The sequence below is a fragment of the Aquarana catesbeiana genome, linkage group LG03, assembly GCF_042186555.1.
Source record: "Aquarana catesbeiana isolate 2022-GZ linkage group LG03, ASM4218655v1, whole genome shotgun sequence".
Classification (NCBI taxonomy): Eukaryota; Metazoa; Chordata; class Amphibia; order Anura; family Ranidae; genus Aquarana; species Aquarana catesbeiana.
In genome coordinates this window covers 331,856,859-332,001,037 of record NC_133326.1, presented here as the reverse complement: position 1 = coordinate 332,001,037, position 144,179 = coordinate 331,856,859, and the positions used below count along the sequence as shown (strand labels likewise).

The 144,179-nt window shown below is 44.4% G+C and overlaps 1 protein-coding gene across 1 annotated transcript; it reads left to right on the top strand.

Moving 5' to 3' along the window:
- Positions 1-58,677: 58,677 nt before the first annotated feature.
- Positions 58,678-139,480, top strand: LOC141134549 (epithelial sodium channel subunit alpha-like). Its single transcript, XM_073624044.1, has 10 exons — positions 58,678-59,314; positions 65,833-65,957; positions 67,730-67,893; positions 71,829-71,933; positions 76,997-77,117; positions 87,712-87,784; positions 112,303-112,360; positions 115,936-115,994; positions 136,635-136,710; positions 138,980-139,480. Exons 1-10 carry the CDS (start codon positions 58,818-58,820, stop codon positions 139,304-139,306), a joined length of 1,605 nt encoding a protein of 534 aa, XP_073480145.1. The 5' UTR covers positions 58,678-58,817; the 3' UTR covers positions 139,307-139,480.
- The last annotated feature ends 4,699 nt before the right edge of the window (positions 139,481-144,179 follow it).

Genomic DNA, 144,179 nt, shown 5'->3' with positions numbered 1-144,179 from the left:
ACATTTGTCGAATGTCACACATTTTGATGAGTTTATCGCTAGGAGACGTTCAAAAGTATAATTCCTGTTAACAGCTTTGACAATGTCTGTTATATTTATGGCTGTTGTGGATTTCCAGTTGCGTAGGATCAGTGATCTTGTCTCTAGCAGTATATGCATCACTACAGGTCTAAAGTCAGTAAGTAAGATTGCCATAGTCGGGTCTGGGGGTGTGAGCATTCCAGTTATAGAGGAGAGTAATCTAAATACTTGGTTCCACATACTTTTAACTGTGGGGCAGTGCCATAACATGTGTAGAAGGGAACCAGTGTGTCCACATGCTCTCCAACAAAGTGGTGAAGTTCCGGGGAAGTAGCTTGCTATTCTATATGGAGTATAATGCCACCTGTTAGCCATTTTAATTGCTAGTTCCCAGTACTTAACACAATGAGAGGCTCTGTGTATTTCCTTGAATGATTGTCGCCATTGTTCTGTTGAAAAGGTAGTGCCCAATTCAGCCTCCCATTTTCCCATTGCTGTATTTTTAATGAATGTGATTTTATCCCTTATGTTGTTGTAGAAAAAGGATATACCTTTTGTATTACTATCAGCAGTTGAGTAGAATTGCCATATTTTGTTTGGGAGGGAGATGGTCGGTCTAGTGCAAGATTTAAGGAAGTGTGTGATCCCCAGGCATATGAGTCTCCTGTCATTCGGGAGGTTATATTGGGTCATAATCTTATCGATAGGTTTGAGTTGTGTTCCGTTATAGAGATCTAAGATGTTTGTGATACCTTTGTTTGTCAAATTCTTGACTTTCAGTAAAGGAAACTTTGTCTCTAGTAGCGTCAGGGGTAGGTTGTATTGTATTTCTTGTATGTCATTGTGTTTCTTTTCAAGTATGAATCTCCATGCTCTTAGTGATATCTGCATAGGGGGAGTAAAGGCTGACAAGTTCCATGGGGACCACCCATCACTTAGCAATAGTAGAGTTATGTTTTTTCTTGGTGCTAATGCTGTTTCAATATCCTCGGTTTTGAGCCAGAGTTTGGTCTGGTCCAATCTAACTGCCCAGTATTAGTCATATAAGTCCGCTAGGCCCGCCCCTCCTATTTTTTTGTGGGACGTGAGGTTGTTTCTGGAGCATCTAGCTTTTTTACCATTCCAGATATATCTCCAACCTAATTTTGTTATGTTGTGGATATAGTGAAGAGGTATGGGGATTGGTAAAGTACGAAATATATACAGTATTTGTGGTAATATCATCATCTTATAGGCTGTGATTCTGCCAAGCCGTGAGATTTCCTTGTTGGACATATCCCTGAGTTGGGCCTCCAGTTTGGCTATCAGTGGGATCATGTTGGATTTGACAAGCGTGGAGGTTTTATTAGTAAGCGTGATACCAAGGTATGTGATACCTCCTGAGCTCCACGTATAAGGCATTTGTGAGTGTAGCAATTTTCACTTCTGGGGTGGTACTCCAAGATCCAGTATTAATGATTTGGTGAAGTTAACTTTGTAGTATGAAACTTCCCCAAATGTGCTAAGAATTTTATGGGCTTGCGGTAATGATGTGGCCAGATTAGTCAGGATGAGGATTACATCGTCTGCGAAGAGGTTAATGATGTGTGAGCTGGAGCCAAACTGGAAGCCCGTAATCAAGGAGTGAGACCATATAGTCTCAGCTAGGGGTTCAATCATCAAGTTAAAAACTATTGGGGATAGAGGGCACCCCTGCCTAGTTCCATTTGTGATGTCGAAGGATTTAGATAAGAACCCTGTGGAATAGACCTGTGCTGAGGGGCATGAGTATAGAGCCATGATGGCTTGCAGTATGGGACCCTGAAATCCGAACTTGGTGAGAGTTATTTTCATATAAGTCCAATGGACCCTATCGAACGCCTTCTCTGCGTCGATCGACAGTAGCAGAGAAGGCGTTCGAGTTCTTTCAGCAAAGTTTATCACATTCACAATTCTCCTGGTTGCGTCAGAGGTTTGTCTCCCCTTCACGAAGCCCATCTGGTCGTGCTTTATAATGTTTGGAATTATGTCTGTTAATCTTTTGGCTAATAGCTTTGCATATATTTTTATATCGGAGTTAAGGAGAGAAATAGGGCGAAAATTTGCTGGTGTGGTGGGTTCTTTGCCTGGTTTTGGTAATGTCACTATGTATGCTTTCAGCATATCTTGAGGGAGAGTGGCGGTCTCAGCAGCTTTGTTGAATATTGTTGATATATGTGGTGATAGGATATTGGCAAATGTTTTGAAATATTCATTAGAAAAACCATCAGGTCCTGGAGATTTTCCATTGGGAAGTGTATGTATTGTTTGTTCTATTTCCCGTATTGTAATTGGTGCGTTCAGGGTTTCTAGATGGTGTGCAGAAAGAGTTGGGAAATTGAGATTCTTCAGGAATTATTCAATCTTTTCTACTGTTGGTTGGTGTGTGTTGGGGTCTGTGTGCAGGTTGTATAGTGAACTATAGTATTCTGCAAACTGGTTAGCTATATCTTGTGGATTTATGATTTTGTGTGGCAGTGTAGGATGCTGTAGGAAAGCTATTCTTGTTTTGGTGCGGGCCGCCTTTAATCTGTTCGCTAGATATTTGCCTGCTCTATTAGCATTTGCATAATAGTTTAGTTGAAGGTGTCGGAGATGCATGTCATATTGTTGGGAGAGAATGTTTCTAAGTTTTTCTCTAAGGGAGTTTAATTTTTCAGTTAATGGTATTGTAGGGGCTTTTTTGTTTTGAGTTGTAGCATTGTGTATTTCTAAGAGAACAGTGTTAAGCTGCTGAACCCGTCTCTTCTTTTCTCTGGCTCCTGTTTGAATTAAAATGCCTCTCATGAAGGCCTTGTGTGAATTCCACAGGATGTATGGATCAGTTACTGATCCATTATTGTCAAAGAAAAAATGTTTTAAGTGCTGAGATAGGAGTGTTTGGTATTGTGGTTCTTGGAGAATACGTGTGTTGCAGCGCCAGATGGGGGGTGAGGAGGAGATTCCCCTCTCTGCAATAGACATAGAGATAGCAGAGTGATCTGACCACGTAATATCATGAATTGTCGTTGTTTCAATATTTTGTAGGAGCCATTTATCTGCTAAAAATAAGTCTATGCGGGAGTATGAGCAATGTCTGCTTGAGAAAAAGGTGTAGTCCCTTTCATTGTCGTGTAGACATCTCCATGTATCAAATACCTCCTCTTTGTGTAGTAATAATTGCAGAGATAAAGTTCCTTTACCTGATGAGGTATCCAGAAGTGGATCCGGAGTTGCATTAAAGTCTCCACAAATCAGAAGATTACCATATTTCAAGGCCTTTGCTTTGTAGAGCACTTTTTTGATGAATCTGATTTGGTGCGAATTTGGTGCATATAACGTGACGATGGTGTATGGGTTGGAGTTGATATCCCCTGTGGCAATGATATATCTGCCCTCTTCATCAATAACAATTTCTTTGGGTACAAAGGATAGGACATTTTTGAAGGCCATTAGGACACCCCCTGTTTTGCGGTGCGGTGTACAGGCCATGTAGATGTGTGGATAGTCCTTGTGTGAGCAGTAAGGAGTGTTGTCGAGTTGAAAGTGCGTTTCTTGGACGCACAGAATGTCCGCCTTTTGTTTGTGAGCTTCTTTCCATAAAGAAAACCGTTTAGCCGGGTGGTTTATACCTCTGGCATTGAAAGGCAGGTGATCGTCATTTTAATAGACGTGTGGTAGTTTGTGAGGCTGTGTAATGGGGGTACTCACTGCACCATAGGCTTCATCCTGTAGTGCATGCTGGTCATTGGATACAACTATCTGTAGCGAATCCTCTGCTGAGTCGGAGGTGAAGTTGTTCCGTATGAAGCTGCGTATATCACTTAAAGAAGGAGATAAAAAGAAACTGAAAACAAAACGAAAAGTCAACATAGGTAACATAAGAAATGGATCTTAGAATTGATCCTCGTGCAGATGTAGCTGCTATTGGTGTTATAAAAAAAGGTAAGTATTCCAGCTTTCTTAAGGGAATAAATCATGTCTTCAACTTGGAACTCTGCCCAAACAGACAATTGTACCCTACTTCCAAGCAATGTTTCTCATTAATATTTCTGGCCACAAATATCTGTGTGCTAAGTATACCTTTCGTTTCATTCTCATAGGGGAGAAAAGATTTCGGACATCTGAGGACACCAGGAAACCCCCACCTCCTGAAGAAGAGGAACAGAGGACACCACAACCAGAGGATGTTGAGGAAGGAAAGGTGGTTGAGATTGTCCCCACAACAGGTGAGTGTCTGAGACCACAGATTCAGGTAATAGATGTATGCCTGCATGTTTATAATACACGGTGTGTATTTTTTCTTTTAGGTGATGTGCATGTTGTGAAAGAGCAATCTCCTCATTTCACCACTGACAGTGCACAAAGGCTAATCCAGGAGATAATGTTTTGTAGTCAGGATTTAGACACCATAAAGGAAAAAAAACAAGGAGATTGAACAAAGAATGAAGAACATGATTGATGTATTAGGGAGAATCTAAATCTGAAAAATATTACACTTTTTATTTTTTGAAAAGAAAATTTAAATAACGTTTTAATAGAGTTTAAAAGCCAGATTTGGAAGATGCACACAGTGTGTCAACATGTGCTACCTGCCATCAGGGGATATCAATGTACGCGTTTTGTGGGTGCAACCCCTTCCTCCTAACTCAAGTAGGTGAGAGGAAGGGGTTGCACCCCCAAAACACGTCCATTGATCCCCATGATGGAAGATAGCACATGTTCACATTAGGCATGGGATCAGGAGGGAAATCCCCATTTTGAGTCCCAATTTTTGTGCATCTTCTAAATTTGGCTTTTACAGGGGTGACATCACCCCATCTGATGAAGGCAATATCAACACATTTTTGACACTATAATGTCTGATATTGCCTTCAGTTTTTAAATGTTGAACTTTGTAAGTTCCTGAGTTGTGTATGTTATGTTTTGAAACATGCCTGTTTATGTACTTTAAAACATTTTTAAAGGTAAAACTTTATAAAACAAAGATATTATTTTTTTTACCAAAAAATGGTTTATAACGCACATGTGAATGTGCACAGAGTAAAAGGTTTTATACTTAACAATGTGTGGCTTCTTCTTTCAATGCTCAATACCAGTTTTTGTATTAAGTTGGTGTTTACAGTGACAATGGGTGTTATTTAAATAATGGAAAAACCACTTGGCACTACAAGTGCACTAGGAGAACCTAGGAGACAGATAAAAGAAACAGAAGCAGTAAATTAAATTCACGATTTTATCATATTATTTTTTTTTAATTTGGAAAATATTAAAAAATTTGCTGGCATAGCAATGGTTCCCCTACCCGTAAAACAATCCACATATTTTTGACGCACTTCACGGGCGCTTTGGACGGCCAGCTTCCAGGGCCGTCATTGTTGTTTCATGAAGTCCGGCCTCAGGCCCAACGGAGGCTACATAACTAGTAGTATTTTGCTTTAAAAAGTTTTGCAGTATGCCGTTAGAAATAGGCAGAACTGGCTGGCCATTATCCCAAAGGTATTCTCCATGACTCTTCCCCTGGGGTGAGGGTCCTCTGGGGGAATGGCCTCATCATGTGATCACCCAGACCAAATGCTTCATCAGCGATAAAAACAGATGGGAGTCCTCCGACGTTCTCTTCTGCAGGTGGCAATCCCAAGCCACCACTCTGGAGACAACGTTAGAACTGGGTCTGGGCAAATACTCCACCATCTGACATCCAGTCATTCTTCCCCACATCCACATAGAGAAACTCATATGTCGCCAACACCACCGCCATTGACACGATACTATGAAAGACCCTTATAGTTAAAATAGTATGACCCCGAATGGGGTGGTGGGACGATGTGGACGTGATTCCCATCGATTGCCCCTCCACAGTTGGGAAAGTCCCAATGGTCGGCAAACTGGGAGGCCACAGTCTGCCATCCCTGTGGCGTTGAAGGAAACTGTGTAGTCAAAACATTAAAAAAAAATTAGTACTTATGCACATAACATTGCAAGCAGATTAGACACAAACATTCTTGGCCAACATCAGTATAACATATATTTTAAGGAGTATTTAAAGACAAAAATATAAGGTCCACTTATCAGATTCCTCACCCCCTCTGATGGCCCATTGGAAAAATTTTAGCGGGGGGGGGTTCTAAATGAGTTTGGAAGCCCAAAAAAGATTATAGCACTCTGCCTGAATTTAAGGACAACAATAACATTAGTACACATTTTGGGGGGTGTTTAGGGTAAAGCACTACAATGGAGCTTACAAAATACATTGTTAAGTGACTAGGCTAGGTGTATATGGGCCCAGGATAGCATGCTGGGGAGGTTAATGAAGGCAAACATGCATGAAGGACAAAAAAGGAGCATTAAAAGATTACAGCATGCATGAGGATAAAGAGGACATTCACAGCATATTACAATCATGGTAATTAGGGAATGATGAAAGAAATACAATACATTAGCAAACATTAAATACACAGAATGTGATGTTAAAGGAGAAAACTTATCCTAATATAGTCCTTCTGCAGGACCTGAATGATAACAGAACAGGTCTCTGGAATAATGATCCCCAGAGCCTGGGGGGAGATGCCTGTAGAGAACTTGAGGTCCTGTAGACTTCTCCCTGTCGCCAAGTACCGCAACATGGCGACTAGCCTCTGCTCCGGAGTGATGGCTTGCCCCATGCAGGTGTCCTGCTTCATAATATAAGGGGACAGCAAAGCCAACAGACGGTGAAAAAGGGGGTCCCTCATCCGGAGAAAATTCCTGAAATCATCAGGGTTATTCTCCTGGATCTCACGCAGCAAAGGCAAGAGAATTGGTCACGCTGGAGTAACCAATTCTTGGTCCATGAATTCCTCCCCACTCTGTTCATGGACTGGACTTGGGTCAAAGCAAGAACCCCAAGCCCCCGCATAGCATGAACTCTACGACGAGCACGTACCCGCAACATGGCTTCAAAACGGTCGGCTGGTCAGAACGAACTAACAGAACGCACTGAAGAACAGCAAGGCCTGTGAAGAGCGAGCTGAAAATCAGAACCGACCGGACAAGAATGCACTGAAAAACAGATACGAACTGACTGCACACACTGAAAACTAGATACAAACCCACAAGCACAAACTGAAGAGCAGTAATGGACTGAAAAGCACGAGGCTGAAAAGCGCAAATCGTCTCTCACCAAACTTCTACTAACACGAGATTAGCAGAAGGAGCCCAAAGGGTTTTTTTCGACCAAAATTCCGATCGTGTGTACGCGGCATTAGTCCTAGAGGGGGTTATCTGTTCTTTAAGCTCATCTGATTTCTCTTGTAACTCCTTAAGTATTGCATGAGCTTCCTCCGATGTCTTCCAATAAAGTTTCTTTTTCTGCTTTTTAGTTAGTGTGGTTCTATGTCCCCCTGAAGCTCCCTGCTCTCTAGTTTCTGTGTCAGAATCCTCCAAAACATCAGAACCCATTTGACTGACAGTCGCTATGGTACTTTCTGACCTATCTTCCTGTTGTTGCTGAACTTGCAGAACTTGTTGTTGCTGCTGGGCTGGGGCTGGAGCCCGTCTCTGGCTGACAGCACGATGACCAGCTAACAGAGCTATATCTTCTTTTGTGAGACTGGGATAGATTTTGTTTGTGTACGGTCAAATAATTTTCATTGGTTTTAATACACTGTGCAAACATTGACCTACGTGGTCTAAGTAAACAATATATAAAACATTGTAAACTTTCCATAATAGCATCTGTCACATCACAGCTGTTTAAAGAATGGGGCAGCAGCACAGGAGCTTAGACCATATTCAATTATCCATATCTTGGCAAATATTCTATGACATTATCTCAAAGTGAAGAATAAACAAACAAGGATAGAAAGAATCCAGAAAAAAACATAAAAATAAAGATACTCCATTTTCAAGGAATACGCCTGAATCTTTTCCACATATCCCATCTATGGTGGAATTTCTCAGAAGAACCATCTTTGTATGCCATTAATTGTTCATATTTATAAATCAATTCTAGGTGGGACTTAACCTTGGAAATGTTAGGAAGCACAGCAGATTTCCACTTTTTAACTAAAATGAGGCGAGATACATTATAAAGAGCAGCTGCATGAAAGACCTTCTATAAATGTGGAGTAAGTAGAGCTGTATAATGTTTGTAATATTCAGATAAATAGCCATCTGGACCAAGGGATTTATTGAACGGCAGAGGATGTATAGTGTTGCTAATTTCCTTAAATTGGTCGTTAAGCCACTCTAACCTGTATACACCATCAGCACTCCCTCCTATTGTAGTATCTCCCTCTGTGTGCGATTTATAAAAATAAATGCAGCAAACACCTAATTTCACCGCAGAGATTGCAAGTACATGACTGGCCAACTTTCTCCTTTACTCCTCTGAGAGATGCAGCGGGCGGGGCTGAGATTCCTCTGCTGATGTCAGTCTGGAGGGGAGGAGGAGAGGAGGAGAAAGCTGGCTGGTCATGTGATCGCAATCTTGGCTCTTAAATAAGGTATTTAAAGCATTTATATTTATAAATCATTCACAGAGGGGGACACTGCAATAGGAGGCAGTGCTGATGGTGTATACAGGTTAGTGTTATGAGAGCAGCAGGAGGGGGGAGGGGCGGCTCACACACAGACAGAGAGGGGAGGGGGGAGGAGGACACAGGAGCAGAGAGGAGTGCAGATAGCAGGCTGCTGATGACTGAGGCATGTAAACTGACCACGGTGTCTGGTCTCAGCAGCCATGATAGACGGTGGTCAGTTAACAGAGGGGTGGGGAGAAACTGGCAGGATCAGGCAGGTTTTTTAGGTGTTACAAGGGGCCAAATGACACAGGACAAGCACTGTTTCATATAACATGCTTTAAAGGAGCAGGATCCATTTTTTTTTTTGGGTCAACCAACGCTTTAAGTTAGAGTTGACTATTTAATATTTGAAGGTCCTCTTCAGAAAATTTAGGTAAAGAGACAGAATCTAAATTAGTTATCAGCTCTGGAGACGGTTGAAATGTAGAATTGTCATCTCTTAAATTATGCAAAATTTAATTGCTAAATGCATCAGCAATTTCATTCGTGTTGTAGAGTTTACTGCCTGTGGTGGGATGTTTTAAATATGGTTAAGTTTTTAAAATGTTTTCTCTCTGAGTTGGGTAGTGAAGAGTTTACCTGCTTTGTTACCATGGTAGTAATGATTCAATTTTAAGAATTTTAGATTTTGCATTCATGCTGTGCCAAGAGTAATTCTCAAAGTTTTTGATGTGCCTAGGTCAATTTAGAGCTGATGGACACGGAGAAGGATTTTCTTGCAATTGAATTGAGGAGGTTGTTCAGCCACTATGTTTTGCGTTTTTTAGCAACTGAGATCATTTTAAGGAGAACTCTCTTATATAAGCTTTGTGTGAATTCCACAATACAAAGGGGTTGGTTACTGAGGATTTATTTAATTAAAAAAATGATTTTAAGTGCTTAGAGATGAGGTTCTTTTTCTCAGATAAAGACATGAGAAAGACATTGTTTTCCACTTATTTGCCCCAGTTTCAAATTGGCTCCCTTCTATTGTGATAGACACTGGAGCATGGTCATAATGTTATGACCAATATTCTGTAACAGAAACTTGTCAATTAGACATAAATCAATACCCAAATAAGTAAAATGTGAATGAGAAAAAAAACGTATAGTCTTTTTCAGTAATTAGCTGGCACCTCCACACATCGTAAAGGTTGGAAGAAGAAATATATTTATAAATTTATAAATGTCTCTACCTCATACTCAATCAGCAACTTAGCCGGGTATTTCCATTTATAGGTAATATAATGATTACAGAGCGGCTTAGTTATTGGAGCAAGATTTTCTTTGTCTCAGTATGTATGCTGTGATAGGTCAGCGAAGAGGTTGAATCCTTGTCGGCAATCAGGCACGTTGTCTGGGCATCTTGTTTGGGCCAACTTTAGTATGACAAAATGTATACGGGCTATTGTGTCCCTAGGAGGATGTTCAGGGATGTGCTTCAGTTTGGGTAAGCAGTGAATATGATTAATCACTAACTTCGATTGATCACTAATCTTCAATAGGTGAGTCAGGATGTGCTGCTGCCATGATCTTAGTGAAGTAAGCATTAAGCTTTTGGTTCTGCACCAATTTAGGAAGGCCACAGATTTTTACATGATTTCTCCTAGAGTGGTCCTCTAGGTATGCCAGTTCTGATTTGATTCATTCTATGTCATCTTCCCGGTTGTTTTGGGCATCCACTAATTCATTAAATGTTGCAGCAAAATACCCAATTTTGTTTTTAATGTGTAGCACTCTGCCACTGACTTTGTGAAAATCAGCATTAAATAGTTGTACCAGTGAGAGAATATCAGCATGAATAGAACTCTTGAGAGACACTAGCATATCTTTCAGGGTAGTGTCCAGCACAACCTGATTATTTGTGGGGAAAGCAAGGATAGAATCTTGGAGTTTCCTAGTGTCATAGAGCGAAAATTCAGAGGCACTCAGCTGGTATAGTAGAAGTATGTGACAGCTTTGGTTTTGTCTTAGCTGGACTGGTCTTGCTGGAAGATACCCTGGAGTGAGGGCTTCTGCTGTACACTGACTGTAGCTGGGTCTCTCTTTGCTGCAGGTGTGCCATCTCTTTCTCCTGTGTCGGTCTTCCCGAGCGGATCGCTGGGTGAAGAAGTCCATCATCCGGCCTGGCCTCACCTGCTCTTTTCTCTTGTTGAATATACTCCCAGTGTGCCCAATGATGAGGAGGCAAAAATCGTCGATTTCCATTGCCAAGCACGCCGGCCACACCCCGAGAATGGATCTTTTGATGTGGATGGTGAGCTGCTATAATAGGAAAAAGGCCAAGTCTTTGCATACTGGATTATCTGTAAAGTTTTGGATGATAGAATGTGCCTAAAAAAATTTCTCAATTTAGGGTAAGACCAAAAGGTAAGAAGGAGATAACCCAGAGAAGTCCTGTATCTCCAGTAGCAAACCTTAGAACATAAGGTGGATTGCCTGTAGCAATGGGTTAAAAGCTTGTATCCCGACTCTTGATGTTTTTTGGTAATAGAAGATTTAAGGGACAAGGAAAGGATTTGGGTCCTCTCTTTTTGGGCAAAGTGAAGAATAAAGGGGGGAGGGGGGTCCAGTGTGATCCTCTTGTAGAGGAACCTTGTAAGGTGAAGGATGTGTTGATCTGCTCAAATGTTAGAGCATTCCTGTTCAAAGAGTGTCAAGGAATGTTTAAAGGTAGAGGAATAGAAGAGTGAAATAAGAAAATGCAACAGTTGTCTCTGTCTATAGTGCTCCACGGGGACCAGAACAGAGTTGATAGACATAGAATAGGGTAGCCACTGAAGATCTCCCTGCCTTTTTTTTAATAAAGTAAAGGGATGACCTTGTATGCCAGGGGGAAGGTGGCGTTCTAGAGAATAGGGAACCATGGGAAAGATCACAGAGATAGGTTTTTCTGGTTGAGAAAGGTTTGTGATTATGCACAAGCAAGCATCAGAGTTGGGTGTAAGATTCACACCTATGCATTTTAGTGCTTTTTTGCATTTTGCAGAATTGCACTACAATTAATTTTACATGGTTTCCTAACGAACACGTTCTGTAGTGCAAATCTGCAAAAAGCACTAAAAATGCATAGGTGTGAACCTTAAGGTGTCACATTGGCAACTGTGTGTGATACCATGGGTGACCATGGGAACACATCTAATGGTATAAATATGCTTTGTCTGCACCAATCTATGAATCTTTTAAGGGGGGTTGAAATATAATAGAGTTTTATGTTTGGTACAGATATGCCACCTTCAGTTTTAGGTTGACATGGAATGGTTTGTTTTAACCTGGCAGGTTTATTGGCCATAGGAATACAGAAAGGGTCGACAGGAGTGTTCAGAAACTGATATGGGTAGAGGCTGCAATAGGTATAGGATTTGTGGTAGATTGTTTTGTTTACCAATATTACACCTACAAAGCCATATAAATATTTCTTGAGTCCAGGTGTTAAAATGTTGTTTGATTTTTTTGATTGAATGTTAGGAATTTGAGTGAGTTGGAGACCTGGGCAGATTGGGTCCCATATATTTCATAAATGTTCAGTGCTTCTTATTTCCTAAAATGTATCTGAAAGTTAAAAAGATCTTCATATTTCTTAAATTCTTCCATAAGATTATGGATAGCAATCTGCAGAGAAAAAAAAGAAAAGCAAAAGAATATCATCTGCATACAGTATGTGGATTCATGTTGGTTTCATTACACCTCAATTCCATCAACGTCTGGGTTAGTTCTGACCGTCATCAAAAAGGGTTTTAATTTTAATACAAAAATTTAAAGAGAAGAAGGGCAATCTTGTCTGCTTCCACTTGTTACGTGGAGAAGATTAAGTGTAGTTCCAATGTCACAGTTTTGAAGATGCTTGTATGTTAGTTTTAGATCCTCAATATGTATCAGGAGAGCAGAAATATGGGAAAATCTTCCTTTCCTAAGTCCGACTTGTCTGAGATTTGTCTGAGGTACTGTTAGGTTCAAAATATGATGTCAGCTTTTTTGTTACTCGATTTCAATCACTCATGTGTTTTGTAGGAGAGATTCATTATGTCTTCAATGTCAGGGTCTGTGGGAGGAGTTCCCCAATGTAAAATAAATAGAAGTAGGAGCATGGTCATAGAATGTGATGTTACCAATATTCCTGCACATGACTAAGAGGAGCTGACTGTGGTGAACCAAAAAAAAGAAAATATGAGTGTATGTTTGGTGGACCAAAAACTCGTAAAAAGACTTGTAATCCTTGGTGGTAGGGTAGTGAGCTTGCCATACGTCTATGGGCTTGTGTAAATATAGGAGTTTTTTGTCAAGTCATTTTAGGGGAGCATAAGTCAGATAAGTTGAGGGGTGTAACAATTTAAGGGAAGTTGTCCAAATTTAGGATAGTTTGTGGGGCAGTTTTGATTATGGATGATTAGCTCATGCGATAACAGATTATAATAAAAACAAGGTCAGGTGTGCATATCCTGGGCAACTAGAAGTTCCCCCACCATGTCAGAAGCTAGAGTTAACTATTATATGATCCTCTTAGTCAGTGCCAGAAAAAATAAATAGAATATCAAAAGAAAAATCAAAAAAGGGGGGATACCTCACCCCAAAAATGGATGTATGCAAAAGCTATAAGTGAATTAGAGTGGACTTACTTAGTACTCAATGATACGAATTAAGAAACAAATTTTATTACATCATTAAAAACACATCTAAATGGATTAAAACATACATGATAACCCCTCAAAGCATACTGGAGCTTGTTGTTCTGCACTGTAAGAGAGAGTTTTCCCCAGCAACTAGATCTCTTCCCCAGCTGAAAGGGTGTGTGGTTCACACTAATTAAGGCCCCAAAACTGTGAGAGATCGGAGTTTATGTGGTTCAGAGGTGGCAGGTCTAATGCTATCCGCATTCCTACCTCAACACTAGGGTGGAATCAGGGTGCCGACTATAAATGGGTAGGACCACAGTCAAATGAGGGGTCAGTGGCTAGGTTTACTATTGATACAGCACATAGGTGAGAGCAGTCATGCTGATATGCCAGGGTACATTGGTGTATAAATCCATTGTATACATTGGTGTATGGATAAAATCAATAATAAATCAAAATATCTTTTTCTTTGATGGGGTTTTTTACCTCCAATGGTGTGGAGCCACCATCAGGGCCAAATATTCGCCTTCATTTACTAAACACTTTATGGGATGGTGGGAGTGGTCCCACATCTATGGCAGTAGTAACCCTTTAGAAAGGTGTTTGGAATATTTTATATCATATCGTAATCATAATAGTGTCAATTTGGTATTTACTGGACAGTGGAGTGAGATCAGTGTTACGTTTTGTCAAGTGCATAAAATTATGCAGTGAGTACAGAACTATTTAAGATACCTCTATCTGGGAACAGTTTGTTACAAACTAGCTCTGCACATCCCAGGCACACCATAAGGGGCTTACCTGTGGGGCAGTTTCTTATGCCGTGTACACACGAGCGGAATGTCCGACAGAAAAAGTCCGATGGGAGCTTTTCATCGTATATTCTGATCGTGTGTATGCCCCATCGGACTTTTTACGTTAAAAATTCTGACGGACCAAGAAAGAGAACATGTTTTTAATTTTTCCAACGGGAACAATTCCTATCGGGAAAACCGCTCGTCTGTATGCTGTTCCGACGTACCAAAAACGACGCATGCTCTGAAGCAAGTACGAGACGGATGCTATTGGCTACTGGCTATTGAACTTCCATTTTCTAGTCCCGTCGTACGTGTTGTACGTCACCACGTTCTGGAAGGTCGGAATTTGGTGTGACCGTGTGTATGCAAGACAGCTTGAGCAGAATTCCGTCAGAATTCCGTCGGAGAAACCTTCAGAGTTTATTCCGACGGAAAAACTGTCGTGTGTACAGGGCATTAGGCTGCACATTATTTGCAGCAAAGATGCTAGCTTTGAACGGGAAGCCTCTTTGTTATATAAAAGGTTTCTACATAAGGGTTGTTCCCATTCAGTATTAAACCAAGCCAAATCATATAACTAAGAATATGGTTAGGTCTGATCTTCTTGTTAACCTAAATAGAGGATCAAAAATAAATAAATAATAAATAAATCAGATAGACCTGTGTTTACAACTTTCAGTTTGGAGTTTGATAAATGAATAGGTATTTACCCATACTATACTGTATAAGGAACTGTATAAAGATCAGAAGTCAATCTTAAAGATGGTGTTGATATAGTTTGTAGATGTGCCCCTACTTTGGGTAATAGATTATCTTCCAGCTTGTATGTGTCTGCCACTGGTAGCCTGGTTACTTGGTTAAAGGTAATTTTTAGTGTAGAAATGGAAAATGCTCATGATGTCACCATATATTGCGTGGGGACACAGTTCAATCAACGTCAAATATTAAGACTTTTAAAATATATATATTCCTTAATTGTAACACCAAATATGTAATATACAGTATCTCACAAAAGTGAATACACTCCTCTCATTTTTGTAAATGTTTTATTATATCTTTTCATGTGACAACACTGAAGAAATGACACTTTGCTGCAATGTAAATTAGAGAGTGTACAGCTTGTATAACAGTGTAAATTTGCTGTCCCCTAGAAATAACTCAGCACACAGCCATTAATGTCTAAACCACTGGCAACAAAAGTGAGTACACCTCTAAGTGAAAATGTCCAAATTGGGCCCAATTAGCCAGTGCCATGTGACTTGTTTGTGTTACAAGGTCTCAGGTGTGAATGAGGAGCAGGTGTGTTAAATTTGGTGTTATCACTCTCACTCTCTCATACTGGTCACTGGAAGTTCAACGTGGCACCTCATGGCAAAGAACTCTCCGTGGATCTAATAAAAAGAATTGTTGCTCTACATAAAGATGGCCTAGGCTACAAGAAGATTGCCAAGACCCTGAAACTGAGCTGCAGCATAGTGGCCAAGACCATACAGCAGTTTAACAGGACAGGTTCCACTTAGAACAGGCCTTACCATGGTCGACCAAAGAAGTTGAGTGCATGTGCTCAGTGTCATATCCAGAGGTTGTCTTTGGGAAATAGACGAATGAGTTCTGCCAGCATTGCTGTAGAGGTTGAAGGGGTGGGGGGTCAGCCTGTCAGTGCTCAGAACATATGTTGCACACTGCATCAAATTGGTCTACATGGCTGTCGTCCCAGAAGGAATCCTCTTCTAAAGATGATGCACAAGAAAACCTGCAAACAGTTTGCTGAAGGCAAGCAGACTAAGGACATGGATTACTGGAACTGTGTCCTGTGGTCTGATGTGGTCTTATTTGGTTCGGATGGTGTCAAGAATGTGTGGCGGCAACCAAGAGGAGTACAAAGACAAGTGTGTCTTGCCTACAGTCAAGCATGGTGGTGGGAGTGTCATGGTCTGGGGCTGCATGAGTGCTGCCGCCACTGGGGAGCTACAGATCATTGAGGGAACCATGAATGCCAACATGTACTGTGACATACTGAAGCAGAGCATGATCCCCTCCCTTTGGAGACTGGGCCGCAGGGCAGTATTCCAGCATGATAACGACCCCAAACACACGTACAAGACGACCTCTGCCTTGCTAAAGAAGCTGAGGGTAAAGGTGATGCATTGGCCAAGCATGTCTCCAGACCTAAACCCTATTAAGCATCTGTGGGGCATCCTCAAACGGAAGGTAGAGGAGTGCAAGGTCTCTAACATCCACCAGTTCCGTGATGTCATCATGGAGGAGTGGAAGAGGACTCCAGTGGCAGCCTTTAAAGCTCTGGTGAACTTCATGCTCAAGAGTGTTAAGGCAGTGCTGGAAAATAATGGTGGCCACACAAAATATTGACACTTTGGGACCAATTTGGACATTTTCACTTAGGGGTGTACTCATTTTTGTTGCCAGAGGTTTAGACATTAATGGCTGTGTGTTGAATTATTTTGAGGGGGCAGCAAATTTACACTGTTATAGAAGCTGTACACTCACTGCTTTACATTGTAGCAAAGTGTCATTTCTTCAGTGTTGTCACATGAAAAGATATAATAAAATATTTACAAAAATGTGAGGGGTGTACTCACTTTTGTGAGATACTGTATGTGATTACATGTCAAGCATGTTTCGTCCAATATGTAGGCTGTATGACCAGAAGTCTGCGGGACTGCATACAGGACCACCTGCATGAAATTGCAAAGAACCATTCCACAAACGTTACACACCACTTTAATGGGTCCCATGGTGGTGACGTATCAGCCCTTAGGGTTCAAGCTGTTGAGAGGTTTAGGTGTTCAGTGTGTGGAGGTGACAATTTTAGGCTTCTATGCAGGCTTGAGGATTTTTTATTTTTTTTGACTACTGGGATACCACTGGGTTTAAAATATGAATGGGATGTAACTCATTTTTTTTTAGAAATCGTGAATGATGCCTGCATGAGTTTGCCTAGAACTACCACTTACTTTGCCTGACGCTGTTTCTTCTGTAATATTAATGTTGTGATTTGTTTCTTCTTTTTTGCTTCCTTTTTTTCCTTTATTATAATGCCAGCCTTGTTGGTCAGTTTGTTTACAAATGTGGAGTTCTCTATGTTGTTTCCTTGATGGAGGGTTTAATGTTTATTATTTATTACTTTTATTTGTACACTTGTATGCTATCATTTATCTGTGGATGTCTGGGTGCTTTGTTAAAAGAGTTATGGTTGGACTGTTGATTACTGACCTTATATATAGACTACTCGCACACAGACACAGCAGGCTATGATTAAGCATCAGTGAGATGTGAAACACGTCAACCTTGCTGTCTGTATATGACAATGCCCTGCAGATGTCCTGTTTTTAGCTGATGGGAATTAAGAGGAAGGATTTTTTTTTAGCCATGATTTGAGGTGTGCGGTCATCCATTATGAGTTGCAGTATCTCCGGGAAGAACTGGACCTGTAACCTGTGTTGTGGCTGGGCAGTAAGTGATGGACTGGCCCGGGGCAGTATATTCTTTCTTTTCAGGGTTCCTCCAGAGATTGCTAGGGGTTCCTTGAGCTGTGGCTGATTGACCTCCCATTTGATGATGCCTGCATAATTCTGGGACCAATGCTCTTTGGTAGAGCCAGCTACAGGTCATCAATTATCTTTTTAGCTGTCTTTAGTAGGAATGGGCGAACGGTTCGGCCCGAGCATAAGTTCGGGCCGAACTTTCATTGTTCGGTCGGTCGGGTCGTTCGACCGTTTGTTCAGCCCCCCGAACTGACCACATTGCATTGCGGTGCTGAACAGTGCATTGCAAGCCCTGATTGGCTGAAGCAGTGAAAGCTTCAGCCAATCAGGGCACAGAGCACTGTCAGAATCATGATTGGACACTGTCATCATGACTTTATCCAATCATGGCTCATTCCTGCCCCACAGTATTAAAGTGTTCTTTCAATGGTTGCCATTTTCAGTGTGATTTCGGCATGGAGAGAGATAGAACAGGGCTCTGTTCAGTGCTATTAGTTAGTTAGTGTACTATACTGTGCTATTTTGCTTCAATTGTCAGTGCAGAATATTAGTTTAGTGTCAGTCTAGGGATAGTGTGAGTGTAGTGAGGAGGACCATCATTCAGCTTTGCATAGTGTGCAGCTAGATTAGGGACAGCTCAGATAGTTTCACTGTAGTGTAGTGAGGCCGTGTCATTCATACATACATTAGTGTAGAGTAGGGGCAGCTCATATAGTTTCAGTGTAGTGTAATGAGACCGTGTCAGTAATCTTTACATTAGTGTATAGCTAGAGTGGGGACAGTTCAGAAAGCATCAGTGTAGTAATGGTTGAACACTGTCTATTAGATTGCGTTACTGCCAGTTTAACACCATTTACTTATGTGTGCATTACTGCCAGTTTAACGCCATTTACTTCTGTGTGAGTTACCGCCAGTTTAACGCCATTTACTTCTGTGTGCGTTACTGCCAGTTTAACGCCATATAGTTTTGCGGGCGTTACTGTCAGTTTAACACCATATAGGTCTGTGTGTGTTACTGTACATTTGGAGCATTATATTGCAGTATATTATAGTGTATCCCTGAAGTGTGTCTGTGTAGTGTGAGTACTCAAATTAAAGTGCATCAAACACCTCTTTACGTTGATTAAAGTGCATCTAAGTACAGAGTTCCACTTCTTCTTTACATTTGCTTATAAGCACCGCCCCCTCCCTCCCAATAATGTCTGGGAGGACAACAAGGAGAGGCAGACGTTCCCTTGGCACAAATGTGTCCACAGGCAAAGGTGGACGTGGTGGTCAGTCCTCAGGCAAGCATAATTTCCACTGTTTAGTGAGTTTGCCACAGCATGCAGAGGAGGTGGTGGACTGGCTTACTAAACCTTCCTCATCCTTCTCATCCTCTGTCACGCAAGCAGATACAAGTGTGTAGTCCCCTGCGGTTGCCAGAGTGGACAAACCTGCCTCCTTATCTACATTTATTCCTGCCATAGCCCCAACATCAGCCATTGAGGAGTCAGCTGAGTTATTTGACCACAGCGTCAGCCACTTGCTCCTTTATGATGCCCAACCATTACTGGATTCAGATGTTGGTTCTGAGGATGAGGATGACAGGAACATGAGCCTAGAGAGAGGGAGGAACACTGGTAGACAAATTGTCATTCATGTTCCCCAAGCTGCAGCGTATTGCCAAGTTGTCTCCAGTGGTAATGATGAAGATGAAGGAGATGGAGATGGAGATGATGATGATGATGATGATGATGATGATGTCACTGATGCAACTTGGGTGCCAGATAGAGCAAAGGAGGAAACTGAAGGTGAGGCGGCACAACCCCAAGGAGGTCAACATCAAGAAAGAGTAGAGAGCAGCCACCCTATTCCATCACATTCTGCAGCTGTTATCTCCCGGCCCACTCCCCAAAGCTCAGCTGGCCGGGCCTTTTTCAGCACATCTGCAGCAGATCGCACTGTTGCTATCTGCAAACTGTGTCTCGGGCACATCAAACGTGGCAAAAACACCAACCATTTGGGTACCACATGCTTAACAAGGCATTTAACGTGCAACCACTCATCCTGTTTGTAAGAGCACCTAGAAGCCACACAAAAGGGGCACAAATCTGTCCCTCCTCCTCCTCCTCCTTACCCACTTCAGTCTGCCTCTGTGATACCGAGTCATTACCTCTCAGCAGCCTCCACTGACAGGGATGATGGTATAGCACAGGTTGTCCCAGGTCCTAGCAGCACATCTGCTAGCAGCACACCACCAGCTGTAGACTGTAGCCGGCAAATTTCTCTGCCCCATCTGCTGTAGCAGAAAAAAAATACAGTCCTTGCCACCCACTTACCCAGCATCTGAATGCAAGCTTGTGAAAGCTGTTGGCTCTCCAAGTTCTGCCTTTCAGCCTGGTGGATTCTGCCCCCTTCCGTGAATTTGTACAATGTGCTGTACCCTAATGGCAGGTTCCCAGTCGCTACTACTTTTCACATAAGGCCATTCCATCTCTCTACCATCACGTGGTAGGGAATGTTCTAGCATCATTGGGCAAGGCAGTCAGCCATAAAATCCACCTTACTGCTGACACATAGTCCAGCAAGCATGGGCAGGGACGATATATTTAGTTCACAGCACACTGAGTAATGCTGCTTGCAACTCGAAAGGATGCAGGACAGGGCTCGGTGCTGCAGCTTGTTAGGCCCCCACGTCTCAGCTGGTGGTGATGATGCCAGACCTGTGAGCTCTACCCCCTCCTCCTACTCCTCCGGCCTCCTCCATGCCCTTGTCCTCGTCTGCAGAATTGTCCTATGAACATCAGGTTCCCACTAAGCATTCAAAGAGCTATTCCCAGAGTCAGGCTAAAAGGTGCCATGCAGTACTTCAGCTGGTGTGTTTAGGTGACAGGAACCACACCGGAGAAGAGACTCTTGCAGCTCTGCAGGGACAGGCCCAGACCACCATGCCACCAGGCCCAGACACACCACGCCAGCTGGAGCCAGGAATGGTGGTGTCCGATAATGGCTCAAACCTCCTGTCCGCCCTTAGACAGGGAATGTTGACACATGAGCCATGCCTGGCACATGTCCTCAATTTGGTGGTGCAGCGTTTCCTACGTATGTACCCAGGGTTGCAAGATGTACTAAAGCAGGCCAGAAGAGTTTGTAGCCATTTCAGGCGGTCATACACAGCCAGTGCTCGGTTGGCTGAAATTCAGCGGGAATTCCAGCTGCCCGTAAACTGCCTGGTTTGTGACATGCCCACCAGGTGGAACTCAACTTTGGGAATGCTGCAGCAGCTATACATGCAGCAGAGGGCCGTCAACGAGTACCTGTGCCAGTACGTCACGACAACAGGCTCAGGCCGCCTCAGATTTTTTTCCCCACGCCATTGGCTGATCATTAAGCATGCATGCACTGGCCTCAAGGATGGTAAGCAGTGACAGTGCATGCATCAGTGACACAATCACTGTTGTTTTCCTGCTGGAGCAGACTCTGCGTGGCATCATGGTCAGGGCACTGGAGGCAGAGCAGCAGGAGGAAGAGGAGGACTTCCTTTCCTCTCAAGGCCCACTTTATCCAGACACCATCATTCCTATGTCACAGAACACACAGGAGGAGAGAGGGGAGAAGGATGAGGAGGAGGATTCTGGCACTTTCATAGGCTTTGAAGAAGAGGAAGACATGTGTCAATCTGTAAGCGATGGCTTTCCAACCCCAGGACCCTTGGGAGTAGTAAATGGCTGGGTGGAGGAAGTTCCAGATGCTGTCATGATGAGTGACCCAGAGGAGTCTGCTTCTCAAGCCTCGGAAAATTTGAGGCGCATGGACAACCTCGTGCTTCAAAGCCTGCGAAAGGACCCAACAATACGTGGCATAAAGGAGAAGCATGATTACTGGTTGGCAACCCTCCTTGACCACCGTTATAAGGGGAAGGTCTCAGAACTCATCCCGTCCCCACAGAGAATGCAGAAGATAAAATCTCTTGAGGACACGTTAAAGAGGATTTTATTGAACGTTTTACCTTACTCTAGTAGGTTACAGTGTCGTGGAAAACATGGTTTTGAGTCTTCTGTTGGTCAAGAGAGGAGCGTTGGAGGCATTTCGGAATTTTTTTAGTCCTCACCGCCCAGGGCTGTCAGCTTCCACATCCCATCTGCAGCGTCTGCATTACATGGTGGACAATTACCTCGAGGCCAAAACAGAGATGGAGAGCTTTCCAGCTGTCTATCCACTGACTTACTGGGTCATGGGAATAGACCACTGGTCAGAACTTGCCCAGTATGCTATTGAGTTGTTGGGCTGCCCTGCATCCAGCATGCTTTCAGAACAGGCATTCAGTGCTGCAGGAGGTTTCATTACTGATCATAGAACGCGTCTGTCCCGTTTGTGGACCGTTGGAATTTTATAAAAATGAATCAGTCCTGGTTTACCAGCTATGAAGCCCCTGATGCAGATGTCACTGATTAAGTCTTTTTGGGATGTGGAATCTCTGCAGGACTTCTTAGCTTTGAGGGTGTTCAATCATTTCATCTGGAAGAATGTTTTTGGTATAGGTTTCATGGGCACAATTAACATCCAAAGACCAATTTTTCAGCACCTGTTTGACAGGTGCATATAATTGCAATTTTTTACAGCAAGGCTAATTCTTGCTTTCATCAAGAGTACCTCTAAAGGGTTACGGTGGGAAGGTGCCCCCGACACCCAAAGAGTAATTTTTCTGCACCTGTTTGACAGGTGCATATCATTGCAATTTTTTACAGCAAAGCCAATTCTTGCTTTCATCAAGAGTACCTCTATAGGGTTACGGTGGGAAGGTGCCCCCGACACCCGAAGAGTAATTTTTCTGCACCTGTTTGACAGGTGCATATCATTGCTTTTTTTTTACAGCAAGGCCAGTTCTTGCTTTCATCAAGAGTACCTCTATAGGGTTACGGTGGGAAGCTGCCACTGACAACCAAAGACCAATTTTTCTGCACCTTTTTGACAGGGGTATATCATTGCAATTTTTTACAGCAAGGCCTATTCTTGCTTTCATCAAGAGTACTTGATAAGGCTATTTTTATACCTACCTCTCTTACACGCTTATTGATACATCAAATGAGTGAATATAACCTTGTCTATATAAGAACCGACCCATGCGGTTAAAGCTATAACCAATGAAATTAAGAACGAATAATAACTGTGCAAAAAGGATAACAATCTAATGTATTCAAACTTACTATTGTACAGAAAAGAAACTTGTAATATTGTTATAAAGGACATTCAATTGCTATCAGTACATCAGGACCAATTGTAGGATAGGAAAAATTACAGAAAATATGAAGTCACACACTAAGAAAAGTGAAAGAGGTACATTTGCAGAGAAAACTTACGTGTCCAGTCCATGAGGCTTAAGAGAAAGGACATTGATCTGTGTCCCTTTATATACACACTGGTAACCCCCCCTCTTTCCATATGCTAAAACTGCTACATTGAGTCAATGGGGGTGGGGTGCTCTCTTACCAGCAACCATCTTATGACCAGGTTATTCCTGTTCCCTTCCCACCTCCCATCTCCTTTGAAGTGACATTATTGTGCTACTAAATGGTCAGAGAAGAGGCTTTTGTCAGATAGCTACTCCAGATAACATTCCACAGCAGGGTAAGATGTCTCTGTTGATTCTAAACATGTTCTGAAACTATAGAGTCAATGAAAAATCACTGTAAGTCACATTAAAAATAAAGTCCATTACCTTCAGGGCCCAAATCTTCACCACAGTCCCCCCTGAAGTTCATTCTTGAACTTATGCCCTCCCTCAATGATCCTGTATCCACCCACAACAGTCCAGAAGCCCCAACACTTCTCCACCACCACTGAGGCCTCCTCTTCTTGTCTTGAGCACGACGAAACCCATCAAGGTAGACTTGAGACAGCAACAAAATCCTGGTGCCTTTGAGACTTCACATTCGACCCATGAGTGCCTGTACTGAATGTTTCTTTGCCCCTCTGCCTTGGAAGAGCGGAACTCCAACATTGTCTGTCCTTGCAAAGTGATGCTGGACAAAGCAAGTTGGCTTTCCTAACCCCTTCCTTGATATGTAGCACAAGACCTCCCAATGTGGTCTCGAGTATCTCCAGCTCCATAGTGTTTTAAGGTACCCAGTGCACCACCTCCAGCTCCAAAGACAGTCTCCATTAAGCCTCCCTTTCCTAAGGATGGGAAATAGTCTGAAAACCACCTGCCACCAGGTACACTTGTTTCTTTATAGAGGCTGCACAATTTCTCCCTCCTTTATCAATTCAGTAATCAGATCATTTTACCCTTCACCCCTACAAACTAAACTGCCTACACTATTCAGACTGGACTCACATGCTCCAGACTCACCCAAAACTATAATGACAGGGGCATAGTGCAACACTGGGGCACTGGTCTTCCTGGCATGCAGGACACAGACCACTAGTTAAGGTACGCAAGGAGTCTAGGACAGGAAGGACACCTATGGGTATTAACTGAGGAGAATACGGTATGCCCACACATATATTAGAAATGAGGGCCCTTGGAACAGCCAAGAGCTGGGAACACCCCATACAATCTTCCTGCACAACTTTTCTCCAGACTCAACCAAAACTATACAATACGAGGACAGACCTATACACTTTCAACTTGTATGCAATCTGGTAGGCCCTCGTACTACACATCTGCAGGTAAATCTAAAGGAAATTGGAAAACAAAAATTGTATAATGTATATCCAGCTTGAGGAACTGCTGCTACCACACACAACTGTCCAAAGGGCAAAGAAAATCCCTTGCAGCACTGAGGCGCCGGGATCACTGAACAGTAGCGGGTACACGAGCCGACCGATGTGCACTTTAAAGCCATGAAACCCAAGTATCGAATCTGAGGAATAAAACACCAATAAACTTTAGTAATAAACATTCCATTTTTTTCGCCTAGAAACGAAAAGCCCAATGGTTATATACCTGTAACGAGACATTAGCATATGAAACAAATATACATTACATTACATAAACAGTGCACATTTTTTTCTAAAAATACCAAAAATTGTTGAGCTCAACTTATTATTAATATGTACAGTATTACTTAATACATATTAATACCACGTGGATTTTTGTTTTATGGTATACCAATAATTCCCCCCAAAAAATTTATTTACCATGGTGAAAAAAATTAGCAACTCCTAATAAACCTTTTAGCGGTACCATTTTTCAACAGATCATAATACCTCACCACAAAGAACCTCTCCAGTACTGTTTCTCTGGAAAACAAACACATTTTAGTAAATGCACCTTTCAGTAATTCAGATAATTATCTTGGCTCAGGTCATTTGCATGTTAATACAGTTCGCTTTACATTTTCACAGACCTGGTGAGAAAGAAGGGGGGTCATTTGGGTGGGCTGTCAGCAGCTGAGAACAAATGTCCCACAACACGACATATATTGCATATTCCACACACACACACTCACACAATTAGCTACAGTCAGGTCCATAAATATTGGGACATCAACACAATTCTAATCTTTTTGGCTCTATACACCACCACAATGGATTTGAAATGAAATGAACAAGATGTGCTTTAACTGCAGACTTTCAGCTTTAATTTGAGGGTATCTACATCCAAATCAGGTGAACAGTGTAGGAATTACAACAGTTTGTATATGTGCTTCCCACTTTTTAAGGGACCAAAAGTAATGGGACAGATTAACAATCATCCATCAAACTTTCACTTTTTAATACTTGGTTGCAAATCCTTTGCAGTCAATTACAGCCTGAAGTCTGGAACGCATAGACATCACCAGACGCTGGGTTTCATCCCTGGCGATGCTCTGCCAGGCCTCTACTGCAAATGTCTTCAGTTCCTGCTTGTTCTTGGGGCATTTTCCCTTCAGTTTTGTCTTCAGCAAGTGAAATGCATGCTCAATCGGATTCAGGTCAGGTGATTGACTTGGCCATTGTATAACATTCCACTTCTTTCCCTTAAAAAACTCTTTGGTTGCTTTCGCAGTATGCTTCGGGTCATTGTCCTTCTGCACTGTGAAGCGCCGTCCAATGAGTTCTAAAGCATTTGGCTGAATATGAGCAGATAATATTGCCCGAAACACTTCAGAATTCATCCTGCTGCTTTTGTCAGCAGTCACATCATCAATAAATACAAGAGAACCAGTTCCATTGGCAGCCATACATGCCCACGCCATGACACTACCCACCACCATGCTTTACTGATGAGGTGGTATGCTATGGATCATGAGCAGTTCCTTTCCTTCTCCATACTCTTCTCTTCCAATCACTCTGGTACAAGTTGATCTTGGTCTCATCTGTCCATAGGATGTTGTTCCAGAACTGTGAAGGCTTTTTTTAGATGTTGTTTGGCAAACTCTAATCTGGCTTTCCTGTTTTTGAGGCTCACCAATGGTTTACATCTTGTGGTGAACCCTCTGTATTCACTCTGGTGAAGTCTTCTCTTGATTGTTGACTTTGACACACATACACCTACCTCCTGGAGAGTGTTTTTGATCTGGCCAACTGTTGTGAAGGGCGTTGTCTTCACCAGGGAAAGAATTCTTTGGTCATCCACCACAGTTGTTTTCCGTGGTCTTCCGGGTCTTTTGGTGTTGCTGAGCTCACCAGTGCGTTCTTTCTTTTTAATGATGTTTCAAACAGTTGATTTGGCCACACCTAATATTTTTGCTATCTCTCTGATGGGTTTGTTTTGTTTTTTCAGGCTAATGATGGCTTGCTTCACTGATAGTGACAGCTCTTTGGATCTCATATTGAGAGTTGACAGCAACAGATTCCAAATGCAAATAGCACACTTGAAATGAACTCTGGACCTTTTATCTGCTCCTTGTAAATGGGATAATGAGGGAATAATACACACCTGGCCATGGAACAGCTGAGCAGCCAATTGTCCCATTACTTTTGGTCCCTTAAAAAGTGGGAGGCACATATACAAACTGTTGTAATTCCTACACCGTTCACCTGATTTGGATGTAAATATCCTCAAATTAAAGCTGAAAGTCTGCAGTTAAAGCACATCTTGTTTGTTTCATTTCAAATCCATTGTGGTGGTGTATAGAGCCAAAAAGATTAGAATTGTGTCGATGTCCCAATATTTATGGACCTGACTGTAGGTCAAAGATGACCTCTAGACATCACACATATCAGCATGTTTTCTATAATAACCTATACTTCTTCTTAAACCCATAACAACTGTTTGGTAAGGTTGAAATTCTCTCCGAGATCCATCCCATTTCATTAGCCCCTTCTCCACCTGTATGGATGCCTTCTCAGGATTTTGGAATGGGACCCATGACCTAGGTGGTTTATACTTCTTACACCTAGGCCCCTTTGCAAAGCACACTGAGTACACTTCATAATCACGTCTTGTGGTCCTATATGGATTATGTTTACCGACTTTTTGACTGGAACTGGATGGACAGAATCTCGCGATGTGGCCAAATAAACCACATAAGTGACATTTTATCTTATCTAAAGTGGTACAACATCTCTTAACAAAAGGCTTTCTTTTAGATGACTGAGAATGTGGAATGGCCTTTTCTGGATTAGTAGTTTTTACCTGCGGCTTACAAAATATAGGGGCAATTTTTAAAGAGCTCTTACCTTCCTGAGATTTATTCTTGTTGGTACATACCTTAGGTGTGGAGGACGTCCCTCTGAATTCAGACCTACCCAAATCATTTACCCTGTTATCTTCTCTATCTGAAAACTGAGCCAACGGCTCCTGGCAGCTGACAGATAATGGTTTCACTTCTCTTTCTGCATCCTCCAGTCTTTCTCCCAACAGATGAACGTTTTCTGTAATCTTTGGTTTTCTAGTACTATTTGCTGGTGGATAGCCTCAGAATTTAACCTAGAAGCTTCTAATGTACGGATGTTACCTTTGGTTATTTCTAGAGCTTCTTTAAGGGATGTGTTTTGCACTTTCAAATGTTCATACTGTTTCGCTAACCACCTGGCCGCAAAGATTAGCAGCGTTTTTCCCGTGCGCTTACTACAGCTTCTTTCAGTGAAATTTAATTTCAAATCCTCTCCCGTCAGCGGGACAGAAAGTGTCCCTTCTGCCTGGAGACCTTCCTCCCTTTAATGCCAGCATGGCCATTTCGTCTCCATGTCCTGCTACTCTGCCTTCCTCTTCCTGTACCTCACAATCCCCCTGTAATCCACATTTCACTGGGGTATCAGACTTGTGTTGTGGCTCTCCCTTTTTGTCCACCACTGAAAGGTGACAATTCATGTCAGCCCATGAGCACTCTGCAACCAAGGGCTGGGCAACTGCATAAGGCCCAAGTCCTGACAACTGCTCCTTGTCTCCCTGAACATCACTGTCACCACTTGTTGGGGGTTGTGATGGTTTCCGCTTGTCCCTACCTTCAAGCATTGTTTGGGATGATTTCTCCTTAAATCCCATGGTAATAACATTCATTTCCTCTGTTTTTTATTATTATGACTCCAGCATCCATATAAATAAAGTATCTTTTTCATATGGCCGTATCATCTTTTTGTGGTGAGCACGGTACAGATCTTCCCATACTTTAAGTTTAAATGTACCTTTCTTAGAAAAACTTGTTTTCTTCCACCTATCCCACTAAATTTTACCACCCAGGGCCCATATTTATCTATCAGCTTTTCCCTTGGGGTCTTTTCATAGGGTTTACCCCATTCAGACTCCCTCTTTGAAGTGATTCTATTACCCATCCTTACGGACGCTTGGACCCTGACCTGATTTCCCAAACTTTTATAGGTTTCCTCCTCCAGAGGAAGCTACTCTCTGGACCGTGATTGGGTTGACAGGTACCGCCCCTGTCACCGTTGCTGCTTTTTCACTACTTGTCAGAACAATATTTTCCCTGTTCGTGACGATAGTCCTTCAAGTTAGCCTGGAGATTTTCCCGAACTCTTTAGTTCGATCTCCCCCCGTGGACTTTTCCTAAATATTCTAAAAATGGTGTAAAGTAGGGTTATTACTTTTGTTATCTCAAGAATGATTACAGCAAATTTGGATAATCATGAAAGTATATGCTTTCTTGGAGTATAGAAGGCAGTCAACTGAGGCACACTTATTTGCAATATGATTTGTATCTGTTACAGTATAGCCGATGTTCCCAGGTTTATTTACAAAGCTTACAATCCGAGGTTAGTAATTGCAAAGAAGAAAGATTCATACCCAAGATCATTCAGTGTGATTTATTCTCCGTTCCCACTGATGCAATTTGTCATGCGACTTTGGACACAAAGTCGCATTACAAGTCGCAGCCCAGAGTTTGGCAAACTCTAATCTGGCTTTCCTGTTTTTGAGGCTCACCAAAGGTTTACATCTTGTGGTGAACCCTCTGTATTCACTCTGGTGAAGTCTTCTCTTGATTGTTGACTTTGACACACATACACCTACCTCCTGGAGAGTGTTCTTGATCTGGCCAACTGCTGTGAAGGGCGTTTTCTTCACCAGGGAAAGAATTCTTCGGTCATCCACCACAGTTGTTTTCCGTGGTCTTCCGGGTCTTTCGGTGTTGCTGAGCTCACCAGTGCGTTCTTTCTTTTTAAGGATGTTTCAAACAGTTGATTTGGCTACACCTAATGTTTTTGCTATGTCTCTGATGGGTTTGTTTTGTTTTTTCAGCCTAATGATGGCTTGCTTCACTGATAGTGACAGCTCTTTGGATCTCATATTGAGAGTTGACAGCAACAGATTCCAAATGCAAATTGCACACTTGAAATGAACTCTGGACCTTTTATCTGCTCCTTGTAAATGGGATAATGAGGGAATAATACACACCTGGCCATGGAACAGCTGAGCAGCCAATTGTCCCATTACTTTTGGTCCCTTAAAAAGTGCTAGGCACATATACAAACTGTTGTAATTCCTACACCGTTCACCTGATTTGGATGTAAATATCCTCAAATTAAAGTTGAAAGTCTGCAGTTAAAGCACATCTTGTTTGTTTCATTTCAAATCCATTGTGGTGGTGTATAGATCCAAAAAGATTAGAATTGTGTCGATGTCCCAATATTTATGGACCTGACTGTAGATCAAAGATGACCTCTAGACATCACACATATCAGCATGTTTTCTATAATAACCTATACTGCTTCTTAAACCCATAACAACTGTTTGGTAAGGTTGAAATTCTTTCAGAGATCCATCCATTCTTTCAGTAAAATTTAATTTCAAATCCTCCCCCGTCAGCGGGACAGAATGTGTTCCTTCTGCCTGGAGACCTTCCTCCCTTTAATGCCAGCATGGCCATTTCCTCTCCATGTCCTGCTACTCTGCCTTCCTCTTCCTGTACTTCACAATCCCCCTGTAATCCACATTTTACTGGGGTATCAGACTTGTGTTGTGGCTCTCCCTTTTTGTCCACCACTGAAAGGTGACAATTCATGTCAGCCCATGAGCACTCTGCTGACAAGGGCTGGGCAGCTGCATAAGGCCCAAGTCCTGACAACTGCTCCTTGTCTCCCTGAACATCACTGTCACCACTTGTTGGGGGTTGTGATGGTTTCCGCCTGTCCCTACCTTCAAGCATTGTTTGGGATGATTTCTCCTTAAATCCCATGGTAATAACATTCATTTCCTCTGTTTTTTATTAATATGACTCCAGCATCCATATAAATAAAGTATCTTTTTCATATGGCCATGTCATCTTTTTGTGGTGAGCACGGTACAGATCTTCCCATACTTTAAGTTTAAATGTACCTTTCTTAGAAAAACTTGTTTTCTTCCACCTATCCCACTATATTTTACCACCCAGGGCCCATATTTATCTATCAGCTTTTCCCTTGGGGTCTTTTCATAGGGTTTACCCCATTCAGACTCCCTCTTTGAAGTGATTCTATTACCCATCCTTACGGACGCTTGGACCCTGACCTGATTTCCCAACCTTTTATAGGTTTCCTCCTCCAGAGGCAGCTACTCTCTGGACCGTGATTGGGTTGACAGGTACCGCCCCTGTCACCGTTGCTGCTTTTTCACTACTTGTCAGAACAATATTTTCCCTGTTCGTGACGATAGTCCTTCAAGTCAGCCTGGAGATTTTCCCGAACTCTTTAGTTCAATCTCTCCTGTGGACTTTTCCTAAATATTCTAAAAATGGCTTAAAGTAGGGTTATTACTTTTGTTATCTCAAGAATGATTAGAGCAAATTTGGATAATCACGAAAGTATATGCATTCTTGGAGTATAGAAGGCAGTCAACTGAGGCACACTTATTTGCAATATGATTTGTATCTGTTACAGTATAGCCAATGTTCCCAGGTTTATTTACAAAGCTTACAATCCCCAGTTAGTAATTGCAAAGAAGAAAGATTCATACCCAAGATCATTCAGTGTGATTTAGTCTCCGTTCCCACTGATGCAATTTGTCATGCGACTTTGGACACAAAGTCACATTACAAGTCGCAGCCCATTGATTTCAATAGCACCCGTTCCAATCTATGTGACTTAAAGCTGCGACTCTGAAAAGGTACCTGCACCACTCTGATGCGACTCTGTATCAAAGTCCCATTCAAAGCCACACCACAGTCGCATTAAAGTCGCACCTCAGTCACACTCAATCGTGCAACCTTATGCCCCGTACACACGGTCGGACTTTGTTCGGACATTCCGACAACAAAATCCTAGGATTTTTTCCGACGGATGTTGGCTCAAACTTGTCTTGCATACACACGGTCACACAAAGTTGTCGGAAAATCCGTTCATTCTGAACGCGGTGACGTAAAACACGTACGTCGGGACTATAAACGGGGCAGTGGCCAATAGCTTTCATCTCTTTATTTATTCTGAGCATGCGTGGCACTTTGTCCGTCGGATTTGTGTACACACGATCGGAATTTCCAACAATGGATTTTGTTGTCAGAAAATTTTATATCCTGCTCTCAAACTTTGTGTGTCGGAAAATCCGATGGAAAATGTGTGATGGAGCCTACACACAGTCGGAATTTCCGACAACAAGGTCCTATCACACATTTTCCGTCGGAAAATCCGACCGTGTGTATGGGGCATTAGAGTTGAATCAGTGGAAACGTAGCTCTATGCCCACCGGTGCATTTAAATCACAATGATTGGCCTAATCTCATTCAAAGGGTCAACTGAAATTGCTTTTTGACAGAGAGGCACATATCCTTTTCCACTGCCTCCAAGATTATAAAAACGGAGCCCTTATCATTTGTACTTACAATTTCATTATGTATATACACAATATTCAAAATCAGTCTCATCAAAATATTAGTATAGACAAAGGTAAAAAAAGTAAAAAAGGAAAGTTCTGAGAAGTTTTTTTAGTCTGGGTATTCAGTATAAACCATCTCTGTCTTCAATACAAGAAATCGCATTCACTCCGACATTAAACTTCCTCACACAAGGAGGCACCGTCTGATAAGGCTATTTTTATACCTACCTCACTTACACACTTAATGATACATCAAAAAAGTGAATATAACCTTGTCTATAGGGATGAGCTTCGTGTTCGAGTCGAACCCATGTTCGACTTGAACGTCGTGTGTTCGGCCGTTCGACGAATTACGAACGATATGGGCCATTCGCGCCAAATTCGAGTGGCGCGCCACGGCCCATAGTTCACTGCGGCATTGCAGTGCATTACTGGCTGATGATTGGCCAAGCATGCACTATGACCCGCATGCTTGACCAATCACAGTGACGTCTTTACAGAGAGCCGTAATTGGCCAAAGCCAGGGTGGCTTTGGCCAATTATGGCTCAGGGGGTTTAGTACACGCCCCACACTATATAAGGCCGCCTGCACGGCAGCCCTGTGTAGTGTGTTCCGGCGTTGAGAGAGAGATAGATAGACAGAGAGACAGTGTCATTTGATTTAAGTTAGATAGAGTAGGCAGGCGAGTCAGTTAGCTGCACTTACAGTGTATTGTGTATATATATACATCCTAGGTGTTGTATGTATGTATATATATCTATATATATATATATATATATCTATATATATATATCTATATATATAGATATATATATAGATATATATATACACACTGTTCTATTAGTCCTATTAGCTACAGTATTTACAGTTAGTGTAGTGCATCCTCTGCACAGTATGCACCTAAAGCTACCTGAAGAAAATTAGTGTTCTTCTGATCCTATTAGCACAGTACCGCAGGCAGCTGCAGTATTTACAAGTTAGTTTAGTGCGTCCTCTGCACAGTGTGCACCTAAAGCTACCTAAACAAAATTAGTGGTGTTCTTCTGATCCTATTAGTACAGTACCGCAGGCAGCTGCAGTATTTACAAGTTAGTGTAGGGCGTCCTCTGCACAGTGTGCACCTAAAGCTACCTGAAGAAAATTAGTGGTGTTCTTCTGATCCTATTAGTACAGTACCACAGGCAGCTGTAGTATTTACAAGTTAGTTTAGTGCGTCCTCTGCACAGTGTACACCTAAAGCTGCCTTAAGAAAATTTGCAGTGTTCTTGTGATCCTATTAGTACCACAGGCAGGCAGCTACAGTATTTACAGTTAGTGTAGTGCATCCTCTGCACAGTGTGCACCTAAAGCTACCTGGAGACAATTGTTGTTGTTCTGCTCCTATTAATACCACAGGCAGGCAGCTACAGTATTTACAGTTAGTGTAGTGCGTCCTCTGCACAGTGTGCACCTAAAGCTACCTGGAGACAATTGCTGTTGTTCTGCTCCTATTAATACCACAGGCAGGCAGCTACAGTATTTACAGTTAGTGCACTGTGTCCTCTGCACAGTGTGCACCTAAAGCTACCTGAAGAAAATTAGTGGTGTTCTTCTGCTCCTATTAATACCACAGGCAGGCAGTTACAGTATTTACAGTTAGTGTAGTGCGTCCTCTGCACAGTGTACACCTAAAGCTACCTGGAGACAATTGCTGTTGTTCTGCTCCTATTAATACCACAGGCAGGCAGCTACAGTATTTACAGTTAGTGCACTGTGTCCTCTGCACAGTGTGCACCTAAAGCTACCTGAAGAAAATTAGTGGTGTTCTTCTGATCCTATTAATACCACAGGCAGGCAGCTACAGTATTTACAGTTAGTGTAGTGCGTTCTCTGCACAGTGTGCACCTAAAGCTACCTGGAGACAATTGCTGTTGTTCTGCTCCTATTAATACCACAGGCAGTCAGCTACAGTATTTACAGTTAGTTCACTGTGTCCTCTGCACAGTGTGCACCTAAAGCTACCTGAAGAAAATTAGTGGTGTTCTTCTGCTCCTATTAATACCACAGGCAGGCAGTTACAGTATTTACAGTTAGTGTACTGCGTCCTCTGCACAGTGTGCGCCTAAAGCTACCTGAAGACAATTGCTGGTGTTCTCATACTAATAATACTACAGGCAGGCAGTTGATTCTGCTAGCTGTAGTATCAGTATATATATATATATATCCCAGCTTTGTGCAGCTACATCTCACTGCAGTCCATTAGTATGTCTGGAAGGCCAACAAGGAGAGGCAGACAGTCACAAGCCAATAAAAGAGGGCAAGCAGGCTCTGTGTCTAGAGGCAACAGTGCTGGTCGTGGAGACGGTGCATCCTCATCAGCACGTGGCCCTGGGACACGCTTGTCCTTTTTTTCGGCAGCTGGCCATGTTGAGCCACAACATGCGGAAGACTTGGTAGAGTGGATGACCAAGCCGTCCTCATCCTCCTCATCCTCTCTCACCCAGGCTCAGAGTACTTTGTCTGGCAAAGCAGCTGCCAATGCGGCCTCTTCCCTCGGCTCAATGGCATCAGTCACTCCTTCCCTAGCCCCACCATGTCCTCCTGAGGAGTCCCCCGAACTGTTTGACCACAGTGTTGGGTACATGCTCCAGGAGGATGCCCAGCGTTTCCAAGGCTCCGATGATGGTACCCAGCTAGATTAAGGCAGTAACGTGAGCCCAGAGAGAGGGGGTGCCCAAGAAGGACAGCAATCTGGCAGTCATATTCCCCCAGCTGCAGCATACTGCCAGCTTTGCTCCAGTGATGAGGAGGGAGGGAATGATGAGGTCACTGACTCCACGTGGGTGCCTGATAGGAGAGAGGAGGAGGAGGAGGAACATCACCAACGAGGCAAGATGCCCTCCAGGGGCCAGCTTAAGGGTAGCACACTGACTGCATCACACCGCAGAGCTCCGCATGTGCAGGGCGCTGCTGTTATTCCAAAAGATCTTTGGTGTGGGTCTTTTTTGAGATCCCACCGCTGCTATTTGCAACATATGTCTCAAGCGTATCTCTCATGTCCAAAACATCTCCCGCTTGGGCACCACATGCTTGACCAGACATATGTTGACCTGCCATGCAGTTCGTTGGCAAGCATACCTAAAAGCCCCACACCAAAGAACAAAGAGGACCTCTCCTTGCTCCTCATCAGCTGGGATCTCCAACCCCACTATACCTTCAGTCCTCTCTGAGACCTGCACTGAGAGGAATGAAGGTGTAGAATTAGGTGTGTCACAGCCAAGTACTTGGGGGCAATCTGCTATTGGTACACCGACGTCAGATTGTACGAGGCAAATTTCCCTGCCCCAGCTGCTGCACCGCCAAAAGAAGTTCGCTCCCAGCCATCCACATGCCCATCAGTTGAATGCTAGCTTGGCTAAATTGCTAGCACTTCAACTGCTGCCTTCTCAGTTGGTAGACTCTGCCCCCTTCCGTGAGTTTAAGGAATGTGCGTCTCCTCAGTGGCAGGTTCCCAAATGCCACTTTTTCTCACGGAAGGCAATTCCAGCTCTCTACCGTCATGTGGAAGGCAATGTCTTGGCCTCGCTGGACAGGGCAGTCAGCGGTAAGGTGCATATTACCGCTGACTCATGGTCCAGCAGGCATGGACAGGGACGTTACCTATCTTTCACTGCGCACTGGGTGACTCTTCTGGCAGCTGGGAAGGATGCAGGACATGGTGCAGTAGTGCTGGAGGTTGTTCTGCCACCACGCCTCCAAAATACTACTAGTGGTGATTCTGCCACACGTCTCTCCTCCACCCCCTCCTCTTCTTCTTCCTCCATGGACTCTTCCTGTGCTGATTTGACTTCGGAACCAGCGGTGCTCCGTAAGCATTCAAGGGGCTACGCAAGCACGCAGACCAAAAGATGAAATGCAGTGCTTGAGCTGGTGAGCTTGGGGGACAGGAGCCACACTGGGGCAGAGATTCTGTCAGCTCTGCAGGGGCAGGTTCAGAGGTGGTTGACGCCACGCCAGCTTAAGACAGGTATGGTGGTTTGCGACAATGGGACACTTGGACACCTTTCCCACTGAAAATCCTCTGGGTTACTGGGTCTTGAGGATGGATCATTGGCCAGAGCTTGCACAGTATGCAATTGAGCTACTGGCCTGTCCTGCATCCAGCGTTCTTTCGGAACGCACATTCAGTGCTGCTGGAGGTTTTGTAACCGATCACAGGGTGTGCCTGTCCACCAACTCGGTCGATCGACTGATCTTCATAAAAATGAATCAGTCTTGGATCACCACCAGCTACCAAGCACCTGATGCTGATGTAACCGAATACATTTTTTTGAAATGTCAGATCCCTTCAAGACTGCCTATGCTGATGCTGAGTGACTATCCTGTTATGCCGAGTGACTATCCTCTTCCTCCTCAATGATCATGCTGATAGCTTGTAAGAATATTTTTGGTTCTGGGCGCCGCCACCAGTGGCTAAGCCCAATTTTTCAGCCCCTGTTTAACAGGGGCGTGTAATTACAATTTTTGATGCAATATTTTGCAAGGAGGGTTCGTTGCTGCACTCAACTAGAGTATTTGTGAGGGGTTGCAGTGTTGTGGCACCAGCACCAGTGCCTAAGGCACACTTTTTCAGCCCCTGTTTAACAGGGGCGTGTAATTACAATTTTTGATGCAATATTTTGCAAGGAGGGTTCGTTGCTGCACTCAACTAGAGTATCTAGGGGTTGCAGTGTTGTGGCACCAGTACCAGTGCCTAAGGCCCAATTTTTCAGCCCCTCTTTAACCACTTCCCTACCCGGCTATTGTCAAATGACGTCCACAGATGGGATCTCCCATCCTGGGTGGACGTCATATGACGGCCTGGGCTTCCCGGCCACCTAGGTGGCGCGCGCGCGCCCGCCGCGTTGCTCGGGACCCGGTGCGTGTGCCCGGTGGCCGCGATGACCGCCGGGTACCCGCGATTGCCCGTTAACCGGGCCGGACCGTGGATCTGTGTGTGTAAACACACAGATCCACGTCCTGTCAGTTGAGAGGAGACCGATCTGTGTTCCCAGTACAGCGGAACACTGATCGGTCTCCTCCCCTTGTACGTCCCCGCCCCCAACAGTTAGAATCATTCCCTAGGAAACATATTTAACCCCTTGTGTCCCCCTAGTGGTTAACCCCTTCACTGCCTGTCACATTTACACAGTAATCAATGCAACTTTATAACATTGATCGCTGTATAAATGTGAATGGTCCCAAAAATGTGTCAGAAATGTCCGATGTCCGATAATGTCACAGTCACGAAAAAAAATCGCGATCGCCGCTATTACTAGTAAAAAAAATAAATAAATATTTTTTTTTTAAAAATGCCATAAATCTATCCCGTATTTTGTAGACGCTATAACTTTTGCGCAAACCAGTCAATATACGCTTATTGCGATTTTTTTTTTACCAAAAATATGTAGAAGAATATGTATTGGCCGAAACTGAGGAAAAAATTAGTTTTTTTTTTTTTAAATTGGGATATTTATTATAGCAAAAAGTAAAAAATATTGTTTTTTTCAAAATTGTCGCTCTTCTTTTGTTTATAGCAAAACCGCAGAGGTGATCAAATACCACCAAAAGAAAGCTCTATTTGTGGGGAAAAAAGGACATAAATTTTTTTTGGGTACAACGTCGCACGACCGCGCAATTGTCGTTTAAAGTGCGACAGCGCTGAAAACTAAAAATTGGCCTGGGAAGGAAGGGGGTGAAAATGCCCTGTATTGAACCGGTTAACAGGGGCATGTAATTACAATTTTTGATGCAATACTTTGCAGCAGGGCTCGTTCCTGCGCGCCAACTAGAGTATCTGTGAGGGATCGCAGTGTTGTGGCACCAGCACCAGTGCCTAAGGCCCAATTTTTCAGCCCCTGTTTAACAGGGGCGTGTAATTACAATTTTTGATGCAATATTTTACAGGAGGGCTCATTCCTGCGCTCCAACTAGAGTATCTGTGAGGGGTTGCAGTGTTGTGGCACCAGTGCCTAAGGCCCAATTTTTCTGCCCCTGTTCAACAGGGAGATGTAATTACAATTCTTGATCTAATATCTCACAGCAGGGCCCGTTTCTGCGCCCACCAAGAGTAACTGTGAGGACTTACAGTGTTGTGGCACCAGTACCACCACCACCAAAGGCCCAATTTTTCTGCCCCTGTTCAAAAGGTGCATGTAATTACAATTCTTGATCTAATATTTCACAACAGGGCCCATTCCAGCTCCCACCAAGAGTAACTGTGAGGACTTACAGTGTTGTGGCACCAGCACCACCACCACCAAATGCCCAATTTTTCTGCCCCTGTTCAACAGGTGCATGTAATTACAATTCTTGAGCTAATATTTCACAGCAGGGCCCGTTCCAGCACCCACCAAGAGTAACTGTGAGGACTTACAGTGGTGTGGCACCAGCACCACCACCATCACCAAAGACCCAATTTTTCTGCCCCTGTTCAACAGAGGCATGTAATTACAATTCTTGATCTAATAATTCACAGCAGGGCCCTGTGAGGGCTTACAGTGTTGTGGCAACACCAACACCTAAGGCCACAATTTATGCAGAGTATATAGGGCAGGCCCCTAATTTAAAACATCCAACTTACAAACGACTCCTACTTGCAAACGGAAGGAGACAACAGGAAGTGAAATGAAATCTACCCCTAGGAAGGGAAATTCTCTCCTGTAAGAGTTAATATGGGAAAAACATGTCTCCTTTCCACTGATGCTTTATCACCAATCCTTTTTTCACTAAAAACCCCAAATTCTCAAAAAACATTTGTCATTGGGACAGAAAGTGAGGTAAAACTTCTGAAGAGGTGCACAGACAGCAAAACAAATGTCACAGGGGTGATAACCCTTCCCTATGTTTTCCAAAAAGCTTAAAAATAGATTTTTTGGCTGGAGCTACACTTTAAAAATGTACCAGTTCAAAATTACAAACAGATTCTACTTAACAACAAACCTACAGTCCCTGTCTTGTTTGCACCGCCTGTATACTGCTGTTCAGAGGGCCTGGGGCCCCACGCCTTTCCTTTTTTTAATTTGGGTGCGGGGTTCCCCTTAATATCCATACAAGACCCAAAGGGCCTGGTAATGGACTGGGGGGGAGGGGGTACCCATGCCGTTTGTCTCACTGATTTTCATCCATACTACCGGGACCGGACATTACATTAAAGCCGTAAGCAGTTTTAAATTACTTTTATTCCTTTAAAAATGTCATTTTGTGCAGGGACTGTTCTAAGCACGGGAAACACTTTACAGGCATACTATAGACACCCCCCAGGTACAATATTTAAAGGAATATTTCACTTTTTTTTTCACTTTAAGCATCATTAAAATCACTGCTCCCGAAAAAACGGCAATTTTTAAAACTTTTTTTTGCATTGATACATGTCCCCTGGGGCAGGACCGGGGTCCCCAAACCCTTTTTAGGACAATACCATGCAAATTAGCCTTTAAAATGAGCACTTTTGATTTCGAACGTTCGAGTCCCATAGACTTCAATGGGGTTCTAATGTTCGTTCGAATTTTCAGTCCGTTCGCAGGTTCTGGGGCGAACCGAACTGGGGGGTGTTCGGCTCATCCCTACTTGTCTATATAAGAACCGACCCATGCGGTTACAGCTATAACCAATGAAATTAAGAACGAATAATAACTGTGTGAAAAGGATAACAATCTAATTTATTCAAACTTACTATTGTACAGAAAAGAAACTTGTAATATTTTTATAAAGGACATTCAAGTGCTATCAGTACATCAGGACCAATTGTAGGATAGGAAAAGTTACAGAAAAGATGAAGTCGCACACTAAGAAGAAAAGTGAAAGAGGTACATTTGCAGAGAAAACTTATGTGTCCAGTCCATGAGGCTTAAGAGAAAGGACATTGATCTGTGTCCCTTTATATACACACTGGTACTCCCCCCTCTTTCCATATGCTAAAACTGCTACCATCTTATGACCAGGTTATTCCTATTCCCTTCCCACCTCCTACCTCCTTTGAAGTGACATTATTGTGCTACTAAATGGTCAGAGAAGAGGCTTTTGTTAGATAGCTACCCCAGATAACATTCCACAGTAGGGTAAGATGTCTCTGTTGATTCTAAACATGTTCTGAAACTATAGAGTCAATGAAAGATCACTGTAAGTCACATTAAAAATAAAGCCCATCACCTTCAGGGCCCAAATCTCCACCACATACCTCTATAGGGTTACGGTGGGAAGGTGTCCCCGACACCCAAAGAGTAATTTTCCTGCACCTGTATGACAGGTGCATATCATTGCATTTTTTTACAGCGAGGCCAGTTCTTGCTTTCATCAAGAGTACCTCTATAGGGTTACTGTGGGAAGGCGCCCCTGACACCCAAAGAGTAATTTTTCTGCACCTGTTTGACAGGTCCATATCATTGCAATTTTTTACAGCAAGGCCAATTCTTGCTTTCATCAAGAGTACCTCTATAGGGTTACGGTGGGAAGGCGACACGACATCCAAAGACCAATTTTTACGCACCCGTTACTTCTATCCAAAGTCAAAGTGACACCAGAATATATCCAAAAAAATCTCCAAGGTTACAAGAATCCAAATCTTGTTCCCAGTGCACTACATTGTGGCCTCATCATACACACTGGCTCCCCAGCTTTTGCTGAGCAAAATAAAGGCAGCTTGCAGGGGAAATGTCATTTTTTTGGGCTTTATAAATGCAATTATTGCTGCAGCAGATTCTAGACATGGTACAGATCTGCCACTTTACAGGTAGACTAAGGGGACCCCCCAGGCACTTTATTGGAATGAATTTTTCATGTTTATGCTTTCACTTTAAAAATAAAAAAAATCACTGTTCATTTAAAAATTTAGAGGAACGCATTCTATCTTCAAGGTTGCAGAAAGAACAGGGGCGTGGCCGGATGTTGGTGTGAGTGGTTGTGTGTGAGCCCTCTCTGTGCTCCAGCTCCGTGCTCCAGCTCTCATGCTGCCAGCTTTAGTAGCCTAGCCTAACCAGTAGCTTAACCCTGAGCAAAAGCACCTCTGTTCAGCCGAACTTGCCTTATCAACTCCTATACCGTGGGATGGGATGGAAGAAGCGGCGCTGAGTGGAAACGGTTGTAGCTGAAAAGCTGTTGCGGGGTAAAGGAGCCGGTTTCCTGTCGGATCTCCCAAGCGCTTAATCCTGTACTGACCGCGTCTGCGCTCTCTGCCTCTGCCTCGCTCTGTAGCCTAGCAACGTCCGGGGATCTCGTGGGAGTCTCGCGGGAGCCGGAGGAAAACTACGCGACTCGGCGGTGAGCCGGCTCGGGAATCAAAGAGGACAGCAGACGCCGATAGAGAAGAGGGGGACACACCGGCCTCGTGCGCCTCGAGACAGGTACGTGAACGCCTGGTCTCAGTTTTGGGAAGCAGGACTATTGCAGATAGAGGTATGCGGTACACTCTATTGATTGTAGCAGTCACTCAGGGCTAAGGAAGAAAGGCAAGAAATAGCAGATACAGTACCTGACAGCGTGGTGCAAAAGCAGTGTGGAGCAAAAGGGGGTAAAAGCAGTAACAAGTGGAACTACTTTATTTTTGCGGAAGAATTATTTATCTAGGCACCGTACTGCAATATTGCCATGACTAGGAAGAAAGGTGAGGAGCCCCAGCAGCAGCCCCAGCAGCAGCCCCAAAAAAATCCAACAACACACTCCACCCGCTTGGCTAAGGAAAAGGGGAGTCAAGTAACATCAGCAACCGCAGTGGCAGCAAAATTAGAAAAATATGCGCATACCCCCCTGCACTCCCCATCTAAAGGCAATCAGCTGTCCCATGAGAAGACACAGGCAGGAACCACTGGGGACAGAAGGAGCGTAGGTAAATCGTCAGCATCATCAATCACCTTGCCAGCTAGTACTAAAATAACGAACAAGCATAGCCCTGAGAGAGATCCCCTGGCAAAGGGCGCTGTAGCTATGAGTGAAATCCCCCCTAACTTGAGTATAACCAGCGAACCAGAGCCCACATTAAAAGAGGTACTAGCCGCGGTGAATTCCTGTAAAGGATCCTTGAATGACCTGTGTAATCAACTAAGGGGCCTTAAGGAAGAACTACACACTATGCGTCAAGAAATTCAGAGGGTGGTAGAGAGGACCTCTGTCATAGAGGAGAGACTGAGCCAAGTAGAAGACATACTACACCCAATACAAAAGGAGTTTAAGAGTATGCAAGCGCAATTTGACGCACATAGGCACAAGGTGGATGAAATGGAGAATAGGTTACGCAGATGTAACGTGAGGGTGATGGGCCTTCCAGAGAGAAGTGAGGGCCCTTGCCCTGAGACGTTCATGGAAAACTGGCTTAAGGAGATCTTTGGGACTGAAACATTCTCACATCTCTTTGCTATCGAGAGAGCACACCGCATTCCCACTAGGCCTACCGCGTCGGGGGGTCGCCCCAGACCTATGATTATTAAGTGGTTTTGTTATAAAGACAAGGTAGCACTGATGCAAAAATCTAGAGAGAAGGGGGATGTTTTTTATAACGGCACCAGGATCTCACTATATCCAGATTACTCCCCAGATCTACAAAAAAAGAAGGGCAGGATTTGTGGACATTAAACGCGCTTTACGGACATACAACATTCCATACGCACTACTATATACAGCACGTCTGCGTATAGAGGTCTCAGGGACAGTTCTTTTTTTTGATTCAGTTGACAGGGCCACAACCTGGCTTGAGGAAAACAAAAGGATCTTATAAAGTTTGTATAAGGGAATGTTAAGAGGGGCTGTTTTTTTTTTTTTTTTTTTCAGCAGGGGCTGGAGGGAGAGGGGCTGGAAGGTGAATGCTTTCAATGGAAGACGGTACACGGTTGAGTTGTGGGTTGATTCCTTGTTTGTTGTTGTTGTTTTGGTGGCATTTCTCCTCAGGAGACTGGGATTAAGGGGGGTGGGGGGAGGGAGAAAAGGGTGAATAGAGGAAACTAGGGGGGTATGGTTATTGACAGAGTGGGTGTGGAGGTATGGGTTAGAATGGGATAATGGGTACACAAAGGCCACAGAAAATGTCCCTAGGGCTAGCCGAAGTAGGCACGGGGAGAGGGAGGGGGGTATACTGGGGGTAGGGTCAGTTGTTTTGCACGTGAGATTTAATTGCTATGCTATGCTGAAGCAGGGGTGGGAAAGGGGAAGAAAGATACATAAGATTTTGAGTTACTTTCACATGTACAAGAAAAGAAAAGGAATTTACGAGGGTGGGGAGGTCTGGGGAGGGGAAACAGATGTTCCCCTCCCCCACCCCCTTTCATCTCTCTTTATAGCAATGACACAGCTGGGTGAGTTTGAAGTCACGGTAGAGATGAATCAATTGATAAATTACATAATAAGAAACTTGACACGTTTGATTGGGCGGTTTGGGCAAAGGGGTGGTTTGTATATTGTATCACTTAAGGTAGATTTTGCGAGACCACCCCCTCTTCCAGATTTGATTTTTTCCTTCTTTGGATTTTTAATTAGCTTAACGTTTCTTTGGTTTTTTTTTATTTATATATATTACCTTCTTTCCTGATGTCTAGAACAGCTGTAATAAGCTCCTGGAACATCAGGGGTATGGGTAATCCCGCCAAAAAAGCCGCGGTTTTTCTAGAGCTGGAGTCCCATGATGCCGGGCTGATATGCTTGCAGGAGACACATCTGACTAACGAGTCTAAAGTATTAATGAAGGATAAAAGATTTCAAACACAATTTCACTCAGTCTACTCCTCTTATTCAAGGGGAGTGAGTATATTGGTAAAAAAAGGGATGGCGTTGTTACATTTTTTTACATTGCCTGATAGAAGGTAGAGCATTTGTAATAGCTAACCTATATATACCCCCCCCCCCATTTAAGTTGGAGATTCTGCATTGTTTTCTAGAATATATGGAGAATAGGGCGGGTACCCCGATGATAGTGGTGGGGGACTTCAATTCGGTCCTCGATAGCCGCCAGGACAGGCATCCTTCTGTAATGCGGACGGAAAGGTTGAGGGAGGGAAGGTTAGCTCAGTTCTTGGAGGAGGTCGGATGGTGCGATCTCTGGAGAATCTGTAACCCAAGTAACAGGCAATTTTCTTGCTATTCAAGTACGCACTGTACATTATCACGTATAGACTTAGCAATAGGTAATAAAGAAGCACACGCGCTAGTGAATAGGGTAGAATACCGCCCAAGGGGGATATCAGATCATTCACCTCTGAAGTTAGTAGTGAACATTCACGATAGACAAATACAGAGACCATGGACAGTAAACCCAGTATGGTTAGAGGTAATAGGGGGAGCGGAAGAAATATCTCTCAGCCTAAAAGAGTTCATGGCCTACAATTCAGGAACTGCATCAACAGGGGTGGTTTGGGATTCTTTAAAGGCCTTTCTAAGGGGACTTCTAATCCAACATATAACAAGAGTAAAGAAGAGATCAAAAGCACAGGGAGAGCAAATTAGAAATGAGGTCATGGAGCTAGAAAGACAATATGTGCTGGATCCTAGCCCAGGAAAGCGGGAGTTATGGACTAGGAAGCAACAGGAGTATAAAGAGGTAATAACTAAAAATGCTGAGAACAGAAGACTTTTCCAGAGACAGAGATGTTTTGAGGAAGGGGAAAGAGTGGGCCGAATGCTGGCGTTATTGGCTAGTACTAATTCTCCTTCTTCAATAATCTCTACGATTAGGTCCCCAAATGGGGAAATCACACCTGACCCTGTGAAGATTAAGGAGATATTCTTTGATTTCTATAGCACTCTTTATAAATCAAAAAGGGATGTGGAGAGGGGTGAGGTGGATAAATTCCTTGAGGGTGTCGAACTGCCGACCCTATCCACAACTGATAGGATCAATTTAGAATCCCCAATAACGCTAGAGGAGTTGAAAAATGCAGTAGCAGATATGCCTAACCACAAATCCCCAGGCCCTGATGGGTTGCCCCTTGAGATCTATAAGTACTACGGGGAGGCTTTGCTCCCCGTCCTCTTGAGGACATTGGAGGGGGCGGTTGCAGAGGGTAGTTTACCTGATTCGATGACAGAATCTAACATTGTACTCATACAAAAAGAAGGGAAGGACCAACTGGAAGCATCGTCATATAGACCGATCTCACTGCTCTGCTCGGATATTAAAATCCTGGCAAAGGTATTAGCAAATAGATTAAGCAAATGTATTGCAAAATTGATACATGCAGACCAGACAGGGTTTATCCCGCACAGAGCTACTAGTGTAAACATTAGACGGGCATACTTGAATCTCCAGACCCCAGTGGAAAGCGGGGATTCCAGAGCTGTCATGTCCTTGGATATAGCCAAGGCATTCAACAGCCTGGAATGGGGGTACCTTTGGGAAATAATGGAGAGATTCGGTTTTGGCCCCCTATTTATCAATTTGGTAAAAATTCTATACAACCGCCCAACCGCCAGACTTAAGATTAATAATGTATATTCAGAAAGTCTACCGCTCGAGAGGGGCACAAGGCAGGGGTGCCCGTTGTCACCCCTGCTATTTGCCCTGGCAATGGAGCCACTGGCAGAGGCCGTGAGAAGCTCAACCGGAATACAGGGCTTCAAGAGGAAAAATGGGGAGGAAAAGATCGCGCTCTACGCCGACGACGTTCTGGTTTTCTTGGGCGATACAGGACCATCCTTAGTAAGAACGATGCAGTTGGTAGAAGGGTTTGGGAGGATCTCGGGCCTTGTAGTCAACTGGGAGAAATCAATGCTCCGACAGATTGATCCAATTATTAGTCCCCTCCCGGACGGTACGCCCGGGTTAAAAATAGTAGATAAAATAAAGTACCTGGGAGTAGTAATGTCTAACGATCCTAATCAATATATCCGAGACAACCTGGTTCCTTTACTTGAAAAACTTAAAAAAAAATGCGACATCTGGTGCCGACAACCCCCGGTCGATGGCGGGACGAACGAACCTGATCAGAATGATATGGTTGCCGCAATTATTGTACACCCTCCATAACTCCCCGGTATGGATCGGGAGAAAGTGGTTCTTAAAAATAAATTCTCTGCTCCGGGAATTGATTTGGAAAAAAGGACAGGCTAGGATCAGCCTGCAAACACTGCAGGGCCCTACTAGTAAGGGGGGAATGGCAGTCCCCCACCCTTATAGCTATTACCTGGCCGCCCAATTACAGCATATTGGGGGGTGCGATACTCCGGGAGAAATGCATGCTAGCAACAAAATCATGCTAGAGGGTAATCCGCACAAATCCCTTGTGGAAGCACTGGAGGCAGGCACACTTCAGCGAACATTGCCAACGCACAAGCTAGTAACTAAAATCTGGCAGGCAGTGAAGAAGATCATGGGGTATAAGGGCATCACCAAGTTTTCACCCATATGGCATAATAAATCCCTGCGGGAGCTTTTAACTGTTGAAAAGAATGTTATATGGGAACGTCATGGTATAACTAGATTAGCCCATTTGGTTAGGGATAACAATGTGAAATCCTTTTTAGATCTGAGAACAGAATACGAAGTCCCGTATAGCACATTTTACAGTTACCTACAGATCAGGCATGCAATGGGTGTTCAATTCAGGACCTGCCCCATGGAGCTGTGTAGGGCACTACTCCTCAATAAAATAGTTAAAGTCAAAACCACTAAAGGTCTGATCGCAGCCGTGTATGCACAACTAGTGGATAAAATGATATCAACACAAACAGCTTCGGGGATCAGGGAGAGGTGGGAGGCGGATGCGGGGGAGTTGACGGACTGCCAGTGGAAAAGAATCTTGGAACATGGCCCGAAGGTCTCCGTCTCTCCATCGCAGAGGGCCTCGCACCTCTTCTTGCTTCATAGGGTGTACTACACCCCTAAGAGGTTGTATAGGTTTGGCCGTAGACCAGATGATAAGTGTCCTAGATGTTTAGGGATAGGAGATCTTATCCACATGGTGTGGAGATGTCCAAAATTAGCGAGATACTGGCCCGAGATTTTAAAAACTATAAACTTTAGGTTCAAAGTTAAAGTGGAATTAGAAGCCAGGGTGTGTGTCTTGGGGCTGGTAAGGGGAGATACGGGGAACCCCAACATAATTACCGCTACAGTAAAGTGCTTATATCAAGCAAGAAAGCTTATAGCGCAATCCTGGCTATCTGCAACACCCCCAACCCCAGAGGACTGGCTTAGGACCATGAACTCTTTGGTATGGACAGAAAAGACCATATACACTAGAAAAGGCAGCTACAATAAGTTCACTAAAATATGGAGACCCTGGATACAAGAGATGAGCACCCAGCATCTCTTTTAGTATTTACCATAAACCTGAAGAAGGGGTCATAGGAGAGCAGGGAACGAGGCCTTAAGGCGCCCAGACCCGGACAATTAGATAAAGAATAAATAAAACCTGCTATGATATAGGTTAAACTTAAATAGAGTAACCCTTAGAGTCAACAACATGTGGGCGAACGCTAAATGCTGGGGGGGAGGGTGGAAGGGGGGATTGATTGGAGAGGGGGGGAAGGAGGGGGGGGGAATGGGAGGGTGGGGTTGGGGTCTGGAAAAGAGTGAAAATGGGTCTTGCGCGATATTACGAGTATAAGAATTTAGATAATGTGAAACGCAGTGAAAACTGGCAGAGCCCCGCTTACCTATTATGTGTATTGTACTTCGGAGTAGTTCTTTTTTACTGTTTGTTCTCTGTTCTTTTAAAATTTTCAATAAAAAGTATTAAAGTAAAAAAAAAAAAGGAAAGAAAAAAAAAAAAATTTAGGACGATTAGGTAGAGGGGGTACCCCCACCTGTACGTAGGGCCTGTGTTGCATAAGAGCACAGCATTTGAGCATGTTCCTTTAAACATCCAGCACGATTGTTGTTGTGTACCATAAAAGATGATTTGCTACTGCTGCCAGCCCTTTCAAATGGTCTCTTTTTTTACTGTGAAATAACTGGACTTAATGCAGTACATCACAGGGTCTGTTGTCATAAGTTTATTGTTCGATGGACACTACCTTGCTTGATATCAGAAGGGTTGGTGTTATCTAATAAATGGTTAAGGATGCCCTAGACAGTGGCATACTAAGCTGCAAGGGTGGAGTACCTTCTGGAAAACCCTTTATTCTCAGATTTTTTTTTACGACTTCTGTCCTAAAGATGCCTAAACTGCGTCTGAATCTGTGTGAGGTGGGCTGCAATAGGAGTATTACCTGCCATTATCTGCCATTGTTGTTTGGATCTGTGCAATCTTCTGAATTTGTGTGGTAGGTCACTGACAGTTTGTCAGAGCAAGCATATGTAATTTTCCAGTGCATTCATAATTATGGTGATTAGTGACTCATTTTACACTTGAAAATTAATTCTAGAGAAATCAGATTAGAGAATGTCAATTTCGTAAAAATTCCACGTAAACTCTTTTAAACAATAAACATAATCTAACCCCTTACAGAGCCTGCAGAGTTGAGCAACTTTATGTACAATAATACTCACAAAGTATGGTGTTCAGTAGGGTAAATGTCAAAGCAGGATCCTATTGACAGACTCATTGGGGAACATACAAAGCTCAGCCGGATTAACTTTGCTTAAAAATATACCAATTATAGATAGGATGTCATGTAAGCTTGGGGTAGGTGTGGGAGGTCACTGTCTTCTTTATCTTGTTAAGCACAGATATTATATGCTGTAAGAAACAGGATAATGATCTCTAGAGAACTTGCTTATTTGGCTTTGCATGCACTTCCTTTCAGTTAAAGGGTTTAGGTAATATTTCCTTAACAACCATAGCAAGAAAACATTTATTTGACAGTGGTTGATTTACTAAAGGCAAATCTACTTTGCACTACAAGTACACTTGGAAGTACAGTCGCTTTAGATCTGAGGGGTAACATGTTTTTATTTGGTTAAAATGTTGTTTAATGATCACACCTGTCACGATATCCAGGTATTGGATGATTGGTGGTGAATAGATTGGTTGTCTCGCCTTGTGACTATAAAATCCTTGTTCATTGCTGGATCTTGAGCACGTCATCTGAGGTCGGGGTTAAACCCCGAAACATGTAATCTAATACCGCTCAAGCTTCGGCACTTGCTTTGACTTTCTTCACATCTCCTGCTCTGATCCGTATGATTCATCAGCTTTTGCCGACATCTGTCTGTGGTTGGAATGCATGATGTGGCCAGGGAGGAGTCCTGTGGTGTCCGGACACCCTGAAGCTCAGCCTCGTTCCCGCTGCTCCCCCAGCATCCATCTCTGGTTCCACCGGTAACTGCAGCGGCTCTGCCTTTCTCCATTCTGGTCACACAGTGATCCTGCATCCTGGATCGGTGCAGAGCCTTTCTCCCCCTTGATGCTGCCCGGCGTTCTGGCTTTGTTTACCGCTCCCAGCTCCTGGAGGTTTTTTGATATCAGCCGCTTCCTTCCATAGCCCTTAAACCTGCGGTACATCCATTTCTTCACCACCTTTTGGCCCCAGTACCGGCACCATCATAGTGAGTTTGGCCCTTTTGATTGTTATCTCCAATTTTACTGTGTATTGGTCATATGTTTGGTCAGCAATAAACTGTTTAATTTTGCATGGATTTTCATCTTCATTTGATCTGTCACTTCCTGCATCTACGCTCCCCAATTTTGTTATTACACTTGTGAATGAGGCCTGATGCTCCATAGATCTATTGTGTCCTACAGTGATGTAGATTTGGGCAAGAGGCTAATACACCACCAGACTTTTCGACAGCAAAGGTCCGACGGAATGAATCCGCTGGACAATTCAATCGTGTGTGGGCTTCATCAGACCATTGCTGTCGAAAAATCAGACGGACCTTAGAAATAGAACATGTTTCAAATCTTTCCGATGGACTCGAGTCCGTTTGAAAAATCAGTTAGTCTGTATGCTAGTCCGACGGACGAACAACAACGCAAGGGCAGCTATTGGCTATGAACTGGCTTATTCTAGTTGGACTTTGGTGTGATCGTGTGTAGGCAAGTCCGTTGCGTCGGAACTCTGTTGAATGTCCGTCAAAAAGTCCGTCAAAAAGTCCTTCGGAGTTCAGTCCGTCGAAAGTCTGTTCGTGTGTACACGGCATAATACTATTTCACTCCCATGTCTACCTACCTGCCACATGATGTTTAAGTGATTTTGCACTGAAGCTCTCGGTTTAAAACCAAATAACAAAAAAAATAATAATGTACTGCAGATGTGGTGGCTGCATTTGTTTTCTTTTTTTAGACTAGGAACCTCTTTTAGCAAGAGCAGAAAATGCCTGTTGCTCTTGTAAGAAATGCAGTGTTCTTCTAACTTCCTTTGAGGCAATTCAGACAATCATTCTTATCTGCTTTCCAAGCAGCACATAATGGAGATAAATAGAGAAAAACTTTTTTATACACAAAATCAGGTGAGCAGCATAGTGTTACATCCATAGATGGAGTGAGTGTAGCCACACAAGGACAGGAAATGTGTTATTCCTAACAATAACAGCTGAATATAAAGGGGGGGAAAAAAGGCCTGAAAAAAAGAAAACAAATGTATGCGCCACATCTAAGGCTCGGTTCACGCGTTTTTTTTATTGCATTTTGCAGAAACGCACTACAGTCCATTTAACAAGGTTTCCTATGGGACAAGTTCACATCTATACTTTTTTCAGCCGCTGCATTTTTGGAAAGGGTCAATGACTTTTTAACAGCAAAACTGTGCTTTTTTTGGTTTAATAGACTTCAACAGAGAAGCTGCAGAATCGCATGTAGTGTATTTTTTGCTGTGATTGTGCCGCCATTTGTTTTTTTTTAAATCTGCCCAACGACAAATTTGCTGAAATAAAAAAAAATAAGCATTAAAAAAATGCAAAACGCATAAAAAAATGTGTGAAATGCATGTGCAAAAACGCACTGCAGAAATGAATCAAAAGCAAACTGCATAGCTGTGAACAAAGTCTGACAGATGATTTGGCTTTTATTTAGAATAGGCATTAATGTGTGACTGGTTGTAAACCACATTCAGGAAATTTGACCTAAGCACATATATCTGTAGTGTTTACTTATCTCTCTCCAAATTTCTGAGTGCCGTTTCTCTCTGGTGCGCTGTTCCGCTGTTATCAGCATGTGTCACTTCTGACAAGTTCTCCAACATGAGATAACAGTAGCTGAAATTTTGTTACCTTCACTCTCGACACCCCTGTTTCACTGGCACCAGGTCTAGGGTTCCGTTGAGTTTTACCTCTGGACGATTTAAGCACCAACACTTGAGTACGTTTTCAATGCTTTATTGAACCAAGTAACGAAGGAAGTAGCAGGAAAGAGGCAGGAGGGAAGCTGCAGGGAAGCTCAAATACCTTTCTTTAGGATTCTTGAGAACGTCCTTTAAAGTTGAAGACTTGCTTGAAATAAACCCGTACAATCCTCTGCCACAGGATGTATTAATTTTTGCAGTGAATGTCAGACAGTACTTGGACCTCTAAGCCAACCCGGCAGTACTATGCTGTAGAACTACTTTAGCATACGTTCTCCAACCGAGTCACCAGGCCCCTCTCCAAACCAGCACTCTGCATGATCCTTCCATGACGGGTCTTCCCCTGGGATCTTCTCGGTTGTCCAGCTTCTTCACTCTGAATAGACAGCTCAGGACCATTCCTTGGCTGCTGTGGTAGGCCCCAGACATGCTTCTGGGCCCACCCACGCGCCGCAGCGGCGCGGGCCTCCGGAACGGTGGACCACGAGGTAGCACACTAATGCATACCTGTCCGCCAGGAGGGCCAGCAGGTGGCTGAAAACGAACCCCAAAACATGGTGTCTGTCCCATAAATACCCTCTCCCAGAATGCAACTCGGAGGACCACCTCCACCGAGTTGTTTCCGGGACAGAGGAGCATCCATACGCTTCGACGCGTTGCCCTTCCAACACCAGCCAATGGTAACAGCGACACCCACCGGCTCAGTGTGGAACCACACGCAACGTCAGCCAAGCTGGAACAGAGGCACATCTAACTCCCCTAACAAGCAATTCACTAAATTTACCTATCAGATGGTAGATCATAACTCTACCAGTGCTACATACTCCCCCCACTACAATAGACATTGTCCCCAACGTCAGTCCAAAAATAATGATAATAACTCCCAAGCCTGAGAGTAGGTATTTGAGCTTAAAACTTGGATTAGATAGAGAAGAAGGAAAGACAGTGGAAAGACATTATGAGATTAACATCTATAAAACAATATGTTCACATCCGTAAACAAAACCATCCTATAACTGTACACAACCTCACTATCTATCTAGCTGAAAAGCCTCACAGCTTGATAGGAGATCAAATGGTTCCTGAAAAGGAAAACATGTTAAACACACACATATCCTGTACAATTTCAGGAGCAAAGCCTCATTTAAAAATGAGACTCTCTTCCCATAATCTATTATCAAAAATAATCTTTAGGAGTCCATCCCTGTATAATATTTTTTTTTTTTTTCACATGAAAGAAATCCGGCTAGCAAAAAGAAGTCCTTGGATTCAAAACACTGAGATGAATATCCAGACCTTGACCACGAAGATCTCTTTATACTTACACTAACTAACTTCAAAGTTCTTTTGTCCATAGTTACCAATAAAACCGGGGATCTGGCAAGGTCAGTGTCTTTCCCAGTTTATCCACTGTGGTAATGAAATATACAGCGGCATCTTTTCCAGGCCTGCAGATGACCACTTTGTCAGCATAGATGTGCCGACCGAAGTTCCAGTGCATAAAACATCCACTAAAATGTTCATCCATTTTTACAGAACATCCACTCTTTCGGAAAGGCTTAGGCACAGACAAGTAGTCCCAAACTACAGTAGTAGTCCCTTCATCACAGAGAGAGAGACGAGCAGAGAGACGAGCAGACGTGCTTTGTGAAGCTCCGGCTTCGGCTCCGGCTTCCAGTAGCTCCGGCCATCCGGCCACCTTTTTTAGCCTCCCCTCACCCAGGACTATCCCGGACGCCAGCCACTTAGTCACCGGGACCCCCCGCACCCACCTACGTGACCGGAGCGGAACGGGATCCCGGCCCTCTCGCCGCTCCGCCGCACAGTCACGATAGAACACCATCCCATGGATCACAGCTGTCAGCTGTCAGCCTCCGGAGCAGTCCCATAGGACACACCGCGGCTCCGGCCAGCCCCGCTAACGCGGCCCGCCGCTCACCCCCAGCCTCCATCGGAAGCCGAGCACTCCACCCAGCAGGGCCCAATCAGCAGACGGGACCACAACCATCCAGGAGCCGAGCATCAGGAAAGCCCGCGGCTCGGGCCTACCTCGGCAACCATCTTGGTCCACCCAGGAGGCCGCAATCTCCACCCTTGTCCAGAGCACAGCCAGATCGCCACCCAGCAGGTCTGTATTAGGACCCTTTCCCTCCCGACCCTCCCAGGTCTGCACCGACCTACCTCCAGGTAAGACCCATCATCCCTCTGACCCCCTCTGTCGATCCACATTCCCCCCCCCAGGGCACCACCGCAGGTGCAGCCGCCGTCCATTTACCCCCACTGCTCTAAGTCACTAGACTCGGGGGACAGACCACGGCTGCGGCATAACCTCCGGCAAGCCAGCACCTCACAACCCCCCACACCCGTCCAGGGGGCTCCGTGCCCTATTCACCGGAACACCCCTGCAGGGACACAGTTTAACACCAGGGACCAGGATTCCACGGCTCTGACCCAACCAGCGTCCTCCAGAGATCCGCCAAGACGCAGGCACCACCAGGCTAACCAGTAAGCCAACACCCCCCCCCCCTACAATTTGCCCCCCCCTCTCCTCCGGATCTCCTGCTCAGGAAAGCCCACCGGGTACCCCAGTAGTTGATCCAGGCTCTTCTAGCCGATCGCCCTCCGGGGGGTCAGGAAGGAATTTTTTCCTCTGCTGTAGCGATTGGCCAGCTCAGCTAGGGGTTTTTTGCCTTCCTCTGGATCAACAGGAGGGAGGTAGGCAGCCCCCCCATCACCCCCAGTACCACACACCATCATTCAGCCGGCAACTATATCTCCAGCAGCAGGAACATCCTCCAGCCCCTCCATCCCCCAGCGGCCCCGCATCCGCCTTCAGCAACAGTCTTTACCACCATGTGCAATTTCAAGTACACTGCGGATGCCCTCCACAGGCTAAGAAACACCGCCTTAACCATACCAACCGACACTAAAAAAAAGACTAAAAAAAGAAAAATTACTACGGACCAAACCACAGTCAACCATCAAATACAAGGAGACACTAATCCAACCACAGCAACTAGCATGCGCCCTGATCAACACCAGATCTGCAGTCAAACACAGACTGGAAATCCACGACTTCATCACCGAAAACAACATAGATTGCCTCTTCATTACAGAAAGCTGGCTAACACCCGACTGCAACACCATCCTAACGGAACTGGTGCCTGAGAACTACAGCATCCTAACTGAGCATAGAATTGGAAAAAAAGGAGGAGGTCTAGCAGTGATCTTCAAATCGCACCTGGTGTTCACCAAACCAACTTCACAGAACTCAGTGCCTTTTATGGAAACACTCTCCCTGCAGCTTCAAACAACACCCCAAGACACCATTCACAAACTACTATGCTACAGACTGCCAGGACCAAAGACCAATCTCCTTACACCACTCGCTGAACTCATCTCAATGCACACTCTGAAAAACAATAATTTTCTGATACTTGGGGACTTCAACCTCTGGGCAAACTCTCCCCAAGACCCTATCGCGACCGCCTGCATTAACCAACTGGAAGAACTAGGTCTTCGACAACTGATAAAGGCTCCCACGCATGGTTCAGGACACACTCTAGACCTCATCTTCGAACAGAATATGGACATCAACATATTCGACAACACACCGCTTCCATGGACGGACCACCACACCATCAAGTTTAAAATCACCACCGACACCACCCTTCAAAAACAGAAACATATAACAACAACACATTGGAACAGATCTCAAAAGAAACTACACTCCGAACTCTTCAAAACCACTTTATCAAACAAAATACCATTATTAAACTCAAACTTCTCAACGGAACAAACACTCAACTTCCTAAACAAGGCACTACTACAAACAGCAGACTTAGTGGCGCCAAAACGCAGAACACTCATCCGCAAAAAAAACTCCAGATGGTTTAATGACACCCTCTCACTACTGAAACAAGAACGTAGAAGAGCTGAAAGGGCATGGAGAAGAAATCCTACCAAGGAAAACCATACAAAATACAAAGTACTCACTGTGAAATACCACAAAGCAATCTTCCAAGCCAAAAAAGAACATTTTTCAAACACCATCTCAACTGCTTTAAACCGACCGCGGGAACTCTTCAAAATAGTCGCCCAATCAATGAACCCTACCTGCTTAGAGCCCCCAGCAAACGATACGCAAGAATTCTGTAATGAGCTATCAAAGTTCTTCATCGACAAAATCGACAATATTCGGAAATCAATTCACCACAAAAAAACAACTCACCCAAAGCAAGAAGAGGATATCGACACGAACATCACAAAACCACCAGATCTCTCTTTAACACCAATCTCCACTTACACGACTAGAAACATCATGAGAAGTCTTCGAGACAGCACATCTCCTAATGACATAATCCCCACAAAACTCCTGAAAGAGTGTTCCGACATTCTGGCCCCTACTATAACACACCTCATAAATCAATCATTCAAAGAGGGGATTGTGCCAACCACTCTCAAGGAAGGTATCAAACCCCTACTAAAGAAACCCAATCTCGACCCTAAGGACCCCAACTACCGCAGACCAATAACAAGCCTCAACACCATCTCCAAGATTATGGAGAAAGCGGTAGTACAACAGCTACAGCGCCACCTGGACACACACCAACTCCTGGATCCTCTGCAATCAGGCTTTCGCCCAGGGCATGGCACAGAAACAGCACTTCTCAAAATATGGGATGATGCCCTCGAAGCAGCTGATGACGGAGAATCATGTCTCTTGGTACTATTAGACCTCAGTGCAGCATTTGACACAGTGGACCACAACACTCTACTCGCCCGCCTCAAAAAAGTAGCAGGAGTCACAGACTCTGGGCTAAAATGGTTTGCATCCTTCTTAGAGAATCGCTCTCAGATAGTGAAACTTGGAGCATTCACCTCTGAAACCCGGGCAATCTCCTGTCGAGTCCCGCAGGGTTCACCCTTATCACCAGTCCTTTTCAACATCTACATCCGCCCACTCCTCAAAATCATCAGAAAATCAGACCTCTCCTTCCACTCATATGCTGATGACACCCTTCGTGTCAACTGTACCTTCGCATCACCGGACAAAAAGACCACCATCAACAACTAGAAAAATGCCTCACTATGATAGATGACTGGATGACCGTTAGCTCCCTCAAACTCAACGGGTCAAAAACAGAACTTCTTCTCCTACACGCTAACCAAAATGCCAAAAACAAGGCTCTGTGGATACCTCCCACCATCTTAGGACAGACCATCTCTCCGAGCACCAAAGTCAAGAGTCTCGGAGTTATCTTTGACTCAGAAATGTCAATGGATGCACAAATAGGATCAGTAGTCAGTGGATCCCACCATCTCCTCCGCCTGTTACGTAGACTCATCCCCTTCATCCCAGAGGAGGACAAAGCAGCAGTACTTGGAACAATCATCAATTCCCGACTCGATTACGCTAAATCGCTCTATATAGGATTACCCCAATATCAGCTTGCGCGCTTACAACTCATCCAAAATACGGCGGCAAGACTGTTAACAGGAAAAAAACCCTGGGAGTCAATCTCCCCATCCCTGAGGAGCCTACACTGGCTAACCGTAAAGAATTGGATCACATTCAAGACCCTCTGCCTCACCCACAAATGCATACAAGGAAACGCGCCTCAATACCTTCGAGAGAAAATAAAACACTACACACCAAATCGCAATCTTCGATCGTCTAACCAAAAACCTCCTTCTCATTCCCAAATACCGCTACAAAGCAAAGGGAGAACGAAGGTTTGCAGCCCAAGGACCTCGACTATGGAACGCACTTCCGCCCCACATACGCATGGAAGAAAACCATCTGGCTTTCAGGAAAAAATGTCTCCTGAGGTATACAGAACAAACCTTCCCTGCGGCTTCAGATGAACACCAGTATCCGTAAGCAGGGCTCCGGTCAGCACAGTATTCAACGCAGTGCTTGCAGGGAACATTCTTGGTCCCATATTTGGCTGCATCGCTGAAAAAGACATGGCCATACTCTGATCTTCTCAGCACGATCACGAGGCCTCTCTTCTTCTCTGGCGCCAAACACATACACGCGTCCCACACGGTATCAAGTAGGGTAGGCTCCTCCCACTTGTTCTTCTGATCACGTAGCTCCCGGGCTTTCACTGGCGCCCACCGCCTACGCATTCAGAAATACAGTCCTGCAACTTTTAACCTCTTCTCTTCCTGAAAAATTTGGCAAAGTCCAGCTCTCACCCTAAACTCCCGGTGAAACACCTCTCTGGGCTGCGAGAACCGATGGTCAACAAATCCCGGACGACGCCCCCACATGTAGCACTAACTCTCGGTGAGCTGCTGGTTTAAGCGGGCTTGTTACCTTCACTCTTGACACCCCTGTTTCACCGGCACCAGGTCTAGGGTTCCTTTGAGTTTACCTCTGGACGATTTAAGCACCAACACTTGATTACGTTTTCAATGCTTTATTGAACCAAGTAACGAAGGAAGTAGCAGGAAAGAGGCAGGAGGGAAGCTGCAGGGAAGCGCAAATACCTTTCTTTAGGATTCTTGAGAACGTCCTTTAAAGTTGAATATTGTAATCGGATGCAATCCCCTTGTGGGACACAATCTTTGCTCGCCTGGATAGGCCTCTCTCACTAGCCTAGCAGCCAGTACGTAGCACGAACAAAAGACTCTGCCACAGACTTGCTTGAAATAAACCCGTACAATCCTCTGCCACAGTATGTATTAATTTTTGCAGTGAATGTCAGACACAGTACTTGGACCTCTAAGCCAACTCGGCAGTACTATGCTGTAGAACTACTTTAGGATATGTCCTCCAACCGAGTCACCAGGCCCCTCTCCAGACCAGCACTCTTCTTGATCCTTCCATGATGGGTCCTCCCCTGGGATCTTCTCGGTTGTCCAGCTTCTTCACTCTGGATAGACAGCTCAGGACCATTCCTCGGCTGCTGTGGTAGGCCCCAGACATGCTTCTGGGCCCACCCATGCGCCGCAGTGGTGCGGGCCTCCGGAACGGAGGACCACGAGGTAGCACTCTAATGCATACCTGTCAGCCAGGAGGGCCAGCAGGTGGCTGAAAACAAACCCCAAAACATGGCGTCTGTCCCATAAATACCCTCTCCCAGAATGCAACTCAGAGGACCTCCTCCACCGAGTTGTCTCCGGGACAGAGGAGCATCCATACGCTTCGGCACGTTGCCCTTCCAATACCAGCCAATGGTAACAGCGACACCCACCGGCTCAGTGTGGAAGCACACGCAACGTCAGCCAAGCTGGAACAGAGGCAAATCTAACTCCCCTAGCAAGCAATTCACTAAATTTACCTATCAGATGGTAGATCATAAATCTATTAGCGCTACATTGGGTATATGTGAGGGTTTACATCCACTTTAAGGACATAATGTTGTCCCTTCTCTCAGAGCAGGAACGGATGTGAACGGTTTCATATTCATATTAAGGCAGAAACTACAATCTGCTGAAACTATAATAGCCACTTTTGCATATATAATCCCCCTTTTTTTTTTTTTTTTTTTTTACTATATACTGACCACTCTCTGAAATGAGGCACATCTGCTTTTGTTTACCAACCCATATTCGTTGTTCCATTTTCTTTCATTCTTCAGTTTTTTATTTATTTACAAAGTCACTAAGAGCACTCATTAATCATAATTGTTTGTTAGGGTTATTTCATGCTCCTGAAATTATGACATTAAAACATCACTGTTATCTCTTTCTGAAACAAGTAAATAGATTGGTACTCCCGGTACTGGGACTGCTGCAAGATTATTTAAAGCCGCTTTCCCTTTTTTTTTAATTACCTGGCCTCTAATTAACAGCAAGGTAGGATCTCCAGGGATGGTTCGCTTTGTTAATTGGGTTATTTAAACCATAGACTTCCTGACTTCACTGACCAGTAAGCTCTTGGTACTGACAACTGAGTTTCTAAATCTGAATCAAGCGGTGACGATAATTTAGGGCAATCGCCAACTCTACTCATGCTATTTCATCTATAGGCTGATGATTTTATGTACTGGGCATCTATAACTGCTCACACATGACCTGGCAGAAGGGCACCTCTTTACGGTCCATTTGCAGCCGTACCCTACGTCATACCAGCGCTCATGGAGTGCCCAATATCATACATTCCCAGGATCGGTGGAGAAGTTGCTGTTGGACGATATTTGTGTTGCTGGTGCTAGGCTGTATGCTGTGGCAGTGCAGTCAGTTAACAGCTACCTATCTGCAATACCCAACACAAGAAAAGGTCACGCTTGTGAACAGCGCCAGGCTTCCTTTTCCAGCTGTAACATTTTGCAATCTTAATCGCGCCAGAATGTCACAACTTAACTTGTCAAAGTATCATTTTCTACAGGACTATTTGACAGATCCATCACCAGCTAACTATGAGGAGGGGGTGCACGGTCACGAACATGAAAGAAACTTTGCTTTTGCTTTGTCTCAGCTAAGTACTCAGAATCAGATGGAATTGGGACACCAACTAAAGGACATGCTGATTTCCTGCGTTTTTCACAATGAAGTTTGTAATGAAAGGTCAGTGAAGCATCTACTGAATACTTATAGATACCATTGTATATTTATTATTATTATTGGATCCCTAAATACTGTATAAATTACTCAGTGGTGAATTTCAAAAAGTTATTAACCCATTCATGACCAAGGTCAAAACAAACTTTAACTCCCAAGTCCAATTTTGCAACTTTGGCATGTGTTAGAAAAACTTTACATATCATCACAACTACTTACTGTATCCAGGTGGACTGCATCTTGTTTTTTTTCCCAGGAGAGATTTGGGTTTTATTTGGTGGGAAAAAGTAATGTATACCTCCCTTATTTTATGTTTATCAAAGGAGAACTGGCCCAAAATATATATATATTTTTAAGTAAGCTGTATATTTGTTTGCCATTAAAAAAAAAAATGTGCTGGGCTTATGTTCATCTTTAAAGAGATCGTAAACGATCACCTTGTAAAACAACCCATTCAGTTTAAATTAAAAGGCAAAACATTTTTTTATAGATATTAAAAAATAAATTACAAATACCCTTTTTGCCTTTTTTATAAGTGATCACATTCCCATTGTTCTCAGCTGCATACGAGCTGGGGGAGGAGAAGCAGCAGCACACTGAGTGTGCCAGTGAATGGTTGTGCAGGGCAGGTGTGTCAGCACAAGTCTGATCATTAGAGGAGAGCAGGCCACGTTTTCAGCATAGCTAAAGAACTGACCACGCCTGTTCTCCTGCTTAGTGTTGTCAGTTTTTAACAGGAAAGTAGAGGGACTGGCAGGAACACCAGGGATTTCACACAAAGGAAGCAATTCAAAAGAACAGGATACTTTCTCATACAAGTACATGGTACAGCAGGCACAGATCAGGAATATGAATCGTTGAGGTAACAAATGCTTTAACTGGTCATTGCGTGATCATGCAACACTGTGCGCAATTTAAATTTATATAATTTTTGTTTCACACAAATAGAGCTTTCTTTTGGCGGTCTTTGATTACCACTGGGTTTTTTATTTTTTGCTTTAAACAAAGACCAAAAGTTTTTAAAAAAAACTACATTTTCCACTTTTTGATATAAAACGTATCCAATAAAATCAAATTTCTTGATAAATTTAGGCCAAAGGGTATTCTGCTACATGTCCTTGGTAAAAAAAAAAAAAAATTCCAATGAGCGTATATTAATTGTATTGTCTGAAAGGTATAGCGTCTAGAAACTATGATATATATATTTAAAAAATGTATCAATTCTGATGTAACGACTGCCTATTTCATTTCTTGAGGTCCTTAAAGTGCCAGGACACTACAAATACCCCCCCCCCCAAAAAAAAAAGACTTTTTTTGGAAAGTAGACAGTCTGAGGTATTTAAGAGGTGTGGTAAGCTTTTTTGAGGTTGCAATTTCTGTCAACATTTTTTGAAAAATTAAGAAATTAAGTAAAATCAGTTTTTTTTTCAAAATTTTTTTTTACATATTGTCCCTAGTGCAGTACTACATCATCATATGACTGGTGTGGTGGTGATACTGACTGGTGACAGTATGTTACATTTTTTTTTTTTTTTTATATACTGTCATCGGTGTAGTTCAGTGTCACCATAGTGACACTCTACTACTCTGGTGATTGATCATCACTGTAACGGCAATGTTTTGATCAGTCATAAATGGGTTACATTCATAACAGCTGTGATTTACTTTTGTATGCTGTGATTGGCCTACAGCTATAACATGATACAGGGTGTTGTGATTAGCCAATAACTATCACATGCTAACTGGGCCAATCACAGCATCACTATAGAAAACACAGCTATGATTGAAATTCATTTATAACAGCTTTGTAGACATTCTGATCATGGCGATCATGTAGACATGGCGATCACATGATCCCCCGGCTTCTCAAAGCAGCCGAGTACCGCAAGCCGCAGTCGACTTTGTCCAGTCCACCAGCCCCTAACCCAGAAGAGGCAGGATGACATACATGTACGTGATCCTGCCTGGTTGTGCTGCGCTCCCGCAGTAAATGTACTGTCCAGACAGAGAGTCAGGGGTCTTCCAGGCAAGTAGGGCAGTCAGAAAACTCCCCCTACAAGCTTTACCAGTGCTTGGCTGGACACTGCTAAAAGTGACAAGACTGCTCTAACTGCTGATGAGAAAAGGTATTTAGCAGTTTATATTTACTAAAATAATAGCATTTCCATGTTCTGTGTACTGTAGGAGACCAGATATAGTGAATGGAGAGTCCTGGGTTTAGTAACACTTTTTTCGTTTATAGGGCAAAACATAAAAAAGCAGTGATCAAATACCACTAAAAGAAAGCTCTATTTGTTTGAATTTTTTATTTTTTCTATAAAAATTTAATTTGCGTACAGGGTGGCATGACACTGCAATTTCCAGTTAAAGTAGCACAGTGCGGAGTAGCAACACCTGCTCTGGTCATGAAAGATGTGAAACCTTCCAGAGCTCAAGTGGTTAATACAATGCTGCTTCCCATGTTTCCAAAGGCTTCCGTTATCCCCTTTTGCGTTATGCCGCTCTGAGGTGACTACCGCATTAAGTCATTACATCATTAGGGGAGGTGCTCTTGCATTCCATTGAAAGCCCTGGCATGTCAATCAAAATAGTAGTCACGTCTAAGCTTTTCCCACTCCCCCATGTGATCAGGAGATAATGCTTCGTCTATTCCAGCCCCCTGCTGGACCCATGTCTAGACAGTCTGTTTCCCATCTGCTAGCCTTCTCAGTTTCACAGAAGTAAACAGGCTGACGGCAGCACACAATGAAATTGAAAAATCAGTGTCCAAAGACATCCACAGGTAATAAAAGCAATATTAGATCTTTTATTCGAATAAAAAAATACTTTCTGTAATAATTTTTTTTTTTTTAATACAACAAAATTAACCACTTCAGCCCCGAAAAGATTTACCCCCTTCCTGACCAGGCCCTTTTTTGCGATACAGTACTGCGTCGCTTTAACTGACAATTGCGCGGTCGTGCAATGTTGTACCCAAACAAAACTGACATCCTTCCCTCCCCCCCCCCCCAAATAGAGCTTTCTTTTGGTGGTATTTGATCACCTCTGTGGTTTTTATTTTTTGCGCTATAAACAAAAAAAGACCGACAATTTAAAAAAAAAAAAGCAATATTTTGTACTTTTTGCTAAGATAAATATCGCCAAAAAATATACAAAAAATAAAAAATAAATAAACAAAAACGTATATCGGCGTGAGCAAGTGGTTAAAGACATATTTACCAATAAATGACCATGTATACTTTTTAATAGTTTGATTGACAGATGGGTGTGTGTTATATAAAATAGACTCAGCATGATAGGAGGCATAAGGAATCATGGGAACTGTAGTTCCATGTGGGAGATGAAGATGCTAGCACATGGGAAAGAAATGACACGCTAGCTCTGCATAACTCCTCCCACCATCACTAGCATTATCCAGCAGAGGAGGAACAGTTGGGAAGGGGGGGAATCAGAGACCCCAATTGCAGCTATATGGTAGGGTAAACATTTTTTAATTAATTATATTTATTATCTTGTGCATATTTCAGGTATTTCTATACGGGTTCACTAAAACAGTGAACGCTTATATAATATATTTTTTTTTCCTTTTGGGATGAAGGTTTTACATAAATAAAAGCTGACCATTTGTAAGCACCCCTCTGAGTGGCAAATTGTTTGTCTTAACCTTCTAAATGCTACATCTGCTGAACAACTTGTTCTGTTGAAAAACAACGGACTTACTGGTAGGATCACCAGGTGAAAATAAAGAAAAGGAAATATAAAAAAAGAAACCTAATGCAGCCACCATTTGGTAAGCTGCAACATATAAAATGCTTGCTTTTGGGTTTCATACCACTTTAAAGCTGAAGTTTAGCAGAAATGTACTGTATGTCCCACGGCTGTGCAGGCAGCTGGATCCCGGAGGAATCTTCACTGCAGGGCTGCCCTGACCTCTTCCTGTCTCTGAACAATGGACACTGCAATGGTAACAGCTTCAGGTCTTCAGGCAGAACAGCAGTACCGATGGTCTTATGCTCTGTACACACGACTGATTTTCCCGTCAGAATAAACTCTGAAGGTATTTCCGACGGAATTCTGCTCAAGCTGTCTTGCATACACACGATCACACCAAATTCCGACCTTCCGGAACGTGGTGACGTACAACACGTACGTCAGGACTAGAAAAAGGAAGTTCAAGAGCCAGTAGCTAAATGCTTCCGTCTCGTACTTGCTTCAGAGCATGCGTCGTTTTTGGTACTTCAGAACAGCATACAGATGAGCGGTTTTCCCGATAGGAATTGGTTCTGTCGGAAAAATTTAGAACATGTTCTCTTTCTAGGTCCGTCAGAATTTTCGACATAAAAAGTCCGATGGGGCACACACACGATCGGAATATACCATGGAAAGCTCCCGTCGGACTTTTTCTGTCAGACATTCCGCTCGTGTGTACATGGCATTATGGGGACATGTCCCCTCCTCATTCCTCCTCCCTTGAATAAGGTTCTTTCATTGAATATGCTGCTTGTAACACAACCTGTGAATGGGGGAGGGTCTAATCAATCGCAGGATTCTCTCTTGCATTCACAGATCACGTCAGATGTCAAGAATAAATTAATGCAGATTTGCAACATTACTAAAGGTCAGCTTTAAACAGTAGGACAAGGCAATTCAAGAGTCATGACAATTCTTGTGTAGTTCCACAAGGGCTGATATGACTTTAAAGCAGAACTAAACCTCATTCTCCTTTAGACCCCTTTCACACCGAGGGAGTTTTGCAGGCGCTATAGCGTTAAAAATAGCGCAGGCAATCCGCCCTCAAACAGCTGCAGCATTGTCTCCAGTGTGAAAGCCTGAGGGCTTTCACACCTGAGCGCTGCGCTGGCAGGACGTCAGGAAAAGTCCTGTTAGCAGCTTCTTTGGAGCGGTGAAGGAGCCGTGTGTTTACCGCTCCTCCACCACTGCTCCCCATTGAAATCAATGGGGCAGCGCTGGGATACCGCCGGCAAAACGCAGCTATTGTGGTGCATTGCGGGCGGTTTTAACCCTTTCTTGGCCGCTAGCGGGGGGTAAAAGCGCCCCGCTAGCGCCCGAAATGCTCCGCAAATCCAACGGTAAAACGCTGCGTTTTACCCCTGACGCTATAGGCGGCTCGGTGTGAAAGGGGTCTTAGAGTGAAGTGATCTTTGCCTCTGTTTGATTTGCAATTGCCATGGTGCTTCACATGTGATCAGTTATGGCACCAATCAGTTGATGGCTTGTCAGTTTGGTTGAGAGCACAAGCAAATGTGGCAGTTATCATTCCTGGCAAACCTTAAATGTAACTGCTTTGGGAAACAGGTAAGTTGAGAGGTTTAGGCAGGCCATACATGGGTCGATTTTCAAAAGAATTTTCTTTCGAAAAACTTATCTAAGAATTTTCATTCGTATCTCACACCATTAGTGGGCTGCAGCAACAGCCAATTTTCGTGCAGTAATCAAATTTGAGTAATCGGATATGTTGGAAATTTTTTGAAAAACAAACGATTTTCTAATCAATGATGAGAGAATCGTGCGAGAAATGTAATCGAAAAAGAAGTGCGCATGTGCAAGAAAAGAAAATTCCCGGAAAGAAAAGAAGATTCTCAGCCACGAAAAAATTTTTCTGTAGCAACACGAGGTGAAATTGAAGGCTTGGATGGCCAAATTTCGAAATCAATGGTGGCACCATCGGATCACAAAATGCACAAATTATGTTATTTTCAAAAGAAAATTCTTTTGAAATTCGACCATGTATGGCCAGCCTTAGTCTTGCTTTAAATAAGCACAGATGTTTTAGGCATGAAATACATGGAAAGTATTACAGGGGTTTGAACTTTTTGTATGTATATGCTTTATCTCCATGGGTGCATGGTTCACTTTGTAAGTCCTTAGGATTTACCATAACTAATGACTGCAATTTAGGATTTCAGCTTTATTCCCACCTGATAGTGGAATCTGGTATTATAAAACTTGTATAAATACAACAGTTCTCCACATAAACTAGTGTATATAAATTAGTTTATATACATGATCAGCCTTTGAAGCACCAAACTTAGGCTAGCCATACATGATTCGAATCTCAACCGGTTCAGATTCGAACCGTTAATGGGCAGGCTGAATGTACAACCAGCCTGCCGGATTCACTTCTGATTATTGCAAGCAGCTGCTATAGCCGCTAGCAATAATCACTGTCTTCCCCCGGCAGAGACGACTTCCCCCGCCAGCCCCCGACCCTCGCCAGGAGAAGACAATGGCTGGTTCCCCTGTCAGCACTGTCTGTGTTTATGGGGGAATCATGCAAATTTCTTTCCTGCAACCACGTGTTGCAGGAAAGAAATTTGCACCGTGTATGACCGGCCTTAGTAGGAAATGTGGGAGGGCAATCTTTCTTTTACTACCAGAAGAGATCCAAAACAGATAAGAAATGTCCATCTAACCTGAAAAACCTCTTTAGTACAGATCTGAAATGTATACATTCTTCCATATGAACATTGTAAATTTGATATATATTTCCTTTTGTGCTTTAGCTATTTCACCACTTTCTTGAACCCGAAGCTTGGAAACTGTTACACCTTCAATGGACCGAAATACCCATCATCAAGAATTCAGCAAACAGATGTGTTAAATGCCACCAAAGCCGGCTTCAGTTATGGTGATTACAAGATCAGTGTTCAGTTCCTAACCCATAAGTGACCTGTGTTATAACAGGTGCACATTTGCTGAAAAGATTACTGTGCAGATTATATACAGACTGGATATATTGTGTTGTGTGACAGTTTTGCAGGTTTTTCTCATTAGTGGGAAGGGCCCTGCCTGTGCAGTGTTAAAATGTGGAGTGGTCATGGTGCACTGGGAGTTTCAGCTACTTCATTCTCCTGCAGTGTCACTCCTGTCAGAAGGAGCAAATGCCTCTGTAGTCCCTGGAGGGAGGGTTGTGCTCTATCCTCCCTCCAACAGCAGCTTATTGTGGGAGGAAGATGGTAGGTGCCCACTGAGAACACTCCTCCATCTCAGGGAGGCGCCACTGGGGAGTGAGGGTGGACTGGACTCCTTCCTGTCTCCCCTTGTCATGTGACATATCACATGACCCTAGATAGGAAGAAAGAAAGCTTTTTGCATTCCTGGCTGCATTTTTTCCTTTCAGTGACACCCCTGACTCAGGGACATTTTTTCCTTTCAGTGACACCCCTGACTCAGGGACATTTTTTCCTTTCAGTGACACCCCTAATACAGGGACTTTTTTTTTCTTCCCTTGAAACCACCAACGCAGTGGCAATTTTTCCTTTCAGTGTTATCACTGACTCAGGGATGTTTTTTCCTTCCAGCGGCACCACCAATGCAGGGACATTTTTTCTTCCAGTGACACTACTAATGCAGGGACGTTATTTCTTCCAGTGACACTACTGATGCAGGGACATTTTTTTTTCCAGTGACACTACTAATGCAGGGACATTTTTTCTTCCAGTGACACTACTAATGCAGGGACATTTTTTCTTCCAGTGACACTACTAATGCAGGGACATTTTTTCTTCCAGTGACACTACTGATGCAGGGACATTTTTTTTCCAGTGACACTACTAATGCAGGGACATTTTTTCTTCCAGTGACACTACTAATGCAGGGACATTTTTTCTTCCAGTGACACCACCAATGCAGTAGCATTTTTCCTTTTGGTGACATCACCAATGCAAGGGCATTTTTTTTCAGTAATGCAGGAACATGTTTCTTTCCAGTGTCACTACCACCAGACTTTTTTTCCTTTCAGTGACACCCCTGATGAAGGGACATTCTTTTTTAATTTGCAACTGTGTAGTGCAGTTTGCCATCTTTGCCTTGGGCACTGGATGACCCTGTCCCATGACTGAGTATATGTTAACCCAATCAATAAAATATTAAACAAAAGCTTTAACATTTTAATGTTATTGATTATTATTAAGTCCTTCTCATTCTCCATATGTTTTTTTTCTCTCTCAACATACACTTTAAATCTGCACTTTTAGTTAAAATAATACCTGCCAGTTCTGCTAAGAAGATCTTTGTACAATCACCTCCTTCAACAGTGCACAACACTATGACCCTGTCTACAAATTTTTTTTTCCTGCTTTGTCACATGTCACATACTCTTCTAATTGAGTGCGTGTATGTAGGCAGGAAGTGGGTGCAATGGAACTGCAGGAGATCTGCATAGCTGATATGCAACAAAGAATAAAAAAGGTGGGGTTTGCATCTATTTAATGCCCTCCTTTACCCTCCAGAGTACAAGTTTATAGATGGAAGAACTGTGATTCCAGTCACTGGGGACAATGCTGTATTGCAGTTATTTTAGGTCAGAAGCTCCATTTGACCATTTTTGTGAATATACTTTTTAAATAAATACCTATGCTGCCAATACAATAATATGTACATTGCTTATGTCACTGACAGGTCTGACTATGGAGCTTTATATTGAGCAGAATGAATATATGAGTAATGTGAGCACAGCAGCAGGACTGCGAGTAGTTCTGCATGGACAAGGGAAGATGCCATTCCCTGAAGATGAGGGAGTCAACATTCCTCCTGGGCAGGAGTCAGATATTGGAGTAGTGAAGGTATGAAGTTACTAGCTCCAAGACGAAACAATGTTCCAAAGCTGATTGTACTGAGTTTAAAGCTGAACTCCAGGCAGGTATAAAATGCACAAGTTAATGCAAATCTGTAAACCTTGAGGATACATGCACACGGACAGTGAGAGGTAAAAGTAAGTTTTTTCCCAGTCTTTTCAAATGCCTGGACAACAGCAGGTGGCACATACAGTTCGGTTAAAGAATTGAATACTATACGCACTTGTACTTGTGTAAACATTGATACTCTTTTGATTTGGCATTTACCCATACATGCACAACTTCCACATTCGGGAAATATGTCATTCATACATCTGCAGGCGGATGACAATACAAAAAGACTATTTGCGTTTACATGAGTACAAGTGCATACAGCTATGCATAGAAGTGCAGAGTGGTATGCATAGAAGTGCATACAGCTATGCACTTCAATGGCTGGCTGAATGCATCTTAAGACACAGCAGAACTCAGAGAGATGGAGGGAGATGCAAAAAAAGGAGTAATTAAATGTGCTGTAGTGCAACAGGCACACTGATAGGAGGAAGAGCAATGTGATAAATGCAATTGAATTAATTAAATGTAATATGGCAAATGCTATCAAACAAGGCATAAATCAATGAGCAGGCAATTACACAGTATTAGGGGCACTAACATGAATGAATGATCAATGACTCACTAGCTGGCACTCAAAAGACTATAGCAAGTTAATCTGAACTGTAATGGGTGCAACCAGAGTCTCTAGAATAGCATAAACTAACTCAGAAGAATAATAGGGCCCTTGCGTGTATGCTATGAATACATTCCCAATAGCTGGTGGGCGTATTCGTTTCTAGTGTAAGGGTACCCCTGAAGATGGCAGAAAGTACCTAGCACCTAATGGTTAATGTTGGCTGGCTTTCGGTGGGGCCCTTCTTTAAGTGGTGCAGTGTGTCTCTTTAAGAGTGTTAATAGTGAATGTAGCTGAGTGGCTGTGCAAAAGCATTCTCTAAGGTATTCACTTTGTGTGGCAAACATGTGGATAGGTGCAGCGGGCAGTGAACACAGAGTGTGGAAAACTTCAGCAAATACAACAGGCCCAATGGAGAGCACACCTGACCAGAGCCACTTACAGCAGAGAAAGCAGAGGATCAGTGATATGCAGACTGGAAGATGAGCCTGCCACAAGAAGCAGAATGCGGCCTTGCCAATCCTCACCCAATAGGGAAGGCTTCCTGAGGGATAGACATAGGCCCTGCACTGTCCCTACTCCTCTGGAACCTTTCCCTATCTCTAAATATTGTCCCTGACAGATGATGATCCTTTCCCTATGCTAGCCACTCACAAAAAGAGCTCCAAGCCTGGGAGTCTTAAATAGACACTGCCTGACCCAAGATGGCCACCAGAAACACATGGGGTGCAAACATCCAATTTAATAGCTGCCTCCATGTGACCGAGGAAATCATAGAGGAACCAAGTTCCTATCGCCCAGCATAGAAAGGCTGATGAAGAAACAGCCCGGCTTTGAAACGTGTCCCATGTCTACAGAACGTGTCTACAGTGACGTTGGGGATTCCAGTTCTGGGTTGAACACTATTTGCAGTTGCAGTGACAACAGCTTCCTCCATCTTCAGCACGTTTCATCCCCAACCAGGTGGTTCTCTGGCAGCCTCTCAGGCATTTCTGGCTCCCAAGTCACCTTATGCCATGCATTACACATGCATACTTTTGTGAGCGCATTTCTATTTTTCAATAAATTGCCATTTAATTTTTAATGCTACACTATGAGGTTGCGCTGTTGTTGGAATGAAGTGAAATTCAATGTGGAAATGAATATAATGATTTTAAATGTTGACCTTAGATACTCTACAAGCTAAGGTACTGCAGACACCAAGTTTAGGCTTTAGTATAGCAAGCTCCTTTATTTTAAATAACATAAATTTAGGCAGTTGGATTAGCCACGCTATCTGTAAACATGCTGATTTTAAGAGCAGCCAGTTCTTGATTCTGCCTTGGTCAGTGGTCAGTGATCTTAAGCTGTAGCCCCATTTTGTGCAATTGCAACTCTTTGTACAGGTAATGTAAGCTCCTTACATACATATGTCTTCTATTTCATATCTTAAAACGTAGCTTACCCAACACCAGGACTATGCCCATTTACTGAAATTATGGCATGTTAACCCCTGCTTTCCATTATAATGGCCATTGCAGTTCTTCCCATTCTCAACTGCTTTTGAACCCAGAGTTTAGTAAATGAAATAAATGTAGTCCAATTAATATAAATAATGCACCAAAAAGATTGCTGCCTTTTTTACTTGAGATGGAATTCAGCACGCTAGCACATTTTGCCTTTCAGCATCCCAGCATCCCAACTTCCCCTGTACATTACCAATTTTAGAGCCTTACATAGTTACATAGTAGCATAGTAGGTGAGGTTGAAAAAAGACACAAGTCCATCAAGTCCAACCTATGTGTGTGATTATATGTCAGTATTACATTGTATATCCCTGTATGTTGTGGTCGTTCAGGTGCTTATCCAATAGTTTTTTTGAAACTATCGATGCCCCGCGCTGAGACCACCGCCTGTGGAAGGGAATTCTACATCCTAACCGCTCTTACAGTAAAGAACCCTCTACGTAGTTTAAGGTTAAATCTCTTTTCTTCTAATTTTAATGAGTGGCCATGTGTCTTGTTAAACTCCCTTCCCTCCCTTACCATTTGTGCTTTCACAACAAATGTTTAAAGTGAAGTTCTGCTTAAAAAAAAAAAATTTCAAGTCAGCAGCTACAAATACTGCAGCTGCTGACTTTTAATAATCAGACACTTACGTGTCCCCACACGTCTCCCCCTCTTCTCTGCGGCACCGGCATTGTAACTGTGGGCACCCAGCTGTGGCTTCACAGCTGGGCACCCACTGCACATGCGCAAGCCGTGACTGGCAGGGCAATCATCTGGGACCTGTGACGTGTCCCAGATGATTGCCGAGAGGGAGGGGGGAGAGGTGATCTCCCTTCCAGTGCCGCTGTGCGCCGGAAGGAAGTGGAAGCTGGGACTCTCTAAAAAGAGGGTATCTGCTCCCCCCCCCGAAATAAAATGGCATGCCAAATGTGGCATGTCAGGGGGTCACCTCCCTTAAAGTGGAAGTTCCATTTTTGGGTGGAACTCCGCTTTAATGTCTCAAAACAGTTCAATGAATTAAAAAAAAGATGCAAATGGAACTCTGTCCCCACCAAGCCACACCAAAAATGGTGCACTGTTTCACCTTTAGTACAAAGAAGGACAAAAAGAGGAGGTGTAATATCCTCATTGGTTCGTCATGGCACTGTGAACAGGATGATGCTATTTATTACACTGACAGGCAATATGCTGCATGTAAATGCACTGCCTTTGAGAAATTAGCAGCATGCAACAGCTAAACCTGTTGCTTCCACTCCATGTCAACTGGTGGTCTTGTGTGAAAATAGAAGCGGATCCCTACAGGTCCCCAGGAATAAAGTTCCAGTCCCAGTTGGGGCCCAGTCCCTATGCCATTGCAGGGGCAGCGAATCGCTGCCAGAACAACTTTTAGGAAAATGTTTGGTGATGTCTAGTAATAAAGGACATTTAACATAATATAGTTTAAATATATGTTTTTCACTTATGTATGTGTCTTTTTCTTTATACCTGGAAATTTGCACAGGTTCACATATGCCATATATAATCAAGGTGTTCTGGTCCAGTATATTCACACCTCTTCATATTAGATGTATATGTGTGAAAATTAGCAATGAGTATGTTAGAGCAACAATGTCTATAAATCAATATAATCCAGCATAATTATACTCGATTAACGTTATTCTAAGTCTTTTATTACCTTTTTATTATTCTTTACTTGCCTATCCCAGTAAAAGACTGGAAATGTGCAAGCATTTTTTGTAGCAAAAAGTAAAAGAATCTCTTTGTCACAGGTCCATGTGAAACGTTTGCAAGAACCATTTGACAGTCGATGTAGTAGTGGTCATGGCATAAGGAATTATTATGCGGATGTTTATGGAACTGACTACAGCCGAGAGGTAAGAATTTGGACTGTGAGAATCATCTGAATACATGGAAATGCTTTGTCCAGCTTCTCCAACATACAATCTGCTTTCTGAGCCTCTCACTACTTATCTGATTACAGTCACCTGATAGTTAAGCAGATCCTCTGGAAAAATGACTATAACCCATTATGATTATATTCAGAAAATAGAAAAAAAAATGTTATATATATATATATATATATATATATATATTATATATTATGTGTACATACAGTAATAGAATAGATCAAATTGGAGGGTCTAGCCTGGCCAGGATGCATACAAATGTACTTTTCTGTGATTCATTCTTCTATAACATGGTACAATGGGCTAATGTTACCCAAGATTGCAACAATTTAACAGATTTTATATTACTGTTCACTAATTCATAATTGATTGCTATAGGTAATTATTGTTTACACATTATCATTGCCACATTGAAAAGACCCTGATTAGGTAATACATTTATTAAATAAAGAAGAAATAGTTCAAATCACAGATCTATTAACTGTGTAGTTTACTAGAGCTGTAGCCCAGGAATCTAGAGGATCAGGATCTTACCACCCACCCAGAATGTACTGTACTCTAAGGTCTCTTTTAGACTTGTGGTTGGGGGGTCAATAAAAGGCAGCAGATGGGGGTTTTTACATGCCATGGTTGCCATGCTTTGCACCCATGGCAAATTATATCCCCCCAAAACATTCAGCTAATGCAACCCATTCAAGTGAATGGGGACACACCGCAAATTCCCCGCAACCGCATGCAATGCACATGATTGCTGCCTGTTGGTGTGGCATTAAAGGTGTCAAAACAAGTGAAGTGGAGGCGTCATAACACCTCTTCACTGTCTGTCAAATGCATCTGAAAATCAATCCGAACATGGAATGCTTTTAAGAGGTCCAGGAATCTTGCTGCATATCTAAACTCAGCCTAAGGGGCTTATGCCCACATGCATTAATCTGAAGCAAGTCCAATGCTGCCTGCTATAACCGCTTGTCTTCCAAGCCAATTCTGACACTTCTCTCCTACATGTAAAAATTATAATTGTTTTGCTAGAAAATTACTCAGGACCCCCAAACATTATTTATGTATTTTTTAGACCCTAGGGAATAAAATGGCAGTAGTTGCATCTTTTTATGTCACACGGTATTTGCGCAGCAATTTTTCAAACGTGATTTTTTTTTGGAAAAAAAAAACATTTTCATGAATTAAAAAACCCCAAAACACTAAAGTTAGCCTGATTTTGTATAATGTGAAAGATGATGCTGTGCCGAGTAAAACGATAGCTAACATGTCACGCTTTAAAATTGTGCACACTCGTGGAATGGTGCCAAACTTCGGTACTTAAAAATCTCCATAGCTTACGCTTCAACAGTTTTTACAGGTTACTAGTTTAGAGTTACAGAGGAGTGCTAGAAATATTGCTCTCATTCTAACGTTCGTGGTGATACCTTACATGTGTGGTTTGAATGTCGTTTACATATACGGGCACGATCTACATGTGCGTTGCTTCTGTGTGTGCGAGCACGCGGAGATGGGGGGTGCTTTTAAACTTTTTTTTTTTTTATTGTATATTTTGTTTTAATTTTTTACATCTTACACTTTCCCCTTAATTTTTTACTTTTTGATCAATTTATTCCTATTACAAGGAATATTAACATCCCTTGTAATAGGAATAGGGCATGACAGGTCCACTTTATGGAGAGTTGTGGGGTCTATAAGATCCCACATCTCTCCTCTAGGCTGGAAAGTCTGAGATCAAAGAATAAATTAATCGATCTCAGGCTTTCCAGCTGAATATGCGGCAGTGTTTACAACAGCCGGGGCTGGACGTGACGTCATAACGTCGTGCCCGGCCTCCGAGAGTTGGCTGGGTGGTTCATTCTCCGGCTCGCCGATCACACGGGCAAGACCAGAGATGCACCGGAGGGCGGCAAGGGGGGGGGTGTCCCATCCCGCCGCCTGTAAAAACCAAGCGGCGAAACAGCCGCTATGATTGTTTTCACAGTGCAGGGAATTGCAGGCATCTTTCAGATATCATCACTTGAAGTCCCCGACGTCATATGTTGTGAACCCGGGTGAAGTGGTTAACCCCTTGCCGACCAGCCGGCGTCATTTTACTGCGGCAGGTCGCCACGATCCCGCGAGCCGTTGTAGCTATACCTCGGTTCGTGTGATCGGGATAGCAGACGCGCGCCTGCTATCCCGATCACATGAGCCGATGACCGCTGGCCACGAGCGATCGCGGGCACGAGAGACAGAACAGGGAAGTGTGTGTGTAAACACACACACATCCCTGTTCTGTTCTGTGAGGCGTGACAGATCGTGAGTTCCTATTAGCTAGGAACCGCGATCCGTCACTTCCTCTGGGTCAGTCTCCTCCCCCTCCAGTTAGAAACACACCTAGGGAACACAGTTAACCCCTTGATCGCCCTCTAGTATTAACCCCTTCCCTGCCAGTGACATTTTTGATGAGTGCGGGGTGTACCAAGGTGGCGGCGATGGAATGTCACTTCTGTTACAAATTCTGATGGGTTGCCTAATCTGAAGAAACACCTGCCTAACATTCTGTGGGGTATACAACTGTCTGAATGTTATCTGCTTGTTCCTGTTTATGAATTGTGTGCTTACTTTACAGTTTACTACTTCATATTCCTTTCACTTATCACTAGTGTATAAAGCTAAAAACCTAGACAGGATATACACAGGGACCCTTGGTAAAACCTGGACAATTCTGAGACCCAGTATGTTAAGGGAACATCTTTTGGTGACACAGGGATTCCACAAAAACCCCAAAACATTCCCAAGTCCTACTAACCATGTTCTGACTGCAATCAGATGCCTAATTGCCTTAAAATGGTGATAAACAAAATCACCTTCTAAAATGGGCCTACAGTATACAAATTAAACCATTAAATCTGTAACAATACCTTACAGTAAGATTAAATAACTCTCTAAGCACATTTAACAAATCTTTTAAGTCTTTTTCCCGTGGGGTTTTATGATTCTCTCCTGAGGCTTCTATCTTATTACCAAGGTCCCATTTCCATTTTAAATTACCATCAAATGTAATGCCTGAACTGTCCGACGGGAGGGGATGCTGATACCCCTTCCCTTCCCACCACCTCCCACATTTTAACACTCCTCTCCTTTCTATTCTTTAATCCCCTTCTATCTAAATACAGGCATTCCCCGGGTTATGAACAAGATGGGTTCTGTAGGTTTGTTCTTAAGCTGAATCTATATGTAAGTTGAAACAGGTACATTTTTAAGTGTAACTCCGGCCCAAAAAAAAAAAAAAAAATGTTATGCTTTTTGGATAGCATAGGGAAAGGTTAACACCCCTATAACATTTGTTTTGCTGTTCATGTCCCTGGTCAGAAGATTTTACCTCACTTTCTGTCCCTGTGATAATTGGATTTTGAAAATTTTGGGTTGTTGTGGAAACAAGGATTGGTGATAAAGCTTCAGTGGAGGTACCTTTTTCCCATGATAACTCATACAGGAGAGAATTTCCCTTCCTAGAGGTAGATTTCCTCTCACTTCCTGTTGTCTCCCTCCGTTTTTAAGTATGAGTCGTATGTAAGTCGGATGTATGTAACTCTGGGACTGCCTGTAACAGTTTTTATGTGCATTATTGTGAGATACTGCTGCATATATGACTTAGTCTGATCTTATTGCAGCATAATTAAAACAAAACAGCACTTGCTTTGTGGAGAAAACTTTTTTTTAAATACCAGTGGTCTCCAAACTGTGGCCCTGGGGCTGGAGGCGGCCCTTTGCTTGCCTTTATCCGACCCTTGTGGCATTATTCCTGCCACTGACACCAACAATGGGGCACTATTCCTTCCACCGATGCCAACGATGGGGCAATATTCCTCACCCTAATACCAAAGATCTGGCATTATTTGCTCCCACTGGGTACAGTACGGCACCCCCTAAAGCAGGGGTCTCAAACTGGCGGCCCTCCAGCTGTTGCAGAAGTACAATTCCCATGAGGCATTGCAAGGCTGACAGTTACAATCACGATTCCCATGGGCAGAGGCATGATGGGACTTGTAGTTCCGCAACAGCTGGAGGGCCGCCAGTTTGAGACCCCTGCCCTAAAGCATGAAGGATAGTAAACTGGCCCTTTCTTTAGAAAGTTTGGAGACCCCTGTTATATACTATGCAATAGCTCTGTACTATTTTCCATTCACAATGCAGTTTCTGTATTGTATCATACGCAAATGTTCTTTCGTGTTGCAATTTGTAGTTTCCATATTTCCTACATACAAAACTCTAATAAAAAGAAGGTTATAAAAAAATTCCCAAGTCTTTCTTCTACAATTCTGAATACTCAGTTGCTGGGGGTGCAGAAAGTCAATAGATTTAGGAAATTACTGCCTGCTGGATGTATAAAACATGTATTTTGTTATCAAGTGTAGAAAAATGCGGCCATAGATACAGCAAGCAATAAAGGAACTAGCTGGAAGTTGTTGTAATGCCGCATACACACGACTGGACTTTCCGGCAGAAAAGGTCAGACGGAATCATTTCATCGGATATTCCGATCGTGTGTGGGCTTCATCTGACTTTTTTTTTCAAAAATTCTGATGTACCTAGAAATAGAACATGTTTTAAATCTTTCTTTTTAAATCAATTCCTATCTGGAAAACCGTTCATCTGTATGCTATTCCGACAGACCACAAACAACGCAAAGGCAGCTATTGGCTACTGGTTATTGAACTTCCTTTTTCTAGTCCCGTCGTATGTCATCACATTCTAAATGAACGGACTTTGGTGTGATCGTGTGTAGGCAAGTCCGTTTCAGCAGAACTCCGTCGGAAAGACTGTCAGAGTTTATTTTTGACGGAAAAACCAATTAGGATTTATTTAGAAAGAATTTTAGTATTTAACATTTCATTAGGCTGATGCTGATTGAACATTTCATTAGGTCATGCTCTGTGTGGAGCAGAAGGAAGTCACAAATTCAAGTAGCACATTATCTTTGTATCTACAAACAATATACATATGTAAAAAATATACTGTATGTGTAAATGCATTTTTCTCTATAGGCATGCAAGAAAAGCTGCGCTCAGATCAAAATGATAAAAAACTGTGGGTGCAGAATGTGGGAGTTCCCAGCACCCCCTGGGACTGATATACCTATATGTAATATCAGCGAACCACCTGTCAGTAAGTACACATTCCCGAAATCTATGGGCAGCACATGATACTTACTATATGATCTTGTTTTAATGTGAAATGTCGGTGTATAAAGTGTTATACGAGTAGACAGAACGAGTAGACAGAACCTACACCTGGTTGCATCCAATTAAGTTAATTGTGATTGCTGATATTTAGGTGAACTTGCTACGGAGGTGTATTGTGTTATGACTAAGCGCAGTCTGCATGAAACGCTTTAACATTTGTATTGTCATCTCATGTCTTGGGCTTGTGGTATAGATCTTATCTGGGTTTTACCCAATAAAGCTTGCATTTATCCGAGGACTAGAGCAATGCTGTATTCTGGCCTAGGCCGACAAGGCCTAGGCCTAGGGCGACACTTTGTGGGGGGGCAGCCCCCTGCACAAAAAAGCCCCTCCTCCTCCTCCAGAGTCAGTCCATTCACTGTCAGGGGTTGCTGGCTGCAGCGTCTCTCACATAGCGCACAGTGTGTGCTCACAATTCCTCCCTCGCCCTCTCCTCTGCACAGACAGGAGAGCAGAGAGAGAGAACTGGTCAGCCTCCTGTGTTGTGACTCCATGTGCACCTGGAGACTCTAGATCGGTTGGATTGTGGCTTCAGCTGGCAGACCCAGCTACATGACAAGGGTAGCTAAGAGCTTTACCTTGCTAAATACTACTTACCCATTTACCATAACACCCCATCATTCCACTTAAATAATCACACAACACCTGAGGTGGGTTAAAATGGCCAACATGGCCTTTTATTAATAACCAACTTTTGATTAACACTGCATAATATAACACCCACCTAAACTCCACTATTCTCACTGAAAATGTATAACTTTATTTGAAGATCCAAGGCGGTACCAATATATAAACAACCCTCTTTGCTTGTGTCCGAGGCCCATCTAACTGAGTTTCCACCCCAGCCGCTATTTCTAAAGACTCAGGGCCTAAACCCAGCTGACCTCAGCCACCCCCCAGGGTCCTTAATCTACACGGTCACTAGCCAGTGAACCGTTCCACTCGAGGATACCATACCTGATGGTTCCCCACCGTTTTACCAGAATGCATCACATTCTACCACCGCCAAGGATCCCAAAATGCCCTTCCAAACCATTCTAAGTATACTCCAATACCCCATACCTGTATGCAGGGCGGGAGGGAGGGAAGCTTTTGTCCAGTTCAGCAGACTGTTGCAGCCCCACCCACTCCTCCTTATTTTATTAACTACTGGCACCAAATATTAACCAATAAATAACCATTTAATTACAACTATATGCCACACCCTGACCTGACCTTGCTGGCTTGCCTTATCACCCTGTCATGTCCCCCTCCGCTGACTCGTTCCTTCTCAGCTATGGGCTTCTCTTGACAAGGGTAGCTAAGAGCTTTACCTTGCTAAATACTACTTACCCATTTACCATAACACCCCATCATTCCACTTAAATAATCACACAACACCTGAGGTGGGTTAAAATGGCCAACATGGCCTTTTATTAATAACCAACTTTTGATTAACACTGCATAATATAACACCCACCTAAACTCCACTATTCTCACTGAAAATGTATAACTTTATTTGAAGATCCAAGGCGGTACCAATATATAAACAACCCTCTTTGCTTGTGTCCGAGGCCCATCTAACTGAGTTCCCACCCCAGCCGCTATTTCTAAAGACTCAGGGCCTAAACCCAGCTGACCTCAGCCACCCCCCAGGGTCCTTAATCTACACGGTCACTAGCCAGTGAACCGTTCCACTCGAGGATACCATACCTGATGGTTCCCCACCGTTTTACCAGAATGCATCACATTCTACCACCGCCAAGGATCCCAAAATGCCATAGCGCAGCAGGTATGACACCTTATACCTGCGCGCTCCGCCACACCTGAAAAGCCCTCTGTACTCCGTCTTCCAGGCCCAAAAACCATAAGTCAGTGCCCACAGCATTGAGGTGCACTCCATCCCCCCTGAGGTACCTCCAGGTCTCGGATTCTAGATCCAAATGCCTGATGACCAGGCCCCCATTCCTGATGGAAAATCTCCCTACCTCCTTATTGACCTTCACTCGGGCTTTATTTATTCGGTCCACTGATCTGGCCTCTCTCCAAAAAGTGCGTGCCACAATCTCCGACCAAATAAATACGGTGCCCGGAAAATCACACCTCAGTCTGAGAAAGTCAAACCGAATGTCCCGAATGAGCTCTCTTGAACGTCTGACTCCCAGATCATTTCCCCCTGCGTGGATAACTACAATATCAGGCGCCCTGTCCCATCGTGCAAATTTATGCATCTCCGGAACCACCCTGTTCCACATCATGCCCCTAACTCCAATCCACCGGACATTACCCACGTCCCAGGGCAAACCTAGCTGTCTAGCCGCTGGCCTCACTTCCGCCCTCTTTGCCCCCCAATACACAAATGAATGCCCGAGGATCCAAACCAGGCATCTGTGACCTGTAACAAATAAATGAGAAACATTGCCCCACCACCAGCACCTGAGTACCACCAAACAATACACAAATATAACACAGATAAGAAGATAAAGTGGCTGACTGCCGGAAGAACAATAGAAACACACCACATACTTAAAGAAGATGAGGTCTGACATATAGCCTGAACCTATCAGATTCCCATCTGCCTATCCTTTTAATGACAGCATCCCCTAGTCCCCATCTGGCCGCCTCCGTAGCAGCTCCAATCCGAAACGAATGCGAACCAAACTGACTGGGAATAAATCCTGCCGCCATAAGGCATTTTCTGAAGACCGCAATGAACTGGAAACGTGAAAGGAACGAGCCATCCACGTGTCGCAAGAAAGGTCCTCCCCCAGCCATCCTGACTGCCGCCAGCTGTGATACAGCCGTGACCGGGCATAGTCCGGCCACGACCCCCCTAAACAGCTCTAAAACTGCCCCTCTCCCTCTTTGATCCGTTTTGGACTTTCGAATAATAATACTCACCGAGTCCTTTTGCAGAGACACATCCTCCTCACCGAGACCACCCGCATTGTACTTAGTTGGACTCACCAGCTCCCCTATGCGCAGAGCCCCAAAGAATGCCAATAAAAATGCCGCATGAAATAAACGCTGCTCGTATTGCGTAACGCACACCCGTGGTATAACCTCCACTATCTTCTGCAGTGTTCCAAAAGATACTGGGCGCCTCTGATCCCTAACCTTGTAACCCTTGCGGTACCCTTTCAGTGCTTGACGCACGATGAAAGACTTCGTGACGTCCACCTCACCCTGCAGTTTGAACCAAAATGCCAAGCCCGCCAGCTTACGTTCTACCGATGACACAGAGGCTCCCCGAATAAAATTATTGACGATAAAGTACAATACTAATGTCGACCCATCATCTCGGGGCTCGCGCCCCCCTACCTCCGCCACCAACGAAGTCCATTCCTGCCATGCTCCAGCGTAGGCTCCCCACGTCGCCTCACTCAACGACCTGCGAATCAATCCTGCGGCGACTCCGATGCGATCCCCCACAATCGCTGAGGACAAGGGGTACCATGTTGCTCCGCCTCCGGTGCCAATGCTCGGAATACCGTCCACTGCGAACGAGACAAAGCATCCGCAATCCTGTTAGAAACCCCCGGAATGTGAACCGCATAGATGAACACATTAAGGCGAAGGCATAACAACACCAAATGGCGCAGCAATCGCACCACCGGAAGCGAAGAAGCCGACAAATTGTTTATGGCGGTGACCACCCCCAAATTATCACAATGGAAACGCACTTTTTTATTTTGCAGATAGGCACCCCAGATCTCCACGGCCAGCACTATCGGAAATAATTCCAAAAGTGCCAGGTTGCGTAACCAACCCGCCTCCCTCCATGTATCTGGCCAACCTCCCGTACTCCACTTACCCTGGAAGAATGCTCCATAACTTCCTGACCCTGCCGCATCCGTAAACAACTCCATGTCCACATTGCTGACCGGGCCCGACATCCACAACGACCTCCCATTGTAATCAGCCAGGAAAGTATCCCAGACTCCGAGGTCCGCTCGATGATCCCGTGTCAGCCGGATGAAATACCTAGGGTCACTACCTCCAGCCATTGCCAATGAAAGTTGACGGCAAAATATCCTCCCCATCGGAATAATTCTGCAGGCAAAGTTCAATTTGCCCAACAGAGACTGTAGTTCCTTGACCCTTACCTTCCTCCTACTCCCCAATTCCTTAACTGCCTGCCTCAAGGCAGCGAGCTTGTCTTCCGGCAGACGACACTCCATGGCCAGGGAATCAATCGTTATTCCCAAAAAGACCAACTCTGTAGTAGGGCCCACAGTTTTTTCCGGTGTCAAAGGAATTCCAAAGCGCTCCGCAATGTGTTGCAATGTGCCAAGCAGCACCGCACAAGCACTGGAATCCCCCGGGCCGATACACAGGAAATCATCCAGGTAATGGATGACGGAGTTTAGACCTGACACATCACGTACCACCCATTCTACGAAAGAACTGAAGGTTTCGAACAACGCACAGGATATGGAGCATCCCATGGGCAGACAACGGTCGACAAAATACGACCCCTGCCATCTACAGCCCAATAAATGCATGCTGTCAGGATGAACTGGAAGCAAACGAAATGCTGCTTCCACATCCACTTTTGCCAACAACGTGCCCTGTCCATACCTCCGAACCCAAGCGATTGCGGCATCAAACGAGGTGTAGGTAACCGCGCAGGCCTGCGGGTCAATCCCATCATTCACCGACGCCCCTTTTGGGAAAGAAAGGTGATGAATCAGCCGAAATTTGCCCGGCTCCCTTTTGGGAACCACTCCCAAAGGGGACACAATCAATCCTTGCAATGGTGGGGAAGAAAAGGGGCCGCCCATCCTGCCCAAAGAAACTTCTTTTCGGAGTTTCTCCGTAACCACCTCAGGGAATAGGCGAGCTGACTGCAGGTTAGCTGGAATAGGGGGAACTTTATTCAATGAACAGGGGATTCTAAAACCCACAGAGAATCCCTCCTCTAGGAGTCGAGCTGACTCCCGATCCGGGTATCTACTTAGGAAAGGAAGCATCCTTCCCACCCTCACCGGAGTCCTCCCTTTTACCAGACCCTTCTCCTGTCTTGTGTTTCCCAGCTTTGAAACACCTGGTAAAGGCATGGCTGCCCCCGCATCCAGAGCACTCATGTTTGAATCGACATGACCCTCCGAAACGACAAGAGCTGTCGTTGAACTGCCAACAGACCCCCTTTTTTCTATTGTCTGACGCACTTGGGGTGGAAGCACCGCCAGCCCCCCCTGGAAAAAACTGATTCCCGCTCCTGGCCGGGGTCATCAGTTTCATCCAGAGCCCTATGTCCTTGTGGTCCCAGCGTATAGCAGGACGGACCGCCTTACGTTGCCGGAACTGCTCGTCGTAGCGCAGCCAAGCCACACCGCCATATACCCTATACGCCTCCCCGATGGCATCAAGATAACAGAACAAGGCGGAGCAGCTCGCCGGTTCCTTCTCCCCCACCACACTGGCTAAAATGGCAAATGCCTGCAACCAGTTACTAAACGTGCGAGGGATCAGGCGGTACCTCCGTTTCTCCTCGTCCTCTTTTTTACTGTCATCTGGCTTGACCCTGTCCAGATTACATTTTTCCAGGGGAAGTAGAGAAAATATCTCCACATACTCCCCTTTCCAAATCCTATCTCGAACTTCCTGCTTAAGGTGTGCACCCAGGGGCCCTTCGAAGCACACATACACTTCGCACTTCGCTGCGTCCGCCAGCCTTACCTTGTCGGCCTCCTTGTCCTGGGGCTCCTTCTGTTTCTCCGGCGTAACCACCTGACCAGCCACATGCGTCACCTCCCCCGTCGTCCTAACTGTCAACGGGGTGGATGAAGTTGGTACAGTCTCCGCCGGTCCCACGGACGCCTCTCCTCTCGCAGCCGCACCTCCGAGCCCCCCCCCAGTACCAAGCCTCTGTAACAAATCTTTGATCCCCAGTAGTACCTCCCGTGTGAGACCATCCGTCCCTGGGCTACCATCCGCCCCTCCCCCTTGTTCCTGGGAACCTAAACCTGACAGCAGTGAAGGAGACAAAAAAGGCAATACAGGTTGTGACTCACCAGGCTGCATGGGGCGGAAGACCCCTCCAGCCGCCGTCCCGACTTCCCTCTCGGCGTCCCTGTGTTCCTCCACCAGCTCTCCTTCCTCCGCGCTGCTGGCATCCGATCCAGGCTGATCCTGTGTTCCGTCCTGCACAGGCAGCCGCCGCTGCGCCGACCGCCCTCTCTCTCTTCTTTCTGCTGTCTCCGAGCGCTGTGTTGACCTGCTCACGGGCCTGCGCCGCTCCGACCTCCGACCTCCGGCGCCGCCGACGTCATCAGCCTGCGCCCCGGCCTGACCCGGGCGCGCAGGTGCCACCTGTCGTCCGGAGGTGCGCACTGCAGGCGTTCCACGATCTCGGGCAGACGTGCCCCTCCTCTCCCGCCGGCCATCCGAATCCACATGTAAGCCACCGGCCGCATCCCGCTCCAGGCCGATGCTTGTAGATAGGCCTCTCCCACGCCGGGCCAGTGTACCAACAGGCACATCGCTGGTCACACTGGCCGCATTGTCCGGAATCCTGACGATGGAGGATGGGGGGGGCGCGGATCGCCGGGAAGACCCCATCCCCCGCAGACTCCGCCTGAGGTGGGGATTCCTTCCAGGCTCACCCCCGTCCGAGGCGGGCGTGCGCTTGGCAGGGGGGCCTGAAGGTTCCGCTTGCGGGCTCCCGTTGCGGCGCTGAGTCTGAGGGGTCCTTTCAGGTGTGAAGCGCTCAGGGGGTTTAGACCTCCTAGCACGCAGGGGCGCAGATCCCAAACTGGGGGGACTCTGCTGGACCCCTTGCAGCGAATCTGCGACTTGGCTCTGTATCCAGGCCGCTCCATGTATGTCCGCAGCTGCTCTAAGCTGAGCCAAAAGTTGCTGTAGCTCACTCATCGTTAAGGAGAACTCTACTCCCAAAGTACAAAGTCCTGACCTCTTGACCAGAAGCTTTTGTCCAGTTCAGCAGACTGTTGCAGCCCCACCCACTCCTCCTTATTTTATTAACTACTGGCTCCCCCCCTTTGCACCAAATATTAACCAATAAATAACCATTTAATTACAACTATATGCCACACCCTGACCTGACCTTGCTGGCTTGCCTTATCACCCTGTCATGTCCCCCTCCGCTGATTCGTTCCTTCTCAGCTATGGGCTTCTCTTTCTGCATGTCCTGGAGGGAGTAAAACTAAGATACCTATCCTCCTCACTGTCTCTCCTTACAAACCTCACACCTCTGCTTTCACTTTGTTTCACCTATCTCCTGTTATCTGAAATAGGGACCACTGTCTGATAATTAACCCTCTGTGTCCTTGGTGCTAGGGGAGGGCTGTGCTTTTCTTTTCTGCATCAATGGACACATGTACACGGATGCTTACATATATGGTTAACTCTTTACAGCTCAATATCTCCAGGCTGGTGCTTCTGGAATCAATGGCATTTAACACCTTAGGCTACTTTCACACTGAGGCACTTTACAGGCGCTATATCGCTAAAAATAGTGCCTGTATAGCGCCTCTCCTGTCACTCCAATGTGAAAGCCGGAGTATTTTCACACTGGAGTGGTGCACTGGCAGGACGCTAAAAAAGTCATGCAAGCAGCTTCTTTGAGGCGCTTTGTCAATCAATGGGCAGCGCTGGCAAATCGCTGCTGCAGCAGCACTTTGCGGGCGCTTTTAACCCTTTTTCGCATGCTAGCGGGGGTTAAAAGCGCAGCAAAAATGACGGTAAAGCGTCGCTAAAAATAGCAGTGCTTTACCGCCGACGCACCCCACACCCCAGTGTGAAAGTGCCCTTAGTGTTTGCTTGTATATATGTGGTAACCTTTCATAGCTACCTGTATGGCTAATGCTGCCTTCTGACATATGAAGAAAAGTGTCATTTCTGATCATAGATCGGTCTGGATATTATTACCCATCCTGCTGACTATATTAAGCCCAGGTTCACACTGATGCGGTAACAAAAAACTGGCCACTGCCCCCACCTATAACTGGCCTTTACAGCAAGGAGCACATGGAGGGGCATATACATGTAAGACAAAAACAATTCCATAGCTCAACTCACCAACCAGTCTGCTGACCAACCAAATTACCTGTCTAACCGTCTGTTAAAAGCAGGGGTTTAGTTAGCACACATTTGCAAACGCATGTGAAAGCTGCAAGGCCTCATCACGGCACCCTGTGTTGCTTGCAGTCCTAACACTACAAATTTATAAGTGTCTCCACAGTGGAAGCACATGCATGGAATGGATAGAACTGGCCACTGCCCCCACCTATAACTGGCAAGTTATAGGTAGGGGCAGTGGCCAGTTTTTTGTTACTGTTCGTATATATGGCCGGTGGACACACTGGGCACCTTCGCTGCCATTCTGCTCTTGCTGGGTGTCTAGTGTGCTTTTGTTCCTTTAAGGGGGTTTGGGCTGCCTCCAGGCTCACCTGCCCCACATCTATGCATTCCATGCATGTGCTTCCACTGTGGAGACACTTAGAAATTTGTAGTGTTAGGACTGCAAGCAACACAGGGTGCCGTGGCGAGGCCTTGCAGTTTCGCATGCGTTTGCAAATGTGTGCTAACTAAACCCCTGCTTTTAACAGACGGTTAGACAGGCAATTTGGTTGATCAGCAGACTGGTTGGTGAGTTGAGCTATGGAATTGTTTTGTCTTACAGTCACACTGATGCGGGTTAGAAATTGTGTGGGTTCAGCTGAACTCGCACGATTTCAAACTGGCAATGCAGTCCGACTTCGGGGGGCGATTTGACAGACATCTGTGCGGGTTCATGCACAGATGTCTATACAAATTGCACCCAAAGTCACCAAAAGTAGTACAGGAAGTACTTTTGGGAAACATTGCAGTGCCGCAAAGTCGGCGTCGCACCAATTTGGACGATGCCATTGCTGCCAAATCAGCCCGATGCGAACAGGTGCTTAAAGAGGAACTGCAGTCTGCTCACATAATTTGGTATGATTATAATGCAATTGGAGACCCCTATTGGGTACTGATGAGACACTGATGGGCACTGGTGAGGCTGCATTGATGGGCACTGGTGAGGCTGCACTGATGGGCACTGGTGAGGCTGCACTGATGGGCACTGATAAGGCTGCATTGATGGGCACTGATGAGGCTGCATTGATGGGCACTGATGAGGCTGCATTGATGGGCACTAATGAGGCTGCGCTGATGAGGCTGCATTGATGGGCACTAATGAGGCTGGGCTGATGGGCACTGGTGAGACTACATTGATGAGCACTGGTGAGACTGCATTGATGGGCACTGGTGAGACTGCTTTGATGGGCACTGATGAGGCTGCATTGATGGACACTGATCAGGCTGCATTGATGGGCACTGATGATGCATTGATGGGCACAGATCAGGCTGCGCTGATGGGCACTGGTGATGCATTGATGGGCATTGATGAGGCTGCACTGATGGGCACAAATGAGGCTGCTTTGATGGGCACTGATGAGTCTGCCTTGATGGGCACTGATGAGGTTGCACTTGGTACCCACTTTTAATATACAGAGAGGAAGTGATGGGGCTCTAAGAGGAAAAGGTAGAGCCTAAATAGGAAGGGGTGTGGTTTATAGATGACAGGGCGGGTCTTAAACAGGAAGGGGTGTGACATTGACCGGAAGGGGTGAGTCATATTTAAATTAGGGGGTGCACAAGTTTAGTCAGGCATAGGGCAGCACAAAACCTAAATACACCACTGGACTAGAATGCAGTCAACCCCTTCTTTACATGTATTAGCACATGATACTTAAAGTGGTTGTAAAGTCATGAAGAGATTATTGCCAGCCACTCTGTTCTACAAATCTTTACAACACTGTGTACTTGTTTGTTTAAAATTATGCCTCTAAATACCTTCTTTCAGATTGGTTCTCTTTGGTCATGTGCCCTCTGGCCGCTCTCCTCCTCCATTCCAAGGGCTACAGCAGGAGGGGCTGAGATCCCCCTCTGACGTCAGCTGGGAGGTCATGTGACTGGTGTGCTGTCCGCTCAGCTCTCCTGCTGTAGCCCTTGGAACGGAGAAGGAGAGCAGCTGGAAGAGCGACCGAAGAGAACAGATCTAAAAGAAGTCATTTAGAGGCATAATTTTAAACAAACAAGTACACAGTGTTGTATAGCTTTGTAGAATATAGGGGCTGGCAATAATCCTTCTTTGATTTTATTGCCAGCTACTAATAGCGGCAGGAGGGGAGGGGAGGATATGTTTATTGGCTCAGACACAGGAGCTGACAGGCAGGGAGGGAGGGAGAGTGGGGGGAGAGAGGAGAGCAGCGGGATGATGGAGACATGTAAACTGACCACAGTATCATGGATCAGCAGCCATGATTACCATGGTCAGTTTACATAGGGGGACACAGGAGCAGGCAGAATCAACCAGGTTTTTTAGAACATAGAGAGGGACAAATGACACAGCACAAACACTATGCTGTGTATCCTGCTTTAAAGGAACAGGATCTCTTTTTTTTTTTTTTTTTTGTTTTTGTTTTTTTTTTAGGGTTACAACCGCTTTAACTCACTCTCCAATAATCTGTTCTGCTTTCTCTTATTAGATGACTGTGTGGAAATGTATGAATATAAACTATCCCACGATCAGCTGAAATGCCACTGTCCTCTTCAATGTCAGTGAGTATCAACAAAGCACCCATAATTATATAATTTACAGGCATTGAGGATTATTTAAAAATACATTATGTTAGAGTATTTTTAGCAAGTGCCCATTTTTACATATCATAGTAATGCTTAGATGAAAGTCATTTTGATTCGACAGATTTTTTTAAATGCTACTTATAATGGTTAGTCAGAGCCCCTGCTGAGATGAAAGGTGAACATCAAACAAACAGCTAAATACACAGAAGAAATGCATATAAGCAGGGGTTGCAATGGCGACCTTGCCTCTGCTCTGGGGGGCCTCTGCGGCTGGTAGAGAGAGGCTGTCAGACCAAACTCCCCATCGTGTATCGGCACTGGGAGCTCCGTCAGACAGTGAAGATACTCAGCAAAGTGAAAGCGAAGGGGGAAAGGTGTCTTCCCGAGTGCCTCCTCCCCCTACAGTGAAGTACCCAGCTATGTGATTGAAGGTACTGCACTGCTGATTTTTGGAAAGGCTGTAAATATATATATGTGTGTGTGTGTGTGTGTGTGTGTTTTTAATTGTGTGTGCGAGTGTGTGATTTTTTTTATTTAGTTCCACTTTAAGGGGAATACAGTTCTGTCCTCTCTAACAGCAATGCTCAATGCATTTGGAGGTAGAATATATTATTATTACTATACAGGATTTATATAGCGCCAACAGTTTGCGTAGCGCTTTACAACATGAGGGCAGACAGTACAGTTGCAATACAATTCAATACAGGAGGGATCAGAGGGCCTTGCTCGTTAGAGCTTACAATTGGCTCCCAGTCCTGCCCATTCCTCTCCAAGAATCAGTGATGTTGTACAGGGTATTACAAGAAGTGATACCAGTTCAAAATCAAGTACTTTCACAAGTTTCATAAAAAATTATTTGTAATGATTTATTAATACAAAGCTGTGTTCATTTGTATTTTTTATCTCTGTCTGTAGTTTAGCTTAATGGATAAAGTGATAAAACAAATAGATAATCTGGGGAAGTTATAGAGAGTGTCTACTCTTTTTAGAATTCCTTTGTGCCTCTGTACAACAAATGTCAGTTTTGGGGCAAGTACCAACATTTGTCGCATGTTTTTTTGCATTAAAACAGGAGGTTATAACAGGTGTCAAAGTACCTGTGTAGTGTGAGTGTGTACCTGTGTATTGTAAGTACAGTGGAACCTCGGATTACGAGCATAATCCATACCAGGAGTATGCTAGTAATCTAAAGTACTCGCATATCAAAGCAAGTTTTTCCATTGAAGTCAATGGAAACGAAAATAATTTGTTCCGCATTGACTTCAATGGGATGCAATACCGCATGCGGACAGAGGCGGGGGGGGCGCTGGAGAGCCTCAGAAACGGCCGAAAAGGCCCGAGGAAAAGACTTCCTTCCCGAGATTTTCCGAGTGCTGTACTCGGGCCTTTCCGTGCATTTCCGAACGTGATGTTCAGCTCTGCTCGGCTCCGTCGCCCCCCCCCACCTTTAGGCCAAAAGCGGTACTGCACACTGCTTTGGCCTGAATCGTGCTCGTTTTGCAAGACAACACTCGCAAACCGAGTTACGATTTTTAAAAATACAGTGCTCGTATTGCGAAATGCTCGTTAACCGCGTTACTCGCAATCCGAGGTTCCACTGTACATGAGTGCTGCGAGTGCACGTGGGCTGTATTAGTATTAGTGTCAGGTAGTACCTGTGTATTATGAGTACCTGAGTGTTGTCTGAGTAATGTATGTGGATCGTTAGTACTTGCGTATTGTGTGTACCTGTGTATTGTGTGTGCAGGTTGATCTGCGAGTGCAGGTTGGTCTATGAGTGCACGTGGGTCTGCGAGTGCACATTGGTCTGCGAATGCACATTGGTCTGTGAGTGCACGTGGGTCTGTGAGTGCACGTTGGTCCGCGAGTGCATGTGGGTCTGCGAGTGCACATAGTTTTGGGAGTACCTGTGTATTGCCTTGTTGAGTACCTGTGTATTTTCTTGAGTATTAGTGTCAGGAAGCTAGTTGTTAGGTAATTTTGGACAGGGTATAATCAACAATCCTCATTAAATTAGTAGGTACGATGCCCGGCGCGTGTGGAGATGCGACTCGGTGTACATCTTGCAGCATGTATGTGTTCCTTGATCATCCATCGAGGGCGAATACTGCTGTGCAAAATGTAAGCACATTGTTTCCCTGGAAGCCTAGGTTCTGAATCTAGGGAAGCCACTGTCAGCACTGAGAAGACCCTCCATACTAAAGGAGAGCCTTACAGGGGCCAGCACAGAGGCGGGTGGAGACAAAGAGGTGCAGGCACTAGAAACGAGTAGATGGGTGACAGTCAGGAAGGGTAGAGGGAAAAAGTGCCAGGGAGGCCGATCCCCTGGTTGGAGCATCCCAATAAGTACGCTCCATTGAATGACATTGGTGAAACCAGTCAGGGACCAGCACTGCTGGAACTGAGGGACTCTCCCAGCTGCCGGGGGAAGAACTCCTCCAGTGAGAGTGGGGGGGGGAGCGAAGGGAAAGGAAAGACAGATTCTGGTGGTAGGGGACTCAATCCTTAGCAGGACAGAGGGGGCAATTTCTATCAAAGACCTGAAGCACCAAACTGTATGTTGTCTACCGGGTGCTTGGGTTCGGCACATCACAGATCTGGTGGACAGATTACTGGGAGGGGCTGGGGAAGACCCGGCTGTCATGGTGCACGTTGTCGCCAATGACAAAGTCAGAGGCAGATGGAGTGTACTAAAGGACGATTTTAGGGACTTGGGAGCTAAATTGAGGAAAAGGACCTCCAAGGTAGTATTCTCAGGAATGCTACTGGTACCTCAAGCCACACCAGAAAGGCAGAGGGAGATTAGGGAAGTAAACAAGTGGATCTGGAGCTGGTGTAGTAAGGAGGGGTTTGGGTTCCTGATGGACTGGGCCGACTTCTCAGTCAGTCACAAGTACTATAGAAGGGACGGACTGCACCTAAATTAGGAGGGTGCAGATCTGCTGGGAATGAAGATGGCCAAAAAGTTAAAGGGGTTTTTAAACTAGGCAACGGGGGGAGGGTCCAGAGGTAGGGATAGTCAGTGCGGAATATATTTCAGAGGGTAGTATCGGGGGCATTATTGGTAGCTTGACTAAAGTCATAAACCCAAGGTAAGTATAGTAACAAGTCCTAGTTGCAATCTCGGAACACCCAATAAGAGGATAGTATGTGACCGGTCTAAACTACGTGGCATGTTCACCAATGCCAGGAGCATGGAGGGCAAGATGGGTGAACTGGAGATACTGTAGTACGAGGAGGATTTGGATTTTGTGGGAAATTCAGAGACCTGGTTCAACAGCTCTCATGATTGGCTGGCAACCATTCAAGGGTATACCCTTTATCGCAGGGATAGAGAGGGTAAAAAAGGGGGAGGGGTATGCCTATATATCAAAAATAATGTACAAGTGAATGTGAGAGATGACATCACTAAGGGAGCTAGGGAGGAGGTAGAATCCTTATGGGATGAAGCTAAGGGGAAAACATTACTGGGAGTATTATCCGTCTCCCCCCTCCCCTAACGTGAGGGAGGAGGGGGAGACAGATCTCCTATCACAATTTGGATTAGCAGCAAGGATGAGAAGTGTTATGTGTTTTACGTCACCGCGTATAGAACGATCGGATTTTCCGACAACTTTGTGTGACCGTGTGTATGCAAGACAAGTTTGAGCCAACACAAATCACACAAATAGAAAACATAAGGGGAATACAAAGACACTGATTTTCAAAAGAGCCAACTTCCCTAAATTATGAACCTTGCTAGAAGGCATAAATTGGGATAAAATCTTAGGAGAAAAGAACACGGAGGAGAGATGGGTTTGCTTTAAAAGAATATTAAATAAGGGCATTAGTCAATGCATCCCATTGGGTAATAAATTTAGAAGAGCGAACAAAAGTCCCGGATGGCTTGCCTCCAATGTATAAATGCATATAAAAGCAAAGGAGAAGGCCTTTAAAAAATACAAGGTTGAGGGATCATCAGCAGCATTCAGACTTTATAAAGAATGCAACAGGAAATGTAAAGGTGCAATTAGGGCAGCTAAGATGGAACATGAAAGACACATAGCGGAGAAGAGCAAAAAAAATCACAAGTAATTCTTTAAGTATGTAAACAGTAAAAAAGGGAGAACAGACCATATTGGCCCCATAAAGAATGAGGAAGGACATCTGGTTACAAAGGATGGGGAGATGGCAAAGGTATTTGAATTTATTCTTCTCCTCCTCCGTCTTCACGAGGGAATCGGGGGGCTTCAGTAACCAAAACTGCAGTGTTTATCCTCATGACACATTACAGGAAGCACCTCCATGGTTAACAGAGGACAGAATTAAAATTAGACTTGGGAAACATTAATAAATCACCTGGACCAGATGGCTTGCACCCAAGGGTACTGGGGAAACTCAGTCAAGTAATTGCCAGACTATTGTTCCTAATTTTTACTGACAGTCTACTGACTGGAATAGTACCAGCTGATGGGAGAAAAGCCAATGTAGCACCAATATTTAAAAAGGGCCCAAAATACATTCCTGGGAATTACAGACCAGTTAGCCTAACATCAATAGTATACAAACTCTTGGAGTTGATGATAAGGGGCTATATACAAGATTTTAGTAATGGGAACGGTATCATTAGCAGTAATCAGCATGGATTCATGAAGAATCGTTCTTGCCAAACCAATCTATTAACCTTCTATGAGGAGGTGAGTTGCCATCTAGATAAAGGAAGGCCTGTAGACATGGTGTATCTGGATTTTGCAAAAGCATTTGACACTGTTGCCCATAAACATTTACTGTACAAAATAAGGTCTGTTGGCATGGACCATAGGGTGAGTACATGGATTGAAAACTGGCTACAAGGGCGAGTTCAGAGGGTGGTGATAAATGGAAAGAACTCGGAATGGTCAGGGGTGGGTAGTGGGGTCCCCCAGGGTTCTGTGCTGGGGCCAATCCTATTTAATTTGTTCATAAACGACCTGGGGGTTGGGGTAAACAGTTCAATCTCTGTATTTGCGGACGACATTAGGCTAAGCAGGGCAATAACTTCTCCGCAGGATGTGGAAACCTTGCAAAAAGATCTGAACAAATTAAGGGGGTGGGCAACTACATGGCAAATGAGGTTTAATGTAGAAAAATGTAAAATAATGCATTTGGGTGGCAAAAATATGAATGCAATGTATACACAGGGGGGAGAACCTCTGGGGGAATATAGGATGGAAAAGGACCTGGGGGTCCTAGTAGATGATAGGCTCAGCATTGGTATGCAATGCCAAGCTGCTGCTAACAAAGCAAACAGAATATTGGCATGCATTAAAAAGGGGATTAACTCCAGAGATAAAGCGATAATTCTCCTGCTCTACAAGACTCTGGTCTGGCAGCACCTAGAGTATGCTGTCCAGTTCTGGACACCAGTCCTCAGGAAGGATGTACTGGAAATGGAGCGAGTACAAAGAAGGGCAACAAATCTAATAAAGGGTCTGGAGGATATTGGTTATGGGGAAAGGTTGCGAGCACTGAACTTATTCTCTCTGGAGAAGACGCTCGAGAGGGGATATGATTTAAATTTACTAATACCGTACTGGTGACCCCACAATAGGGATAAAACTTTTTCACGGAAGGGCGTTTAATAAGATGTGTGGCCACTCATTAAAATTAGAAGAAAAGAGGTTTAACCTTAAACTACGTAGAGGGTTCTTTACTGTAAGAGCAGCAAGGATGTGGAATTCCCTTCCACAGGCGGTGGTCTCAGTGGGGAGCATCAATAGTTTCAAAAAACCATTAGATAAGCACCTTAACGACCACAAAATACAGGGATATACAATGTAATACTGACATATAATCGCACACATAGGTTGGACTTGATGGACTTGTGTCTTTTTTTCTACCTCACCTACTATGTAACTATTTAATTAGTGCACCTCCCAGCCAGCGTCAGTTAGTGTCAGATTTCCAGCCACACTATCACAATCCCACTAAAAGTCCCTGATCACCGTCATTAGTAGTATAAAAAAAACTAAATAAATAAAAATTCCAGTATATATCATAGTTTGTAGACGCTATGACTTTTACACAAACCAATCAATATACATTTATTGGGATTTTTTTTTTACCAGAGACATGTAGCAGAATACATGTTGGCTTAAATTTATGAAGAAATTTTATTTTTTATTTTTTTTATTGGATATGTTTTATAGCAGAAAGTAAAAAATATTGTTTTTTTTTTCAAAATATTTTTTCATTTATATAATAGAAGATAAAAAACCCAGTGATCAAATACCACCAAAAGAAAGCTCTATTTGGTGTCCGTTTTATGAAGCAGTGAACAGCGATGATCCCCAGGATCGCTGCTGATCACAGTCCATAAACAGTTTATGAAACAGAGATAATCGGGGGAGAAGTGTTTGAACATGTTCTCCCGCTGATGATCTTCGCACATAGAGAATCCTCATTGAATGACACAGTAACGGCAGTTTATGAAGCTGCGATCTCAGCACTTCACTGGCAATCTGTGTCAGAATTCACACTCCCAGATTCACCAGCTCAGAGGTGGAGAATTGGGGAGTGAAGAGAGAACCTGGGGGGATCTTAGGGGGAAGGAGGAAGATTTTTAACTTCCTTCTACCTCGTTCAGACCCCCCAACACTGTAACCATGTCCCCCTGTCATATTTATGTGTATATATATATATATATATATATATATATGTGCATATACATGTGTATATATAATATGTGTGTATACATATATATATATAATGTAGGGGGACTCCTTAACATTAACCACACCGTCTGTCAGTGTATTGAGCGGTGATAATTTATCACTGCTTAACCACTTCAGCCCCGGAAGAATTTACCCCCTTCCTGACCAGAGCACTTTTTGCGATTAGGCACTGCGTCGCTTTAACTGACAATTGCGCGGTCGTGCGATGTGGCTCCCAAACAAAATTGACGTCCTTTTTTTCCCACAAATAGAGCTTTCTTTTGGTGGTATTTGATCGCCTCTGCGGTTTTTATTTTTTGCGCTATAAACAAAAATAGAGCGACAATTTTGAAAAAAACGCATTATTTTTTACTTTTTGCTATAATAAATATCCCCCAAAAATATATAAAAAAAACTATTTTTTTCCTCAGTTTAGGCCGATACGTATTCTTCTACATGTTTTTGGTAAAAAAAATCGCAATAAGCGATTACTGATTGGTTTGCGCAAAAGTTATAGCGTTTACAAAATAGGGGATAGTTTTATGGCATTTTTATTAATAATTTTTTTTTTCTTAAATGGCGGCGATAAGCAATTTTTATTGTGACTTATTATGGCGGACACATCGGACATTTTTGACACATTTTTGTGACCATTTTCATTTATACAGCAATCAGTGCTATAAAAATGCACTGATTACTGTGTAAATGACGCTGGCAGTGAAGGGGTTAACCACTAGTGTCCTAGGGGCGTGTTTCTAACTGTGGGGGGGTGGCTACATGTTACACGTCACTGATCTCTGCTCCGATGACAGGGAGCAGAGATCGAGTGACACTGTCACTAGGCAGAACGGGGAGATGCTGCTTACATCAGCATCTCCCCGTGAGTCGATCGCGGGTATCCCCGCGGCGATCGAGTCCGCGGGACCCGCGACCCGACTCACGGAACTTGCCGCCGGCAGCGCGCGCGTGCCTGCTGGCCGCCTCTTAAAGGGCAACGTACAGGTACGTGGTTTTGCCTGTACGAGCCCTTCTGCCGCAGTATATCTGCGTGAGGCGGTCGGCAAGTGGTTAAAGCGGGATTCCGTCCTAAAAAAAAAAAATGTAAAAGTCAGCAGCTACTAACACTGTAGCTGCTGACTTTAAATAAGTACTTACCTGTCCTGGGTGCCCGCGATGTCGCCCGCCCGAGGTCGACCCGTCCCTCGGCTCTCGGGTCCCGGCACCGCCATCCTAAGTAAGGGAAACGGGCAGTGGAGCCTTGCGGCTTCACTGCCAGTTTCCTACTGCGCACGCGTGAACGGCGCGGCGCTCCGTTCTGTGAATGGCCCCGTGGTGTTTTGGGAACACACACAGTTCCCAGAAGACAACGGGGCTGCTCACCGAGGAGCAGAACACACCGCGGAAGAGGAAGAAGCAGATTAGGAAGTCTGCCTAGCAACAAGGGTTTAGGTAAGTTTAAAATTTTTTTTTTTTTCAAATTTTTTTTTTTCATTTTTTTTTTAGGATTTTTGGTGATTTTTTTTTCAGGGTGGCCCTCCACTTTAATAAACTGACATCTCTGTATTTCTGTGAATTTCTGGTGATGTAATCTCGTTATGTCTCACGAGATTCCAGTATCGGGGGCCGTTCTCCACTGTTTGAAGCGTTTGTAGATCACTTCACTCCTCCAAAGGTGAAGCGATCTACTCCACTTCATAAACTGGCACATAGAAGAGAAAGAACTCCACTGTGAATGCCGGAGAACAAAGCAGTCACTGCTTCATAAAAGGACACCTTAGTGTGAAAAAAATATATTTTTGGCCATGGGGCAAAAAGAGGGGGAAAAGGGTCAGGGAGGATTTTCTTTATTACCATCGAAAGCATTACAATCACGTAAAATCAAAAAATATGAAAAAGAAAAAAATATAAAGATATAAAAATACAGCATAATAAGATCAAGAATAAAATAACCCATTATAAAGGCTTAACTGTAACTAGTGTTTTACCCATGCAATTAAGCACAACATATAAATTATTTGATGTGTACAGTTAGCCAATACTCAACATGTTTCACGGTTTGAACCGCTTCCTCGGGAGTTCAAAAATGGGAGGACAGTAATCCTACAAAATAGAATATAGATATACAAATATATAACTAACAGAAAATACATAAACACTTGTTAATGCAGTTTTGATTGCTGTAGTAATCACCAGAATGCTTACCCCCTGGATATCAGATGCACTGCAGATGGAAAACCCCATAAACTGGAGGTCACAAGGTTCCCCCAGGGTGAGTGTGGGAGCAGGCAAAGAAGCCACCACTTTTATACTTGTACATCTTCTGTGTGAAAAAAATTATATAAGTTTTTTGTTTGGGTATAGCGTTGCATGACCGTGCAATTACCAGTTAAAGTAGCAGTGTTAAATAGTAAAAAGTGGCCTGGTTATGAAGGGGGTAAAACCTTCCGGAAATGAAGTGGTTAAAAGTCGAACCCGAGGAAATTATATTCTAGACCTAGTACTGACAAATGGGGATCAATTGTCTGATGTTGAGGTTGGAGAGAATGTGGGTTCTAGTGATCACCAAGGTGTTTGGTTTGATATTAAAACAAGAACTGAAAAATCATATACAAAGGACACGTTTTGCTGAAACAACAGGAGTCAATAATCGGTGGGCACCATAGATGTCTACCATCCTGGAATCAATTAGTAAGAGTAAATGGAGATAAAGAACAATTTGGTTCATTAAAGAGGTAGGTAGAATAGTAAAGGAGAAAAAATCAGCATATAGGAGATTCAAGGGAACAGGAAGTGTAGCTAATAGGGATGAGCTTTGAGTTTGAGTCGAACCCATGTTCGACTTGAACATCGCATGTTCGACCGTTCGTCGAATTGCGAACGATATGGGCCGTTCAAGCCAAATTCGATTGGCGCGTCACGGCCCATAATTCACTGCGGCATCGCAGTGCATTGCTGGCTGATGATTGGCCAAGCATGCACCATGACCCGCATGCTTGGCCAATCACAGCGCCGTCTGTACAGAGAGCCGTAATTGGCCAATTATGGCTCAGGGGGTTTAGTACATGCCCCACACTATATAAGGTCGCCTGCACGTCGGCCCTGTGTAGTGTGTTCCGGCGTTGAGAGAGAGACAGTGTCATTTGATTTAAGTTAGAGTAGGCAGGCGAGTCAGTTAGCTGCACTTACAGTATATTGTGTATATATATGCATCCTAGGTGTTGTGTGTGTATATGTGTATATGTATATATATATATATACACTGTATTCAGTTTAGCTAGATCCGTTCCTGTTATTCTCTTCCTACTGACAGGCAGGCAGGTGTTTTTACAGTATTTACAGCTACCTAAAGAAAATTGCTGGTGTCCTTCTGATCCTATTAGTCCTATTAGCTACAGTATTTACAGTTAGTGAAGTGCATCCTCTGCACAGTGTGCACCTAAAGCTACCTGAAGAAAATTGGTGGTGTTCTTCTGATCCTATTAGTACCGCAGGCAGCTGCAGTATTTACAAGTTAGTGTAGTGCATCCTCTGCACAGTGTGCACCTAAGCTACCTGAAGAAAATTGGTAGTGTTCTTCTGATCCTATTAGTACTGCAGGCAGTTGCAGTATTTACAGTTAGTATAGTGCATCCTCTGCACAGCGTGCACCTAAAGCTACCCGAAGACAATTGGTGTTGTTCTGATCCTATTAATACCACAGGCAGTCAGCTACAGTATTTACAGTTAGTGTACTGTGTTTGCACAGTGTGCACCTAAAGCTACCTGAAGACAATTGCTGTTGTTCTGATCCTATTAATACCACAGGCAGGCAGCTACAGTATTTACAGTTAGTGTACAGTGTCATCTGCACAGTGTGCACCTAAAGCTACCTGAAGAAAATTGGTGGTGTTCTTCTGATCTTATTAGTACCACAGGCAGGCAGCTGCAGTATATACAGTTAGTGTACTGCGTCCTCTGCACAGTGTGCACCTAAAGCTTCCTGAAGAAAATTGCTGTTGTTCTGATCCTATTAATACCACAGGCAGGCAGCTACAGTATTTACAGTTAGTGTACTGTGTCCTCTGCACAGTGTGCCCCTAAAGCTACCTGATGAAAATTGGTGTTGTTATGATCCTATTAGTACCACAGGCAGGCAGCTACAGTATTTACAGTTATTGTACTGTGTCCTCTGCACAGTGTGCACCTAAAGCTACCTGAAGAAAATTGGTGGTGTTCTTCTGATCCTATTAGTACCACAGGCAGGCAGCTGCAGTATTTACAGTTAGTGTACTGCGTCCTCTGCTACAGGCAGGCAGTTGATTCTGCTAGCTGCAGTATCAGTATATATATCTCAGCTTTGTGCAGCTACATCTCACTGCTGGCCATTAGTATGTCTGGAAGGCCAACAAGTAGAGGCAGACAGTCACAAGCCAATAAAAGAGGACAAGCAGGCTCTGTGTCTAGAGGCAACAGTGCTGGTCGTGGAGACGGTGCATCCTCATCAGCACGTGGCCGTGGGACACACTTGTCCTTTTTTTCGGCAGCTGGCCGTGTTGAGCCGCAACATGCAGAAGACTTGGTAGAGTGGATGACCAAGCCGTCCTCATCCTCCTCATCCTCTCTCACCCAGGCTCAGGGTACTTTGTCTGGCAAAGCAGCTGCCAATGCAGCCTCTTCCCTCGGCTCAATGGCATCAGTCACTCCTTCCCTAGCCCCACCATGTCCTCCTGAGGAGTCCCCCGAACTGTTTGACCACAGTGTTGGGTACATGCTCCAGGAGGATGCCCAGCATTTTTAAGGCTCTGATTATGGTACCCAGCTAGAGGAAGGCAGTAACGTGAGCCCAGAGAGAGGAGGTGACCAAGAAGGACAGCAATCTGGCAGTCATGTTCCCCCAGCTGCAGTATACTGCCAGCTTTGCTCCAGTGATGAGGAGGGAGGAGATAATGAGGTCACTGACTCCACGTGGGTGCCTGATAGGAGAGAGGAGGAAGAGGAGGAGGCACATCTCCAACAAGGCAGGATGCCCTCCAGGGGCCAGCTTAAGGGCAGCACACCGACTGCATCACACCGCAGAGCTCCGCATGTGCAGGGCACTGCTGTCTCTCTGCGTTATTCCAAAAGTTCTTTGGTGTGGGCCTTTTTTGAGATGAGTGCATCAGATCTCACCGCTGCTATTTGCAACATATGTCTCAAGGGTATCTCGCTTGGCCAAAACATCACCCGCTTGCGCACCACATGCTTGACCAGACATATGTCGACCTGCCATGCAGTTCGTTGGCAAGCGTACCTAAAAGACCCACACCAAAGAACAAAGCGGACCTCTCCTTGCTCATTAGCTGGGATCTCCAACACCACTATACCTTCAGTCCTCTCTGAAACCTGCACTGAGAGGAATGAAGGTGTAGAATTAGGTGTGTCACAGCCAAATACTTGCGGGCAATCTGCTATCTGTACACTGATGTCAGATTGTACCAGGCAAATTTCCCAGCTGCTGCACCGCCGAAAGAAGTTCGCTTCCAGCCATCCACATGCCCAGCGGATGAATGCTAGCTTGGCTAAATTGCTAGCACTTCAACTGCTGCCTTTTCAGTTGGTAGGCTCTGCCCCCTTCCGTGAGTTTGTGGAATGAGCGGTTCCTCAGTGGCAGGTTCCAAACGCCACTTTTTCTCACTGAAGGCGATTCCGGTCTCTACCGGCATGTGGAAGGCAATGTCTTGGTCTCGCTGGACAGGGCGGTCAGAGGTAAGGTGCATATTACCGCTGACTCATGGTCCAGCGGGCATGGACAGGGACGTTACCTGTCTTTCACCGCGCACTGGGTGACTCTTCTGGCAGCTGGGAAGGATGCAGGATGCGGTAGTGTTGAAGATTGTTCCACCACCACGCCTCCAAAATTCTACTAGTGGTGATTCTGCCACACCTCTCTCCCCCATCCCCTCCTCTTCTTCTTCCTCCATGGCCTCTTCCTGTGCTGATTTGTCCTCGGAACCAGCAGTGCTCCGTAGGCATTCAAGGGGCTTTGCAAGCACGCAGGCAAAAAGATGCCATGCGGTGCTTGAGCTGGTGTGCTTGGGGGACAGGAGCCACACTGGGGCAGAGATTCTGTCAGCTCTGCAGAGGTGGTTGACGCCACGCCAGCTTAAGGCAGGTATGGTGGTTTGCGACAATGGTACCGACCTCCTTTCCGCCCTCCGACAGGGACAACTCATCCATGTGCCCTGTTTGGCTCACGTCCTTAACTTGGTGGTGCAGTGGTTCTTGGGCAGGTACCCGGGCTTATTGGATGTCCTGAGGCAGGCCAGGAAAGCCTGTGTGCATTTCCGCCGGTCATATAATGACAGTGCTCGGCTGGCTGATCTCCAAAAGGGATTTAACCTGCCCAAGAACCGCCTAATCTGTGACATGCCCACCAGGTGGAACTCAGTGTTGGCCATGCTGCAGCAGCTGCACACGCAGCAGAGGGCCATCAATGAGTACCTATGAGACTATGGCATCAGGACAGGGTCAGGGGAGCTTGTTTTTTTCCCCACGCCAGTGGGCTATGATCAGGGATGCATGCACTGTCCTGTCACCATTTGAGGAGGCCACAAGGATGGTGAGCAGTGACAGTGCATGCATCAGTGACACTGTCCCTCTTGTCCACCTGTTGGAGCATGGAATAATGGACAGGGCACTTGAGGCAGAAGGGAGGGAGGAAGAGGAGGACTTCCTTACCTCTCAAGGCCCCCTTTATTCAGACAGTGTTACTGCGTGCCTGCCCATCACACAGGAAGAGGAGGAGGAGGATTGTGTCAGCATGGAGGTGGAGCCTGGCACTCAGCATCAGCAGCAGTCTTCAAGGGATCATTTACAGTCTGAAGAAACCCATAGACTTGTACGTGGCTGGGAGGAGGTGGCTGCAGATCATGTTGTCCTTAGTGACCCAGAGGACTCTGGACCGAATGCCTCAGCAAACCTATGCTGCATGGCCTCCCTGATCCTGCAAAGCCTGCGGAAGGATCCTCGTATTCGTGGTATCAAGGGGAGGGATGATTACTGGCTTGCAACTCTCCTTGATCCACGTTACAAGGGTAAGGTTGCGGACCTTATCTTGCCGTCGCAGAAGGAGCAGAGGATGAAACCTCTTCAGAAGGCCTTGCAGAAAGGTTTGTGCAATGCATTTCCAGAGCCTGGGAGGTTACAATTTCCTGGTCCTCCTGGACAACGTGTTGCTGAGGCTTCGGTCAGTCACAGAAGAAGCGGTGGAGAAGGTGGCGGTCTGACCGATGCGTTCAGACAAATTTTTAGTCCGTAGCCCCAAGGTCTGATTGCTTCCGCCAGCGTCTGATTCACATGGTGCAGGATTACCTAGTGGCAAGATCAGACTTGGACACCTTTCCCACCGAAAATCCTCTGGTTTACTGGGTCTTGAGGATGGATCACTGGCCAGAGCTTGTACAGTATGCAATTGAGCTACTGGCCTGTCCTGCATCCAGCGTTCTTTCGGAACGCACATTCAGTGCTGCTGGAGGCTTTGTAACCTATCACAGGATGCGCCCGTCCACCAAATCGGTCGATCGGCTGACCTTCATAAAAATGAATCAGTCTTGGATCACCAGCTACCAAGCACCTGATGCTGATGTAACTGATCGATTTTTTTTTTAATGTGAGATCCCTTCAAGACTGCCTATGCTGATGCTGAGTGACTATCCTGTTATGCTGAGTCACGATCCTCTTCCTCCTCAATTTTCATGCTGATAGCTTGTAAGAACATTTTTGGTTCTGAGCACCGCCACCAGTGCCCAAGGCCCAATTTTTCAGCCCCTGTTTAACAGGGGCATGTAATTACAAATTTTGATGCAATACTTTTCAGCAGGGCTCATTTCTGCGCTCCAACTATAGTATCTGTGAGGGTTGCAGTGTTGTGGCACCAGCACCAGTGCCCAAGGCCCAATTTTTCAGCCCCTGTTTAACAGGGGCGTATAATTACAATTTTTGATGCAATACTTTGCAGCAGGGCTCATTCCTGTGCTCCAACTATAGCATCTGTGAGGGGTTGCAGTGTTGTGGCACCAGTGCCTACGGCCCAATTTTTCTGCCCCTGTTCAACAGGGACATGTAATTACAATTCTTGATCTAATATTTCACAGCAGGACCCATTCCTGCGCCCACCAAGAGTAACTGTGAGGGCTTACAGTGTTGTGGCAACACCACCACCACCAAAGGCCCCATTTTTCTGCCCCTGTTCAACAGGTGCATGTAATTACAATTCTTGATATATTTCACAGCAGGGCCCGTTCCAACGCCCACCAAGAGTAACTGTGAGGACTTACACTGTTGTGGCACCAGCCCCACCACCACCAAAGGCCCAATTTTTCTGTCCCTGTTCAACAATGGCATGTATTACAATTCTTGATCTAATATTTCACAGCAGGGCCCATTCCTGCGCCCACCAAAAGTAACTGTGAGGGCTTACAGTGTTGTGGCAACACCAACACCTAAGGCTCCAATTTCTGCAGAGTATATAGGGCAGGCTCCTACTTTCAAACATCCAACTTACAAACGACTCCTACTAGCAAACGGAAGGAGACAACAGGAAGTGAGATGAAATCTACCCCTAGGAAGGGAATTTTTCTCCTGTAAGAGTTAATATGGGAAAAACGTGTCTTCTCTTCACTGATGCTTTATCACCAATCCTTGTTTCACTAAAAACCCCAAATTTTCAAAAAACATTTGTCATTGGGACAGAAAGTGAGGTGAAATCTTCTGAAGAGGTGCACAGACAGCAAAACAAATGTCACAGGGGTGATAACCCTTCCCTATGTTTTCCAAAAAGCTTAAAAATAGATTTTTTGGCTGGAGCTACACTTTAAAAATGTACCAGTTCAAAATTACAAATAGATTGTACTTAACAACAAACCTACAGTCCCTGTCTTGTTTGCACTGCCTGTATACTGCTGTTCAGAGTATATAGGGCCTGGGGGTCCCACGCCTTTCCTTTTTTTAATTTGGGCTTGGGGTTCCCCTTAATATCCATAGAAGACCCAAAGGGCCTGGGGGGGGAGGGGGTACCCATGCCGTTTGTCTCACTGATTTTTCATCCATATTGCCGGGACCAGACATTACATTAAAGCTGCAAGCAGTTATAAATTACTTTTATTCCTTTAAAAATGTCATTTTGTGCAGGGCCTGTTCTAAGCACAGGAAGCAGGCGGCACTTTACAGGCATACTATAGACACACCCCAGGTACGATATTTAAAGGAATATTTCACTCTTTTTTTCACTTTAAGCATCATTAAAATCACTGCTCCCAAAAAAACAGCCATTTTTAAAAGTTCTTTTTGCATTGATACATGTCCCCTGGGCCAGGACCCGGGTCCCCAAACTCTTTTTAGGACAATAACTTGCATATTAGCCTTTAAAATTAGCACTTTTGATTTTGAAAAGTCCCATAGACTTTAATGGGGTTCTAAAGTTTGCGCAAACTTTCGGTCCGTTCGCAGGTTCTGGTGCGAACCGGGGGGTGTTCGGCTCATCCCTAGTAGCTAATAGAGAAGTGTATAAAATGGATAAAAGGAGGCCAAACACATTAGCAGTGCTGCCAAAGAAAACAAAGTGGAGGAAATTGATAAATCTATTAAGAAAGAAGAAAAAATATTTTTTTCGGTGCATCAGTACATCAGTACCTCAGGCCTGGATGTAGCAAACCATTTAAATAATTACTTCTGTTCAGTCTTCTCAGAAATAAATTGTACAAACAATAACAAGTTGGGGAATCATATTGGTTCTAGTAACGACGGTTCATTTTCAGGATTTCTGCAGACAGAGGTTGCAGAGGAACTGACTTGGTTGAAGCCCAATAAAGCAATGGGTCCTGATGGTATTCATCCCAGAGAACTTCAATGTATAGTTGCTGGACCATTACCGGATCTATTTAATCAATTTCTTTTAACAGGAGTAGTTTCCCACAACTGGCGGACAGCTAATATTGTACCTGTCCACAAGAAGGGCAGCAAGGTAGAAGCTGGCAATTACAGGCCAGTGAGTTTAACCACTTGCCTTCTGGACACTTTCACCCCCTTCCTGCCCAGGCCGAATTTCCGCTTTCAGCGTGTCACATTTTGAATGACAACTGCGCAGTCATGCAAAGCTGTACCCAAACAACATTTTTATCACCTTTTTCACACAAATAGCGCTTTCTTTTGGTGGTATTTAATCACCACTGTTTTTTTTTTTATTTTTTGCTAAACAAACTAAAAAAGACCAAAAAATTAGGAAAAAAAGTTTTTCTTTGCTGTTATAACATTTTCAAAATAAGTACCATATTTATCGGTGTATAACACGCACAGGTGTAAAACACGCACCCCAATTTTAGGAGGGAAGTTTAAGGAAAAAAACTTACATTTTAAATAAAGAACTTTGAAGCAAAATTAGGGTCACAGCTCATCAATGCACCCTGCTCAGTGCCCATCTGCAGCCTCTAAATTGCCCATCAATGCACCCTGCGCAGTGCCCATTTGCAGCCTCTAAATTGCCCATCAATGCACCCTGCGCAGTGCCCATCTGCAGCCTATAAATTGACCAACAATATAGCCTCTTCAGTGCCCATCTGCAGCCTATAAATTGACCAACAATGCAGCTTGTTCAGTGCCCATCTGCAGCCTATAAATTGAATAACAATGTAGCCTCTTCAGTGCCCACCTGCAGCCTATAACTTGACCAACAATGCAGCTTGTTCAGTGCCCATCTGCAGCCTATAAATTGACCAACAATGCAGCCTGTTCAGTGCCCATCTGGAGCCTCACCTTTCCCATCATTGCAGCCTCACCAGTGTTGGATTATCCCTGCTGTCTCAGAGAGAAGGGGGAGCGAGCGCCACTGAATTACACAGAGCCGCGATCTCCTGTGTACCCGGCGCTCTGTCACTCACAGCCACGCCTCCTGGCCTGCTCATATGATAGACAGAACAGTGGCCCAATGCGGGGCCAGGAGGCGTGGCTGTGAGTGACAGAGCGCCGGGTACGCAGGAGTTCACGGCTCTATGTAATTAAGCGGCGCTCGCTCCTCTTCCCTCAGAGACATCAGGGATCGGTGTATAACACGCACCCATGATTTTCCCTTGATTTTAAGGGGAAAAAAATGAGTGTTATACGCCAATAAATACGGTACTTTTTCTCCTTCACTGATGCGCGCTGATGAGGCTGCGCTGATATGCACTGATATGCTGCACTGATGGGCACTATTAGGCTGCACTGATGGACACTGATGAGGAGGCACTGATGGGCGGCACTGATAGGTGGCACTGACAGGCATCACTGACGGTCACTGACAGGCATCACTAATGGGCACTGAATGGCAGCACTGATTGGCACAGTTGGAGCTGCACTGTTTGGTATAGATTTCCCTGTGTGGATTTGCCAGTTATCAGCTCTCCGCTCTTCACACGCTGTCAGCGTGAGGAGAGGACTGACTATAACCGGCAAATACTGTTTACACTGTGATTAGCTGTGATTGGACACAGCTGGTCATATGGTAAGGAGCCGCTGTGATTGGCTCTTTACCCCGATATGTGATTAGATGTGTCCTTAGGACACAGCAATCACAAATCTGTGCTGATGTGCGCCGCAGGGAGCACGTAGGAAGCGCAATCATGGGAGGATGTCCTCTGTTTTCACCTGGTGATCTGGCCAGTAACACACCTCCTGTATTAGGGTGTCTACACCCTGGATGAAGTAGCAACTGAGACATTTTTAGACAACAGCATTGTCAGTCTTGGGGAGGGTAGTGTTAAATTCACTAGCAGATTTAGATACACTAAGTAAATTGAAGCCAAACTTCACCTAACACTTTTTTAAGCAGTTACATTAATGCCCTGTACACACGGTCGGATTTTCCGATGGAAAATGTGTGATAGGACCTTGTTGTCAGAAATTCAGATCGTGTGTAGGCTCCATCACACATTTTCCATCAGAATTTCCGACACACAAAGTTTGAGAGCTTGCTATAAAATCTGTTGTCGGAAATTCCGATCGTGTGTACACAAATCCGACGGACAAAGTGCCACGCATGCTCAGAATAAATTAAGAGACGAAAGCTATTGGCTACTGCCCCGTTTATAGTCCCGACGTACGTGTTTTACGTCACTGCGTTCAGAACGATCGGATTTTATGACAACTTTGTGTGACCGTGTGTATGCAAGACAAGTTTGAGCCAACATCCGTCGGAAAAAAATCTATGGATTTTGTTGTCGGAATGTCAGATCAATGTCCGACAGTGTGTACAGGGCATAACAGTTTTGTTTCTTTGGGATAAAGGTTTTACATAAAGAAATAAAAGCTGATCATTGTAAGCCCCCCATCAGTGTTAACTGGTTTGTCTCAACCCTCTAACTACTACATCTGTAGGACAGGATGTTCTGTTGAAAAACAACTGACTTACTGGCTGAATCACCAGCTGAAAATAAGAGAGAGAAAGCCTAAAAGAAAACAAATGCACAGACTACATCTGTGAATTGGTAAGCTGCAATATAACAAATGCTTGCTTTTGGGTTTAATACTGCTTTAAAGCATAACTTTAGTTTTGGACATAGTAAGGAGAGGGATCAGAACACCTGCCAGATTAGTATTGCTACCGATGCTTCCATTAGGGAGATTCACCCTCTCTATTTGTTCTGTTTACCATTATCATCAAAAATGAAAGTAAAAGAAAATCCCAAATTTTGGGTTGTCCCCAGAACAGTAATAGAGGGGAAATCTTCCAATAGGGACACTAGTTCTGGTGACCTGGGGGGAAGGGGGGGGGGGGGGGGGCAATGGATTCCCTTAATTTGCAGGGATTTCTTCTGACTTCTTGTTTTGGATATGTGGCAGTAAATCTCCCCAATGGGACACAGATGGCAAAAAAAAAAAAACTAGCAGGGTTTATAACCCTCCTTTACTCTATCCAAAACGTAAAAAAAAAAAGTTTTGCCTTGTTCATCATTTAAAGCGGAGTTCCACCCAAAAATGGAACTTCCGCTTATCCGGGTCTTCCCCTCTCCAATGTCACATTTGGCACCTTTCAGGGGGGAGCAGATACCTGTCTAAGACAAGTATTTGCTCCCACTTCCGGCGATAGATTGCTGCAGAATCCGTGGCGATCTACACCATGTCTGGCCCCTCCTCCGTCCCCCCCGCTGTCTTCTGGGAGACACGCAGGTCCCAGAAGACAGCAGGGACCACTCAGAACGCGCAGCGAGACTCGCACATGCACAGTAGGGAACCAGGCTGTGAAGCAGCAAGGCTTCACTTCCTGATTCCCTTACTAAAGGTGCCGACGCCTCCACCCGGAGCCGAGGGTCAAGTCGGTAAAAGTCAGCAGCTGCAGTATTTGTAGCTGCTGACTTAAAGAAAAAAATTGAGGGCACCAATTTAAAGACTCCACTTTAAAAGCACCCTATTTGATGGCCCCAAAGCAGCATGGCTTTTCTGAGGGCATATCATGTCAGACTAATCTGGTTTAATTTTTTGACTATATCAGTAATGTTTTGGACCAGGGCGGTGCTGTAGACATAGCATATCTTTATTTTAGCATTTGATAGAGCTCCACATAATGACCTAACTAACACAAAGGTTGTACCAGCTAAGACTTAACCCTTGGGTTGTTCAGTGGATTTGCAGCTGGCTAAAGGAAAGATACCTGCGTGTGATTCTAAATGGGGTTCACTCGGACCAGAGACCAGTCACTATTGATGTACCACAAGGGTCTGTACTAAGTCCTGTTCTATTTAATCTATATGTAAGTGATATAACTAAGGGCTTGCTTAGAAGCAGTAAGCACTTTAATGTGTTAAAGTCGAAGCAAGTTGTGCAGAAACACACTACAGTCCATTTAACATGGTTTCCTATGGATGTAGCTCACATCTGTGCATTTTATAGAAAGGGCCAGGGACTTTTTTCTGGCTTTTGGTTCCATAGACTTCAATGGATCAAAAACGTGTATTGAAAAACGCAAAATGCACCCGGAATATGCAAACTGCAACCTGCATAGGTGTAAACTAGGCCTAAAGGTTTTATAGATAAGTTATGTCTCTTTGCTGATGATACAAAGGTGTGTATTAGGCTTTATTCACACTAATACGTTTTTTGATGCATTTTGCAGAAATGCAGGGAGTTTTTTTAACATGGCTTCCTATGGAACACGTTCACAACAATGCATTTTTGTGCCTCTGCGTTTTTGAAAAGGCTCAGGGCCTTTTTTCACGCAAAATGCAGCGTTTTGCATGTAATAGACTTCAATGGACCCACATCCAAAACGCAAGTACCGCATTTTTACAGTGATTTTGCCACAACTTGCGTTTTTTCTTTTCACTGTATATAGCTGGTTGCTAAGGAGAGGGTCGGGAAGCCGGCCGCTGCGTTCCTAACAACTGATGAGTCATCAGCTGTCAGCGGGCTTCCCCACTGACAGCTGAATGTAAAAAAAAAGAATTGCTGGCTAAAAAACAAATTATGAAAAAAAACTGCGTGGGGTCCCCCCCAGGTCCATACCAGGCCCTTAGGTCTAGTACGGATTTGGAGGGGACCCCTCACACCAAAATTGAAAAAGAAAATGCCATGGGGTCCCCCCAAAATCCATACCAGACCCTTATCTGAGCATGCAGCCCGGCAGGTCAGGAAAGGGAGGGGACGAGCAAGCACCCCCCTTAACCATACCAGACCGTATTCCCTCAACATGGGTGGGTGGGTGCTTTGGGGCAGGGGGGGCTGTGCGCATGTTGATGGGGACAAGGGCCTCTTCCCGACAACCCTGGCCGGTGGTTGTTGGGGTCTGTGAGCGGGGGGCTTATCGTAATCTGGAAGCCCCCTTTAACAAGGGGGCCCCCGGATCCCAGCTCCCCCTATGTGAATGGGAATCGGGTACATCGTACCCCTACCTATTCACCAAAAAAAGTAGTGTAGTGTGACAAGACAATGGACAGTTTTTGACAAGTCCTTTATTAAAATTGTCTTCTTCTTCCCCACTTCTTCCTCCTTTGGGCTTCTCCTGCTTCTTCCTCCGGTCTCCTCCTTCTTCCTCTGGTCTTCTCCTTCTCCCGCTCCTTCTTCCAGTCTTCTTCTTTCTCCTGTCTTCTTTGTCCGGTGTTCTTCTTCCTCCGCCACCGCTCCCGCTGACGACCCACACCAATGTCAAGCATTTCTTAGATAACTATGGGGAGTGGCCATCAGATGACGTCACCTGGAGGCCCCGCCCCCTGTGACTTCACTGCCTGGGGCATGATGGGTCCGTGACGATTGATATACCTGGAGGTGTCTGTAACATGGAACCCCTCTGTGGAGCCAGTTCACAAATCTACGCTGCGGCTCTGGTGCGAATTTGCACAGGGGCCCTGTGTGTCTTTTGGTCCGTTTCAGGTCCGAATTCAGCCAAAAATTCACTGAAATCGCACCTGAAACAATGAAACCAGGACACACCAGACCCCTGCTGGTAGCCGCATGCAGCGATGGTGTGAACCCAGTCTTTAGAAAAAAGGATCCCTTGATAGACTTCAATATTGGGGGTACAGTGTTAGCCAGCACTACAGAAGAAAAAGATCTAGGAGCACTTATCTCAGATGATTACATAAGGAGAAAACAGTGTGACCAGCCAGTGGGAAAAGCAAATAGAATTCTTGAATGCCTCACTAGAGGGGTCACCAGCGGGGGAAAGGAAGTTCTGATTCACCTATATACTGTAGATGTTCAGTTAGACCTCATTTAGAATACTGTATCCAATTCTGGAGGCCTTTCTTACAAAAATATGCTAATAAGATAGAACGAGTCCAAAGAAGGGCAACAAAATGCTGCAAGGTATGAGGGATGAAGCATACCAACCAGTGGCGGCTGATACTCAAATTTTTTTGGGGGGGGGCGCAAACAATCTGAAAAAAAAAACATCAATTGCAGCCACTGTGCCCATCAAATGCAGCCACTGTGCCCATCAAATGCAGCCACTGTGCCCATCAAACGCAGCCACTGTGCCCATCAAGCGCAGGCACTGTGCCCATCAAACGCAGCCACTGTACCCATAAATTGCTGCCACTGTGCCATCAAACGCTGCTACTGTACCCATCAATTGCTGCCAGTGTGCCCATAAAATGCTGCCACTGTGCCCATCAATTGCTGCTACTGTGCCCTATCAATTGCTGCTACTGTGCCCATCAATTGCTGCCAGTGTGCCCATCAATTGCTGCCAGTGTGCCCATCAATTGCCGGTAATGTGCCCCATCAAATGCTGCCAGTGTGCATTGCCCGGGAGTTGAGACTTACCTGTCTTGCAGCAGGTCACGGTGGCGTCCTCCACGTCCACGTTCCTCGATGTCTCCGGTCCTCTCTATCAGGCATCCAATCACAGCGCCTGTTGTTTCAGCCAATCAGGTGACAGGTAACCAGACCCGAGCACCTGATTGGCTGAGAGGCGGGTCAATCGATTTATTCGTTTTCCTAACACCTAGTAAACAGCGAACGCACAACATTGCGCCTGCTGTTTACCATTTTGTAAGCCTATTAGAGCCCACGGCTCTAATCAGGCGCTTCCAAAAAACCCGCCGCTGTAATTCAGGTGCCCGGCGCTCGACAAGGGGCCGGACACCTGAATAGGGGGCGGAAGCGGCGACCATAGATAGATTCATGCAATGCATGAATCTATCTATGGTGAAAGAGAGGTGACAGGAGAGAGGGGGCGGCGCTCCTGCCCCCTTTATGGACGCACCGCCACTGATACCAAGGGAGACTTCAGGAACTTAATATGTACAGTCTGAAGGAAAGAAAAGGGAAGGGGAAGACTGTGTTGCGTTTGTTAAAATATGATTTTTTATATTAATCAGACATAACATTACATGGGACAATATTACATTATTATTATTAATAGAAATCAGATTACTGTCAGGTTTTGGCTTGAGTAGATATTTCTCAAACAAATGCTGCTGCATACAATGGGTACCTAGATGCCATTGTTGTATTCAATTGACAGTTTCAACAGTCCATTGTTTCTACAGCTAGAGTAAACAAGGTATGTTTTCTGTTGTTTGGTAACTATGGTAAACAGCCTGACACATAAAAGGGGGATTCAGGCATAAGCTAAGGGCTCATCATGTTTTAAGATCAGAAGCCAATCATGATAGAAGAACGTGCCTGGTCTCAAGGAGAATTGTTGCCAATGGAGATCACAAACATACAGTAACCAAAGTTAAGTGAACTCTTAAGTGTATTTGTACTGTTAAAGACCATAGGCTGTTCATTTGCTAGGCATTTTGCTTGTTATAGATATCTGTCAGTCTTGTATTGTATTCCTAATATTGTAATAGTTTTGTATGTACAGCATCTTTGTATAGTAAAAGCACATTTACACACTGCAGAAGTCTCAGCTTCCTTGCTTATACCACAAAGTAACCTTGCTAGAGACATAAGTGAAATCTTTCAATACATCAAGTTCAAGAGGGCAGGACTTCCAATATGAAGCCAAGATCAAGTACATGACTTCAGATTAGCAGGAGGAATGTTTAAAACTAATCTTAGAAAGTATTATTTTACCGACAGAGTAGTTGATGTTTGGAAGAGTCTTCTAGCAGAGGTAGTAAATCAGTCAACAATAAGTGGATTCAAACATGCTTGGGACAAACATGGATCTATACTAAAAATAAATAAATAAATAAATAAAAAATAAAACAAGGTTGACTCGATGGACCATTTGGCCATCCTCTCTTCTACTGAACCACTTGCTGTCACTCTTCTACTGTATGTTTCCTAAAAAAAAAAAACACAAAATATAACAGATTGATAATATATCTTGTAAAGGTATTTGATATGACAATATATTCAAAGTAAATATTTATTTATTGCTAGGGAAGAGAATTTTCAACTCACGCTGTCTTCATCACAATGGCCAAGCAGTAAATATTTGGTAAGTTTAGCTAAAACAAAAACATACAATATATAAATTATTTTACTAAAGAATAAAAATGTATGGTTACCATTGGTAAATACAGTGAAGCTGGGTTCCCTTTGACTTCCCAATCATGTGTGGGGGGAATTCAAAAAAAGGATTTTTTTTTCTAGAACATAACTGGATATTCAAAGTGATCATGAATATTAAATGAAAAGATAGGTTGACCTACTCTGCATCATTGTGAGTGAAGAAATTTGTTTGTAAGCTGAAAGCCAAAGAATTGTTATGCATGCATATAGGGGCTTCTGACTTTACTCTGACTTAACTGATCTGCATACTTGTTCCAAGTCAGAGACTCAGAAAGTAATGAAGTGGGCCAAGGTAATACCTAGGCAACCAACATCTTCAGAAGAAGACCAGCAATTGTGGTCTCGGCCATTCTCTCAGTAAGTCTTTGTTTTAAAGGAAACATGTATTGAGAATAATGTGCAGATTGTCATTACTGACCTCTCCTTCTGAAAATACTGGTTTCCTGGCTCTAATGCTAACACATTGGCTTTGGTCATTTCTGAGTCACCCTAGGTTCACATCTGTGCGGGTGGTTCCCAATGCGGTTCCGTACCTGTTCCTGCAGCCGCAACCTCCCACGCAGAAAAACGTGCTGGATGCATGCGAGTGCCATTAATCTTAATTGCACATCGCTCTCACTGGAAATTGCAACCGCACTGCTCTTGCAGTTCCCGTGTGGACTGTGATTTCTAAAATGCTGCAGGGACCTTTTCCCTGCACTTCGGGAGGCACGGAAGCTCACAGAGCTGAATATGTGTGAACCTAGGGTTACTTATCTGGAAAACGTATATAGGTCAGGTGGTCTGACTTCACTTACTGATCTTACTTGCTGCATGCTTTTTTCTCGTCAGTGATTAACCACAAAATAAAGTCAAATACATTTGGAAATCAAGATTTGTAAAAAGTGTGTCAATGACAGCCAACACACTGCTGCCAGTAATAAATTTCGTTTAAAAGTACAACATGAAAATAGCTGCTGAACCCTTGAAGCATCACTGGGATTTGTGCAAATAGCAGTGCAAAGCTGAGTTTGTCTACTGCATTGATCTAAGACAAAAAAAAATTATACACAGATAGACACTGCTTAGTGCTCCATTAGGCTCACTTCACAGTTTTACACAGCTTAACATTAATCATGTTGGGGTAGCCCATTCCAAATGCCAATGCAGAAAAAGAGTCATAAAACATAATTTTTATTGAACAGGATTACAACACATGGTATGCAGATTGTGGTGTACTGCAGTATACTCCTGTTAGCATCTATTGTGCTTGTGTATTAAGCATCATTCACACACAGTAGGCCCAATTGACAAAGCTTGAACACCAGCTTAAAGCAAAACTAAACCCTCCTATCCTTTACAGCTAAGGAAACTGCCATCATAGCCTCTGTTTAATCTGCATTTGCCATGGTGCTCCACATGTGATCAGTTATGATACCAGCCATTAGATGGCTTGACAGTTCAGTTGAAAGTACAGGCAACTGTGACAGTTATCATGCATGGCATACCTTGGAAGTAACTGTTTTGGGAAATAGTTAAATTGAGGGGTTTAGTTCATTGTCTTTTCCCCAATTAAGAGCCTGAGAGTGCTCATCGTTTATTTTTATTATTACACTTTAGTTCTACTTTAAGGCAGTGTGTTTTAAGCCATATGACAATTTTCATTAACGTGGATGTAAACCCCCAATTTTTTTTTTTAAATTAAGACTCATATCTGTTACAGCAGAGGATGTCATTGCATCTGTGCCCAGTCTTGCCACGAAGAGTTAATCCAGCTCTGAGGAATCCTCTTATCTTTTCAGTAAGATAAAAACTGACATACAGAGAAATAGGTGTGCTTCCTCCTCTATGCTGTGAGTGACAGGTGATTTCCTTATCTCATGCACAAGTGTGAGAGAGGCATTCTGTGCACTTCACATCCCCCCTCCTTTCTTCTCCAGCTCTCCCAGGATTGGCTGCTCCACACCTCAGGATGATTGGGCATGCTGAAGTCATGTGGTGACTTTCCTGGGTTTTGACTGGATGTTAGTGATCATGGGGCATAATCCATGAGACCAGTAGTAGTTCAGTGTAAAAAATATTGTTGTCTGGCCAAGGGGAGTGTAGAGGTGGGCGGGGAGTCTACTGATATCACGACTCCGCCCACCGAGCCCTGGACAACAGACCCGCCGACAGAATCCGGAATATTGCAGGGCTACAAACAGCTAAAGGGGAGATATTTGACAGGTAAGGATACATGCAGGAGGCATGTATATCTTTATAGATAAGCACTATGGAAGTAATTTAGAAATGATGAGAGTGGGTTTACATCCACTTTAAACTCAACATAAAATACCTGTCACCTTTTTTTAAATAAGGATACTTATCCTGGTCTGTTAGATTTGTGAACTGAGCCTTGCACGTTACTCTGTGTTGTGTTAAGGCATTAGAGCAAGCAAAGGTGTGAAGGGAACGAGTCTGGGCTGCATATATTTTCTAGGGCACTGAAAGTACTTACAGCAAAGTACATCCTATTCCAATGTCCCAACACACATATGTGGCCTAGTTTATTTATTTTTGCTTCCTAATATATTCCCTTTAATGGCTTAAACCCACACTAGCCATTCACACTGCTTAAAAAAAACATCCTGGGTATTTGTTGCTGTTCTTCTTCTTACCACAAAGTTTAGGGCACCTTCAAAAACTAAAATAGATAGCCTACAGTAGGCTGGATAGACAGATGTTTCCTAAAATGTTGTACCATGTTAGCCATGGGTAGCAGTAGGAAAATAGAGATATAGGAGATACCTTTTGTATGTGGCTAGCTGAATATATTTTGAGGTACATGTTTTTAAAATCACTTAGAGGGAGAATAAATTAAACTGGTGCACACAGAATCTGGTGCAGCTATGCATAGTAACCAATCAGCCTCTAGGTTGTACTGGCAAAGCTTAATTGGACAAGCTGAAGTTAGAAGCTGAATGGTTACTATGCACAGCTGCACCAGATTCTGTGTGCACCAGTGTTAGTTAATCTCCCCCCTTATGGCCTGTACACACGATCCGAATTTCGTACGACAGATCGTACAACCGTTATCGCTTAATAGTCACAAGTAGAAATTGAATAGGTATATAAAATCATGAAAATTCTCGTACGACAGAAAAAAAAACGGAAGTGATGTCACGTGTTGTAATGTATTTGTATTGTATTTTTGGACGACAACTATACTGACTAAACGAAAATCGTATGATCTGGAATCGTACGAGGAAAATTTTCGTGTATGTGCAATCAAATAATATTAGCTGAACTGTCGTGATCGGATGTCGAAAGTAGTGTACACACGATCCGAAAATCGTACAATTCTTCATTGGACGACCGTTTTCGTCCAATATTCGGATCATGCGTACGGGCCTTTAGTTTCCTTATTTAGGCATGGTTTCATAAAATTCATTGAAAACTAATAATTATATATACACAGATTGCAAAAACATGTACATAAATCACAGCTAGAGATATTATATATGCTTTGTTTTTATTTATCAGGATTACTTTTCACAGCACATTCAAATCAGACACGGCTATGAAGATGTGGAAAATTTAAGGTGAGCCTGAATGCCCTTATTTACAGTATTGCTATATGCATATGTATACCACCACATATATATTTTGAGAATACAGCTCTTTAACAAGGTAATTTGTAGGTGTGTTACATTGAATATGTTCTAACTGCAGCCCTGCAGAAGAAGCTTTGTATTTATTCAGAGAATACAAAGCTGCCTATGAATGGCCAAGTGCTGCTCAGCCCAACTTTATTTTGTTCCAAGTGTGAGATGGGAAGTTCCCCTTTCATGCCTGAAAACAAGTCTATATATTGTACATAGCTGAGGCTACTTACAGTTTATACAGCGTACCCAGTGGGCATACCTGTTAGTGTAGAAAATATTTTTTGGGGCCAACTTGGCCCAAACAGCCTAGTTAAAGAAACAGTAAATAAATAATCCTGACCCCTGCGATATGTTTTTACAATCTCTTGACTCACAGCAGCGTAGGCTTGAGTTTTAGTTAACCAAACGCCTTCAAGCTCCACCCACAAGGTACCACAGGTAGGCCATACCCACAATTTGCATGTAGTCTGGTACATCATTCTCATTCTTATGGTGCCCAAAGTATATATACCCCCAATGCCTGCCTCTTGTCCCAAAAGTCTGTGGTCAGTTATAGCAGGACTTGTTAAAAATGGGGCCTGACTTTCTGGGAATGGCTACAAATGAGAGCTTAGTTTTGTGGACATGAATAAATTGGGTGTGGCCAGTAGGGTGTCCCTAGATTTCATTTTTAAATTCTGTTAACCTTGTACTAAAGTCTTTTGTCTATTTCCTTACTGGACCTTAGTGTATTGATAGTTTTGATAAATAAGTAACCAATCTCTGTTCAGTGGGGAAACAAAATAATAAAAATAGTTACTAGCAAGAGGAAAATTAGCTCTATTCTGAGTGACCCATTGGTGGGATATTTCAGGTTCTTCAAGGTGTGATTCACCCCCACCCACCCACCTCATAACGAAAAAAAGAAAAAACAAAACAAAAAAAAACAAACAAAATAAAGTTTAGCAAAATAAAACAAGAATTTAAAAACTGAAAAATTCGATAATAAAATAACCCACCCTCCAATTACCCCAAACATTAGCTGCTTCAGATGATATCTGCATTTACACAAAAATTACACTGATGTCATACATCTTCTTGTCAATCAAGAATGCATGAAAAGAGCAATGTTGCCCTATTTTCTGTCTGTGTAAAACCTTTATAGCATTATTGTAAAGTATTTTTAAACCCAAGAACAAAAATGTATTATTTTGCAGCTTACCAGCCCATAGATGTGCGACGTCCTATCCTGGGGTAACACCATTTTTGGGGGAGCACTGGAAATGTGTTAGAACTACAGGAGACCCCCCCCCCCCTCATCCCCATATTATGAGGGGTATACAGAGAGAACTGGTTAGGGCTTTTAATGGTTAACAGTGCAGAAGTGGTAAAGTGCACGGGACGTTACAAGTTTACCCAACTTTTGGCAAAATCAAGATCACTTTTTTTTTCTTTTTCTTTTTCTTTTTTTTGCACTTCCTAAACAGATATTACAAAACTCTTTCACTTGTTAATTTATAGCAGAACAATGCAAGGTCCACTTACGATGTCCGCCCCCCCGCCCATACTAATTTTGCGTTGATAGTATTCCGCCAGAGTTACCTAGGCAAGTGTGATGTCATGCATGTGTGATGTCATGCTCCTTCCATCTAGAACCTGTGCAATGCAGAGAAGCCCAAATGTCAAGAGAAGACACTCTTGCACTGTTAACCATTTCAATATCGTGCGCTTTCACCCCCTTCCTGCCCAGGCCAATATTCAAATGTCGCACTTTGAATGACAATTGCGTGGTCATGCAACACTCTACCCAAACTCATTTTTTAACATTTTTTTCACACAAATAGAGCTTCCTTTTGGCAGTATTTACCTTCTTGCCGACCACCTACCGCAGATATACTGCGGCAACATGGCATGGCTGCGTGAAACGACGTATCGCTCGTGCCGATTGGCCAGCGGGGGAGCCATTTAGTGGGTCCAGTGGACGAGATGTCCGCTATCCACCTGCGATCGTTCCCCAGAGAGACAGGACGGCAGCCTGCCGATGTAAACAAGGCAGATCGCCATCCTGTCAGGTATGAACAGAGAGACCTTGTGTTCCTGCTAGTCAGGAACACGGATCTCTCTGTTCATACAGTCAGTCCATCCCCCCACACAGCAAGAAAGCATCCCCTAGGGACACACTTAACCCTTTGTTCTCCCCTGGTGTTAACCGCTTCCCTGCCAGTGTCATTAGTACAGTAACCGTGCAAATTTTTACCACTGATCACTGTAATAATGTCACTGGATCCCAAAAAAGTGTCAGTTAGATGTCTGATTTGCCCGCCGCAATGCCTCAGTCCTGCTAAAAATCTCTGATCGCTGCCATTACTAGTAAAAAAAAATAAATAAATACAAAATCCCATAAGAATATCCCATATTTTGTAGACGCTATAACTTTTGCGCAAACCAATCAATATACACTTACAGGCGGTCCCCAGGTTACAAACAAGATAGGGTATGTAGGTTTGTTCTTAAGCTGAATCTGTTTGTAAGTCAGAACAAGTAAATTCTTTAAGTGTAGCTCCAGCCAAAAAAACAATTTTTAAGCTTTTTGGATAACATAGGGAAGGGTTAACACCCCAGTAACATTTGTTTTGCTGTCTGTGCCCTTGTTAAGAAGATTACACCTCACTTTCTGTCCCAATGACAATTGAATTTTGTAAATTTTGGGTTGTTGTGGAAACAAGGATTGGTGATAAAGAATCAGTGGAGGTACCTTTTTCCTATAATAACTATTACAGGAGTGAATTTCCCTTCTAGGGGTAGATTTCCTCTCACTTCCTGTTGTCTCCCTCCGTTTGTAAGTTGGATGTTTGTAACTAGGGGATCGCCTGTATTGAGATTTTTTACTAAAAAAGGTAGCAGAATGAATATTGGCTTAAATTGATGAATAAATTCGATTTTTTACATTTTTTTTTTTATTCGATATGTATTATAGCATAAAGTAAAAATTATTGGTGTTTTTTTCAAATTTTTTTTTCAAAAACTGCAGAGGTGATCAAATGCCATCAAAAGAAAGCTCTATTTGAGGGGGAAAAAAGGACATTCATTTTATTTAGGTACAGCATCGCACAACCGTGCAATTGTCAGTTAAAGTAATGCAGTGCTGTATTCGCAAAAAATGGCCTGGTCATTAAGGGGGTAAATCCTCCCTGTCCACCACTGTTTTTTTTTTTCTTTTTGCAAAATTTTTGAAAAAAAAACATGTTTTGCTTCGTTTCTGTTATAAAATTTTGCAAATGAATAATCTTTCATCATAAATTTAGACCAAAATGTATTCTGCTACAATTCAGTGTAGCAAATCAGCGTTTATTATTTAGTCTGTAGGAAAGTTATAGAGTCTACAAACGATGGTATAATAAAAGTTTACATACCCTGGCAGAATTTATGATTTCTTGGCCATTTTTCAGAGAATATGAATAACACAAAAACTTTTCTTTCACTCATGGTTAGTGTTTGGCTGAAGCCATTTATTATCAATCAACTGTGTTTACTCTTTTTAAATCATAATCACAACAGAAACTACTAAATGACCCTGATCAAAAGTTTACATACCCCAGTTCTTAATACCGTGTCTTCTGTGGTATTTGTGGATGAGGCTCTTTATCTTCTCAGATGGTAAAGCTGCCCATTCCTCTTGGCAAAAAGCCTCCAGTTCCTGTAAATTCTTGTGCTGTCTTGCATGAACTGCATGTTTGAGATCTCCCCAGATTGGCTCAATGATATTGAGGTCGGGAGACTGAGATGGCCACTCCAGAACCTTTATTCTGCTGTAGCCAATGACAGGTCCACTTGGCGTTGTGTTTTGGATCATTGTCATGTTGGAATGTCCAAGTATGTCCCATGCGCAGCTTCCTGGCTGATGAATGCAAATGTTCCTCCAGTATTTTTTGATAACATACTGCATTCATCTTGCCATCAATTTTGACCAAATTTCCTGTGCCTTTGTAGCTCACGCATGCCCAAAACATCAGCGATCCACCTCCGTGTTTCACAGTAGGAATTGTGTACCTTTCATCATAGGCCTTGTTGACTCCTTTCCAAATCTAGCGTTTATGGTTGTGCCCAAAAAGCTCAATTTTGGTCTCATCACTCCAAATGACTTTGTGCCAGAAGGTTTGAAGCTTGTCTCTGTGCTGTTTGGCTTATTATAAGTGGGATACTTTGTGGCATTTGCGTAGTAATGGCTTTCTTCTGGCAACTCAACCATGCAGCCCATCTTTCTTCAAGTGCCTCCTTATTGTGCATCTTGAAACAGCCACACCACATGTTTTCAGAGTCCTGTATTTCTCCTGAAGTTATTTGTGGGTTTTTCTTTGCATCCCGAACAATTTTCCTGGCAATTGTGGATGAATTTTTAGTTGTTCTACCTGACTGTCGTTTGGTTTCAACAGAACCCCTAATTTTCCACTTCTTGATTAGAGTTTGAACAGTGTTGATTGGCATGCTCAATTCCTTGGATATGTTTTTATATCCCTTTCATGTGTTATACAGTTCAACTATCTTTTCCCTCAGATCCTTTGACAATTCTTTTGCTTTCTCCATGACTCAGAATCCAGAAACGTCAGTGCAGCACTGGATGAAAGATGCAAGGGTCTGTCAGGAGTCCAGAAACTCATTGACCTTTTATACACACACTAATTACAAGCAAACAGACCACAGGTGAGGATGGTTACCCTTAACCTGTTACCGACCGCACTATAGCCGAATGATGGCTACAGTACGGCTCAATAACTCCGGGAGGGCGTACATTGGCGTCCTCCCAGAATCGCGCTCCCACCCCCTGGGGCACGCACACGGGAACATCCGTGCTCGCTGGGTCTGCGGGACCTGGCACAACACGGATCGCGGTAAACGGCTAATGACAGCAGCCCTTTACCACGTGATTGCTCTGTCCAATGACGGAGCGATAACAAATGTCAGCACTGCAGGGTCACTGGAAGTTCAACGCACTCTTCTCCTCACACCGATACAGTGTGAGTGGAGAGGAGAGCGATCGAGTGCCATATTGTAAGTTGTGATTATTATAATTGTGCCAGCAGTGCCCAGCAGTGCTATACAGTGCTCCCACTGTACCACCTCTGTGCCACCTCTGTGCCAAACCAGTGCCACCAGAGCCACACCAGTGCCACTACAGTGCCCATCAGTGCCACACCAGTGCCCATCAGTGCCCCAAGTGCCCATCAGTGCTCATCTGTGCCACATCAGTGCCGCCTGTGCCACATCAGTGCCGCCCGTGCCCTTTAGGGCCGCCTGTGCGCACCGGTACCACCTGTGCCCACCAGTGCCACCTGTGCCTACCAGTGCCACCACAGTGCTCACCTGTACCATCTGTTCTACTACAATGCCAATCGGTGCCAACTGTGCCCATCTGTGCCACTACCGTGCCCATCTGTGAAACTCATTAGTGCCACTACATTGCCCAATAGTGTACATCAGTACTCTGCAGTTTAGCCTCACCAGTACCTAGCAGTTTAGCCTCACCAGTAACCAGCAGTGCACCCTCACCAGCACCCAGCAGTGCACCCTCACCAGTACCCAGCAGTGCAGCCACACCTGTCTAGAATCGCAACACAGTCACCAGTATGGAAAAAACATTTTTACCAGTGAGGAGGCCTACCAGATTCTCAGCCTAAGCAACGGGGAGCTCTCTGAGTCTCAGTCAGATTCTGATTCGACCTATAAACCCATTACAAGCAGTGGGTCTTCTACAGAGGAAGAGGAACGTGTGCCCATGAAAAGAAGGCATTCTGGCATGGAGCAGCAGCCTACTACCAGCAGCGCAGGGCCGTCCACCTCAAGCGCAGGGCCGTCCACCTCAAGCGCAGGGCCGTCCACCTCAAGCGCAGTGCCATCAACCTCAAGCACAGTGCTACTGCAACAAAGGCCAAGCACCAGTAGGATGTTATCTCAGCCCTAAATGGATAGGGGCCATGCCAGCCTTCCCTATGCCCTTCAAAAATCCCCCCTTTCACCGCCTAGCCAGGTGTCCAGGTGAACACCGATGATTTTGCCATGCTTGATTTTCTTCATTTGATTTTCACCGAAGACTACTATCATCCATTGTAGCCCAGTGCAACCTCAATGCACAGCAGTACATAGTAAGCAACCCTGGCTCTAGTTACGCCCATCCCTTTGAGTGGAGAGAGCTTACCGTACAGGAATTCAACATTTTTTTAGGCTTAACTTTTACTATGGGACTCACCAAAAAAAACAAATTTTACTCCTATTGGTCTACCAACCCCATCCACCACATGCCACTCTTCTCATCCATTATGCCAAGATCAAGATACCTTATGATCATGCGGTTCCTCCACTATGACAACACCCAGTGCCCTTCCCAAAATGACCCAGCTTTTGACAAATTATTTAAAATTCATCCACTCCTAAATTATTTCTCTGAAAAATTCCCCCAGTTATATACCCCCGACCAGGATATATCCGTGGATGAGTCCCTTGTAAAATTCTCAGGCAGGCTGGGCAACGATATGGAGTTAAAATGTACAAACTTTGTGACCGAGCCACGGGGTACATTTACGCCTTCCTGGTGTACGAAGGGAAGGACTCCCAACTGCATCCCCCTGAATGTCCAGAGTATATTGGAGCCAGCGGCAAAGTTGTCTGGGAGCTTGACTATCCACTCCTTGGAAAGGGATACCATCTTTATGTGGATAATTTTTATACAAGCTTGCCCCTCTTCCACAATCTTCACTGGAGGGACACCTCAGCATGTGGTACAGTAAGAGCCGATAGAAAGGGCTTCCCGCAAAAACTCGTCAATGAAAGGCTATGACGAGGGGAGACGGCGTCTTTGCAGAAACCAGGAGCTATTGGCTGTCAAGTGGAGGGACAGACGAAACGCCCACATGCTCATGGCAATCCATAAAGACACCTATGTGGAAGTCTCCAGAAGAAATGGCCCAATCCAGAAACCAGCTTGTATCTATGACTATTATTTGTTTATGGGGGAGAGGACTTCAATGTTTAGATAAATGAACCCTACCTTCCCACAAGAAAATCCCGTCATTGGTATAAAAAAGTGTCCATTTATTTTTTCAGTTTGGCCTTTTGAAACACTTATGTTATTTACCAAAAATCTACTGAGACCCCCGTATCCTATCTGAACTACCAGGAACAAGTAATCTCCGCCCTTTTGTACCCTGAAAGCCCACCAGAAAATATTTGCTCTGATTCCGTGAGCAGACTCCACGAACGCCGCTTTCCTGAGAAAATCCCCCCGTGAAACAGGCCACAGACGTCAGAAGAAATGCCGGGTGTGCTCCAGAGGAGGAGTTAGAAGAGACACCACGTATTATTGTACCCAATGTCCTTCCCAACCAGGCCTCTGTATAGGTGAATGATTTCACCCTTACCATACTTCTCTACATTATTAGGGAAGTATGGTAAACGTAATTCTCATTTCCTGTCATTTTCCTCCACACCCCTTATGCCACTGCACTGAACTGTACATACCTCTGTCTTCTCCAGGACCGACTCTGGCCTGTTATATGACCAAGCTTCTGCCTAGCGATAAACATGCCTCTGCCTTCTCCGGAACTGACCTTGGCCTGTTATATGACCAAGCTTCTGCCTAACGTTAAACATACCTCTGCCTTCTCTGGTACTGACCTTGGCCTGTTATATGACCACGCTTCTGCCTAACTCTAAACTGTACCTACCTCTGCCTGCTCTGGAACTGACCCTGGACTGTTTGACCACGTTTTTTGCCTGCCTCTTGGACTGATCATTTACCCTGCTATGCTAGTGGGAACACAGGGGTCTCACATATGTGAGGGGCTCCAGAAATGTTTTTCTTGATGAAGAAAACTAATTTTTTAGTTTTCTTATTCCCGGATTAGGGTCTGGAGACTCTGAGTCTTCAAAGAGATTTGGGTGGGAGAAGCCTCTACCCCTGTCCCCATTCTTTCCTAGCCTGCTACTTGGACCATGTTCCTGCTTACTACCAGGACCAATATTTTGGCACTGCTGGCAATGTCTCTACTTGCACTGACCCTGGACTCTATATGGACATTATCCCTGCCTGTGTTGACTATGGACAATATTCCTGCCTGCTGCCTGGACAATTCCATTGAAAAAAGAATACAATAATACGGCGCTCTCGAGTTACAACAATCATATATGTAAAAATCATGAAGCAATGTGACAGCAGTGTACGGATAGTGTTTTGCCACTGTATGGTGAACAGTGACACTACACAATGGTTAAAAACGATATAAAAACAGTTAGAATGTCAAAATACAAAGGAAATAAATCTGTCCACAGAGGGCTGCCAGTTCGGAGTAAGAATGAACAAGAACTCTGGAACGGAGAAACGAAAAAGAACAGCGCCCTCTAAGTGCAGTATATAGGCTAGTTTAATCGATAAAAAATGGTTTTAAAAACACTCACAAAGGTGAAGAGGCAATAGGCATGATATATCATCCGCTCCCGATGGCCAGGTGAGAGTGGGGGAGGTCCGTGAGATGTGGCGGTGGCTGTGTCTCCTGGATCAGACCCTATGCCGGTCACACCGCTGATTCACTGTGCTGTCCGGTGAATAGGAGAAGGATCGGTGGATGACACTGCTCGCTGTATTGGACGTCACTTGAGGAAGGGACATGCATGTCCCGAACGCGAGCACCTCCCGCTGACCCGACCCGGAAGTGACGTCCGCCACAGCGAGCAGTGTCATCCACCGATCCTCTCTCCCATTCACTGGACAGCACAGTGAACTGAACCAGCAGTGTGACCAGCATAGGATCTGATCCAGGAGGCACAGCCACCGCCACATCTCACGGACCTCCCCCACTCTCACCTGGCCATCAGGAGCAGTTGATATATCATGCCTATTGCCTCTTCACCTTTGTGAGTGTTTTTTAAACCATTTTTTATCGATTAAACCAGCCTTTATACTGCACTTAGAGGGCGCTGTTCTTTTTCGTTTCTGGACAATTACATTCACTGTCGCTGACCACGTCCCTGCCTGCTGCCTGCATCAGGGCTCTCCTCCTGTGGACAACTGCACTACTAAACCCACAGGTAATCTTTTGTTTACCCTTTGCTCCGCAGAATGTGTTTTAGGGTGTAATTTTTGGTATGTTCATGCTATGTGTTAGAAATATGAAGGGCCTTCAAAAATGTGATAGATTGTAAGGAAATTAGATGTGTAATTTATGCTCCTAGAAATCCTGAATGTGCTACTTAAATGTTGGGGCTCTGTATGTGGCCAGGCTGTGTAAATGTCTCACACATGTGGTATCACCATACTCAGGAGGAGTAGCAGAATATATTTTGGGGTGTCATTTTTGCTATGTCAATGCTATGTGTTGGAAATATCCTAGAAATGGACAACTTTGTGTAAAAAAAAATGCGTTTTCATTTTTTTTCTACATTTTCCAAAAACGTCTGGAAAAAACTGAACCGTTCAAAAGACTCATTATGCCTCATAGATTATGCGTTGGGGTCTTTGCTTTCCAAAATGGGGTCACTTTGTGGGCGTTACCATTGTCCTGGTCCTCCAGGGCCTTCAAAAGTGTAATAGGTGGTTGAGAGATTAGATGTGTAATTTATGCTCCTAGAACGCCTGAATGTGCTACTTCAATGTTGGGCCTCTGCATGTGGCCAGGCTGTGTAAAAGTCTCACACATGTAGTATCACCATACTCAGAAGAAGTAGCAGAATATATTTTGGGGTGCCGTTTGTGGAATGCACATGCCATGTGAGAGAAATAACCTGTTATAATGACAGTTTGGTGTGAAAAAAAATAAAAAAAATCTTCATTTTGCAAAGAATTGTGGGAAAAAATGACAACTTCAAAAAACTAACCATGCCTCTTACTAAATACCTTGGAATATCTACTTTCCAAAAAGGGGTCATTTGGGGGATATTTGTACTTTCCTGGCTTGGGTCTCAAGAAATGAGATAGGCCTCAGTAGATGTGATCGATTTTCAGTGATTGGCACCATAGCTTGTAGACTATAACTTTCACACAGACTAAATAATATCCATTAATTTGGATTATTTTTACCAAAGATATGTAGCAGTATAAATTGTGGCCCAAATTTGTGAAGAAAAATTTTATAATAGAAATGAAGAAAAATGCATTTTTTTTACAAAATTTTCGTTTTTTTTCTCTTATAGCATAGAAAATAAAAAACCCAGAGGTGATCAAATACCACCAAAAGAAAGCTCTATTTGTGTGAAAAAAAGGACGAAAATTTCATATGGGTACAGTGTTGCATGACTGAGTAATTGTCATTCAAAATGTGAGAGCACTGAAAGATGAAAATTGGTCTGGTTAGGAAGGGAGTTTAAGTGCCCAGTGGTCAAGTGGTTAAAAGCCATTCAAACCCCTTTGTGTCAACCTGTGTGCATGTTATCAGGCCAAAATCACCAGGGTATGTAAACTTTTGATCATAGTCATTTGGGTAGTTTTTGTTGCCATTATGATTTAAAAAAGTAAACACAGTTGATTGATAGGGATGGGCTTTATGTTCGGGTCGAACATGAGTTCGACTCGAACATTGGCTGTTCGCCCGTTAGTCGAATAGCGAACAATTTGGGGTGTTCGCGGCAAATTCGAAAGCCGTGGAACACCCTTTAAAAGTCTATGGGAGAAATCAAAAGTGCTAATTTTAAAGGTTAATATGCAAGTTATAAAAAGTGTTTGGGGACCTAGGTTCTGCCCCAGGGGACATGTATCAATGAAAAAAAAGTTTTAAAAACGGACATTTTTTCGGGAGCAGTGATTTTAATAATGCTTAGTGAAACAATAAAAGTGTAATATTCCTTTAAATTTCGTACCTGGGGGGTGTCTATAGTATGCCTGTAAAGTGGCGCATGTTTCCCGTGTTTAGAACAGTCTGACAGCAAAATGACATTTCTAAAGGAAAAAAGTCATTTAAAACTTCTTCCGGCTATAATGAATTGTCGGTCCAGCAATACACATAACAGTTAATTGATAAAAACAGCATGGGATTCCCCCGCAGGGGAACCCCGAACCAAAATTTTTTTTAAAAATGCGTGGGGTTCCCCCTAAATTCCTAAATTCCATACCAGGCACTTCTCCCCATGTTGATGGGGAGAAGGGCCTCATCCCCACAACCCTTGCCCGATCTGCCCCCTCTGATGCACGGGGACATTTCTATGGCTTTCCCGTAGCGTCAGAGGGGGGTGGATCGGGTGGCCCTGGCCCCCTCTGACGCTATGGGGGAAGCCATAGGGATGTTCCTGTGTGAGAGGGGGTGGGGTCACCCAGCGACGACAGCGTGTGGTCCCGTCCACAGTTTTTAAAGAGCTGTCACCTCCGAGGACGTGTCATATGGCGTGTGCCTCCCATGGAGGCAGATCTTCTTTATTTTTTTTTTCGATCCGGACCGACAATTCATTATAGCCGGGAGTAGTTTTAAATGACTTTTTTCCTTTAGAAATGTCATTTTGCTGTCAGACTGTTCTAAACATGGGAAACATGCGCTACTTTACAGGCATACTATAGACACCCCCCAGGTACGAAATTTAAAGGAATATTACACTTTTATTGTTTCACTTTAAGCATTATTAAAATCACTGCTCCCGAAAACACGTTAGTTTTTAAAACTTTATTTGCATTGATACATGTCCCCTGGGGCAGGACCCAGGTCCCCAAACATTTTTTAAGACAATACCATGCATATAAGCCTTTAAAATTAGCACTTTTGATTTTTCATGTTCGTGTCCCATAGACTTTAATGGTGTTCGCATGTTCGAACAAATTTTTTGCCTGTTCGCATGTTCTGGTGCGAACCGAACAGGGGGTGTTCGGCCCATCCCTATTGATTGATAATAAATGGCTTCAGCCAAACACTACCCATGAGTGAAAGAAATGTTTTTGTGTTATCATTAATATTCTCTGAAAAATGGCCAAGAAATAATAACTTCTGCCAGGGTATGTAAACTTATGAGCACTATATATATGAAAATTGATCAATCCTAATGTACCGATGGCCTATCTCATTTCTTGAGGCCCGAAAACGGCAGGACAGTACAAATATCCCCCAAATTACCCCTTTTTGGAAAGTAGACAGTCCATTACACGTGACGTCAGACTTCAGGTGACCGTGACCTCTGGCTCCTCCTGCAGCTCAGCCGTAGTGTGCGGCGCCGGTGAGGCCATCCCAAGAGACAGCAGGCAGCCAGAGACAGGAGAGTACAGGACAGGAGAGGAGAGTCGCCTGCTCGAGCGCCGAGTGGGGTTCTTCTCATAGTGACGCGACCGCATTGCAATTCCCACCTTCTGGAGCCTGCAATGCCTATGATGGACGTCACACCTCAAGGCATTGGACCAGTGGGACGTCCTTCATAGGTGCTGCAAGTTCTAGAAGGCGGGACCTGCTATGTCACTGGGCCGCACTCTGAGTCCGATTGCTCCTCGCTCGGGCTCTGGGCTAATAATACATTTGTGAATACCTGAGACTCAGGGCTTTTTGGGGGCCCACTCGGGCCTCCAACTCCCCTTAGCACCCCCCCCAATGCCACTGCTAATCTGTATAGGAATTTTTGTTGGTAAAGGTGAATCATGTCTTTAATGTTTTGCCAGCAATTTATATTAAAATTTATTTTCTGCAAGTTTTGGTGTAACAGCAAAGTGAGCGAAAAAGGAAAGAAAATAGTACCCTTTGGGCCATACAGTCCACAGTAACTCATCAAGATATAGTACCTGTGCTTGGTTAAATTTAGCACTTGCCCAGTAGGCTAAGATACAGAATAGATATGTGAGAACGCAGACATATATCAATTATTTAATTATTTCATTTATTTCCCACCAGCAAAGAAGAAACCAAGCCAGACACCTGCGGATTTCAATAAAATATGTTAATCAAGTCCGACTCAAGTTCACTTTGAGCTTTAAATCCTCCAAGGATATAAAGATATTTAAAAAAAATATGAAGATTTAATAAAAATAAGAATAAGAAGGTTTAATAAGAAGTAAGAAAATATTGAATAAAAGGCACAGTGTAATCATACTAGAGATATACAAAATAACATAATTACTTATTAATTTATGGGCTATCTGCCAGTAAGGATTTTGGATAAAAAGCATTTATTTTTAATGTCATGTGCCTAGGACACAGAAAGAAATGGCTAAGAAACAAATGAGTTGTAAAACAGATGTTTGATTTATGTTTGTATTATAACCACCATATACTTATAACAGCCATTAACCTTATCTACACTAGAGTCATAGAGCAAGGAAGACGCATTATCCTTCGCATTGTGGATTTTGCATTGCTAAATTACAGTATAGTATAGGCCTGGAGCTGAAGCGCAGCATAAGAGTAGGGCCGACATGATGGGGTTTTCCCTATAAGGCTATAGCAAGGTGGGGGTTGTTTAATAAATTGATACAGTTGGTAGGAGGGATAAGTATTAGGAGGGATATGATAAAAGGTACCCCATTGGAGGATAGTAGGGTGGGGCAGGGTGTGGCTGGGTGGTCCTAATGGGTTGCTAGGTGGGTGTTGGTCTTTCAGCATCACTTGGAATTTGGACAGCAACTGAGCAGATTCTTTGAGAAGATTCTCTGTGCCCTGCAGTTAACAGATTTAGGATGGGGGATCTTGACAATATGCTGGCCACTATTCGCGCAGCGGCGGTTGCGAATGGACCGCAATGGCTGCGTGATCAATTTTCTGGACTTTTGCCAGGGTCAGGGCAGGTAATTGCTACACCTGCTCCTTCTCTTACACAAGCTAGGAGGTCACGGCCTCCTGAGCGTTTGAGCCCTGAATTGGCTCCGAGGGGGTGTCGCCGCGCTGGGGAGCCCAGTAATGAACCCTTCAGCTTCTGCGACCAAGAGAACGCCTTCTCAGCAGGCTAGCGGGGCTGGGAGGAATCCTCTTCACAGGCGTCCCCCTGGGGGAAGAAGTGGGTTAGCCACCCGATCCCACCTCCCTTCTACAGATCTCCGGGACCGTGCGGCTGGCTCTGCAGGTGCTATGCCCGCTGTTAGGGCAGCCCTGCGTGGGAGTGGAAGATCGCCCAGTGCCGGCCTGATGCCTGGGACGGCCAGGACTGCCAACAAGAGAAGCGGAGGTACCAAGAGGGGAGCCGGCACCAAATACACTGCTCAGCGGGACCAGCGCGCCGCTTCTGTCACCACAAGGCAGAAAGCGCAGCGGGGGAGGAGGAACGCGAAGGAGAACGGAGCGGCGGCATCTAGTGACGTCATCGGCCAGCGCCGGTCACCGGGGAGAAGTGCGGGCAGGCTGCAGGACAAGGCCGAGCGGTCGGAAGGTGAACTGACGTCATCAGAAGATGGAGAGGTGGGGGCGGATGCCGGCTCAGGGAGAGGACCGGAGGATCAGCTGCAGGGATCCGGAGCGACGTTGTGTCATCTTTGTCTGATGTCGGTTCAGGGATGTTGTTACAGGGGCAGGTGCAGGAAAAGGGGGGCTCGGTGGCAGAAGGAGGACAGCAATCTATGGGGGGGGGTGCTGTGACAGGGCTAAGGCAGGACACTGCCGTGTGGGTGGGAGCCTTCCAGGGCACCGCTGCGAGGGGGGGATCCTTGACAGGGGTGCCTCTAGGTGGTGCCAGAGACGGCAGCCGGGGTGAATAGTGTGGCCGGCTTGCTACAAGCGTTTATGGCCGGTTTCAGTGAGGTGCTAGCTAGGTGCAACACGGGGGCAAGTGTGGCTGGGGTTGTTTCCCCGGCGTCAGCATGGATGGCTGCGCTGTCTCCAGTAGTGTCAGGGGATGTGGCCAGCCAGGGCTCGCCTGGGGGGCTAGCGGGTGGGGTGTCGGTGACATCCCTTCAGGTGGGGGCGGGGCAAGTGGTAGTGGCTACAACCTCCGAAGTGGCATCGTCACAGACTCCGGTAAAAGCGACTGAGGAGGGAAAGAAGTCAACAGGGGACACCGAAGGTGTGCGTTTGGCGGATGCGGCAAAATGCAAAGTCTATGTGTGCTTCGAGGGACCGCTGGGATCTAATTTAAAACAGGAAGTGCGAGACCGGATTTGGAAAGGTGAGTACGTGGAGATATTCTCCCTGTTACCTCAGGAAAAGTTCAACCTGGACAAGGTCAAGCCGGATGAGAGTAAGAAGGAGGAAGAGGAGAAGAGGCGCTACCGCCTTATTCCCAGGACGTTTGGGAATTGGCTACAAGCGTTCAATATTCTTGCCAGCATGATAGGCGAGAAGTCTCCAGACCAGTGCTCCACGCTGTTTTGCTATGCCGATGCTATTGGTGAGGCGCAGAGGGTGTATGGGGGAGTGTCCTGGTTGCGTTACGATGAACAATTTCGTCAACGCAAGGTGCTCAGGCCATCGATTAGGTGGGACCACAAGGATATCAGCTTGTGGATGAAGTTGATGACCCAGACGAGGGCGACCAACACTCCCTTTCAAGGGGGGGCTAGTGGGGGAGCAGGAACCGCATCACCATCGGCCGGAAAGCGGAAAGGTTTCTGTTGGCAGTTCAATGAAGGGAACTGCAGATTCGGGGGATCATGTCGGTTCCGACATGAATGCTCGGGCTGCGGGGGATCTCATCTGCTTGCGAAATGCTTCAAGCAAAACAAAGGTAAGTCTGGTGAAGCTGGCAAGAGGGAGGACGCCGGTGAAGGTGGAAAAACTGGCTCCATTCCTAAGTAGGTATCCTGACCAAGCAGCGGCACGGCTTCTTTTACACGGTTTTTCTGTAGGTTTTGTGATCCCTTGCACTTTATCCGGTGTTCCTCCTGTCCCTGCTAATTTATTGTCTGCACAACAACACCAATCGGTGGTGTCGGCGAAATTGGCTAAGGAAGTGGCCCTGGGTAGGATGGCAGGCCCTTTCGATGCACCCCCTTTAGCGGAGCTGGTTGTCTCTCCGTTGGGGGTGGTTCCCAAGAAGGAACCCAATTAATTTTTGGTTGATCCACCATCTTTCATATTTGCAAGGTTTGTCGGTTAATGATGCCATTGACCGCGAGTTTTGTACGGTCTCTTACGCATCTTTTGACAAGGCGGTTAGATGGGTTCGCAAGTTTGGCAGGGGGCTCTTTTGCCAAAGACAGATATTGAGTCGGCTTTCCGCCTTCTTCGTCTGCATCCTGACAGCTTACGTTTGCTAGGATGCATGTGGAAGGGTCATTATTTTGTCGATCTCTGCTTGCCCATGGGTTGTGCCGTTTCTTGTTCACTTTTCGAAACATTCAGCTCATTTTTGGAAAGGGTGGTGAAGAAAGTGTCCGGTTTGCATTCCATAATTTACTACCTGGACGATTTCTTGGTGATTGGCCCTTCCACGGGCAGGGGGTGCCATATTCTGCTGACCACTTTGCAATACGTTTTTGAGTTATTCGGCGTCCCTTTGGCGCAAGAAAAAACTGAAGGACCGGTCACCACGCTAAAATTTCTGAGGATTGTGATTGACACGGTGCGTATGGAATGCCGGCTCCCCATTGACAAGGTGGAGGACATGCGGGCAGCAGTGTCCTTTGCCCTCGGCAGCAACAAGATTCGCTTGCGTTTTTGCAGTCTTTGTTGGGCAAGGTAAATTTTGCGTGCCGCATTATGCCCATGGGCAGGATTTTCTGCAGGCGTTTGGCTGCAGCCACATCGGGGGTCAAGGCATCGCACCATTTTGTGTGTTTGTCTAAGGCACACAAAGACGACTTACAGGTATGGCAGTTGTTCCTGGCACAGTTCAATGGTAGGTTGTGGATGGAGGAGATGGTTTCTGCGGGCGACTTGGAGCTGTATACAGATGCGGCCGGGGCAGTAGGTTACGGAGCGATCTTTGGGAGTCAGTGGAGTGCTGGTACATGGCCGGACTCATGGCGCAGGGCGGACTTGCTGGGCAATCTGGTGCTGTTGGAGCTATTTCCCATAGTGATAGAGGTGGAAATGTGGCAGCAGGAATTCAGGAACAAACGGGTTCTTTTTCACTGTGACAATCTGGGGGTCGTACAGGCCATTAACAAAATTTCCGCATCTTCCCCCCCCGGTAGTGCGTTTTCTTAGGCATTTAGTGCTTTTATGTTTGTGTCTGAATTGTTACGTTCGTGCTGTTCATGTGCCGGGTGTGACCAATAATGTGGCTGATGCTTTGTCTCGCTTACAGTGGGACAGATTCAGAGTGTTGGCGCTGGGAGCGAAGCAGCATTGCAGGCCTTGCCCGGACCACTTATGGGACATCGCATTCGAACGGTAACGGGGCTAATTAGGGATTCAGTGTGCACTGCCACGTGGACCGCATATGAGAAGGTATGGGGGGAGTGGCTTGCACTCGAACAGGAGGTAGGAGGGTGTTCTAGTGAAGGTGACTGTTTGTGCTTGGTGCTAGAATTCATTGGCAGGAATGTGGAATTCTGAGTTTCCGCCTCCATATTGGGTCAAAAACTGTCGGGCTTAGGTTTTTGGTTTCAATTGTCGGGGGTGGGGGATGTCACCAAGCATGCATTGGTAAAAAGGGTTTAACGGGGCTACAGACAGGGAAAGACCACACGGGATCCTCGCCGCCCGGTTTCCTTCAGCATGCTAGGTGCTATCACAGGTATCATGGGTGAAGTTTGTTCATCGCCTTATGAGGCTGCACTTTTTTAGAACGGCATTTATATTGGCGTTTTTTGGGGCACTCAGAGTTGGAGAATTAGTGTGCAGGTCAAAACGGGGAGGTGGTGGGTTGGACTGGGCTGATGTGGTGCTCAGGGGTGACGTGGTGTCCCTTTTCATTCGCAGGTCCAAAACTGGCCAAGGTGGAAAAGGTGCATGGGTCACGTTAGGAGCGGTACGGGGCTCGCCAGTGTGCCCTGTTCGGGCAGTTCGGGAATGGTTAGATATCAGGGACACGGAACACGGTCCGTTTCTTCAACATCGAAATGGGTCCGCGTTGTCTAGGTTTCAGTTTGGGGCAGTTTTTAAAAAGTGTCTCCTGGCTGCGGGTTTCTCGACGCAGAATTACTCCTCCCATTCGTTCAGAATTGGAGCAGCCACTGAAGTGGCCCGATGGGGCCTGGAAGACAAGCTGGTGCAACAAATTGGTCGATGGGAGTCACAACGCTTCCGGCTGTATGTGCGACCTCACCTATTGTGAGATTGGGTAGGCTTTAGGAAGGCACTGGGAATGTGGAGGAAAAGGGTGATCATGTTTACGTGTGTTTGTTTCTTGTGGTTTTCGTTCATGTTTGTGGGTGTTCATTTGTTGGGTTCATGTTGTGGTGTTTTGGTGCTAGGGAGTTGTGTTGTTTATGTTTTGTGTTGCCTTACAGGTCCGGAATGTTTGGTGTGGATCCTGGGCCATTTTTACGTTTTCTGGGGGGGTTAGGAGGGCTGAGGTTAGGCATGATGGTCGCCAGTTGGGCTTCTCCAGAGAACAGGTCAGGATCAGGTGGATCGGGGTCAGGGGCATGTTGTGGTCTAGGGTTCTTCCAGAAGTGCACCATTACGCCAGGCTTGACAGACCCCCCCGACGTGCTTCTGCTTCATGTGGGGGGAAATGATTTGGGGCTCCGGGCCTCCAGGGAATTATGCAGTTACATTAAATATGATTTATTAAGATTGCGTACCCTGTTCCCGGACACAATTGTAGTATGGTAGGACATGGTGGCTAGGGCCTCCTGACTTTTAGCGGTATCTGTGGAGCGGATTAATAAAGCCAGGATCAAGATCAATAAGGCAGTAGCAAAGTTCTTTCTTTGCAACGGCGGTTTGGCGATCCGTCACAGGGAATTGGAACAGGATCCGTGGTTGTACTTGAGAGGAGACGGGTTCATTTGAATGCGGTGGGGTTTGATCTTTGGTTCCTGGGCTTACAAGATGGTATTCAAAGAGCTCTGTGGGTGTGGTGGGCCGCCCAGGCGTAAGGTTTCACGCCGGGCGTCTTGGCAGAGGTCGTAGGGTTTTTGAAGTTATGGTTTGTTTTTTGTGTAATAAAATAGGCTGCTATGGCCATTTTAAACCCAAAACAAGTTGTCTGGCTTAATTATTGTAATATGGTAAGGTGGTAATTGGGTATTGGGTGATGGCATACAGCCGATAATTGGGCAATACCCTAGGCAAGTATAGGCCTGGAGCTGAAGCGCAGCATAAGAGTAGGGCCGACATGATGGGGTTTTCCCTATAAGGCTATAGCAAGGTGGGGGTTGTTTAATAAATTGATACAGTTGGTAGGAGGGATAAGTATTAGGAGGGATATGATGAAAGGTGCCCCATTGGAGGATAGTAGGGTGGGGCAGGGTGTGGCTGGGTGGTCCTAATGGGTTGCTAGGTGGGTGTTGGTCTTTCAGCATCACTTGGAATTTGGACAGCAACTGAGCATATTCTCCCACCCTCCCTCCCTAATTTTTCATATGTTATTGGGGATGTCTGTTATGTTTATTTGTGTGGGTGGTATTTTTGCTGGGATTGCACAGTGTCATAGCAGATGGCAGATGGCAGAGGTCGTAGGGTTTTTGAAGGCGGGGATAGTTAAATTCTTTGGAAAAAGATGGGTTGGGCCCATCTCTGGTAGGGGTGTACCTGCCCTAATAAGGGCGGGAGTAATAGTTGGCTGTATCAGCTGGTGAATTTGCCTAAATTTGTCCCAGAGCTGGCATAAAGCACGGCTGGGGGCCGTAATAGGTGAGGTAGTGCCAGATACAGAGATTTGAGCAGTCAAGGGTGCCTTCAAAAATCCTGTGCAGTTTTTCAGTTCAGTTATTTCTTTTATTAAAGTTTTTTGTTATGGTTTGTTTTTTGTGTAATAAAATAGGCTGCTATGGCCATTTTAAACCCAAAACAAGTTGTCTGGCTTAATTATTGTAATATGGTAAGATGGTAATTGGGTATTGGGTGATGGCATACAGCCGATAATTGGGCAATACCCCAGGCATTTTAAACAAGCAAAAGAAGCACTAAAGTGACAAAAACACACAATTTGCTGATGAAAAAGGAAAATGCAGCTCTTCCAAATGAGTCAGGTGTTCCTGAAGACTCTACTAGTGTTATCCTGTTTGGTATTTAAATTTACATTGTTTCCGAATATATGTTTAATGCAGGCCTATGAAAAGAATAGTTGTACTGCCTTCCCCTATAGCTCCTCCCAAAAGTCAGACACTTCACCTCAAAGATGCAAGGCACTCCATTCACAATTTAGTTTATGTCTTGTGTTTGCTCTGCTTTTAACATACACAAACCTATCAACATTTGTAATATATTGTGTTTTTGATTCATTAAGATTAACCCCATTCTAGTGATTTGACTTGGTCTATCTAAAAATGTGTTAAGTGGAACATGAATTCAACAAACACTATTTTTAGTGCATAAATGGAGAATATGTAGTGTAAGCGAGCCAATATAAAAATAATGTTTCACTTCAATGCTTTGTCTTTTACTGAAAATTGGGAGATGATTATAATGAAGAGCAGATCTTGCTATCTGCTCTTTGCTATGTATCACAATGCTAGTCCACATAGCCCATTCCTAAAATGTAGGCCACAGTGTGGAGCCTGTGGTGTCAAACAGAGTTTTCTCTACTAGATTTTACTTAGGAAGTTTAAAAAGTTATTTATTATAAACTCAGTTCGATGCCCTAAAATGTGTTCTTTTCTTCCATCAGGGACAATATAGTGAAGCTTGTGGTTTATTACCAGCAGCTAAATTATGAACTGATAGAAGAAGTGCCCTCGATGCAGGTAAGATATGAAACAAATTACCTGACATAGGTGAGGAAGAGTGTTAATTTTAGACATCCAATTTTGATTTTGTTTTAGTCATAGTCTTTTGACCTTTTAGTCATATTTTAGTCATTGGAATTGTTTTAGTCGTATTTTAGTCGACTAAAATCTCCAGTACATTTTAGTCAACTAAAATCGAATGGGTTTAGTTAAATTGTAATGCATTATTTAAGCATTTCTCTTGAATTTCCAAACTTGTTATATACTCTTGGAGTAAAAAATCTAATAAGATGTCATTGTTTATAGCATTAAGGTTTGAACATGCATTAGAGCCCTTTCACACTGAAGCGCTGCTAAAACAGCCGCTAAAGCACCGGTCATTTTTGCGGTGCTTTAGTGGCATTTTAGCTGCGCTTTTGCGGCCTTTTGGGCACTAGCAGGTCACTTTCTTTTAAGGTCACATGTCAACGTGACCTTAAAAAAAACAAAAAAGACCCCTTTTGCGGCGCTTTCTAAGTGCTTTTAAGGTGCTTTGGAAGTGCTGCCCATTTGTTTCAATGGGCAGGGGCATTTTTGGAGCGCTATTTACAGCGCACCAAACATGCCCCAAAGATGCTGCTTGCAGGACTTTTTCTACTGTCCTGCAAGCGCACCGCCCCAGTGTAAAAGCACCCATTTAAATGAATGGGAGACAGTTTTCAGGCGCTATTTTTAGCGCTAAAACGCCTGAAAACTGCCTCAGTGTAAAAGGGGTCTTAAAGACACAAATTGAGCTGTTGCGATATAGAACGTCTTTATAAATAAAAGCAAGTTTCATAAACAAACTACTAACATATAGCATATGGGGGTACCATCATCCTAGTGACAGCAATAGGAAGTATAGAAGAAGACAATCCCCCTAAAGAGTCTCCAGGGCAAACGGGGAAGGGGGAAAAAAATGGACTCGGTACCCCAACAGATTGCAAATAGTGTAAAATATAAAGTTTTATTGATACAAAATGGATAAAAATAGGATATTCTGATACATGTTGAGACATTAAAAGTTTCATAAACAAAAATATTGCTTTTTGACAAACAGAAGTGCAAAAAAACCCCCAAAAAACTGTAAATTCTATTGGCTGTAATGCCATTGCACATATTACCTGAATATATTACCAACATTAAATAATATAAGTAAACAAGAAAAGCCTTTTTCTTATTTTTTTTTTTTGCTTTCAGCAGCTTAGTAGATGCACCCTACTTATTCTTATGTGGTAATGCAGTGTTAATTTTGATGTCAAATTTAGTTTTAGTCCTTTGACTAAAATGCCATTTTTGTTTTAGTCGTATTTTAGTCTTTTGGCTAAAATGGCATTTTAGTCAAATTACTTTAGTCATCTGAATTGTTTTAATCGTATTTTAGTCGACTAAAATGTTGTTAATTTAGTCCATAAAAATATTTTAGTCAATAAAATTAGCACTGGTGAGGAATAGTGAAGCCATCTTGATAAATTATACACTATATTACCAAAAGTATTGGGACACCTGCCTTTACATGCATGTGAACTTTAATGACATCCCAGTCTGTAGGGTTCAATATTGAGTTGGCCCACCCTTTGTGGGTATAACAGCTTCAACTCTTCTGGGAAGGCTGTCCACAAGGTTTGGAACACATTTGGGATGAATTAGAGCAGAGACCGCGAGCCAGGCCTTCTTGTCCAATATCAGTGCCTGACCTCACAAACGTGCTTCTGGAAGAATGGTCAAACATTCCCATAGACACACTCCTAGACCTTGTGGACAGCCTTTCCAGAAGAGTTGAAGCTGTTATCACTGCAAAGGGTGGGCAAACGCAATATTGAACCCTATGGCCTAAGACTGGCATGCCATTAACGTTCATGTGCGTGTAAAGGCAGGTGTCCCAATACTTTTGGTAATCTAGTGTACATAGGAGTTGTCCGCATTCAGTATAAGCTGAACTCCAATCAGGTACAGAAAAGACTATTTAAGACAGTCAATGCAATATAGTTTTATATACAGCTTGCAGAAGTATCCAGGCCTGCCTCTATTACAGCCTTCTGTAATATCCTAATTTGTAATCTGTAATAAGGGTTTTGCACAGAGCGGCCCTGATCCTCCTTTTCTGGGATCCCCGGCGGCGCTCCTGGCCCCTCCTTTTCATCGATTGCCCCCACGGAGAGCTGCTGCATTTACATAAAAAAAATATTTAATGGTTTATTAAAGGATACAGAGCTGTATAAATCTGTGTTTTCTAGTTTAATTTATATGGTTTTTCTCTGTCTTGTAGCTGGTGGACCTGTTTTCTAGTATAGGAGGTCTGGTGGGCCTTTGGATTGGAGTGTCTGTTTGCACAGTGGCTGAGTTCCTAGAGCTAATACTGAATTTAGTGACATTTGTCATTGGTCGGATACCAAAAAGAGAAGATGCACCAGAAAACCCATATTCAATAGCAAAATCTCAACCAGAAGAATGTTCTCCAATGAATTCTGGCGACCGCTATCTTCTGTGGAGTCCGCTAAATGATGTCTCCAGTCTTCTCAAGAATAACTCAGAGGACACTCAAAGTCTACACAACCCCTATCAGAGTTATGAGACATTAAACGAGTATATCTAATGTATGAGGGAAAATTGGCTATATAGATTGTGTTCAATGATTGTTGCATCAGAGTATAAAGGACATCTCAGCGTGTGGTTAGTTTTTGAAAGTGAAGAAAGTGCATTTATTTATTTAATAAAGTAGTAACCTTTATGAACAAAGTAATTATCAAAGAGGAAACAATACGAACAATGGCTCAGTAGATTTTTGTGTATTTAAATACACATACATACTTTTACAATAAAAAGGAAGCTTTGGTTCATAAACCCATCATCTTTTACTTTTCTTTAGACATTCCCATTGCTGTTCAGCTCACTGTTTGTTTCCTGATTTCTGATTTACCTTCTCTTTATAGGCTTCTGAAAGGGTGGGCTTCCGACTCAAAAGCAGGTCTGCCATCAGAGGGGGAGAGCCCATACTGATGTATGGGGCCCAGGCATCTCCAAGTTGGCATGTCCCCTTTCTTTCACACTGACAAACAACTAGTCCCGATTCCCACTGGTGCTGCCCACTCCACTGGCTCCTGAGTCCCACCCTTGCCACTGTCAAATTATTGGTGGCTAGGACTGCCTGGTGTCCTAGCCACCAATCACATGCATTCACAGGCCCCAGCAAAGGCGGTCAATGTAACTTCCTCCTCCCTGCTCCACTGCATATTAGTGCTCCGCCTTCTGGCTTCCACCACCCCTCCTGCTGCTGAGAACAGCACTGCAACTCTGGTGAAGTGGATCCTTGGAGCGCTGACTTAGTGCAGGAGATTGGGGGGTCTCAGAGGAGTGATGCCTGGTGCAGAGGAGAGGCAGGCACTGCTGAAGTAGGAAAAGCTGTGGGGGCTGAGCGGGACTTGGAGGTGTGCTTTGACCTTCTCTTTGTTGGATTGGGCTGCCTCTGCTGAATTGGGCTGTGACTGTCTCTTCGCTGGATTGGGATGTCTCTTTGCTGAATATATGGGGATGTCTCTGCCTCATTGGGCTGTCGCTGAGCTGAATATATGGGTATGTCTCTTTGCTGGTTTGACATGTCCCTTTGCTGAATATATGGGGATATCTCTGCTGGATTGGCCGTCTTTTTATTGAATAAATGGGGCAGTCTCTTTGCTGGATTGGGCTGTCTCTTTGCTAGAATGGGATGTCTCTTTGCTGGAATGGGCTGTCTCTTTGCTGAATATATGGGGATGTTTATTTGCTGGATTGGGCTGTCTCTTTGCTAAATATATGGGGATGTTTCTTTGCTGAATTGAGGTGCCTCTTTGCTGGATAGGACTGTCTCTTTGCTGGATAGGACTGTCTCTTTGCTGGATAGGACTGTCTCTTTGCTGAATATATGGGGATGTTTCTTTGCTGGATTGAGGTGTCTCTTTGCTGGATTGGACTGTCTCTTTGCTGGAATGGGATGTCTCCTACCTGATATGGGCCGCCTCTGAATGGGGATGTCTCTTTGCTGGGTTGGGATGAAACTTTGCTAAATATATGGGTATATTGCTGCTGGACCTGGCCGTCTCTTTGCTGAATATATAGGGCTGTCTCCTTGCTGAATATATGAGGATGTCTCTTTGCTGGATTGGGGATGTCTCTTTGGTGGATTGGGCAATCTCTTTGTTGAATATATGGGGCTGTCTTGTTGCTGAATATCTGGAGAAGTCTCTTTGCTGGAATGGGATGTCTCTTTGCTGGATTGGGATGTCTCTTTGATGGTATGGGCAATCTCTTTGCTGAATATATAGGGCTATCTCTTTGCTGAATATGCTAGATTGGGATGTCTCTTTTCTGTAGGGTCCTGCTCACCTTGTCGTGGTGAAGGGCTTCATATTATTTTGGCCAAAATATAATTCCTTCCTGTTAAATCTTGAAAGCACTGCTGACTTGGAATACACTTTTCATTTTCATATATTAAATTGTAAGAGTGTTAAAATAAAAGTGGGTGCACTGAAGATGAGCAGTGGGCGGATTAGGTGGGACAGCCAATGGGCAGACCCTGGGGAATGTTGGTGGTCAGCCTACATGTTTCTGAGTTGCACTTAGATTAGGGTTACCAGACGTCCCCGGTTCCGGGGACAGTCCCCGGATTGAGGACACTGTCCCCGGACCACGTCTGTCCCCGGATCTGTCCCCGGATTCCGGGGGGTGCCTATACTTATTGCTGACAGCCTAGCCCTAGCAGGACATGCAGCAATGTCAATATCCATCCAGTGTGGTTTGGATTGGTGGGCAAGCCGGGAGCGTAGGGCCGCAGTGACACTGAGAGTGAGTGGAGCTGTCAAACCCAAGCTCTGATGTTAGGGATGGGCGGGGCCGATATATGGATCTCCGCCCCCTCTGTCAGACAGCCCCTGCATAAACCAACATCAGAGGTTGGACTTGACAGCTCTATTCATTTTCACTACTCAGGCAGTCTTTGGGCACAAATCGGAAACCCTGGGGGTGTGTCTTGGATGTCTGTGATCAACATCTCTGTCCAGCATCTTTCGCTGGGGAGCTCTGACCTCCCCCTACAGAGCAGCACATATAGAGAGACCAGCTGTACCCACCAATCACTGCACCCGGGCATAACAAATCCTGAAGAGAGAAGGAGGAGCAGTGCAGTGACCAAGCAGCGACACAACCTCTGAAGATAGCAGGTTTGCTCACTCTTCTATCAAAACTCCATCTCAACTATCTGCTGCTGCACCGGCCTTTTCTCCCCCCTGCAAAGTCCTCACAATCTCCGGAGCACACACAGATTGCATGCTGCATACCTTGGCATCCCCTCCCCCTCAGACACTGTAAGTAAGACTACTCAGCTACCTACAACTTCTTTCAGCCTTGTGTCTTTGCAGCCTTGCCCAGGCAGGCTGATTATTTAAAATAGGCGCCGATCTCCGCTGATTGCGAGAGGAGAAGAGCGAGCGCTCCTCTCACAGTCCCGCCCAGTCCCGCCCCTATGATGGACATAACATAGGTCCAATGGCGGAACTGAGCATGACTGTGAGCGGAGCCGAGCCTAGCCGAATACACTCGGCTATGTGTATATCGCTCGCTCCTCTCCCCTCAGAACCAAAAACGCTGATAAATACAGTAATTGGTGTCTTTACAGTTTAACTAATTCCTGAACCTTGCACTCTGTATAATGCACTCTTGAACCTTACACTCTGTATAATGCACTCTTGAACTGTGCACTCTGTATGTAATGCATGCCTGAACCTTGCACTCTGTATGTAGCATCCTCCTGAGCCCTGCACCCTGCACGTAGCATCCCCCTGAAGCCTGCGCGTCGCATCCCCCTGAAGCCTGCACGTAGAATCCTCCTGAGCCCTGCACCCTGCACGTAGAATCCTCCTGAGTCCTGCACCCTGCACGTAGCATCCTCCTGAGCCCTGCACCCTGCACGTAGCATCCCCCTGAAGTCTGCATGTAGCATCCTCCAGAACCCTGCATGTAGCGTCCTCCTGAGCCCTGCGCCCTGCACAAAGCATCCTTCTGCACCCTGCATGTAGCATCCTCCTGCACGTAGCATCCTCCTGCACCCAGCACGTACCACCAGCATACAGGGGGCACACTGACCACCAGCATACGGGGGCACACTCGCCACCAATATGCAGGGCCAGTGATTACCATTATACAGAGGACATAACAACGTAAGCCCGGGTGCACACCTATGCGAATTAGATGTGCATTTCCCCACATCTAATTCGCATAGTAGGAGAATGTGACCGGCTCCCTATGGAGCCGGTTCACATATCTCCAGGGCAGCTGCGGAGCACACTGCACAAAAACGCTGTGCGTCTTTGGCTCTGTTTCAGGGCCGAATTCAGGCATAGAATCGGCCCTGATTCGTCCCTGAAACGGGGAACAGGGACGCACAGCGCTCCTGTGCGATCCGCAGCCAGTTATAGTGTGAACCCGGGCTGAAACCACTGCCATGCAACAAAAAAAATCTCAAAAACAATAAGAGAATCTTGTTAGCTGGTTCCCTCATCTAACGCGAATCAATAAAAAGCAAAAAATGCAGCGCTGCCCTACATGTCATCTATAAAATTGTACAAATGGACTTATAAGGGCAAGGGTAACACCTATAAATGGAGATCCAGTGCAAATCAACCAATGTATTGCAATATGAATATAGTAATGATGGTCTTACCCGCTCTGCAAAAATATTTTGGGAAATTGCAGAGCTGCAATGTGCAAATCGTGGTGAAACCCCCTATATATTAACATAATAAAATGTACAATTGATGTACATATTTTACATTTTATTACTATGATTATATATAGGGGGTTTCACCATGATTTGCACACTGCAGCTCTGCAATATTTCTTACCTTTTGCAGAGATGGTGACACCATCACTACTATGTTCTAATACACTGCTTGATTTGCATCTCTGTTATTATTGTATGTAGGGGGTTTCACCATTACTTGCACATTGAAGCTCTGCAATTTCTCAAAATATTTTTGCAGAGGGGGTGACTCCATCACTACTATATTGCAATACATTGGTTGTTTTGCACTGGATATTATTTTATAGGTTTTACCATTGCATTTATAAGTCCATTTGTAGAACTGTATAAAGGAAGAGTAGAGTTGTGCTGCATTTTTTGGCCTTTTATTGGTATACAGAGGCCAGGATATACTGATCACCATTGTACGCCATGAAGAAACCTCCACTTTCTGACCGCGGCAACTTGCTGGCCACACCCACTTTTGGCCACGCCCACAGATAATATTGTATCTGTCCATATTATTTATTTGGATCTGTCTCAATTTGTTCCTGGTCCTGTGTCTACTATTGTGCAATTTAGCTTGTTTCTCCATACTCCTAAGGCTTTCCTGTATCCATAGGTGTGCGCAGCCTATTGCATTAGGGTGTGCACCGCAAAGCTCCAACACATATGCTTTTGACATATTTACCAGCCT

Coding starts and splice junctions, on each gene's coding strand:
- LOC141134549 (XM_073624044.1), top strand. CDS start 58,818: ATGACCTGGCAGAAGGGCACCTCTTTACGGTCCATTTGCAGCCGTACC. Junction 59,315..65,832: donor AATGAAGTTTGTAATGAAAG/GTCAGTGAAGCA, acceptor TTTGTGCTTTAG/CTATTTCACCACTTTCTTGA. Junction 112,361..115,935: donor GGCCAAGCAGTAAATATTTG/GTAAGTTTAGCT, acceptor TTTATTTATCAG/GATTACTTTTCACAGCACAT.